The sequence below is a fragment of the Salvelinus fontinalis genome, chromosome 16 (assembly GCF_029448725.1).
Source record: "Salvelinus fontinalis isolate EN_2023a chromosome 16, ASM2944872v1, whole genome shotgun sequence".
Classification (NCBI taxonomy): Eukaryota; Metazoa; Chordata; class Actinopteri; order Salmoniformes; family Salmonidae; genus Salvelinus; species Salvelinus fontinalis.
In genome coordinates this window covers 25,629,730-25,747,200 of record NC_074680.1, presented here as the reverse complement: position 1 = coordinate 25,747,200, position 117,471 = coordinate 25,629,730, and the positions used below count along the sequence as shown (strand labels likewise).

At 43.1% G+C, this 117,471-nt stretch overlaps 2 protein-coding genes across 7 annotated transcripts; one reads left to right on the top strand and one right to left on the bottom strand.

Moving 5' to 3' along the window:
• Window positions 1-10,602: 10,602 nt before the first annotated feature.
• Window positions 10,603-56,606, top strand: LOC129812865 (zinc finger protein DPF3-like). 4 transcript variants are annotated; one of them, XR_008753084.1, is made up of 11 exons: window positions 10,631-10,683; window positions 26,749-26,853; window positions 34,648-34,808; window positions 35,121-35,228; window positions 38,248-38,372; window positions 49,829-49,924; window positions 50,858-50,921; window positions 52,255-52,380; window positions 52,947-53,075; window positions 53,180-53,903; window positions 54,090-56,606. XR_008753084.1 is itself a non-coding variant. In XM_055864805.1 (10 exons), exons 1-10 carry the CDS (start codon window positions 10,652-10,654, stop codon window positions 53,341-53,343), a joined length of 1,110 nt encoding a protein of 369 aa, XP_055720780.1. In that variant the 5' UTR covers window positions 10,631-10,651; the 3' UTR covers window positions 53,344-56,606. The 4 variants fall into 4 exon arrangements, 3 of the variants coding, with proteins under 3 accessions (XP_055720782.1, XP_055720780.1, XP_055720781.1); XM_055864805.1 differs by having other exon boundaries at window positions 53,180-56,606; XM_055864806.1 differs by having other exon boundaries at window positions 10,632-10,683; window positions 26,749-26,832; window positions 53,180-56,606.
• Window positions 55,928-110,113, bottom strand: LOC129812864 (regulator of G-protein signaling 6-like). 3 transcript variants are annotated; one of them, XM_055864803.1, is made up of 18 exons: window positions 109,585-110,111; window positions 106,811-106,926; window positions 106,548-106,610; window positions 71,101-71,200; window positions 68,919-68,969; window positions 68,685-68,791; window positions 66,264-66,315; window positions 65,342-65,406; window positions 64,842-64,918; window positions 62,067-62,148; window positions 61,665-61,739; window positions 61,417-61,521; window positions 61,069-61,241; window positions 60,452-60,577; window positions 60,009-60,195; window positions 59,261-59,353; window positions 58,651-58,710; window positions 55,928-58,395 (listed from the first exon to the last, which is right to left on the bottom strand). In XM_055864803.1, the coding sequence occupies exons 2-18, from the start codon at window positions 106,898-106,900 to the stop codon at window positions 58,345-58,347; spliced, it is 1,557 nt and encodes a 518-aa protein (XP_055720778.1). In that variant the 5' UTR covers window positions 106,901-106,926; window positions 109,585-110,111; the 3' UTR covers window positions 55,928-58,344. The 3 variants fall into 3 exon arrangements, 2 of the variants coding, with proteins under 2 accessions (XP_055720778.1, XP_055720779.1); XR_008753083.1 differs by having other exon boundaries at window positions 58,356-58,395; window positions 58,651-58,965; window positions 109,585-110,113; XM_055864804.1 differs by lacking the exon at window positions 106,548-106,610 and having other exon boundaries at window positions 109,585-110,108.
• Between the last annotated feature and the right edge of the window lie 7,358 nt (window positions 110,114-117,471).

The window sequence follows — 117,471 nt, the reverse complement described above, 5'->3', positions numbered from 1 at the left end:
CATCTGTGAATGATCTGTGAGGATTGTCAAGACAGAGAGAGAGAGAGAATTAACAGTTGATTTGTGATTGTTTATTGCACTTGCTTTGGCAATGTTAACATATGTTTGCCATGCTAATAAAGCCCTTTTGAATTGAGAGAGAGTGATAATCACTGTTGAGCATTCAATTTAAAATAGTGTTAAACTGTTCTAGAGTCATATTGTCTCAGCACAGAGTACAGCAGGGTTAGAGAAATATGCAGATTTACAGTCATGGGGACAGGATTATTGCTTTTCATCAGGGTGTGGTAGGAGGCGGTAGTGCATGACCTTGAGAGCATCATGTCCACTTGATAGAGCTGAGTGAATGGTCCTGTGTGTGTGTGTAATTGGTTTAATTATTTATTTACTAGCAAACTAAATGGTAACACAGGATAAACATACACCCTTAATACATTAGGGAAAGGTCCCTAGCGGAATGACACAACATATGGCGGCTTGTTACAAAGAAGATGAGGGAGAGAGAGAGAGAAAGAGACACTTATCATTGATACATTTTAGGAACTATTCTCACAGTAATCATATACTTTGCACACAAACTGCCGCCCATTTGGAGTAAGAAATCATGAATGTGGGCTCCCGAGTGGCGCAGCGGTCTAAGGCACTGCATCTCAGTGCAAGATGTGTCACTACAGTACCTGGTTCGAATCCAGGCTGCATCACATCCGGCTGTGATTGGGAGTCCCATAGGGTGGTGCACAATTGGCCCAGCGTTGGCTGGAGTAGGCCGTCATTGTAAATAAGAATTTGTTCTTAACTGACTTGCCTAGTTAAATTTTGAAAAAGTAATACATTTTTTATTTACGTTTAAATGCCTTCGTTCGCTGTGGATTTCTGTTGGAACCAGCCCTCAGGAAGGGTGTTGGGCCTTTCAGTGGCACGCTTGTAAGGCTCTGATTGTCCAAAAGGGGTCCCCCGTCTTCTACTGTTGTTTACTCTGGAAGATACTCCTTGGAAGGTAGGCTAGCCAGCCGTATCAACGGTTCCCATTGGTGATGAGGGTAGTAGAATACGTTGATTTGAGAAGAGTAGTAGAATAGGATGGTTTGAAGAGTAGTAGAATAGTCCCACGCTTTTCTAGATATTTTACTTAGGACAGCTAATCAGCCATACCGTGATTGTACGGTAGGTGAGCTTCTCGCCTCTACCTCGCGTTGATATTCAGAGTTCGATCCACTTTGGATGTGAGCTACAGCTACACTGGTCTCAATGTTAATTTCTTTACCGATCCTTTCATGCACTCTGGTCGAGAGGGACGGTGCTGTCAGGCTTACACTCTCTCTGACCTCACTCTGGGCGTGGCTACCTACTATGCAAAGTTTATAGGAGGCTAATTATCCCTTATGGCTCCTAAAATCATATTCCTGTCTAAACAAAAATACTTTAATTATTTTTCATATTTCATGCACAACGTAAAGGATGGAGACTTCATACTAGTGTTTAGAGCATTGGGCCAGTAACCGAATGGTTGCTGGATCGAATCCCCTAGCTGACAAGGTAAAAATCTGTCATTCTGCCCCTGAGCAAGGCAGTTAACCCACTGTTCCCCGGGCGCCGAAGACATGGATGTCGATTATAGCAGCCCCCCGCACCTCTCTGATTCATAGAGGTTGGGTTTAATGCGGAAGACACATTTCCGTTGAATGCATTCAGTTGTACAGCTGACTAGGTATCCCCCTTTCCCTTACATGTAGTGTATATACTTTACAAGTTACACTATTTCCTTTATATTACTTTTAATGACATCACAAAATAACAACCCATATGACATTTTTATTCTTTAGCTCGCCTCTGACCATTCCCCACATTCTCTGTTAGGAATATTGTTTCAGTATTTGCTTTAGAACGTGTTAGAGCTTCGGCGGGAAAAGTCTCTGGAGACAAAGAAACATTCCTGTGTGAATTTGGAGAGGGATGTTCTATCTCCTTGATTTATAACAGGGCATAAGGTGTCAACTCCTCCCCAGCAGGTCCCTCCTCCCCCCCTCTGTTGGTGAGAGAGGGTCTGGTTACTGTCATCCATTGCCAAGCTGACCTGACCCATTCGGAACTTCACAGGACAGTCATGACAACCCATACCAATAAAAAGGCTTCTTTTAACTTACTGTATAGGCAGATTAAACTACATGAAGTTCATGGTGATCAGCTAAAATACAGTACTGTGCTTTTCTCCTGCGGGAACAGTCAGATTTCACACACACACACACACACACACACACACACACACACACACACACACACACACACACACACACACACACACACACACACACACAATATAGCTTAATTGGATATTGTTGTTTGTGTAAGCAATACAGATTTAGGATCTTAATTTGATCACTCTTTTGTTGCTGATAATTCTGCACAGTAGGTTATGCTAAATTGTAGTGTATTCAAGGCTTCAAAAGGCTTCTAAAGTTTGTAATTCCATTTTAAAATGCCAGACTTGAAAAATGTATCAACTGTATCAAAATGTATCCCCTACAAAATGTTTTTATTAATTAATCATCTACATTTCCTGTTGCTGCAGGATAATTTTTCTGCTGCAAACTGACTCAAATTAAGATCCTACATCTGTAGCTAAGTTATCTATGCAAAGTGCCAATTATTTCCAGTAACTGCTCTTCATTATTACTCTGTCAATAAACACCATCAGCTGACAGAAGATCTAGCTAAGTTAGCTACAGAAAGTAATGGAGAAATCTCACTTTTCTGCAGTAGCTCTGGTTGGGCAATGGGTAGCTCTGGCTAGCATGACTATAGCCAGTAACCAGTTAGGGCTAGCTGGCCACTGGCTAACTAGCCCTAGCCAGCCAGCTAATGCAAGACAACTTTATTCAGTTGTTAGAAAGAGGAGGAAGGGAAGCGCTACTAAGGTACACTATAGTATATTTTGGTAGATAGAAGGTGCTCTTTGGTAAAAGGTGTAAATTGGTCATCAAAAAGAAAGGAGGACCAAGGCACTCTGCATATAATTAATTAAAATGCCTTTATTAGTATGGCATGTTCAATAGAAACAAAGTTGTTTAAAAACCGACGCGTTTCGGCTGCATGGCCTTCGTCAGGGAGTACAGAAAAAGGAGAATACAATGTCCTCTTTTGAAAGGCTTTTCCAATTAGCCCTAATTAGAAGAGGGAGTGGTTACCAAATTGGACACACCTAGTAAGCAATAATATACACATGAAAAGGTGAAATACTGTAGCTATGTTATCATGAGCATACAACTCCAAGCTAGAAGCATCAGAACACCCAGAGAGGCAGTACCAACCCTAACCATGACTGGGAGAAGTGTCCAGAACAAGAAAGCAATATATTCCACAGTACACCAGACCACAGCAAAACATGAACAACAGTCCAAACATAGCTGAGGGCAATTGAGCAAAATGTCCACTAGATGACAGCAAATGGACCCATCACGACCCTACAGGAAGGGTGAGAAATCCATATCTTCATTTAAACCAGGGTACTTAGTGGCCTGTAGTTTGTAAATCCAAAAACTTTCCCTTTGGTTTAACTGTTTAAGACGGTCCCCTTTTCTAATAGAGGCCTGAATATGATCAATACCCATAGCTTGTAGGGAGGCAGGGTTGCCATGGTGTAAGGACTTGTAGTGCCTTGCCATGGGGTAGTCTTCATTGCCTACCCGTATGGCGTACTTGTGTTCCGCCAAGCGATCTTGAAGGCGTCTCTTTGTCCGTCCAATGTAGAACACCTTGCACTGTGGACATTCTAATCTATAGATGACATGAGTGGTTTTGCAGTTAATAAAATGCTTGAGGTAATACTCCATTTTAGAAGCTGTGTCAACAAAATACTTTTTCTGTGCAATATTACTGCAATGGTTGCACTGGTTACATTTAAAAGAGCCCTTGGGTTTGTGGTCAAGCCAAGTTTTTTGAGAGTCACCCGGAAGATAACTGTGGACTAATTTGTCATTTAGGGTAGGACATCTCTTAAAGCTTATGACTGGTGGTTCAAGAAAGACTTGGCGTAGTAGCGTATCACTTTGGATGATTCACCAATTATTTTTAATGATTCTTTTAATGTTCTCTGCTTCAGTGCTGTATTTTGTAACAAAATACACTCTCTCTGATGTATCACGAGGCACTCTTCTTCGTAACAAATTCTCTCTATTGTAATATTTGTGTTGTGGAGAAATAACAAGGCAGGAGACGGGAGTACAGTTGGGTTTCCTTTAGTCAAAACCTCTCGTGCTCTACAGTTCTCGGGCACACTCGTGCGCATGTGCATTTCCTATTAGGTGTAGTAACGTAACACTGTCGTAATAATCACTGCTTAGTAACAGCATAGTAACTAATATAAACAGATGTAGATCCCAGATACTACACTCCTCCCCCCATAGTTTTTAACTCCCAGAGAACAAGGTAAATATGTTAGGGAACTACTAATGCAATATTTGAACAATGCATTCTTAACATTTTTCAACTACTGGGCTGAAGCAGACTTTTCAGAGCCCAGCACAAATCCAGGGGATTATTCTGCCCCGAAAATGGAGTTTGTGTCCTAATAACTAACCCAGGTAATGTCCTTTTTCTTTCCTTTTATCTAGGACATATTAAAGTGTTTGTTTGTTTTACTGTCTGTTACCTCAAACAGCTCAACTCACAGGTCAAGCTTTTGAGGTGCCTTTCGCTGTCGAATAGGATATCCCCGCTCCTCCTGGGCTTCCGGTAGTGGGCCAGGTTCGGGTGGAAGGTCAGGTTCTGTCTATCCCGTACGTCCACAGTCAGGAGAATAGTCCTGGGGGTCGTTATTGTTCTCTCGGCGTGTCTCTGCTGGGGCGTTGGACCGTAGCAGATGATCCACATGAACGTTGACCTGGCGATGACCAATTTGGACTTGGTAAGTCAAAGGTCCTTTGCGTTGCAAGATCACACCTGAGTTCCACAGGCTCTTGGGGTGTCTGAAATCACGTACCATCACCCTCTCTCCCTCTTTGAATTCTCTGACAGTCTTTGAGTGTCTGTCATGAGCTTTCTTCTGCTGTAGCTGGTGCTTTGCCACAGTGCTTGACAAGTCTGGTTTCAACAATGTCAGGCGGGTACGTGGTTGGCGTCTCAGAAACAGTTCAGCTGGTGTACATTCCGTTACTGTGTGTGGTGTGTTACGGTAAGTAAACAGGAACCGGGGAAGCCTTAGGTGGGTGGGCACAGACTGAACCTCGAGTCTAGTCCAGGCCTTCTTAAAGGTTTGCACGGCTCTTTCCGCTGCTCCGTTTGATGCCGGATGGTAAGGTGGTGACCGGATGTGCCTTACCCCATTGTTCTTGAGAAACATTTCAAAATCGTTTGACGTGAAAGGAGGGCCATTGTCCGATACGAGCTCCTTGACTAGTCCAAAGGATGCGAACAGGTGTCTGAGAAGATTGATGGTCTTCTCAGCTGTGGTCAGTTGAGTAGGGAACACTTCCATCCACTTGGAATGGACATCGACGACAACAAGGAAATGTTGCTTGTCAATCTCGGCGTAATCCACATGGATGCGTTCCCAAGGTGTCGCAGCCCAGGACCATGGATGAAGAGGTGCAGCAGCAGGCTTGTTGCGAACAGCTTCACAAGGTGAGCAGTGGCCTACATGCTGTTGAATGTCCTGATCCAGTCCAGGCCACCACAGATAACTGCGGGCGAGTGCTTTCATTCGAGTGATCCCTGGATGTCCCTCATGCAGGTCAGATAGCAGTCTCCTCTGGAATTTTTGAGGTACCACCACCCTTGATCCCCATAGAACACATCCTTGATCAGTGGACAACTGGTCTTTCTTGTCGATGAATGGACGAAGTTTATCGTCATTTACGAAGTTTGGCCAACCTCCTAATGTTAAGTCCAAGACTTTGGAAAGCACTGGATCTTTCCTTGTTTCCTCTGCTATGTCTGAAGCAGATATGGGCAGTTCGTCAATGAGAGAGATCTGGAAGACTGCTCTATCATCTTCACTGTCGGAGTCACTATTGCATGGTAGTCTTGATAGTGCATCTGCATTTGCGTGATCACTGGATCGTCTGTACTCAATCTCGTTGTCGTAGGCTAACAATATCAGAGCCCAACGTTGCATTCGAAGTGCTGCAAGGGTTGGTATAGCTGATTTTGGTCCAAGGATGGCCAACAGAGGCTTGTGATCTGTCAGCAGTTGGAACTTCCTTCCGTACAGGTATTTGTGAAACTTCTTCACTCCGAATATTATGCTCAGGGCTTCCTTCTCAATTTGAGCATAATTTTTCTCACTTGGTGACAGAGTCCGTGATGCAAATGCAATAGGGTGTTCTTCACCTGACGATAGAACATGTGAGATGACGGCTCCTACTCCGTATGGAGATGCATCACACGCGAGTCTCAGCTTCATCTCTGTGTTGTAGTGGGCAAGCCACTTGCTCTTTAGCAGACGCTGTTTGCAAGTCTTGAATGCTTCTTCGCATTGTGGGGACCAATTCCACTTTGTATCGGCCTGCAGCAGTTGGTGAAGCGGATGCAACAATGTGGACAAGTTTGCCACAAACTTTCCGTAATAGTTCAGGAGCCCCAAAAATGACCTCAGCTCTGAGATATTTGTGGGTGCTGGTGCGTTTACAATTGCTTCCACCTTGCTGTTGGTTGGGTGCAGGCCTTGTGCATCAATCTTGTATCCGAGATACTCCACTGAGTCCTGGAGGAACTCACACTTGCGTTTCATTCTCACTCCGTATTTCTCCAGTCTTGACATCACTTTGTCCAGCACTACAAGGTGCTCTCCAATGGTTGGTGCTGACACGAGGATGTCGTCCATGAAGCACACAATGTTGTCTATACCGTCCAAGATCTGATCCATTGTGTGTTGGAATATCGCTGGAGCTGTCGAGATTCCATAGGCCAAGCGATTGAATCTGAATAGCCCCTTGTGTGTATTGATGGTCAGATACTGTTCTGACTCCGGATCCAGCTTCAGTTGCTGATAAGCGAATGCCAGGTCCAGCTTACTGAAAACCTTCCCACCAGCTAGAGTGGCAAACAGATCTTCAGCGTTTGGTAGTGGATATTCCTCTGGTAGTATGCAGCGATTTACTGTGACCTTGTAGTCACCGCACATTCTGACGGTCTTGTCTTTCTTTGGGACTACAACAATCGGAGCGGCCCAGTCGCTCCTCGCTACTTTCGTGATTATGTTATTCTTCTGTAGGCGGTCCAGTTCCTTCTCTACTGCTTCCTTAAGAGCATAGGGAACTGGACGTGGTTTGTGAAAGATAGGCTTGGTTCCTTCTTGCACTCTGACTTTTGCTGTGAAGTCTTGTATTTCGCCGTAGCCATCTTTGAAAAGTTCTTTGTGCTTCTCCAGCATGTTAGTGTGTAGCTTGACTCACTGGTTTGTCCTTTCTCAGACTGAAGATTTCTCCCCAGTTCAACTTGATCTTTTGTAGCCAGTTTCTGCCTAGCAAGGCTGATTTTTCTCCTTTAACAATGACAAGCGGTAGCGTCCACTCCTTCCCCTCATACCGGACTGGTACCTGAATCTGCCCTAACACAGGAATAGTGTCACCAGTGTATGAAGAAAGGCGGATGGACGCTGGCTGAAGAGGGCACTCTTTCAGTTTTTCTTTGTAGAGTCTCTCTGGAACCAGAGATACAGACGCTCCGGTGTCCAGCTGCATTTTTACTGGTTTTCCCGCTAACTCCATGTTGAGATAGATTCCATCTTTTTGTTGTTGAGCTGTGTACACTGTGAACAGTTCCAATACTGTTTCAGTTGTACCTTCCTCTTCTTGTGCTGCGTCTGACACTTTGTGCGCTCTTGCTGTGCGTTTTGAGGCTTTACACACTTTCTGTAAATGTCCAACCTTTCCACAATTGTGGCACTTTACATTTTGGAATCGACGTTCACTGTGCTGATGATTATCTCCCCCACATCTGTAGCAAGTTGGCTTAGACCTTTGAGATGTGGGCTGCTTTTTTCTTGTGTAACCTTGAGGACGGAACTGAGAAAAGTGTGACTTTTGTGAGCCTTTTTCACCACGTGCATCACTGACCTTGTGAACACCTTTCTGACGTTCTGCATATCCCGATAGCTCAATAGTATCCCTGTGGGCAAGCTCGAGTCCAAGTGCGATATCACAGGCTTTCCGAAAGGTCAGGTCCTTCTCTGACAGAAGCCTTCTGTGATATGCTTCACCTGTGAGACCACATACAAACTTGTCTCGAAGAGCATCATCAAGAAATTGTGCAAACTCACATGTACTTGCCAGCCTTTTCAAAGCAAGGATGTAGTCTGCCACGGTTTCCCCTTGACTCTGGTGACGTTGGTAAAATCTGAAACGTTCTGCAATGAGAATTGGCTTAGGCTTGAAATGCCTTGAAAGAGTTTCAGTCAGTTCTGCATAGTTCAACTCCACTGCTTTTATTGGTTCAATGAGACCTTTCAGCAATCCATACTCAGTTGGACCCAAAACACTGAGAAATACGTCTGCTTTCTTTTCATCTTTGATTTCATTTGCAGCCAGCCAACGCTCAAAACGCTCCAAATAGGAATCAAAATCCTCTTTTGTAGACTCAAACTCTGGTACTCGACCAATGGTTGCCATTTTCACAGTTAATTGTTCAGTTTCCTTATTCCTTGTATTCCTTAATTGTCATCTAATTCTTCACTTCAGAAGTTTCTGCAATTTCTTCGTTCACTGCACTCATTTGTAATAATGTACACACCGTGTTACGTTCCTTCTTCCTTTTTTTTTCTTTCTTGATAATATTTCTCCACTGAGATCGCCTAATTTCAATGGGTTCAATGACAGTTATTTTTATTTTACCACCAGAGGGCAGTGTCGCTATTCTGGACTCCAATAGTCTTGCTACTTGGCAGCTCCTGAACACTGTATCTGCTAGCAGTGCTTAGCCGTTTTTTACTGGCGAAAGAAAATAAAAAATAACTGACGAATTACATAATTATTTTGAGTTTCATTACTCACGCAACATTCTTCCCTTCAAGCAATGTCCGTTAAAGAAGTTGAATCACCTCGTCGCCACTGTAATATTTGTGTTGTGGAGAAATAACAAGGCAGGAGACGGGAGTACAGTTGGGTTTCCTTTAGTCAAAACCTCTCGTGCTCTACAGTTCTTGGGCACACTCGTGCGCATGTGCATTTCCTATTAGGTGTAGTAACGTAACACTGTCGTAATAATCACTGCTTAGTAACAGCATAGTAACTAATATAAACAGATGTAGATCCCAGATACTACATCTATCAAGTAATCCAGCCCTTATACCTGCATCTTTCAGGACCTGAACGCTGTAGCCCCGATCCAAAAAGCGATTCTCCAATTCAGCAGATTTGACACTGTAGTCTGTTTCCTGATCGCAAATTCTGCGGACTCTTTGGAATTGGCCATATGGAATATTCTCTTTTAGCCTTTTGGGGTGAAAGCTGTCTGCCCTCAGAATGGTATTCCCATCTGTAGGCTTCCTAAAGATTGATGTGTGCAAACAACCTTTGTCATTTTTACTAATGTCGAGGTCCAAAAAATGAATGTTATCCTTGCTGTATTCCATAGTTAGTTTGAAGTTAGGGTTAATGCTGTTAAGGTATTGGTGGAAGGAAATAAGTTCATCTTCTGAGCCGGACCAAAACAGGCAAACATCATCAATATAGCGTCCCCACCATATAATCCGGTCAAAGAAATGGTTATTAGAAGGATCCAAAATGAAGTCATTTTCCCATTTAACCAAGTACAAACCAGCGTAGGAAGGGCTGTAGCAAGCTCCCATGGCACATCCTTTGACCTGTTTAAAAATACGGTCCTGGAAGATAAAGATGTTATGATAAAGAGTCCATTCAGTCAGTGATACAATGAATTCTGTAGGAGGCATCTCAGTTTCAGGCCCGGTACTCAAGAAATGGTGCATCGCTGCCGAACCTTGTTGATGCTCAATGGTGGTGTATAGAGACTCCACATCCATGGTCACTAAAAAAGGAAGCTGTACCTATATTCTTCAATTCCTTAATTTTGTTCAACACATCTGTGGTATCTTGAAGATAGGCTGGAAGTGACATCAGAAAAGGCTTAATAAAGTAATCAATGTACTTAGAGATGGGTTCTGTCAGACTTTCATTACCACTAATGACTGGTCTGCCTGGGGGGTTTTCAAGATTTTTGTGGATTATACAACTTTATTCAGTTGTTGTTGAGTTTGTTATATTGGCATGCTAACTTCATAATACGTTCCTGTCACACTCACACAGTCTAATATTTTCTTTGTGCTGACAGCCGAGGCTGTAAACACAACCCCCAAGAATCATGAATATTCTATAAGGGGGCGTGTACTTCCAGGTGTGAACAAAACCAAAATCAGAAATGCAATAATAGATGTTGTTATTTGTTTTCCATTATTTAATGTCAAATTCTGACATTATATATGAGAAAATAAGTTGATTTCCGATGTTCGTTTTTCTAATTCAGAGACGAAAACACGAAAAACGAAATACAGACCTTTTTCGTTTTTTCATTCTCCGTTTTGCCTCGGAAATTAAAGTAACAAAACCTTCATGGACCCACCCCGAGCCCTGATTGGTTGGTTTTTCGTAGGTTTCACTCAGAACTGCAAGACGCTGATATTGCGTTACAGTGTAGCAAAATGGCGGCTGTCATTCAGAACCCACTTAAAGCGTAAGTAAATTAACAAATTGATTAAATTCTGTTGTGTTACTTTGTTGCCAATACTTGAATTACATGGAACCGTACTTTTAAGCAAATACAAGACGCGTGCAAATGAGGGAATAATGCTGTCGTAACAATTTGTGTATTTCTACTTGCTGAGCCGAATTAATGTGTCAGTGCTTTCACCGAAGTAGACTGCTTAGTTTATTAGACATCTCTGCATATTATGGTTTACAATCTTATGTGTGATATGTGGATTATCCCATGTGTCATAATAATTGCGTTTTAGGCCTGTAACCTCAACATGATCATTTATTGACTCATTTGAACCGATTCTTGAATATATCTGAACGTTACTTCAAAATTTAGCACAAAAGTGTTTCAACATGCACTCTGCTATTACGAGGACGAGTGAAAGACGATTGCAAGAATTTGACATATTTCCGGAATAACATTGACATCCCGAGTCTTTTATAGTTGGTGTGTATTGTCGAGATGTCAACTTTGGCTGAGCGCAGACGTGACCAGGACCCGGTAGGTAGAGCAAGGCAGGAGGCATTTTACATTTGCATGCCTTTCCGCCCGAAAGCGAAGTGACAGCAATGCGAGCCCCGGAATTTCCGTTGGAAATAGCCCTATGCATTTTGTAAAGCGCCTGTGCAGTTACTTAAGTTTTATCCTATCCTCTGTGTGCTCACCAATGAGTCAACAGTATTTATCCTGTTTTGTCCGTGACGCCATTTTTTTCTATTAGAGCTTATATTGTCAGATAATATATATATATATATTAGCAACAAATTTTTTTTTTTTGTTGCCAATTTAGAAGTTTTTAGGCAAGTTTCTATTGAGTGATGTTGCCACCTCATGTACATTTTCTCAGAGAAATACAAACAAGGCCTACTGGTAAGTCATTTCTTTGTTGCTACCCATGTTTGAGCACTGACAGACTGTTTGTAGGACAGTTAAGGTATAACCAGACCTTTTGGAACGTGCATTAGAGATGGTGAGGCTTTCTGGAGGTGAAGAACAAGGGATGTAACTTGACTGTGCCTTTAAGTGGAGGACTGGTGCAGATTAGCCAGGTCCATGATCCTGGGCCCATCTGCCAGGACATGCTCTGACCAGGAGGAAGTGTTGGGCACAGGCAGCAAGGCAGGAGACCCATCTGCTCTTCTGTAGAGATACCCTGGCACCCCCACGGGCCCTACAGGATCAGGGAAGCGTGCTCCTCGCCCACCACTTACGTATAGATGCATCATTATTTTACGCTTACGACTACATAAACGAGCTTGAAGAGCTCTACCACTGACGAGCATAAAGGATGGTCTTGTTTAATTTCATGGCTGTGGTGGTTCCCAGTTGGCACAAAGTAGCATAGTTTGAGACTGTGCCATTTTTATCAATTTTGTGGGACTCATTTCCTTTAAACCACTTTACCCTTGTATCCAACAAGATCAACCTAATCATTCTACTTTGCCTGAATGGGCTGCTTCTTCATCTCCTAGAGGTTTTAACATGTATAATGTCTCCTCGCTATAAGCTGTGCTTAATGAAGTGTTTCAATCTGCTATAATTAGTTACTGTTTCGGGTTTCAGACTTCATCTCACACATTTGTCAGATTATAATTAGTCACACTTGACACTAATTGGATGTTGCTCATGTGGACCAGTTTGACCTTTTTTTCATCAAGAGTATTCTCCTTTGAGATGAGGCAAATGAATTGGAGTCTTCTTGGCTTTGTTATAGAGAAGGATATGGCAATCGTGGGTGTAGCCAAAGTGTTGCTCCTCCCACACTGTGTGTGTGTTATGCATGGGAGAGTGATGGAAAGGGACAAGAGGCTCTTCAAGCTACTGATAAAATGGAACTCAAAATATTGAGTCTGTATGTGCACAGGCCATGTGTGTTATTGGTATTCTTTATCAAGATGACTGTGAAATGGCTTTCTTGCTAGAGTCGATGTGTTCGATAGGAAACAGTCTCTCTCTAGACCCTCCCCTCTTGCAGGGCTGCAGTTATGGCTTCCTGTAAAGCTCAGATGCACCTGCAAAGAGCGAAGACATTTGCCTGAACCGATCGCAAAAGGCAGAAGTATCTGAAGAAAATTGGTATTCTGAAAAATTTGTTTTTTATTGCCCTTTGTCAGCCTGTAGAGTATCAAGGTAAAGACAACAAGATTGCTTCTAACTGTAACTCCAGCCCTCATAGGCCCTAAGCTAAAACTCTTGGGGTTCCTCAAATGTAGTGTAAAAGACAATGGAATTTATGTTCTGATTTAAGCTACTGCAGATCGCTTGCCTGGCCTCCTGAAAACTGTGGGTTGAGAGGTCATTCTCTTTTATGCAAAATGTGTGTTTACGTAATGCTCACACTAAGGGCTGGGCACAGATATGACACCCCAGACCGTTGACAGGAGCACACTGATAGAGGAGGCCCCAGCAGCCAAGAGATTTGCTTTTGGTTTCCCCCCCTCACTCACATCTGTAAGATAGTGTGTATGCTTTTGAGGTAGGCCTATCCTTACTGTAGCTCAGTTGCACACAGTGTCTGTCTGGTTAGCTGTGGTATGTCTTTTTACAGTTGGAACAACCTTCCAACCACTTCAATGTCACAAAGGCCCTAAAAAACAAACAGTTGAAAAAAATAACTTATGCAAGAGGGGGAAAAAATAGAGAGAGCAAAGACATGAGTAAGTGTTAGCAGGGCCTCGCTCACCTCCTGTACTCTCAGACGCTGATGCTCGTCACTCATTATGAGTGTTAGAGAGATCTCTCACCTAGGCCACCGCACCTGCTGCTCAGGGCACTGAGGGCAGTGCACTCGAATGAAAGAGGGCAGGAAACTGAGACAGTTAACACCTCATAACTGAGGGAGCTATCAACATTCCTTTCGCTGCTTGTTTTTCTATCCCCTGGCTGTTTTTTTTTTGTCAGACACATTATCCTCCACTGAAGCTTGTCGGAAGTGATCTAGGTACAGCATTCAGATTCACATGACAAGATAATGGCTACTGTAATTTGTGGGGTAGTTTTAGGCCCATTTAGGGCCAGCACTTTTTAAGTTGTAGCCTAATGATTGTATTGTTAACAGGTACAACACACGTATGCCATACAGCAGTTACAATCTTGAAACATGATTGAGGTGCCATGACATGTTAAAATTTCCTGTGCTGCTCAGAGGCTGTGTAGGGCCATAAGCAAACAAGAAAATGCTCATCCAGAGGAGGTGCTCCTAGTGCTCCTCCTTATTTTTCTCAGTTTTAATTAGATTTTTTATTCTTAATACAGACAGAACAGGTAGAGGGAATAACACACATGTATCCCGTACCAGATCAAACCCACACCAACCCCCCATGCTCCACCCTAAATAAAGCAGGCATGATATAGAATTTGAGTACTACAAGAAAAAAACAGAATATAATCAAACAAAAAGTAAAGAAGAGTAAAAATAGTGATACAAGTTTTAATTTGTGTTGGTTTATGGAGTTGTGAAATTAGCTGGGACCATGTCTTCTACAAAGGATAGGAACGGTAGCCAGCTATTATAAAATGTAATTGCAGATCCCCTAATGGAGCAGCGCATTTTCTCTAGCTTGAGGTGTTGCATGCCTTCCTTTATCCATTGGAAACTGATCCTTCCACTTAAATAGTATAAGACATCTAGCTAGAAGACTAGTAAATGACAGCATGTTTGCTATATAACTGTTTAGAGGAGGTGCCACTCGTAAAATGATATACAGGCAGAAGGTTTCATAGGTCTCTCCAGTATCTTAGAAGTCTTCTCAAATTGATATCCATAAATCTTTAAATTTCGGGCATGTCCAAAACATGGCAGTAAAGTAGCAGGAGCCTGCTTACATCGGTCACAAGTGGAATCTATTTCTGGTCTAATCGTGGATAATTCTACCTTTGACCAATGTTGTGGCCGGGGATTTTAATGCAGGGAAACACAACTCTAGATCACCTTTACTCCACACAGAAACACATACAAAGCTCTCCCTCCAATCTGACCATAACTCTATCCTCCTGATGCCTGCTTAAAAACTCACAGGAAGTACCAATACGGAAGTGGTTCGATGAAGCGGATGCTAAGCTACATAGACTAGAATATGTTCCTGGATTCATCCGATGACATTGAGGAGTTTACTACATCAGTCACCGGTTTCATTAATAAGTGCATCGATGATGCCATTCTCACAGTGACCATACGTACATGTAGGGCTGGGTGGTATACCGTATTTTATGATATACCGGTATTGATGCACGGGCCGGTTTGGGTTTTTACTTTACCTTCTATGATGGTATTTTAATGTTTGGTTTGTTAAATATGTTACACCGTGTGTAACATCCATTTTTATAGTTTACTTCTCTACCGAAGTCATCTCTCTCCATGGCTTTCCACACAGACCTAGCCCCGCCCCCTGTCACTCAAGGAGCGCATTTGTTTTTCCGTTCAGTCTGCATGGTCAATGCAGCAGATGGAACAATGTTGACGTCGACAATACTGTTTTCACTATGCTTCTTAATATAAATCAACTAGTGTTCTATAATTACACTATTCGTTTGTGTTTCTTACATCTTCAAACAGATAGTTTAGCAAGTTGGGCCTAAATGTTAGCTGCTAATCGCTAGTTAGCTGGCTGGCAAGCTAGCTAGCTAATAAATGTACTGAGTCAGAGCAAACATAATTAGCTATGCAGCCTGATTTAATACTAGTGATGGTGTAGACCAGGGGTGTCAAACTCATTCCACGGAGGGCCTTGTGTCTGCAGGTTTTTGGTCTTTCCTTTCAATAAAGCCCTAGACAACCAGGTGTGGGGAGTTCCTAACTAATTAGTGATGTTAATTCATCAATCAAGTATAAGGGAGGAGCGAAAACCCGCAGACACTCGGCCCCCCGTGGAATGAGTTTGACACCTGTGGTGTAGACCTAAATCAGCATGTTGTTTATGCAACAGTGTCTTCTAAATCAAAGAGGAATATGCAAATTGTTCTCAACTGGCCTACCTGGTTAAATAAAGGTAAAATAAAAAAGGATTAATGTGTTAGCTATATGAAGTTGCTAAGAGAAAACAACATTTAATATAGCCAAAGATTATAGGGTCCCCTAGGAAACACTTACCAACACTTTGGTGCCTACCCTGTCACAATAATTCCTCCCTGGCATTTTCATTCGTTGTAATGGTAAACACTGTATTCAAAGTGGCCACTATTATGTTCTAACTATAGAATTAGAATAATCATTCTATTTCCATGATTCTAACAGTTCACCCAAGTGTTTTGCTCTAAATCGCAAGTCAAATCTCAATTGCAACATTTGGTTAAAAATATGGCCTAGATTGTTTGCCTGTATCGTGCAGCCCTACGTGGCAGTGTGGAAATTATCTCAATTGAGTGCAGGAAATGCAGAAAATTATTTTTGGTTGAATTGAACAGTACAAAACAATCAGAATGGAGAAAGCCATTGAAATCACTTCGAATGTATGTGTTTTTACCCTAGGGTCACGCACAAATCACGCCGCAAATTTAGAACTTAAAAATTCCATCATACTGTAAATTGTTATTATTATTTAATATTTTTAAATACTGTGATATATTTTGGTTATTTCACCGATGCCGACGTACATATTAGAGGTCGACCGATTATGATTTTTCAACACCGATACCGATTTATTGAAGGACCAAAAAAAGCTGATAACGATTGTCGGCTGATTTTTATATATATATATATATATATATATGTAATAATGACAATTACAACAATACTGAATGAACAATGAACACTTTTATTTTAACATAATATAATACATAAATAAAATCTATTTAGTCTCAAATAAATAATGAAACATGCTTAATTTGGTTTAAATAATGCAAAAACACAGTGTTGGAGAAGAAAGTATAAGTGCAATATGTGCCATGTAACATTTAAGTTCTTTGCTCAGAACATATGAAAGCTGGTGGTTAAATATTCCCTGTTCTTCAATATTCCCAGTTAAGTTTTAAGTTGTAGTTACTATAAGAATTATGATGCGTCGACTATTTGTATTTCATATACCTTTGACTATTGGATGTTCAAATAGGCACTTTAGTATTGCCAGCTTAATGTCAGGAGTTGATAGACTTGAAGTCATAAACAGCGCTGTGAATCAAGTATTGCTAAGAGCTGCTGGCAAACGCAGTAAAGTTTGAATGAATGCTTACGAGCCTGCTGCTGCCTACCACTGCTCAGTCAGACGGCTCTTATCAAATATCAAATCATATACTTAAATATAATATAATAAACACAGAAATACGAGCCTTAGGTCATTAATATGGTCAAATCCGTAAACGATCATTTCAAAAACAAAATGTTTATTCTTTCAGTGAAATATGTAACCATTCCGTATTTTATCGAACGGGTGGCAACCCTAAGTCTAAATATTGCTTTTACATTGCATAACCTTCAATATTATGTCATAATTATGTAGAATTCTGGCAAATTAGTTCGCAACGAGCCAGGCGGCCCAAACTGTTGCATATATCCTGACTCTGCGTCCAATGAACGCAAGAGAATTGACACAATTTCCCTAGATAATATTACCTGCTAACATGAATTTCTTTTAACTAAATATGCAGGTTTAAAAAAATGTTACTTCTGTGTTTTGATTTTAAGAAATGCATTGATGTTTATGGTTAGGTACATTCGTGCAACGATTGTGCTTTTTCGCGAATGGGCTTTTGTTAAATCATCCCCCGTTTGGCAAAGTAGGCTGTGATTCGATGATAAATTAACAGGCACCACATTGATTATATGCAACGCAGGACAAGCTAGTTAACCTAGTAATATCATCAACCATGTCTAGTTAAGTGATTATGTGAAGATTGGTTGTTTTTTACAAGATAAGTTTAATGCTATCTAGCAACTTACCTTGGCTCCTTGCTGCACTCACGCAACAGGTGATCAGCCTGCCATGCAGTTTCCTCGTTGGAATGCAATATAATCGGCATCCAAAAATGCCGATCACCGGTTGTAATGAAAACTTGAAATCGTCCCTAATTAATTGGCCAAGCCGATTAATCGGTCGACCTCCAGTACATATCCCAACCAGAAGCCATTGATTACATGCAACATCTGCACTGAGCTAAAGACGAGAGCTGCCGCTTTTTAAGAAGTAGGACTGTAGTCCAAACGCTTATAAGAAATTCCGCTACGACCTGGACTATGATCGAATCCTACTACTCCAGCTCTGAAGCTCATTGGATGTGGCAGGGCTTGCAAACTATCATGGCGTAAGGTAGTGTGTACGCTTATTACTGTGAAATTATTAACGGTACCACTTGCTATAAGTTAGTTACAATTATTTTATAATTTCTTGCTAAGGCAATGCATTCTTGGAGACATATATTTTACAAAAACAAAGGAGATTTTATTTAGAAATAACCAGGGTAAAGCAATGAATGTACAGGATGAATGAATAATCAAGATTGTGATGGCAAAATTATGTACTAAAGAGAATAAATCACAAACAGTTATTATTGATATTTCAGAACGAAACTAGGCAGGGATTATATATGATAAGTATAGCTATTAATCATAAAAGTAATAGGTTGCACGCTCGCATTCAAATCGCAGAAAAGATTGCTGAGATTGATCTGGATACTCTTAAGTATATCCTGTCTGGAACCAACGGTCTTCAGCGAACTCTCCATGGTGTAGAGTCCAGACCAAACCATTTCAATAGTCCAGTATCTCAAGGTCCCTGCTCGTGGTAGTCCTTGGTCAACCATACGGCTGGTCGCTGTCCGAACACAAGGATTGATGTTCACACATTCAGAGGTGAGGCTCCCTATCAGGAGAGCTCGGGTTGAGGGGATAGTTCCTGGGGCTGGGTCAGCCCCCATTCATTGCCTGCAATGTTCTGTGACTTATGCCAGGTCATGCTTTAATCAATTGTTCACATACAGTTGAAGTCGGAAGTATACATACACTTAGTTTGGAGTCATTAAAACTCGTTTTTCAACCACTCCACAAATTTCTTGTTAACAAACTATAGTTTTGGCAAGTCGGTTATGACAGCTACTTTGTGCATGACACAAGTAATTTTTCCAACAATTGTTTACAGACAGATTATTTCACTTATAATTCACTGTATCACAATTACAGTGTGTCAGAAGTTTACATACACTAAGTTGACTGTGCCTTTAAACAGCTTGGAAAATTCCAGAAAATTGTTGTGGCTTTAGAAGCTTCTGATAGGCTAATTGACATCATTTGAGTCAATTGGAGGTGTACCTGTGGATGTATTTCCAGGCTCACCTTCAAACTCAGTGCCTCTTTGCATGACATCATGAGAAAATCAGAAGAAATCAGCCAAGACCTCCACAAGTCTGGTTCATCCTTGGGAGCAATTTCCAAAAGCCTGAAGGTACCAGGTTCATATGTACAAGTAATAGTACACAAGTATAAACACCATGGGACCACACAACCGTCATACCGCTCGGAAGGAGACGCCTTCTGTCTCCTAGAGATGAATCTACTTTGGTGGAAAAAGTGCAAATCAATCCCAGAACAGCAAAGGACCTTGTGTAGATGCTGGAGGAAACAGGTACAAAGTATCTATATCCACAGTAAAACGAGTCATATATCGACATAACCTGAAAGGCCGCTCAGAAAGGAAGAAGCCACTGCTCAAAAACCGCATAAAAAAGCCAGACTATGGTTTGCAACTGCACTTGGGGACAAAGATCGTACTTTTTGGAGAAATATCCTCTGGTCTTATGAAACAAAAATAGAACTGTTTGGCCATATTGACCATCGTTATGTTTGGAGGAAAAGGGGGGATGCTTGCAAGCTGAAGAACACCATCCCAACCGTGAAGCACGGGAGTGGCAGCATCATCTTGTGGGGGTGCTTTGCTGCAGGAGGAACTGGTGCACTTCACAAAATAGATGGCATCATGAGGATGGAAAAATGTGTGGATATATTGAAGCAACATCTCAAGACATCAGTCAGGAAGTTAAAGCATGGTCGCAAATGGATCTTCCAAATGGACAATAACCCCAAGCATACTTCCAAAGTTGTGGCAAAATGGCTTAAGCACAACAAAGTCAAGGTATTGGAGTGGCCATCACAAAGCCCTGACCTCAATCCTATAGAAAATTTGTGGGCAGAACTGAAAAAGCGTGTGCGAGCAAGGAGGCCTACAAACCTGACTCAGTTACACCAGCTCTGTCAGGAGGAATGGGACAAAATTCACCCAACTTATTGTGGAAGGCTACCCAAAACGTTTGACGCAAGTTAAACAATTTAAAGACACTCAATTAGTATTTGGTAGCATTGCATGTAAACTTCTGACCCACTGGGAATGTGATGAAAGAAATCAAAGCTGAAATAAATAATTCTCTCAATCATTATTCTGACATTTTTCATTCTTAAAATAAAGTGGTGATCCTAACTGACCTAAGACAGGGAATTTTTTACTAGGATTAAATGTCAGGAATTGTGAAACTGAGTTTAAATGTGTTTGGCTATGGTGTATGTAAACTTCCGACTTCAACTTTAAATAGAGGATCCTTTGTACACTAATGTCTTCCACTGCCTGTTTGAAGACTGATCGCACAGATATCAAACCGTATACTGTTTGGGTGTAAGGGTAATGGCTGTTAATTGTCAGAAAAGCACACACATAAAAAAAAAAAAAATCATTACACACATCTCAACACATTTAGCCATGTTATTTTCAGTCTGTTTACGCAGTTTGCTTGAGGAAATAATTCTTTGTTGCACTTTTTCATGCAGTGTATTGTCCTCCAATGGAGAAGTTCTTTGGCTAAGTCTTTGTCATCATCACTCTTCGTCAGAACTTAGCTGTGTCCATGTCTCTGGCAGAAGTCTGAATACCCTTGCTGCTGATGGGAGGAGCTTTGATGTAGACTAGAGTTGTAAGATGAGCAGAAGAAGGGAAGGACGACTGCTGGGAGTGCTTCCCCTTTCCTTTGTTCTCTGGCCAGTGAAGAGGTCCATGTGTATTCTTATTGCAGATGTGTTAATTCGACCATCCTCTACAACTGATTTCAAATGAAAACCCAGCCGTGAGCCTACCAGATGATCTAAATGCCTTCTATTCTGGCTTCGAGGCAAGCAACATTGAACCATGCGTGAGAGCACCAGCTGTTCCATACGACTCTCTGTTCATGTTCTCCGTAGCCGATGTGAGTAAGACCTTTTAAACAGATTAGCATTCACAAAGCCACAAGGCCAGACTAATTACCAGGACGCATACTTGGAGCACGTGCTGAACAGCTAGCAACTGTCTAGACTGACATTTTCAATCTCTCCCGGACCCAGTCTGTAATTACTACATGTTTCAAGCAGACCACCATAGTGCCTGTGCCCAAGAACGCAGCGGTAAGCTGTCTAAATGACTATCACCCCGTAGCACCTCGTAGCCTAGAAATGTTTTGAAAGGCTGGTCATGGCTCACATCAACACCATCATCCCAGACACCCTGGACCCACTCCAAATCACATACCGCCCCAACAGATGCACATATGACGCAATCTCTATTGCAGTCCACACTGCCCTTTCCTACCTGGACAAGAGGAACACTTATGTGAGAATGCTGTTCATTGACTACAACTCACTGTTTAACACCATAGTGCCCTCCAAGCTCATCACTAAGCTAAGAACCCTGGGATTAAACACCTCCCTCTGCAACTGGATCCTAGACTTCCTGATGGACTGCCCCCCAGGTGTTGAGGGTAGACATCAACACATCCGCCACACTGACCCTCAATACGGGGACCCCTCAGGGGTGCGTGCTTAGTCTCCTCCTTAGTCTGACAAGATTTGGTATGGGACGGGCCCTCATCCTCAAAGTTATACAGCTGCACCATTGAGAGCATCTTGACTGGCTGCATCAGCGCTTGGTATGGCAACTGCTTGTCATCCGACCTCAAGGCGCTACATAGGGTTGTGCGTACAACTCAGTAGATCACTGGGGCTGAGCTCCCTGCCATCCAGGACCTCTACACCAGGCGGTGTCAGAGGAAGACCCTCAAATTGTCAAAGCCTCTAGCCACCCAAGTCAGACTGTTCTCTCTACTACTGCACAGCAAGCATTACCAATGCACCAGGTCTGGAACCAACAGGACCCTGAACAGCTTCTACCCCCAAGCCATGAGACTGCTAAATAGTTCTTTAAATCAAATCGATACTAGAACATACATTTTTGTACTTTTGGTACTTCTGTCAAATGTGTCTCACGGATCAACTATCAGTGCTGCTGATGTCCCCCTTATAGAGCAAAAGCACTGTGCCTGCTCCTCTTAGCCTTCACTGGGAGTCTGGACTGCATCACGTCAGCTCCCCACTCATGCCGCACAGAAGTTAACACACTTAAATAATGTGATAAAGCATTTAGGAATGTTGAAACTGTTAAAGCCAGCACCCCGGAGTCACATCTTCACTGTTGACGTTGAGACTGGTGTTTTGCGGGTACTATTTAATGAAGCTGCCAGTTGAGGACTTGTGCGGCGTCGGTTTCTCAAACTAGACACTCTAATGTACTTGTCCTCTTGCTCAGTTGTGCACCGGGGCCTCACACTCGTTCTATTCTGGTTAGAGACAGTTTGCGTTGTTCCGTGACGGGAGTAGTACACAGCGTTGTACGGGATCTTCAGTTTCTTGGCAATTTCTCGCATGGAATAGCCTTCATTTCTCAGAACAAGAATAGACTGTCGAGTTTCAGAAGAAAGTCCTTTGTTTCTGGCCATTTTGAGTCTGTAATCGAACCCACAAATGCTGATGCTCCAGATACTCAAATCGTCTAAAGAAGGCCAGTTTTTTATTGCTTCTTTAATCAGAACAACAGTTTTCAGCTGTGCTAACATTAATGCAAAAGGGTTTTCTAATGATCAATTAGCCTTTTAAAATTATAAACTTGGATTAGCTAACACAACGTGCCATTGGAACACAGGAGTGATGGTTGCTGATAATGCGCCTCTGTACACCTATGTAGATATTCCATTAAAAATCTGCTGTTTCTAGCTACTATAGTCATTTACAACATTAACAATTCTACTAGAGGTCGACCGATTCTGATTTTTCTATACCGATTATTGGAGCACCAAAAAAAGCCGATGCCGATTTTTTTTTTACAATTATTTTATTAATTTATTTATACTATATATATCACAAAAGTGAGTACACCCCTCACATTTTTGTAAATATTTGACTATCTTTTCATGGTACAACACTGAAGAATTGACACTTTGCTACAATGTAAAGTAGTGAGTGTACAGCTTGTATAACAGTGTACATTTGCTGTCCCCTCAAAATAACTCAACACACAGCCATTAATGTCTAAACCGCTGGCAACAAAAGTAAGTACACCCCTAAGTGAAAAAGTCAAAATTGGGCCCAATTAGCCATTGTCCCTACCCAGTGTCATGTGACTTGTTAGTGTTACAAGGTATCAGGTGTGAATGGGGAGCAGGTGTGTTAAATTTGGTGTCATCGCTCTCACACTCCCTCATACTGACTGGTCACTGGAAGTTCAACATTGCACCTCATGGCAAAGAACTCTCTGAGGATCTGAAAAAAATAATTGTTGCTCTACATAAAGATGGCCTGGGCTATAAGAAGATTGCCAAGACCCTGAAACTGAGCTGCAGCACGGTGGCCAAGACCATACAGCGGTTTAACTGGACAGATTCCACTCAGAACAGGCCTCGCCATGGTCGACCAAAGAAGTTGAGTGCACGTGCTCAGCATCACATCCAGAGGTTGTCTTTGGGAAATAGATGTATGAGTGCTGCCAGCATTGCTGCAGAGGTTGAAGGGGTGGGGGGTCAGCCTGTCAGTGCTCAGCTGTCGTCCCAGAAGGAAGCCTCTTCTAAAGATGATGCACAAGAAAGCCCGCAAACAGTTTGCTGAAGACAAGCAGACTAAGGACATGGATTACTGGAACCATGTCCTGTGGTCTGATGAGACCAAGATTAACTTATTTGGTTCAGATGGTGTCAAGCGTGTGTGGCGGCAACCAGGTGAGGAGTACAAAGACAAGTGTGTCTTGCCTACAGTCAAGCATGATGGTGGGAGTGTCATGGTCTGGGGCTGCATGAGTGCTGCCGGCACTGGGGAGCTACAGTTCATTGAGTGAACCATGAATGCCAACATGTACTGTGACATACTGAAGCAGAGCATGATCCCCTCCCTTCAGAGACTGGGCCGCAGGGCAGTATTCCAACATGATAACGACCCCAAACACACCTCCAAGATGACCACTGCCTTGCTAAAGAAGCTGAAGTTAAAGGTGATGGACTGGCCAAGCATGTCTCCAGACCTAAACCCTATTGAGCATATGTGGGGCATCCTCAAACGTAAGGTGTAGGAGTGCAAGGTCTCTAACATCCACCAGCTCCGTGATGTCGTCATGGAGGAGTGGAAGAGGACTCCAGTGGAAACCTGTGAAGCTCTGGTGAACTCCATGCCCAAGAGGGTTAAGGCAGTGCTGGAAAATGATGGTGGCCACACAAAATATTGACACTTTGGGCCCAATTTTGACATTTTCACTTAGGGGTGTACTCACTTTTGTTGCCAGCGGTTTAGACATTAATGGCTGTGTGAGTTATTTTGAGGGGACAGCAAATGTACACTGTTATACAAGCTGTACACTCACTACTTTACATTGTAGCAAAGTGTAATTTCTTCAGTGTTGTCACATGAAAAGATAGTCAAATATTTACAAAAATGTGAGGGGTGTACTCACTTTTGTGATATACTGTATATATATATATGTGTGTGTGTGTGTGTGTGTGTGTGTGTAATGAAGACAATTACAACAATACTGAATGAACACTTTTATTTTAACTTAATGTAATACATAAATAAAATCAATTTGGTCTCAAATAAATAATTAAACATGTTCAATTTGGTTTAAATATTGCAAAAACAGTGTTGGAGAAGAAAGTAAATGTGCAATATGTGCCATGTAAAAAAAGCTTACTTAAGTTCCTTGCTCAAAACATGACAACATATGAAAGCTAGTGGTTCCTTAACATGAGTTTTCAATATTCCCAGTTAAAAAGCTTTAGGTTGTAGTTATTATAGGACTATTTCTCTCTATACCATTTTGTATTTCATATACCTTTTGACTATTGGATGTTCTTATAGGCACTTTAGTATTGCCAGCCTAATCTCGACAGTTGAGGCTGAGTATAGCCCACAAAGATCTCTGCCACGGCACAACCCAAGGGGGGGTCAGACTGCTCTATCAAATCATAGACTTAATTATAATATAATAACACACACAAATACTAGCCTTAGGTCATTAATATGGTCAATTCCGGAAACTATCATCTAAAAAAAAAAAAAAAACATTTCTTTCAGTGAAATACGGAGCTGTTCTGTATTTTATCGAACGTGCGGCAACCCTAAGTCTAAATATTGCTGTTACATTGCACAACCTTCAACGGTATGTCATAATTATGTCAAATTCTGGCAAGTTAATTACGGTTTTTGTTGGAAAGATATGGTCTTCACACAGTTCAACGAGCCAGGCGGCCCAAACTGCTGCATATACCCTGACTCTGCTTGCACAGAACACAAGAGAAGGGACATAATTTCCCTAGTTAAAATATATTCATTTTAGCGGGCAATATTAACTAAATATGCAGGTTTAAAATTTTTTACTTGTGTATTGATTTTAAGAAAGGCATTGATGTTTATGGTTAGGTACACATTGGTGCAACGACAGTGTTTTTTTTGTGAATGCGCTTGTTAAAACATCACCCGTTTGGCGAAGTAGGCTGTGATTCGATGAGAAATTAAAAGGCACCGGATTGATTATATGCAACGCAGGACAAGCTAGATAAACTAATTATATCATCAACCATGTGTAGTTAACTAGTGATTATGTTAAGAGTTATAAAAAACAATCAGATAAGTTTGCTAGCTAGCAACTTACCTTGGCTCATTGCTGCACTCGCGTAACAGGTGGTCAGCCTGCCACGCAGTCTCCTCGTGGAGTGCAATGTAATCGAACATAATCGGCATCCAAAAATGCCGATTACCGATTGTTATAAAAGCTTGAAATTGGCCCTAATTAATTGGCCATTCCGATTAACCGGTTGACCTCTGTCTACGCTGTATTTCTGATCATTTTGATGTTATTTTAATGGACAAAAAAATTGCTTTTCTTTCAAAAACAAGGACATTTCTAAGTGACCGCAAACTATTGAACAGTTTCATAAATATTTGGACGAGCAATGTCAGAGCGGCATAGACTAAGATGCAGTAGAATAGAATACAGTATATACATATGAGATGAGTAATGCAAAATATGTTAACATTACTAGTGACTAGTGATTTCAAGTCTATGTATATAGAGCAGCAGCCTCTAATGTGCTAGTGATGGCTATTTAGCAGTCTGATGGCCTTGAGATAGAAGCTGTTTTTCAGTCGCTCGGTCCCAGCTTTGATGCTCCTGTACTGACCTCTCCTTCTGGATGATAGCGGGGTGAACAGGCAGTGGCTCGGGTGGTTGTTGTCCTTTGATCTTTTTGGCCTTCCTGTTACATCGGATGCTGTAGGTGTCCTGGAGGGCAGGTAGTTTGCCCCCGGTGATGCGTTAGGCAGACTGCACCACCCTCTGGAGAGCTCCACGTTTGCGGGTGGCACGGTTGCCGTACTAGGCAGTGATACAGCCCGACAGGATGCTCTCAATTGTGCATATGTAAAGGTTTGTCATCTGTATCCCAATTAAATCGGAAAAACAAGGTCTATAAGTCTATGCATGAATAGGCCTAGGCTACATCTTGATTTATCCAATTTATCAATAGAGATTTACTATTCAAATCAATTATTACTGTTATGTCGTTAGATTGATTAAAACAAACAAAAATTGATTGTATAATTCATTCATTAATGCATACCTGGCTGTCTCTGATAAATGTTGATATAATTTTTTTTTAAATATAATGATATTAAACTCATAAAATGCCCCTACAATTGAACAGAGCAGTAGCTGACTTTATCTGTCTGGATCAAGTGCCATTTTGTGACTTTGGTTAATATGCCTTCTTTTTTTGCAGTGGTATCGATTTGGTATCGAGTATTGTGATGGTATCGAGAATCGTGATACTAAACCTGGTATCAGTATCGAAGTCAAAATTCTGGTATTCTGACAACACTACTCGGTACTGATACCCATTGTCTATATAGACAATTTATCATTACTGATTGTGAACTTATTACTTTTATTATGTCATATTACTTTTCTTTCTCTTTTCTTTCACTGCATTATTGGGAAGGGCCCCTAAGTAAGCATTTCACTGTTAGTCTACACATGTATATGAAGCATGTGACTAATAAAATTTGAGGCCAGGTTTATAACCTTTGAATGCACGTGTGATCTCACTGCTCTGACATTTCCACAAGGCCTAGAATAACATTAATAATGCCAATCACTACTCACTGACTTTGTTAGTTGATAACATGATAATTTTTCCAATATGCCATCCTATCTGATGGTTAGGCTAGTCTTTAAGCTTCATTCTCTCTCTCTCTCGCTCTCTCTCTCTCTCTCTCTCTCTCTCTCTCTCTCTCTCTCTCTCTCTCTCTCTCTCTCTCTCTCTCTCTCTCTCTCTCTCTCTCGTGACTTCTCTTACGCTCTCTCATGCGCTCTCCTTGCCTTGTGTACCTGGGACTGTTTACTCTTCACAACCACAAACGCAGGCTCTTTCCCAGAATCCTCAAACACTGTGGCTTTCTCGAACTGCGGAGCCTTCTTTTATGTGAGGGACAACATTCCAAGCATGTCTGTTTATTTGCTGGAAGCTGTCTAATTAGGGAGAAAGAGGATAGGGTCGTAGGATAAGGAGAGAAGGCAGATTTTGGCTTTTTTGCTCGGCCTAAGCATGTCTCTTCTCTGATCAAGGCTGGGAGAGCTGCGACTAAAGCGCCTCCATTAAGTGTTTGTCTTATCAAAATGGCTGCCTGTGGGTATTGTAATTGAGAACATGTGGTGAAAATTAATTACAGCTATATGTGTTGTTGCCATGTTCAAGAAGCTGTCTGCCAGTGGCAGGCCCAACTAGGTAGACCTTTGCAGAGGCAAATGTTGCTGTCTTAGATTCAATATTCATCCTCATTTGATATAATCAAACCTGTCTGTGTGCTAGAGGCTCTGCTTTGATTAATTAAGCAGGATAATTACCGCATGTGGCAGAGACTGAAGGTTTGAATGTGAAATTTCCTCCTTTCACAGCAAATATTAACATTGACATCCTAAGGGGCTGCCAAACTATCACCGGCATTGATAAAAGCTTCTCAAACTACAGGGTCATTGATGATGATAGTACTGTCTGTAAATCTGTATACGTTAGTCATGAGTCTTTGAACACATTCCTGTTGTGATGCCCTAGCCTAACCCAATCATCCCCTTCATTGATTCAGCGCCCTAAATAGAAACCAAAGCTCACTACTGTGTAGAATGTCATGTGACCGTCCCAGCAGCCCAAAGGTCATGACGCTAGGCTATATGAAAGTCACTTCGGTCTCTGCACAGAGCAATGTAAGCATCACACGGACGACGATATTCAAATAAGTCACATTGTTTGTCCATGGTAGAGCCACTCCAATCAGTGAGTAAAGATCCTGAGAATAGTGTTTGTTTGATTCTTTGATTGACCCTGGTGATTAACATGATTAACGGTTGACTGTAATCATCATTTGCATTTCTGCTGGTTGCTAGGGGACAGCCCTTAATCCTCCATCCCTGATTGTATGCAGACCGATCAGGAGAGAGGGTGAAGAGGTGGAAGTATGCTTCCAGAATGTAGCCGATACCAACACTGTAATGTTTTCCACAAGCACATGGAGTAGCCAGTCAAATAGAAAAAGTAGCCAACCATGCTCCACCCATTATTTTTTTGCAGAACAAGCTTTATTTTGGTGGCCTTTGTTACATTCTGAATGTATTTTCAACAAACAACTATAAGGAAATGGCACTAATCAAATGTTTTCACACTTACTGTAGACTAGGTTTCCATCCAATTGGCAACAGATTTTCATGCGAATATTCTAAAATCTGCTTTTAAACAATATGCGTGTTTTCCCACCAGAGATGTCTCCAGCAAATTGCCACACTGTAGACAAAAGGCTGTGCTTGATGACGTTGTGCACATACCTTTTGCCTTTAAATTCCCATGTACCGAATAAAAAATAACTTACATGAGTTTCCATCACATTTTGACATCTCCTGATGGTTTTCTCACCAAAAAAATTGAGTTTATATAGCGAGTTTGCCCACTCTGGTATTGGCACGTGCGCTTTAGCCAATAGCGCTATCTACGTGATGAGATTATTATTATGGACAAAAGAGCAAGATTATTTTTCAAACGGCAGCCAAGTATCGACTATCATGTCACCAGAATAAGGCCCTCAATATTTATTGGAAAGGAGCGTCAAACTAATCACCTCGTACTTTCACCACCCTGTGAAGTTAATTTATTTCATTTGTAGCCTAATAAACTGCATGCTTTCCTGATGAGTCGTAGTGGGAGGACCACACAACATCGCGTGACTCCACGTTTACTTTGATATGATGGTTATTATATCAATATTTGTAGCATAATTAATTTTACAGACACCAAAGTATCACACCTTGTCTAGTGTATTTTGTTATGTCGACATTCTGAAAGTGAACCAAAAATGTTTCCGTCAGGTCTCGTGACATTTTCTTTCTCCGATGTACTTTACTTGCATAAAAAGGTGGGATGGAAACCTGGTTTATATTACTTTCATCAGCTGTGGTACAATATGATATAAAACACAGAATAAACATGTCTTAAAGAAAAATGTAAGCCTTTAAAGAATCCTGTATGTGTCTGCTGACTAACACAGGCTTGGAGCTTACTTTTTAGAGGCATTTTGTCAGCTATCTGCAATACAGGTATGATTGAAGAATGAAACAGGTGTTAAACATTGGCTTTGCTACACAGAAAGCAGCTGTTCACTACTCCATTGTCAACACTTTGAAAATACTATATACAGTGCATTCTGGAAAGTATTCAGACCCCTTCAGTTTTCCACATTTACGTTACAGCATTATTCTAAAATTGACTGACTAGTATTTCCCGCCTCATCAACCTACACACAATACCCCATAATGACAAAGCAAAAACAGGTTTTTAGAAATGCTTGCAAATGTATTACAGAAAATGGAAATATTTCATTTACATAAGTATTCAGACCCTTTACTCAGTACTTTGTTGAAACACCTTTGGCAGCGATTACAGCCTCGAGTCTTTTTGGGTATGACACTGCAAGCTTGGCACACCTGTATTTGGGGAGTTTCTCTCGTTCTTCTCTGCAGGTCCTCTCAAGCTATGTCAGGTTGGATGGGGAGCATCGCTGCACAGCTATATTCAGGTCTCTCCAGAGATGTTCGATCGGGTCCGGGCTCTGGCTGGGCCACTCAAGGACATTCAGAGACTTGTCCCGAAATCACTCCTACATTGACTTGGCTGTGTGCTTAGGGTCATTGTCCTGTTAGAAGGTGAACCTTTGGCCGAGTCTGGGGTCCTGAGCGCTCTGGAGCAGGTTTTCATCAAGGATCTCTCCTCGATCCTGACTAGTCTCCTAGTCCCTGCCGCTGAAAAACATTCCCACAGCATGATGCTGCCACCACTATGCTTCACCGTAGGGATTGTATTGGCCAGGTGATGAGTGGTGCCTGGTTTGCTCCAGTCCTGACGCTTGGCATTCAGGCCAAGGAGTTCAATATTGATTTCATCAGACCAGAGAATCTTGTTTCTCATGGTTTGAGAGTCCTTTAGGTGCCTTTTGGCAAACTCCAAGTGGGCTGTTGTGCACCTTTTCTACTGTGGAGTGGCTTCTGTCTGGCCACTCCAACCTTAAGGCCTGGTTTTCCCATCTCTATAGTGGAACTCTGGAGCTCTGTCAGATTGACCATCAGGTTCTTGGTCACCTCGCTGGCCCATGCTCTTGTCTCCCTATTGCTCAGGTTGGTCGGGCGGCCAGCTCTAGGAAGAGTCTTAGTGGTTCCAAACTTCTTCCATTTTAAGAATGATGGAGGTCGCTGTGTTCTTCAATGCTACAGACATTTTTTGGTACCCTTCACCAGATCTGTGCCTTGCCTTGAGAATTCCTGTCTTGGAATTCTATGGACAATTCCTTCGACCTCATGGCTTAGTTGACCGTGCATGTCAGAGCAAAAACCGCGGGACCTTTATATAGACAGGTGTGTGCCTTTCCAAATCATATCCACTCAATTGAATTTACCACCGGTGGACTCCAAGTTGTAGAAACATCTCAAGGATGATCAATGGAAACAGGATGCACCTGTCTCTAGTCTCATAGCAAAGAGTCTGAATAGTTATGTAAATAAGGTATTTCTGATTTCTTTTAAATTTATTCTAAAAACCTGTTTTCACCACTGATTCTGGGGCTTTGTGTGTAGATTGATGAGGGAAAACATGTATTTAATCTATTTTAGAATAAGGCTGTAACAAAACAAAATGTGGAAAAGGGGAAAGGGTCTGAATACTTTCCGAGTGCACTGTAGGTCACGTGCTTGCAATGTTTCACGTAACGCAAGGGTTGAGGGAGTAGGGAATGTTTTTCTTAAAGAAACTAGCTATTTTGGTAACAACTTTTCAGTCAAACAAAATGGTTGTAATTATGTTGCAGCTTCAGGGCGGACAGCGCGATAAACACTTGCTGTGGTGCCTGTTCACTGCAGCAGGGAGGAGAGCGAGACAAGTCACACAGGCACTCCCTGTCATTTTTAGTTTTTGTCTCATTTGTCTTAATTATTTAATCGAACAGTGCGCTTAAAGCATCAGACTAGCTCAGTGCGTTTACTGGATTTTATTCAAGCACATGGGGTGTGTCTATCTTTATGGGGCGGCAGCGTAACCTAGTGGTCAGAGCGTTGGACTAGTAAGCGAAAGGTTAATTTCAAATCCCTGAGCTGACCAGGTACAAATCTGTCGTTCTGCCCCTGAACAAGGCAGTTAACCCACTGTTCCTAGGCCATCATTGAAAATAAGAATTTGTTCTTAACTGACTTGCCTAGTTAAATAAAGGTAAAATAAATATATATGGAAAAATACATGTTAAAACATTTCGATCAATCAATTGGTCAAAAAAATAAAATATTTTTTTGGGGGAACAACCCGAAAAACCTGTTGAAGGTTTACTTTTAAGTCCCTTTCCCTAAAATCAGTAAGCTCAGCGAGTAGATTGATGGGCACTTATTTTTGCTTTGGACAGCTTGCGTGTGCTTGGTGAAGGCATCAACTCATGTACCTCTCGAAGTTGGAACTCGAGCGTGATTGTGCTTGAATGAACGGCTAATCATATTGCTCAAATACAAATAGCATGACATTTATGCATACAGTCTTCAGTGGTTGATTACGATAGAGGAGGTAAATGTTGAACTGGAATGCAGCAAAGCGCCAAAATGTTGCTGGCCCTTTTGAGCCAGTGACTGACGAGATCCACTGGCCCAACACGTGTTTTTACTGGCCCAGGACCAACGGGCCATCATTAAATTAACTACCTTATGATGTTTTTAACTCCTATAACGAGTGAAAAGATGACCGGAGAAATATAACAGGCTAAACTAACGCTTGGAACAGGAGGGGGTCGGTGTCCTCCACGCGCGTTACGCACCAAGAAAAGACTTGCTAGCTACAGGGTTTTTTCATTTATAGGGCCTGTGAACGCGCAATCGACCCCATTGGAATCGTCATCACGTAAAGGCATCCAGGGGAAGACGTAAGAAGTGTCCGTATAGTCATAGCAATAACAGTGCCCTTTTAACTGACTTCAGAACAGTGGCCAACATTTCTGAAATCTGACTCCATGTCAGGGAAATTGCTGTAGAATGGGCTCTGTTCCACTTAGAGACAAAATTTCAACTCCTATAGAAACTATAGACTGTTTTCTATCCAATAATAATAATAATATGCATATTGTACGATCAAGGATTTTGTGGGAAGCCGTTTCAAAAATTACCCAATTAGCATAAATAGTCTCAACAGCGCCCCCATCCTCAACAGGTTAATGTCCGACCCTGCACGCGAAAGAAAATAAATTAATGTGCCAGAAAACAATAGGCTAAGTGGATTTCGAGTCTTCGTTACGACATTATGGGACGTGCAAATTCATGCCCTTTCCCTCCTTGTAACATTTTTGGACTGCAACCACCACGCGCACACACCCAGGTACTGAGAGGCGGGACAGACAGCAGACTGTCAAACCAGCAGTGTTTTCCTGTCATCGCTCACTTTGACTGACAGGTGGTTGTCCTATAAATAGATCACCAGAAGATGCAAATTGTTCGTTCTAGCAGGAGCGGGCTCGGCAGACTTTTTCTGACTAGCAGCCTAGTTAAGTGGGAAAAGTACCCGGCTGAAAATGGGTCTAATCGTTTGTATAGCCGACTGCCGGCGCTAGTGGAAAACACTGGTTTACATGGTTTATAATCTGTCTGATCAGAACTTTTATGCACATCTAGGGCTGGCACAATTACGTATACGAACAGCTGACTGAAGACACGGGGATGGCCGGGCATTCCATCGGTTGAGTCTGTTATTTGGTAACATGGACTCTTAACAATGTGATAACTTTGTTGCTCCTTGCTGACACAAGCAAGGTGTTGCAGAAAATGAGCACACAAAGGTGCAAGTAAGGTGCAGCAGCAGAACACAGAAATATAAAGTATTGTAGCACATGCAGAGGGGGAAAAAATGTCTGTCTATAAAAAAAAAATATATATATGCTATTCAAACGGTTATTATGGAGACCGTGGTAATTTGACTGGCCGATTACTGTCATCCAAATTTCCATGACAGTCACAGCCCTATGCACTAGGGATGGGCATTTGAAATGATTTTCACTATTCTAATATAATTTTTTGGGGGGTATATCCAGACAGTCGAAATACATGTTTTATTTATATATATAGATTTTTACTTCAATGGGGACTTGCTCCTGCGACTCAGGAGAGGTGGTGCTCTGCTTGATGTTTCAGTACAGACGGGTGTGGGAGGGGCGCGAGAGGAGCAGGTGGCGGTGTGTCAGGCATGGAGGGGGAGAGCGAGTGAGAGCGGGGGAGCTAGAGAAAGTAGACAGACCGACCCGTACAAGTTAGAAAAACTTGTTGGTGCGATAGGTTATCATCTCATAAGGTAGTGTCTGTCTTGGCTGCATCTAATTGATGTAAAGACGCTAGCTAGCTACACTAGCCAGCTAAGTTAGTAAGCCTGCTTGCTAGCTAGCAAGGCTAATTTAATATTTTTATTTGTTCCCTGTGTCCTTGTCTACAACTCTATTCATATTAATCAACAAGCCTACATGTTGGTTGATCATTGTAGCTTTCTCCTTCTCATTCCATAATTGTAATTCCATTTTCCATTGACTAGAAATCACCCACTTTACTTGCTACACATGGAGCCTCTGACAGTAGTGCTGCTTTGATTGGCTGACAATAACAAGCTACATGCGTGAAAAGTGTGGACTACTATTCAAATGACCGCGCCCATCCCTACCATGCACATCATTCCTCCATCTTATAGTTTGTATGTGTAAGGTTTATGTTTATGTAAGCTAGTCTCAATGGCAGAATTTGTGACAGTCACATGGAAACTTCTATCTTCCCCTGCTGAGTGTGTGTATATATATATATATATATATATATATATATATATATATATATATATATATATATATATATATATATATATATATATATATATATATATATATATATATATATGGTGTGTAGTGATGTTTCCAGTAGTTCACGGTGGTCAGTGAGTCATGGCTAAAATGAATTGTCTGGTTAACCACTAATCTGGCCATTGGGCCTATTTCAGTATCTTTACCAGCCGCATAACCAAATGCCTGTCAGTGCCAACCACAAATGGTGTTGACCGGTCTGAATGGTCTCCCTGCTGCAGGTTGGGTGACCAGTTCTACAAGGATGCCATTGAGCAGTGCCGCAGCTATAATGCCCGCCTGTGTGCCGAGCGCAGCGTGCGCCTGCCCTTCCTGGACTCCCAGACCGGCGTGGCACAGAACAACTGCTACATCTGGATGGAGCGCCACCACCGCAGCCCTGGTGGGTAGAGATAGAAAAGCATGATGGCTGGCGCTCTGGTTTACTAAAACTATCATTCACTTGTTGAGGTTTAGTGGGTAATGTCATCTGTATCTAAATATGTCCCTCTGGCCACTACAGCTACAAACATGTCTATATAAGGATATCCAATAGTGTTTATGTTGCCTCCAGCGAGAACCCTTCATATATACAACTGCATAAGAATATTGAGTTCACTCTTTTAGGGTCACTAAGCAACACATTATGTATCAGGCTGGGGGGGGGGAGTGAGAACCGTGTGGTGTATTCTTCAGTTCCTGTCTGTTTTTATAGGGGTGGCTGCAGGTCAGATGTATACATACCCCGCCCGCTGCTGGAGGAAGAAGAGGCGGCTGCACACCTCCATGGACCCTCCGCTGCGCCTCTGTGGCCTCCAGCTAGGTAATAGAAACCCCCCCCCCCTCCCCTCACAAAACTCCTGCAACTCTCTGCTGTGTCTCATCACCAGTCAGTCCAGTGCGTTCATCTCCCATTCTATTATCTTGTTATTATTTATGATCTGGAATCATTTAACTGAAAGCACATCATTCAATTTCAGTGTGGAAAGCAAACAGCCTGCTAGTCACTTTTTATCAAATGAGAAGTGCTCCGTTCAGTGAACGAGTAAACTTGTTTTGTGAGAACTAGAACATGTAATCAAATTTTAGCCTGCTCAGCTGGGAGGAGAAGGACAGGAATCACAACAGACTGCATTTAATAAATGTTACGAAAAATGTAGTTTTTCGCTACTCTTCATAAGTTCCTGAACATTTTCTCACAAACTCGCTCACTCTATCACCCACTTCTATTTATTTTGACCCATTCATTCCTACACTCCCACACATTAAGTCACTCTGCCCTACACCCACACTTCCTATTGGAATATTTTCACTGAGCCTCACTTTGCTCTTCTCTACCTGTCACGAAGACACCCTGCTCGAACAGTAACACTGTGTAACACACATTAAGTCACTCTGCCCTACACTGTGTAACATACCAGTGAATGTGATCTGTGCCCATTAGTGCACTAGCTGGCTCTGCCTGGTTTCTCCAGACTCCACTGGGAGAGTGCCTTCTCCTGTAGCTGGGCAGAGGTAGCTATCGCTGCAGCCAGCCGGAGTTAGTGCTGCTTGCTGGCTGGCTGTCTGACTGGTGGTGATAGAGGGAAACTTGGGCTGCATGCAGAATCGGCTCCCTGCTGCAGGCTGCCTGCTCTATTTTTAGCCTGCAGCTCCCAGGGGGGAGGGGCTGTCTAGTCGCTGAGAGTTGAAAGTCAACATGTGCAGACACTGGTTAGGGGCTCCGGTGTGGATGAGCCCTCAGAGTTGCTAGCATATGGTAGTTAGAAGAGGGAGGCAGGCAGGGGTATGCACCATCTACTTAGATCCTCACCACTCATCAACTGCTGCATGTTAGCATTCAGCTCAGGGAGTGAGACTGCTAGGTGATTTCACTTGGTGAGATGAGTGTCTGAAGGTATGATTAAAAAGATTAAGTTGAGGCTTTGAAGTCTGTCCTCTTAACATCATGAGGCTACTGCTGAATGAAATACCCTTCAATGAAGAAAGTGTGAGTATGATCTCCAGGCTAGACTGACTACCAGCCAATGTTAGTCTTTTCTCTCATCCACACTCTGTTTTGACCTCTATCACAATACAAGAAGAGAACTCTATGGAACATTTACATTAAAGGGACAGTTCACCCAAATCACAAATTGACCTATATTTATTGACAGTTACAGCTTTGCTTTTGGATTTGCCGTTTATAGTGATACTTTCAAAAATCAAGCAATTTGTATGTTCCCGGGAAAGACTAAATGCGGTGCTGCCTGTCAGTGTCTTTAGAGTTACTGCTATACAGTTGTGGCCAAAAGTTTTGAGAATGTCACAAATATTAATTTCCACAACGTTTGCTGCTTCAGTGTCAAGATATTTTTGTCAGATGTTACTATGGAATACTGAAGTATAATTACAAGCATTTCATAAGTGTCAAAGACTTTTGACAATTACATGAAGTTGATGTAAAGAGTCAATATTTGCAGTGTTGACCCTTTTTCAAGACCTCTGGAATCTGCCCTGGCATGCTGTCAATTAACTTCTGGGCCACATCCTGACTGATGGCAGCCCATTCTTGAGGATTGACCATACGTTCTCAATGGGATTAAGGTCTGGGGAGTTTCCTGGCCATGGACCCAAAATATCGATGTTTTGTTCCCCGAGCCACTTAGTTATCACTTTTGCCTTATGACAAGGTGCGCCATCATGCTGGAAAAGGCATTGTTCGTCACCAAACTGTTCCTGGATGATTGGGAGAAGTTGCTCTCGGAGGATGTGTTGGTACCATTCTTTATTCATGGCTGTGTTCTTAGGCAAAATTGTGAGTGAGCCCACTCCCTTGGCTGCGAAGCAACCCCACAGATGAATGGTTTCCGGATGCTTTACTGTTGGCATGACACAGGACTGATGGTAGCGCTCACCTTGTCTTCTCAGGACAAGCTTTTTTCCGGATGCCCCAAACAATTGGAAAGGGGATTCATCAGAGAAAATGACTTTACCCCAGTCCTCAGCAGTCCAATCCATGTACCTTTTGCAGAATATCAGTCTGTCCCTGATGTTTTTCCTGGAGAGAAGTGGCTTCTTTGCTGCCCTTCTTTACACCAGGCCATCCTCCAAAAGTCTTCGCCTCACTGTGCGTGCAGATGCACTCACACCTGCTGGCTGTCATTCCTGAGCAAGCTCTGTACTGGTGGTGTCCCGATCCCACAGCTGAATCAACTTTAGGAGATGGTCCTGGCGCTTGCTGGACTTTCTTGGGCGCCCTGAATCCTTCTTCACAACAATTGAACCGCTCTCCTTGAAGTTCTTGATGATCTGATAAATGGTTGATTTACGTGCAATCTTACTGGCAGCAATATCCTTGCCTGTGAAGCCCTTTTTGTGCAAAGCAATGATGACGGCACGTGTTTCCTTGCAGGGAACCATGGTTGACAGAGGAGAACAATGATTCCAAGCACCACCCTCCTTTTGAAGCTTCCAGTCTGTTATTCGAACTCAATCAGCATGACAGAGTGATCTCCAGCCTTGTTCTCGTCAACACTCACACCTGTGTTAACGAGAGAATCACTGACATGTCAGCTGGTCCTTTTGTGGCAGGGCTGAAATGCAGCGGAAATGTTTTTGGGGGGATTCGGTTCATTTGCGTGGCAAAGGAGGACTTTGCAATTAATTGCAATTCATCTGATCACTCTTCATAACATTCTGGAGCATATGCAAATTGACATCATACAAACTGAGGCAGCAGACTTTGTGAAAAATCATATTTGTGTCATTCTCAAAACCTTTGGCAACGACTGTACTTTGATTGTGACGGGCGGCTCCCGGGTTTGTTTGATTTATTTGTGTGTTTATTCCTCTTTATCCAGATGGAGGACTCGCAGGCAAGGATGTGATTCCCACACAGGGCACCACGCTGGAGGCTCTTCTCAGAGGGGAGGGCTTAGACCAGAGGAACAACTCAAAGGATGAGGAGAGCCTCCTAGAGATCCAGGTGGGTTATAATGAAGTTTTAACCCAATGGCTTCTGAGCATAACAGAACTCCCTGGAACAGTGTATAAGGGCTAGGGCTGTCCCCGACAAAAAAAGATCTTGGTCAACCGAGAGTCGTCCTGTTTTTTCAACCAATCCATTGGTCGAAATGTTTAAACTTATTTTTCTATATATAGACAGACATACCCTATGTGTTTGAATAAAATCAACTACATATGCACTGAGCTTGTCTACTTAACCACACTGTTTGATTAAATAGTTAAGACACACAAATGACTCCAAAGAGCCCGATGGTCACACTGTATTAAAAAATCTATCCTCCCTACTGCAGCGAAAAGGCACCACAGCAGTGTTTTTTGCTAAGCTGCAACATAATTCCAGCCATTTAGTTTTTCATGTTTCTGACTGAAAAGTTATTTTACCGAAACCTCAAATTACTTTAAGAGAAACATTCCCTCAACCGTTGTTCTCTTTACGTGAAACATGTAAGCATCGCAGGCATGTGTCCAATATGGCCTGAGCTATAGCCTGTCATCATATAAAGAAAATGGGTTATAACAAACTCCGAACACAGTAATGTCGCCTGCAAAATGGATGTGGAGGACGTTGAAAACTGAATGTTTACTGGTTGCTCAGGAGGAAAAAGGGAAGTCAGATGTGTGGAAGACATTTGACTTAGTTGTGGGAACTACTACAGATCAAGAAAAAGGAGCATATTTGTGCAAACGTTGCTTTTAGATTACAATATTATACTTTATTCTGTCCATTTGAAACAGTGTACGCAACACTAAATAAGTGTACCAGAGAGTCTGCGAGCGTTGCAAAATATACATGTTATTTTGACGCCTGCTCGCGGGCGTCAGCGACTGTCTGCGTGGCTAGGCGCTAAAATAGAAGTCGGTTCTATTTGTGACACTCAACGCGCTGCAAATCTGGCGCCTTCCATCTCCTCATTAGTTTTTAGAAGCATATACCCACGTGGGTGATTGAAAGATGAACTTAGGTCCACACTCCGGCAGGTTGTAGCAATGTTGGTTGCAAACCGCCATATTAAGTCCAAAATATTAATAAGAAGAAGAAGCCTGAAGGAAGGAGGAGAACCTAATTACTGTTTTAACTGTGGAATTGTCGGAGTTGGGGACCTTGTGCATTTCAGGTAAAATAACAACCCAATGTCTATATCCCAGGACAAATTAGCTAGCAACAGCAAGCTAGCTAGCTAAATTGCCATAAATGTTTAATGCTTTTCGACCTGTCCCCAAATTAATATAATTCGTTCGGCGTTTGGTATTTTATTACGATCCCCATTAGCTGTTGCAAAAGCAGCCTGTGTGTCCTGATCGTGTCTGGTGTGGGGGAACAAAATCAACATGCGCGCAGTGGCGCACGCAGGCGGTTTGGTCAGCATGTAAGTAAGTTAGGGTATTAACATGCTAAACAGGATGTGCTCTTAGGCCTACAGCTCGATGGGGGTTATACAAGGATACTATACAAAGCCTTCTAATGATAACAACATGACTTATTATTATAATGATGATCATAATTGTAATAACAATAAGGAGATCAAGAAGGAGGGTATAGGAGTAAGAGCTGCACGCATATTATATAAACAGGTACCTAGTGGTTAGAGCGTTGGACTAGTAACAGAAAGTTTGCAAGATTGAATCCCCGAGCTGACAAGGTAAAAATCTGTTGTTCTGCCCCTGAACAAGGCAGTAAGATTAAGAATTTGTTCTGAACTTCTTGAAGCACGGATTCCTTTAGCGGGATCATTTTCATCAACAACCGCTGAATTGCAGAGCGCCAAATTCCCAAAAATTGCTAAAAGTATTTCTATTCATGAAATCACAAGTGCAATATAGCAAAACACAGCTTAGCTTGTTGTTAATCCACCTGTCGTGTCAGATTTTGAAAATATTCCTTACAGCAAAAGCAATCCAAGTGTTTGTGTGAGTTTATCGATCACTAGACAAAACATTAAGAACACCTAGCAGCAATGTATATTGGTCACGAAAGCCAGAAAAGCAATAAAATTAATCGCTTACCTTTGATCTTTGGATGTTTGCACTCACGAGACTCCCAGTTACACAATAAATGTTCCTTTTGTTCGATAAAGATTATTTTTATATCAAAAAACCTCAATTTGTTTGCCGCGTTATGTTCAGTATTCCACAGCCTTAGGCAGGTCATCAAGGCTTGACAAAAATTCCAAAAACTATCTGTAAAGTTTGTAGAAACATGTCAAATGTATTTACTAATTCAATACTAAGGTTGTTTTTAACATCAATAATCGATATTTAAACCGGACGGTAAACTATTCAATACTGGAGAGAAAGAAAATGTCGAGCAACCAGTGTCGAGCGCATGAACTAATGTAAAGACCTCCGTCTATCCACTGACGCGTTTTGATAAATCCCGCTCATTTTTCAGAATAAAAGCTTGAAACTATGTCTAAAGACTGTTCACACCCTGAGGAAGCCATTGGAAAATGAATCTGGTTGATATCCCTTTTAAATGGATGAAAGGCAGGCAATGGAACAGTGATTTTTCAAAATAAGAGTCACTTCCTGGTTGGATTTCCTCAGGATTTAGCCTGCAAAAATCAGTTCTGTTATACTCACAGACAATATTTTGACAGTTTTGGAAACTTTAGAGTTTTCTATCCTACTCTGTCAATTATATGCATATTCTAGTATCTGGACCTGAGAAATAGGCAGCTTACATTGGGAACGTTATTTTTCCAAACATAAAAATTCTGCCCCCTAGCTTCAAGAGGTTAATGGATTTCGCCTTTGAGTTGTCTCGCTGAAATGTTCTTACTCTTTTTTTAAATGACTGATCGACTTGAACTTGTTTTTAATTGTTGGAAGTGTGCGATTAGTATTTTTCTTCTTTAGTTCTGTGTAGCGCTGTATTTTTTTGTGGCATCATTACATCATATACCTGTGTTATATAGGTATGCACGTCAAGTTTGACATCGGTTTTGCACATCGGCGTTAAACTAGACATCGTGCCGATTCCGATATGCTCACCGAAGTTTTTATATCGTGCATCCCTAATATTTACATTACCCGACCATCCCCAGTAAAACTAATCTAGTCCGAATAGGATTTAAGGCATTGTTCTCAATCCAAATATGCTGGATAATTTAGCTATTATACACATAGCAACAAAGGGAAAGATGCCAATTCTATGGCGCGCGGACATAACCAACAAGGTAGAAAGTGCATGTTAAAATACTATTAGATTTATTAGTGTTGCACCATTATTTTTACATACAGTGCATTCGGAAAGTATTCAGACCCCTTCCCTTTTTCCACATTTTGTTACGTTACAGCCTTGTACTAAAATTGTTTTTTTTTAAATTAAGACCCTATAATGAGTTTGCCAAAAGGCACCTAAAGGACTCTGACCATGAGAAACAAGATTCTCTGGTCTGATGAAACCAATATTGAACTCTTTTGCCTGAAGGCCAAGCACCACGTCTGGAGGAAACCTGGCACCATCCCTACGGTGAAGCATGGTGGCCCAGCCAGAGCTCGGAATTGAACCAGATCAAACCACTCCGAAAATACTGTGCAGCGATGCTCCCCATCCAACCTGATAGAGCTTGAGAAGATCTGCAGAAAAGAATGGAATGAACTCTCCAAATACAAATCAAGTGTAAAAAGAAAAGGGGGGGGGTCAATATAGATGATCCGGGTGGTCATTTGATTAGTTGTTCAGCAGTCTTATGCTTGGGGGTATAAGCTGTTAAAAGAGCCTTTTGGTCCTAGACTTGGCGCTCCAGTACTGCTTGCCGTGTGGTAGCAGAGAGAACAGTCTATGACTTGGGTGACTGGCATCTTTGATACTTTTTTGGGCCTTCCTCTGACACCGCCTAGTATATAGGTCCTGGATGTCAGGAAGCTTGGCCCCAGTGATGTACTGGGCTGTACGCACTACCCTTTGTAGCGCCTTATGGTCAGGTGCCGAGCAGCTGCCATACCAGGCAGTGATGCAACTGATCAGGATGCTCTCTGGTGCAGCTGTATAACTTTTTGAGGATCTGGGGACCCATGCCAAATCTTTGTCTTCTGAGGGGGAAAAGGTGTTGTCGTACCCTCTTCACAACTGTCTTGGTGTGTTTGGACCATGATAGTTTGTTGGTGATGTGGACATAGAGGAACTTGAAACTCTCGACCGGCTCCACTCCAGTCTCGTCGATGTTAAAGGGGGGCTGTTCGGCCCTCCTTTTCCCATAGTCCACAATTGGCTCCTTTTGTCTTGCTCACATTGAGAGAGAGGTGGTTGTCCTGGCACCACACTGCCAGGTCTCTGACCTCCCTATAGGCTGTCTCATTGTTGTCGGTGATCAGGCCGACCACTGTTGTCGTCTGCAAACTTAATGAGGGTGTTGGAGTTGTGCTTGGCCACGCAGGCCACTACTCCCTGTCATGGGTGGACAGGGAGTAGAGGACGGGACTAAGCACGCACCCCTGATGGGCCCCACTGTTGAGGATCAGCGTGGCAGATGTGTTGCCTACCCTTACCACCTGGGAAGTCCAGGATCCAGTTGCAGAGGGGTTTAGGCCCAGGGTCCTTAGCTTAGTGATGAGCTTTGTGGGCACTATGGTGTTGAGCACTGGGCTTTAGTCAAATAGGTGTTCATTTTGTCCAGGTAGGAAAGGGCAGTGTGGATTGCGATTGCATCATCTGCGGATATGTTGGGGTGGTATGCGAATTGGAGTGGGTCTAGGGTTTCTGGCATGATGGTGTTGATGTGAGCCATGACCAGCCTTTCAAAGCACTTCATGGCTGCCGACGTGAGCGCAGGTTACCTTCGATTTCTTGGGCACAGGGACTATGGTGGACTGTTTGAAACATGTAGTTATTACAGACACGGTCAGGGAGAGGTTGAAAATGTCAGTGAAGACACTTGCCAGTTGGTCCGCGCATGCTTTGAGTACACGTCCTAGTAATCCATCTGGCCCCACGGCTTTGGGAATGTTGACCTGTTTAAAGGTCTAGCTCATATCAGCTACGGAAAGCGTGATCACCCAGTCGTCTGGAACAGCTGGTGCTCTCATGCATGCTTCAGTGTTGCTTGCCTCGAAGCGAACACAAAAGGCATTTAGCTCATCTAGTAGGCTCGTGTCACTGGGCAGCTCGCGGCTGTGTTTCCCTTTGTAGTCCGTAGTAGTTTTTAAGCCCTGTCACATCCGAAGAGCGTTAGAGCCGGTGTAGCAGGATTCAGTCTTAGTCTTGTTTTGATGCTTTGCCTGTCTGATGGTTCTTCTGAGGGCATAGCGGCATTTCTTATAAGCGTCTGGATTAGTGTCCCGCTCCTTGAAAGCGGCAGCTCTAGCCTTTAGCTGGATGTTGCCTGTAATCCATGGCTTCTGGTTGGGGTATGTACGTACGATCCCTGTGGGGACGACGTCATCAATGCACTTATTGATGAAGCTGGTGACTGAGTTGGTAATACTCCTCAATGCCATTGGATGAATTCCGGAACATATTCCAGTCTGTGCTAGCAAAACTGTCCTGTAGCATGCGCGTCATCTGACCACTTCCATATTGAGCGAGTCACTGGTACTTCCTGCTTTAGGTTTTGCTTCTAAGCAGGAACCAGGAGAATAGAATTAGGGTCAGATTTGCCAAATAGAGGGCGAGGGGAAGCTTTGTATGCATCTCTGTGTGTGTGGAGTAAAGGTGGTCTAGAGTTGTATTTTGCTTTTTCCTCTGGTTGCACGTGACATGCTGGTAGAAATTAGGTAAAAAGGATTTACATTTCCCTGCATTAAAGTCCTCGGCCAATAGGAGCGCCGCCTCTGGATTAGCATTTTCTTGTTTGCTTATGGCCTTATACAGCTCATTGAGTGCGGTCTTAGTGCCAGCATCTTTTTGTGGTGGTAAATAGACGGCTACGAATAATATAGAGGAGAATTCTTGGTAGATAGTTGGGTCTACAGCTTATCATGAGGTATTCTACCTCTGTCGAGCAATACCTCAAGACTTCTTTAATATTAGAAAAAATACACACACACCCGCCCCTTGTCTTACCAGAGTAGCTGCTCTGTTCTGCTGAAACACGGAGAAGCCAGCCAGCTCTATATTATCCGTGTCGTCGTTCAGCCAAGTCTCGGTGAAACATAAGATAATACAGTTTTTAATGTCCCGTTGGTAGGATAGTCTTAATCGTTTATCATCCAGTTTGTTTTCCAAGGATTGCACGTTGACCAATAATGCGAAGGGAAGTGGTGGTTGACCTACTTGTGTGCCAAGCTTGTAGCATCATACCCAAGAACATTCTAGGCCAGGGTTGGGTAAACTTTTTGGCACTAGGGCCACATCGGCATTTTGAAATTCAACGGAGGGACACATTATTTAGGGGACCAATTGTTTAAAATCAATTTGAGGGGGCCTCCTGAGTGGCACAGCGGTTTAAGACTGCATCGCAGTGCTTGAGGCGTCACTACAGACCCGGGTCCGATCCCAGGCTGTGTCACAGCTGGCCGTGACCGGGAGACCCATGAGGCGTTGTCTGGGTTAGGAGAGGGTTTGGCAGGCCGAGATTTCCTTGTCCCATCTCGCTCTAGCGACTCCTGTGGCGGGTCGGACGCCAGATGTACAGCGTTTCCTCCGACACATTGGTGTGGCTGGCTTCCGGGTTAAGCGAGCTTTGTATCAAGAAGCAATGTGGCTTGGCTAGGTTGTGTTTCGGAGGACGCACGTCTCTCGACCTTTACCTCTCCTGAGTTGCAGCGATGGGACAAGACTGTAACTACCAATTGGATACCACGAAGTTGGAGATTTTTTTAAATAAAAAAAAACATTTGATTTATGTTTCGCGGGCCGGATTCAAGTGCCGGACTGGCTGTACTATGCCCCCTTTAACTTCTACTTGGTCACAATCCCGGATCCGGGAGCACCCTCATCAGTAAAAAAGCTGACTAGCATAGCCTAGCATAGCGCCACAAGTAAATACTAGCATCTAAATATCATGAAATCACAAGTCCAAGACACCAGATGAAAGATACACATCTTGTGAATCCAGCCATCATTTCTGATTTTTAAAATGTTTTACAGGAAGACACTATGTGTTTCTATTAGCTAACCACGATAGCAAAAGACACAGCTACCTATGCAGGGAAAAAAAGCTATCACAATTTCGACCAAATAAAGATATAAATAGTCACTAACCAAGAAACAACTTCATCAGATGACAGTCTGATAACATATTTATTGTATAGCATATGTTTTGTTAGAAAAATGTGCATATTTCAGGTATAAATCATAGTTTTACATTGCAGCCACCATCACAACTCTCACCAAAGCAACTAGAATAACTACAGAGAGCAACGTGAATTACCTGTCTAGGATCAGCGTGGCGCTAGCGGCCCCCCCCCCCCCCCCCCCACTGAAAAACCAGTGCCGCGAAATTAAAAAAAAATATTTTTTTAAATATTTAACTTTCACACATTAAAGTCCAATACAGCTAATGAAAGACACAGATCTTATGAATCCAGTCAACATTTCCGATTTTTAAAATGTTTTACAGGGAAGACACAATATGTAAAGATGTACATCTATTACCTAAAAACACATTAGCATAATCCACCATCTTTTATTTGTCCACCAACACCAGTAGCCATCACCAATTCGGCTAAACTAAGATATTTATAGCCCCTAACCAACAAAAAAACTCATTAGATGACAGTCTGATAACATATTTATGGTATGGGATATGCACTTTTTTCTAACAAAACCTATTTCAGGTATATGGCATAGTTTACAATTGCACCCACCATCACAAATGGACTAGAATAATTACAATGAGCAACGTGTTTACCTAACTACTAATCATCAAACATTTCGTAAAAATACACAGCATACACGAATCGAAAGACACAGATCCTGTGAATACAGACAATATTTCAGATTTTCTAAGTGTCTTACAGCGAAAACACAATAAATCGTTATATTAGCTTAGCACATAGCAATTAGCAGCCCAGCATTGATTCTAGCCAAAGTGAGCGATAAAAGTCAACATCGCCAAAAGATATTAATTTTTTCACTAACCTTCTCAGAATTCTTCCGATGACACTCCTGTAACATCACATTACAACATGCATATACAGTTTGATCGAAAATGTTTATATTTAGCCACCAAAATCATGGTTAGACAATGTGAAATGTAGACAAGCTGGTAAAGAAAACGTCCTTGCGCCACTTAGACAGTGATCTACTCTTATACATAAATACTCATAAACGTGACTAAAAAATATAGGGTGGACAGGGATTGATAGACAATTTAATTCTTAATACAATTGCGTTATTACATTTTTTAATTTATCCTTACTTTTCAATACAGTTTGCGCCAAGCGAAGCTACGTCAAAAAACATGGCGTCCTAAGCCACTAAAATGTTTCGACAGAAACACGATTTATCATAATAAAAATGTCCTACCTTGAGCTGTTCTTCCATCAGTATCTTGGGCAAAGGATCCTTTCTTGGGAGAAATCGTCTTTTGGTGGAAAGCTGTCCTCTTGCCATGTGGAAATGTCAACTGAGTTCGGGATGAACTGAAAAGCATGCCCAACTTTTCACATCGTTGCAAAAATAAATGTCCCAAAATCGCACTAAACGGATATAAATTGCTATAAAACGCTTTAAATTAACTACTTTATGATGTTTGTAACTCCTATAACGAGTGAAAAGATGACCGGAGAAATATAACAGGCTAAACTAACGCTTGGAACAGGAGAGGGTCGGTGTCTTCCACGCGCGTTACGCAGCTCCCAAAGAATGACTAGCTTCAGAGTTTTTTCATTTGTAGGGCCTGTGAACGCGCAATCGAGCCCGTTGGAATCGTCATCACGTAAAGGCATCCAGGGGAAGACGTAAGAAGTGTCCGTATAGTCATAGCAACGACAGTGCCCTTTTAACTGACTTCAGAAAAGTGGCCAACATTTCTCAAATCTGACTCCATGTCAGGGAAATTGCTGTAGAATGGGCTCTGTTCCACTTAGAGACAAAATTTCAACTCCTATAGAAACTATAGACTGTTTTCTATCCAATAATAATAATAATATGCATATTGTACGATCAAGGATTTTGTGGGAAGCCGTTTAAAAAATTAGCCACATTAGCATAAATAGTCTAAACAGCGCCCCCATCCCCAACAGGTTAAAATGTTTTACAGGAAGACACTATGTGTTTCTATTAGCTAACCACGATAGCAAAAGACACAGCTACCTATGCAGGGAAAAAAAGCTATCACAATTTCGACCAAATAAAGATATAAATAGTCACTAACCAAGAAACAACTTCATCAGATGACAGTCTGATAACATATTTATTGTATAGCATATGTTTTGTTAGAAAAATGTGCATATTTCAGGTATAAATCATAGTTTTACATTGCAGCCACCATCACAACTCTCACCAAAGCAACTAGAATAACTACAGAGAGCAACGTGAATTACCTAAATACTCATCATAAAACATTTATGAAAAATACACAGTGTACAGCAAATGAAAGACAAAGATCTTGTGAATCCAGCCAATATTTCAGATTTTTTAAGTGTTTTACAGTGAAAACACACTATAGCATTATATTAGCTTACTACAATAGCCAACCACACAACAGCATTGATTCAAGCCAACTATAGCGATAACGAATAAACCAGCAAAAGATATACATTTTTTCACTAACCTTCTCAAACTTCTTCAGATGACAGTCCTATAACATCATATTACACAATACATATAGAGTTTGTTTGAAAATGTGCATATTTAGCGGCACAAATCGTGGTTATACAATGAGAATAGTAGCCAAGCTGCAAAGAAAATGTCGAGAGAAATCTTGGGAGAGGCACCTAATCTAATCAATAACTAATCATAAACTTGACTAAAAAATACAGGTTGGACAGCAAATGAAAGATACATTAGTTCCTAATGCAACCGCTGTGTTAGATTTTTAAAATTAACGTTACTACGACATACAGCGTGCGTTAAAGCGAGACCGCACCGAAATTAATGGCGGAATAGTAGGTCAACATTTTTCAACAGAACAACGAATTAACTTCATAAATAGTTCTTACTTTTTGATGAGCTTCCATCAGAATCTTGGGCAAGTTGTCCTTTGCCCACAATCATCGTTGCTTGGTTGTAGATTGCCATCTTCAACTTAGCTAATGTTTGCTGCTAATTCCTATGTGGCCCAGACGTGCCCAACTCACTATAACGCAGCACAAAGAAATATCCGAAAATCGCAATATACTGATGTAAACTGATATAACTCGGTTTAAAATAACTACATTATGATGTCTTTAACACCTATATCGAATAAAATCAGAGCCGGATATATCTAAGGCCTATAACGAGAGCTTTTCAGAATGCCATCCTGAGGTCTCTCTTGCGCCATGACGAACATTGAAAAGAGTGCACCCCACGTTCCAAGACCATTTATATGGCCTCAGATCAGCTCCATTCCAATTCTCACTGCTTGCTGACATCTAGGGGAAGGCGTATGCAGTGCATGTCGACCAATAGAATACATGCAAATTAATAAACTGACCCTGGAACAGATTGCCTGATTTCAGATTTCTCACTTCCTGACAGGAAGTTTGCTCCAACTTGAGTTCTGTTTTACTCACAGATATAATTCAAACGGTTTTAGAAACTAGAGTGTTTTCTATCCAATAGTAATAATAATATGCATATTGTACGAGCAAGAATTGAGTACGAGGCAGTTTAATTTGTGAACGAATTTTTACAAAGTGAAAACAGCACCCCCTATTGAGAAGGTTAATCGCTGCCAAAAATGTTTCAACAAGTACAGAGTAAAGGGTCTGAATACTTATGTAAATGTGATATTTCAGTTTTTTATTTTTAATAAATTTACCAACATTTCTAAAAAATAAGATTTTGCTTTGTCAATATGGGGTATTGTGTGTGTGCGTAGGTGAGGATAACTAATACATTTTAGAATAAGGCAGTAATATAACATAATGTGGAAAAAGTCAAGGCGTCTGAATACTTTCCGTAAGCACAGTAATATAACCATATACAATTTCAGTATCACATGTCTTAGGGTGATGAACTGTGCCATCCCCATGGCTTCTACAATGGATTTGTGCACTGAGACACTGCAAATCAGACAAATCAGACAGAACCCCCCCCCCCAAAAATGGACTGCTCCACTAAAGAAATCTCGGTTGACCAACAGCCTATCGACCAAACAATCGACCTGTCGGCTAAATGGGGTCAGCCCTTATAAGGGCATACTGTCATAACGTGCTCAAATATGCAAATAGCAAGTATCAGAGGTTTATAGCCTTATCATATTTTATTACAGCCATCTATCCTGGACACATTTTATTACCTTATTTTATACTTCCTCAGACAGTCAGGCAGTGTCTTTGACGTCTAGACAAGAGGGAGATCTCTCTATTCCTTTTTCTCCACAGAGGGTCTTGGAGGCTGACGCAGCTGAAGATGCTTACCATGACGATGAGGACTATGACGTGGACACCCCCAAAAAAAGACACAGAGGAAAAAGCAGGGTAGGTGATCCACAGAGACATACTGTACTGTAGTGAACTACTCCTAATGCACATGACTACCCTAGTTAATAATTCATTAATGGATTCAGTCCCTCACTGGTACTATATTTGCATTCATTATCTGGGCATCTGTGCTGTGAGGACTTCCTGTTATCTGAATACCACTCAGTGCTAGAGAATGATCTGAATCAATTCATTATAATGCATGAAATCATCTTGGTACCATGGCTAAGTGCGATTGTATTTATACTGACAGAATTACGTTATAGATTAGTATTTTTTCCCCCATCACAATCCAGTCATAAGCTTTAAAAAATACCTGTCCTGAGAAACATTTCCTTTATACAGACTGTTACTATGACATTGATGACAATGGAAACAGACGACCTGTAGCTATGAACTACCATCTCACCTATTATCCTGCCAGTTGAATGCACCTGTAGAAATTTGCTTATCTGTTGGCTGCTTTCTTTGCAAGTGAAATTTCACTTACATTTATTTTATTTCCAAAATGTAAATTATTTTACAAATCACCTTCCCCCTTTCTATTCTCTGTCATGTGTATCTTTCCACCAAATTTTTTTTTTAACAAATCATAGTTTCAACTAATGGGGTAGAAATATATCCTACCATATACAGTTGTTGGCTGGCAGGAAAGATGTCAGTTTGATTTCACAGGTATTAGTGTTTGCCTGTTAATATTCTCTTGATTGGGCTGGGTCTGCCTTTATGAGGTGGTAACTTATCGGTTGGACATTTTAGTTTAGTATGATATGGGATTATACTGTGGGTTTCCTTTTCAATTGCATGACACTTTGTTGTCATGTACTTCTGCTTGCCACTTTCCTTGAATCACTGAGTCTCTATGGCTTCTGCTGGCTTAGCACTGTGGTCTCCTTGGTCACCATGGTGATGGTGGTTTTGTCCCCACAGGGTCGGATTTCAGGCCGCAGGAGGACAGACATGGATGACCAGGACAAGCCATATAGCTGTGACAGTAAGTAAATAAGTCAAGTAATGATTAATCTCCCTCGCATATCGTATCAAAAGGTGCATTATGATATCATCCAGTCATGAGACATTTGATCTCCATTTCAACTGGTTGGTTTTGTTAAAGACATTCTCCTGAAGAGAGCTGATGGTACTACCATGTCTCTGTAAGCTAGTTAAACAGTATATTTTAATCATAAAAATGGATATTGATTTCTCAGGTCTGGATGTCTTTCTACAAAGGGATTAGGTGCTGTGGTGCCCTCAGGACAGCATTTCAACCATCTAGCCATCAGGTCTTAACTCAAACTAAATGAAACCCTAACATTTCAACCATCTAGCCATCAGGTCTTAACTCAAACTAAATGAAACCCTAACATTTCAGTACTATGTAGATAAGTCATTCAAATCCCCCTTGGAGAACTCACACATTTATCAGAGCCATGTGTGTTTCCACTTGCTTCTTACCAGAGATGAGAAGCATAGAGGAGACAGCGTTGTCACTGTCTCAAGTAGTCCAATTAGGCATGGCATTTGCATGTGGAGAACCTAGGCAGGAGTTCTGGATGTTCTGTTGTGGTGACTTTCTGAGTGGGATATACTCATGCCATTTTTCTTTCCATTTTTTTTTTTTTTTTTTTGCTTTGTGTTTTCTTTATTTCAGACAGATACAAACAAAAGCAGAAGTCAAAAACAGCGACCTCTGGTATCTGAACTTGTTGACTTTTACTGGTATCTTAGTAAATGTGGATTTGTTTGTAGTTGATGAGTATTCTCAGTGATCTTAGCTGTGTACTCTATCCATTCTCTAAACAATGAGTCCATGTTGTGTGACTCTTGAAACACTTTTGTTCCCACATCAGGTTTATGTTTCTCCTGATTGTGTTCCGTATTACTGGGGTGGGAACCAGTTCCCTGTATTTTCATACCTTTCCCCAACAGATAAGCTAAGCTCCACCATTTGGATCCTATCAGTCTATTTACAGAACTCAACTTGTTGAAATTCTCGAGGCATGTTTTGTTAGGCTACAGGTATGACCTTACTGAGCATACTTGAAGATGCGATAAAGCCATTGTGCAACAAAGAGGACATGAATGCTCAAATTGGGAAAACATACTACCTGACACTACCAGTGTACCTAATGTTGAAATGGATCCTAATTTTTTCAGTGCAGTGATGGGAACATTGTGATGTAAAGGTCTTTTTGAATTTTTACCAAATCCCTGTGTGTCTAGCTCTGAGTGGCACATAAATGCAATTCGTAATTTCTCTGTGTTGTTAGACACGTTGTAAGAAGGGAAGAACTGAGTGTTTTTGTCTGTGTTTTGTGCTCTCTCAGTCTGCGGGAAGCGTTACATGCACCGTACAGGGCTGAGTTACCACTACACCCATTCCCACCTGGCAGAGGAGAGGGGGTCCGAGTCCTCCCGATCACCCTCCGCACAGCGCTCTGACCGACACAAACGTAAGGCATGCAAACTGATATTCATGGCCTCTAAAATGTGTCTCTTCTGGTTTCACCATCCACAGAAATAGAAATATACAGAGAGCCAATGTGTGTTTTTAAACATGGCTATTCCTAGTTTGCAGTTTGCATATTCATGTGAGCTTTGTTGCAGTCAATTAGCTAAAGTAGGGATAGCTGTGGTGTAACAGTGCATCAGGTTTACCTGCGCCTCATGGCTAACCACCTCCCCTGGGCTGTCAACATGTGATTTCTGTGTTCAGTGCAAGTTCACTAGCCCCATTTTTAAACAACAATGTACACAAATAATGTTTAGGTCAGCCCTGTCTGAAGACTTTGAAAACATATTTTTTCATTAATTTTGTTCATATCTAATTTACATTTACATTTAAGTCATTTAGCAGACGCTCTTATCCAGAGCGACTTACAAATTGGAAAGTTCATACATATTCATCCTGGTCCCCCCGTGAGGAATGAACCCACAACCCTGGCGTTGCAAGCGCCATGCTCTACCAACTGAGCCACACGGGACCACGTTGATCCAGCCTTCTGTTCATCCTCTGCAGGTCAGAAGGGTCCAGGTAGTACTGCCATTACCAATAACTACTGTGACTCATGCCGGTGCACCCCAGGCTCCAACAAGCAGAGGGGTAAATCTGGGGAGAGGGGTCCCTGCGCAGTCTGCCGGCGCTCCAGTGAGTACCCTGCTCTGCTACACAGCATCCAAAACCATGACTATGACTAAGCTGTACTGTAGCTGTTATGTGCTACCATCATCCTGTCATCTTGTTGTTGCCAGCTGGCCGCCCAGAGGAGAAGGAGGACAGCAGGCCGTTTGCTGGGGCAGAGGAACTGTTTGGCACCACCTCGGAGAGTGACACGTCCACGTTTCACGGCTTTGAGGACGATGAGCTTGAAGAGCCCTCGTCAAACGGCAAGGGGACGCCCAACCGATACAGATAGAGAAGAACTTTCTAGGTTTAAAGACTATTTTCAATATGGATAACCTCTGGCAAAAGTCTGCTGCTTCTTTTTAAATGTTTTTATTTAAAGTGATTATTTCAGGAGAGAAATGCAAGAAGTGTTATTTTGTTATCTACTGAACCTTGTTTAATAATTTATGAATGTGTTTTTTTACATTAACTTTGAAAGCAACTGAAGGTGTCTCTAGACAAATGACTTGCGCCCTATTTGAAATGGAAAGAAGAATTTCTTGGATTATTTTTCCACTGGAGCGGAAAAGGCATATATGTTATGAAAAAACACTGGAACATGTGGATATAATTATGCTCTTTTTGGGATGATTTGCCAGAGAAAATAAAATCCAATAATTTAGTTAAATGACAATGTCTGGATGAAGAATGAATGTCAACACAAACCCTTCCCTCGACTTGTTGATGTCACTAGAATCACCATGCAGTTTGGAAAGACTTCCACTGCTTCATCCTCTGGATTATAATAATGTGAAAATGCAGTGGTGTGAATTAGGGTTATACCAGAAGCAGGGCATGGCTAGCTGAAAGGTAAGCACCTAGGTCCTATTCAAACATAGTACAGTACTTTCTCATTTAAATACAAGGTATATTCTTATTCCATCAGTTCATGCCTTACATTTGCCATCAACAAAGATAAAAACAACTGTTGGTTTTATGCCAGCTATTTTGGAGAGTGTGTAACTCCACGATCTGACCCATTTGTCTCTGTTGTAGGAGTACCATGGCATGAGGACCCAGGGGGCTTTGCAGCCAGTGAAGGGAGAGGTTCAGGACCCTCACCTGGGCCTCCACACACCCCTTCACTGGATCCAAAGACTCTATGCTTCTGACAGTCAGCCACCAAACAGCCATCCGTCCGACAGCTATAATGCCAGCCTGCCAGCGACCACATAACCTAATCCTCCTTAACTCAGATATTTTCTCTTTTTGAAGAAATTTCCCCCCCTGAGAATATGTATTGTTTTCGTCCTCTACGGCTGTGGCCACCATGCCCAGCCGGCGGGATCCAATGTGACACTGAGACGTCATTAACTTCATCACTGTGCCAGCCTGCGACCCAGGCAAGAAACCAGCTCTGACAGCCATGATGACCCAGTGACCTCACTGGAACCACCCTGAACTTTAACCTCTGCCCCTGTCATAGCGGCGGTGCTGGACTTCCTCTGTCACTTATACAACAAAACCTCTGGTCTACTTAGACATTCTCTTACTCTTTTTAATGTCATTTGAGCGGGCCAAACAAATCAAGAGCTTGCTTGAATCCCTTTCATCCTGAAGTTAGATTCATGCTATGATCCTTTTGTTTTGAACACGATATTAACAGATTGGGTTGTTGGTGTCATTTTGGTGAGAGGTGGATATTTTATTATTCTGTTTGTTCTGGCTTTGTTTATACCTCTGTCTTTCTACAATACCTACTTCTACTCAGGCGTATGATTTGTACTGCTGTTGATTGTTCTTCTCTGCATCATGATGCATTCATTGTCAGCCACTGTCCCCTGCCTGCCTCATGTGATTGTATCCCTATGGTTTAGTTATCACAATAACACGTTTAGTGAAATCAGCTTTAACAAATCACAGTATTCTTAACTGTGCCCAACCAAGTTCATGGGCACATTACTCCATATTTTCTCCTTCCTCTGACTCGCTTGTCAAACGCTTTTGTCCAGAATCACTTACATGGCATGTGTGCATAATGCAAGGATAGTTGCTTACAATTGCAGAAGGAATCTTTAAGCTGTAAAACAATGTTATTTTTGACATTTGCTTTTAAGTGCTATATAGCTACGTTTACACAGGCAGCCCAATTCAGATCTTTTTTCTACTTATTGTCTTTTGACCAATCACATCAGATCATTTCCTATCAGATATTTTGTGTCTTAAATGTTGGCTAGACACTCACTCACATAAACATTCTTAACACTGAATGCCCTCAGGGACCCTTTCATCCACAGTTTCTAGGACTTCTATGGAGAATTATTTTGGTAATCAACAACAACCTCCCTGTCAATTACTGAGTTTCTATGGTAACCTCAAAGGTCTTAAGTTAGTCATATTAAATGACAACCTGGTTGCTATTATGGTCATTGTTTTCTCTCACTGGTGACGTCCTCGAACAAACAGCATGATACAGTATACTTCCAAACAACACTTCATGGAAGTCAGTGATGTCTGTCTGTATAGAAACAAGTGTCATCACCACCAATCATGTAATGGTGCATAGCTTGTATACCTCATCAAAGAGTCAAAGACACAGCAATAACCCCAGAGCTCTTAGCAAGCCTTCCTGAGTTAGGAAGCACATGGGTCGGAATGGAGCCAAGAGATGAAATGGACTTGACCAGTCATTTTATCTTCAACTGTAAATAACTCAAATCGAGAAAATTAAGTCTTTCTTAAACTATTTTTATTGTATTGAAAGAAAATAAAGAATGAGACTCTGCCCCCTCTGGATATTTGGGGATGTTTTTCTGCGGTCCTATGTAACACTATTGTAGTAATTACAATGTTACTACCTAGTTATCACATACTGTAAATAAGAGGTCACCATGTAGACAGAGGTCCAAAGGTTTTATTATTTGGTGCCCACAAGATATCAGGTGCATGGGTATTTTACATTGATAATAGTCATCTTGCTGTTTGAGAAACTAGAAGCACAAATTCCCTGGATATGTTACATGCATAGTAATGTGCCCATACCATAAAATGTGCTTTTAGATAATGGAAATCTATAGAGTCAATTTATATACAATGCACTCTGTACATACACTATTGTGTTTGTGCCGACAATATTCTTAAACACAGACTCAATAAATTAAGCATCTCTACCTTACAGTCGAGGTTATCAGTTTATGATAATCATAAATATTAACCAGTACAGTGCATTGCAGCAACTCTAATTGAAACAATTCTTGAAATAATTATCTCAGTATTTCAAGAACTTGGGACTATAACGTTCTATCTGAAAAAAAAGATGTTTCTGATATAATTGGCTTTAAAGTTCCGAACCCTTTGGTCTCAACAATTTTTTATTTTTTATTATTTTTAACTTCACATGAATTGGGGTATTTAGATCACTATATAGATAGAGAACGCTGGACAGAACTATGTCAATAACTGAATTTTGACAATGCAGATTGAACATTATAGTACCAAGCTCTCGATTTGTCTTTCATAATATTGTCTATGGCATAACTGTGTACGCAACCAATAAACTTTGATCTGAGTTGATCATGTGTTCCCCCCCCCCCCCCCTTCCCTCACCACACGAGGGAGTTGTTGTTGTGCTGTGAATGATACCCTCTTCTAGCTCAGGTCTTTGGGAGGGTAGAAGAGGTATCATGTACTGTATGATCCAGTTCCAGGGGATGATGTGGATGCAATATATCAGTCAGGTGTATCTCATGAGTTTGTCCTTTCAGCAGTGATACTCCTGTTCTGTTCAGTGGTGGGGATCAAGGGCACTTCCCTTTTGTTTGTGTTTGAAGATAGAAGAAGAAGAACCAAGTAGCCTGCTGGGTCTCTGTTCACGTGACTTTTACTCCCCAGCTCAGACTCCCTAAACTCCATTTCGCCAGAGCATTTTCCCTAACAAGCATGCACACTGTTTGGCAAATATAACAATGGCTTGCAAATATGATGAGCACATACACATCTCTCTGACCCAAAAACTGGACTATGGATAAATGACTGAGCATGTACGTAATGGTTTACATTGACACTCATGCAACAGAAAGGCTAGTACTGAATAAAACTGAATTTCTTGGGCTGTTAAACGTTATACTGTAGGACACCTATGATTGCGGGGTAAAATGAGGCCCTGGTCTCAATGGGTTCCCCTGGTAAATAAATTATTTTACATAAATAAATATTCCTGCCACACCTCCTGTTAGGGCAGGCCACCATGTTCCACAGAGGTTGTGCATGGTGTTTACTCTCCATTAGATGGTAGTGATGCAGGGCTATTTTCATTAGGGGCCTGTAAGGCATGTGAATGTCACTTAAGTATCTGACTGATCAGATGTGGCACTTATTTGGCATGAATAGGTCCAGAATCATATTTAAACCACACGATGCCGTGTAAAATACTAAATAAGGCTGAAATCACAAATGTATAAACTCATCGACATTATTGACATTTTCCATAAGGGATAGGGTTTTGTAACATTAAAGCAATCTATATTGATTGAATCAAATGGTAGGTGTTCTAGAGTGTATGATCGTCTATGTAAAATACTAGAGCTTTCTTGTCCAGGTCTCCTTTGAAAAATAAGCCATTGACCTCAATTGGACTTCATGATTTCAATCAGTAAAAATACAACCCCAGCATGAATTCTAAACAAACAAAATGTTTTGATGAAACATGCAATGATTCATTGTAGATTCTCTATCAAGGCCTTATACCTACTCTTGGAATGTAATGAAGCATGGAGAATTTCCCTCAAAGTTTCTTAACCGGTCTTCTATAATAACAATTATAATACCTTAGATTTATGGGCAAATAAAAAATATATTCCCAATCACTGCAAAAATAATAGGTTTTAAGTTTCCATCAGTAAACAGGAATATACGGTCTACTGTATAAGAAAAAATATGATATAGATTTAGATAGATTTTAAAAAGAGATTTGTTATCCTGCTGTCTTTATTGCTGACTGCCTAGTGAGGGCAGATGGAACTGTATATTTATATATGTGTATACCCCACTATGACTCTTTGAGCTTGTATGTAGCCCTACTGTAACCGTGTGTGCTTGTACTGTATGCATGCCATGTAGTGAGTGGGTCAAGGCCCGCCCTGGCTGGCATGATCCATTCCTCTGTGGTTCTGTGAGTATTCCTAACCCCAGTTCTGCATGGTACTGTCTGTAACCCTTCAGAACAGAGCCTCCTGCTCCAGCACGCCCCTCTCCCCACATGGTCATGACCCCTCCAGTGGTGTCTCTCTATGCCCCTCCTGTCCAGGCAGTGTCAGGATGACTGCATCAGCCCTGTCAGCCGCTTGCCCGTCAAAGACTTACCCTGGAAGATGGAAACAAACTTTACTGGCTGGGTTTCTGAAAAATCATGCAGTCTGTGTACATTGCTGTGCCAAGAAAGTACTTAGACTAGCTATCCCTGCCAACATGTTGAGCACTTACCTGTCCTTTTCAGAATTTTTAAAGAAATGCAAGTCAAAGACCTCTGTACTACTAGCCTTCACAATCATTTTGACCTTGAAAAAGGTCTTCGTTGGGTCGCGTGCCTGTGTTTCAGCCCTAGTTTCTGGTAACTTACCACACTGCGGGTGAACTTCTCCAGGGAGGTACGGCGGCCCTGCTCACTCTCTGTTTGTGACTAGAGGCAGGGTGGTGTGGAGGTTGGGTGGGGGTGAGAAACGGTGAGAGACACGGGGAGGGGAGGAGATGAGGGAAGGTTAGAAGCGTTTCAAGGCAAAACACATTTTAGGCCATGAAGCCAGAAGCAGTGGCTGTGGTAGAGAAGCTAGGGACCAGGCCAGCAGGGGGAGTGCCTTTTCAGGGGACTAGATAACACAGGGATGCTGCTCACCAAGAGAAGATGATGCTTTGATCTGCTGTGGTGCTGATCATCCTAGTACACAGTATAACAGCACTTGCTTTATTTTCTGTTTTAGAGAGCCGTGATTGTATGTATAAATCTGAAGGAGTCAAAGAATATAATAAGTGACAAAAGTAATCAAGCAAAGGTAAGCTAATGTCTCAGTTTAGATGTAAATGGAGATATAGTATCTGTAGAAAGTGTAGATTTTATTATAAATGTATCCTCTTCCAAAAAAAGGATGGAGTGCTTGCAAACATATTTAGTAAATGCATAATATCCCAGGTGGAGGGTGTGACTGATTAGGGTTAGTTATAGTAGAGCTCACCGGCTTCTTTCTGGCTAGCAGGAGGTCCTGATAGATGTTAGATCTCAGGAAGCGTGCATAGCTGTCACTTTTCATCAACTTGAAGATGTGCTCCTGGAGAAAAGGGAAGAGGTGGTGATGATGATGGTCGTTGGGGGGGGGGGGAGACAGACAGGGAGAGATGAGATTATGTAAGAAGGCACGGGGGAGCTGAATGTTGACCATGCGTGCTAACATGAAGGGACTAAGGGAGGGAGGGAGAGAGGTACGGAGGGTGGGAGGGAGGAGTCTCCCGAGACAGGGCTGAGTGAACACAGAGCCATCCACGCTAATGCACCATCAGGCAGTCGCCCTCAAACAAAGCTAATACAGTTTGAACCTAAGGAATCTATGATGAATGCATGGGCTATTCATAGGCATTACTCGGCCCATTAGGCCCTGGCTAACATAGCAAGCCTAAAAAGACAACTGAGCTGAGTTTCCACATCCGTTTTTCAGAGGAAAAGGAAGCTAGGTTGAATGAACTGTATCCCTGAAAACCGAATACATTCGGTTGTTTGCAACTACGCTAAGGGTGGGCCCTGGCAACCACAGATTCTTCACCGCTGTTCACTCACTTCCTTCGCACTCCATCTATCCATCCACACCCCTCTCAGCTACCAATGTGCAGGGGGTTTACTGTATGTGCAGTAGTAGCAGCAGTATTGACTGTGTGTGTGGGCGTGCGTGCATATGCGTTTGTGTGCATAGGGGAGGTTGTGATACATACCTGTGCGTCCTCATAGCTGTATCGTCCAGGGTCTTTGAGGTTATGGCTGGTGCGCTCATAGCTGTGGGAGTCCAAGTTGATGGAGCTGGGCGCTCCCTCTGCCAGGAACTCCTGCCAGATCTCCTGGGCCCTGGTTGCCACGTTCTCCAGGGGCCTCCGCTTCAGGTCCTGCACTGCCAACCAGAACCTAGCCAAGAGGCACAGGGAGGGCACAGCCAATAGAGATCAGTGTCTGCAGCATTCACTTCCCATTATTATCTGCCAGGAGAGGAGACCTCCCCACTGTGGACATTCAGTGCAGTCATTCCCTTAATCTCATTACCGACACTCAAAAGTCTCTATCTAATGGCCTGGGGAATTGAAATGGATGTGAAACAGTAGAACGAAAGCGGATAGTGACTGTGTATCACTGTGAGCTGTCCCTGTAAGGCTCTATCTCTCACCGGAGGTTCTCTGAGCTGAACTCCGACTCCAGGAACTTGAGGAACGCTTCCTGCCCTGCTGGGTCCTTTAGGGCCTCCTCCAGAGAGAAGCCCCACTTCTTCACACGGTGCTGGCTGGGGTCCCGGCTGCTCACAGGGAAGAACGGAGAGAGACAACCATGATGCCTTTCAGACTTAAAACAGACCTGGTTAACTGTGCAAAGCTGTCATCAAGGCAAAGGGTGGCTATTTGAAGAATCTCAAATCTAAAATATATTTTTGGGTTACTTTATGATTCCATATGTGTTATTTCATAGTTTTGATGTCTTCACTATTATTCTACCATGTAGAAACTAGTAAAAATAAGGAAAAACCCTTGAATGAGTAGGTGTTCTAAAACTTTTGACCGGTAGTGTGCATTACATTGTGGTTGTGGATGCTGTTTAAAATGTTGATTGCATAGGGAAATAAAGAGGAGCTAGCCATTGGGCTATCATGACATTTCAGCCAGCACCTGACAGCACTAACCCTCTGCCTGACCCCACCAGTCATTTGAAGACTGATTGTGTTGACTAGTGATGTCTGTGCATGGTGTCCATGGTGCCTATAGCCTCACGCTGCCTCCCCAATGAACCCACCTAGCCTCCAGGTCCCAGAAGGTCATGTCATCGCTGATCCAGGGGTTGGATGGTTCAATAGTTGACGCCAAAGGATCGTAGACCATGAACTGTTCTGTGTAGCCCATGAGGCTGTCTGCTACTTTGGACATTTTCATACAGTGTCTGTCCAGCTGGATGTTCAAGAAGGAAATCTGAGGGAGAAAATAATTAACGATGGCAGAATAAGATAGTAGCGCATTACTCAGAAGTGAGCTGGAGTTATGATTGATGAATGAGACAGACAGACAGACAGACAGACAGACAGCAGGAGATAATGTATAATGGCGGTGTTAGTAATGACCTGTCAGGAGCATCACAGTGTGTTACCTCCTTCTGCACGTCCTCTCTGGTGGGCTTCCTGGCCGGCTGGGACGGGAGGGACTGGTGGACTGGACTCTGAGTCTGGGTGTCGTCTGTTACCCCATACACCGACTGGACAGGGACAGAATGGATATACATGTCTGTTATTGCTTATACGCTCACCCTCAACACAAGCACGCGCCGCACAGAACATATACATACATACATACACAAACAGAGAGACCACTCACCACTTACAACGCCTAATTCCTTACCTTTTTCACCCTCTGTGGATTCTTCTCTCTCCGGCACTTGCGAATGTCCATCTCTGTGGTATTTACACAGCCTGGCTGTAAGAGAGTTAGTTTCTAGGTCAGATTATAGTGGGTCACCAGGCAGTATCCTGCCCTAGCCTGGAGGCTAGACTTCATTCATCATTACAACCACAGAGGAGTTGGATAATACAGAATTGGGATCCTGTCTAATTCAGGCTAACCCAGGCCACACTATACAACTAGACTGATAGAACCCTTTATTGTTCTAACAGTAGAGCCCTATGGTACTTTCACTGTAACACTCCCTGTCCTTTCATCAATCATCTCTCCAGCCCTCCCTCAGACCCCAGAACCACTACCTCCTCTCAGCTCACCACCAACTCCCCTCAGCCCTCAGCTCACCACAGGGCGATGGACGTCCCAGAATGCCCTCTCTTGGCTGTCCAAGATCTTCCTCTCAACCTTGTCCTTCTTCCTGTCGATCCTGAGGGTAGACGACAGAGGACAGAGACAGGTAAATACTGAGGGTAGATGACAGAGGACAGAGACAGGTAAATACTGAGGGTAGACGACAGAGGACAGAGCCAGGTTGATACTGAGGGTAGACGACAGAGACAGGTTGATACTGAGGGTAGATGACAGAGGACAGAGCCAGGTAAATACTGAGGATAGACGACAGAGGACAGAGACAGGTAAATAATGAGGGTAGGGGACAGAGGACAGAGACAGGTAAATACTGAGGGTAGACGACAGAGGACAGAGACAGGTAAATACTGAGGGTAGACGACAGAGGACAGAGACTGGTAAATACTGAGGATAGGGGACAGAGGACAGAGCCAGGTTGATACTGAGGGTAGACGACAGAGGACAGAGACAGGTAAATACTGAGGGTAGATGACAGAGGACAGAGACAGGTAAATACTGAGGATAGGGGACAGAGGACAGAGCCAGGTTGATACTGAGGGTAGACGACAGAGGACAGAGACAGGTAAATACTGAGGGTAGATGACAGAGACAGGTAAATACTGAGGGTAGATGACAGAGGACAGAGACAGGTAAATACTGAGGGTAGATGACAGAGACAGGTAAATACTGAGGGTAGACGACAGAGGACAGAGACAGGTAAATACTGAGGGTAGATGACAGAGGACAGAGACAGGTAAATACTGAGGATAGGGGACAAAGGACAGAGACAGGTAAATACTGAGGGTAGACAACAGAGGACAGAGACAGGTAAATACTGAGGGTAGACGACAGAGGACAGAGACAGGTAAATACTGAGGGTAGACGACAGATGACAGAGACAGGTAAATACTGAGGGTAGACGACAGAGGACAGAGACAGGTAAATACTGAGGGTAGATGACAGAGACAGGTAAATACTGAGGGTAGATGACAGAGGACAGAGACAGGTAAATACTGAGGATAGGGGACAAAGGACAGAGACAGGTAAATACTGAGGGTAGACAACAGAGGACAGAGACAGGTAAATACTGAGGGTAGACGACAGAGGACAGAGACAGGTAAATACTGAGGGTAGACGACAGAGGACAGAGACAGGTAAATACTGAGGGTAGATGACAGAGGACAGAGACAGGTAAATACTGAGGATAGGGGACAAAGGACAGAGACAGGTAAATACTGAGGGTAGGGGACAGAGGACAGAGACAGGTAAATACTGAGGGTAGACGACAGAGGACAGAGACAGGTAAATACTGAGGGTAGACGACAGAGGACAGAGACAGGTAAATACTGAGGGTAGACGACAGAGGACAGAGACAGGTAAATACTGAGGGTAGACGACAGAGGACAGAGACTGGTAAATACTGAGGGTAGACGACAGAGGACAGAGACAGGTAAATACTGAGGGTAGATGACAGAGGACAGAGACAGGTAAATACTGAGGATAGGGGACAGAGGACAGAGCCAGGTTGATACTGAGGGTAGATGACAGAGGACAGAGACAGGTAAATACTGAGGGTAGACGACAGAGGACAGAGACAGGTAAATACTGAGGATAGGGGACAGAGGACAGAGCCAGGTTGATACTGAGGGTAGACGACAGAGGACAGAGACAGGTAAATACTGAGGGTAGATGACAGAGACAGGTAAATACTGAGGGTAGACGACAGAGGACAGAGACTGGTAAATACTGAGGGTAGACGACAGAGGACAGAGACTGGTAAATACTGAGGATAGGGGACAAAGGACAGAGCCAGGTTGATACTGAGGGTAGATGACAGAGGACAGAGCCAGGTAAATACTGAGGGTAGACGACAGAGGACAGAGACAGGTAAATAATGAGGGTAGGGGACAGAGGACAGAGACAGGTAAATACTGAGGGTAGACGACAGAGGACAGAGACAGGTAAATACTGAGGGTAGACGACAGAGGACAGAGACAGGTTGATACTGAGGGTAGATGACAGAGGACAGAGACAGGTTGATACTGAGGGTAGATGACAGAGACAGGTAAATACTGAGGGTAGATGACAGAGGACAGAGACAGGTAAATACTGAGGATAGGGGACAGAGGACAGAGCCAGGTTGATACTGAGGGTAGACGACAGAGACAGGTAAATACTGAGGGTAGATGACAGAGGACAGAGATAGGTTGATACTGAGTACACAGGTAGACGTGTCACTCTTATTTAGAGACCCGAGGAGGGTAAAAGCTCGAAGTGTAGGTCACAACCTGTCTCATTGCTTCATCAAGCAATCTGTGGTATGGCCGCTGGTAGGGTACAACTCTTACATAACTGACATTTTCTGATAAGTGCTTGGTGGCCTATTTCTCTCTGAATTTAGCAGAGCTTAATGTATAATCTCTTACCTCTACCTAACAACAGTAAATACTTAGTGCTCAGACTATAATCATTTGAAAGGTTCATCATGACCTTTTTTAATTTCCTGATATCGTGTTGAATAGACTGTATCTGATCTGCGCTGTGTTTACAAATGTCAACCAGCAGATGGAGGCGTAATAGAAGGAACATTGATAAAAGACAAAGATTAAAAGGTCACCTAGAAAGTAACCTAGGGGTATGCATCTGACTCTCTATAGTCATCTGCATCAGTGAATGAGACATAGGGAGTACACTGACATATGGCACAATAGACAACGTATTAAAACCACAATATGTTGTGTATGTTCTTTTGCCTAGTTACTGTCCACTCACTTGACCTGCGCCTCAGCTTGCATGAAGATGAACTCCCACTTCCTGGCGAAGGCCCTCTGCAGTCGAGCCAGGTTCTCCTGTAAGACCCCCCAATCATAGAGATATGAGGGGTGAGAGTAAACCAGTAAACGTTCTTAGGTAATTACATTGCTATAATGCATAACTCTCTTACTGCATAAAGCTAGCCATCTCAGCTTAATCAGCAAGTAATATCACGGCTGTTGTAATTTGCACGTAATAATGGCATCTGCTCGGCACATGAGCAATGCAAACGTCTGTCATACCTGCACATATTCACTGAAAATACCTTTTGTTTTAATGTGGGGAAAACAACACTCTGACCCGACCACCAAACCTATAGAGCATGAAATAGACTAGAGCTCAGGGGCATGTGATCTGAGAGAAGCTGTAGCTATGTAGATGATAGCTTTGTTTAACAGGTCTGTAGTGTATAGGTAGTGTACTGACGACAGTTCCAGTAGGGTGAATAGGGCACTCACAGCCTCGTAGTCAGCTAGCTCCAGCCTGGCCTTGTTCTGCATGGTGCGCTTGCACAGGTAAATGGCTGCAGAGGAGAGAAGTAGTCAGTTACTTGCTGTTGCTTTGCAGACTTTTTTGTGACATTGCCAAACAAATGCCACAGATGATGCATCAACATTTGTATGAGTGTAGTTTATCTCCTGTAAACAAATGCCACCCATTCAGTTTCCACCTGAGTAAATCTCTACTGATCAGAGTGTTTTGAGCAATATTTAATGAGACCGTTGGCATCTTTTGTCATTTACACTATCAGGCTGGAGAAATGTCATGCAAACATGAACGCCTGGAGATTTAAAATATGTATATTTTTTTATTTAACTAGGTAAGTCAGTTAAGAACAGATTCTTATTTACAATGACGGCCTGCTTTGTTCAGGTGCAGAACAACAGATTCTTATCTTGTCAGCTCCAGTATTCAATCTAGCAACCTTCCGGTTACTAGTCCAACGCTCTAACCACTAGGCTACCTGCCGCCCCGTGTGTCACCAGGGGCGGCAGGTAGCCTAGTGACAAAATAACGCCCCTATACCCTGGATGGCTAATCTAGCGCCGCAGGCTTAGGGGTGAGATGAGATCCTCCTGGACAGATAGTGGGATGCATTACAGAGTGGGCCACTCAATCAATAATGGGTGTGAGACAACATATCCATAGTCTGTGTTTACACTGTTGGCAGGAGGATATGACACAGTCTGGGCCAGACACTCTGCACTGAGCAGGGCTATAGGCTATGCTGGCTGGGAGTGGGGGGGGGGGCATCAGGGGGGGGGGGGTGAGGGTTTATGCACGGATAATTACATCTCAGAGGCAATATTTAGACACATTTTGATCTGAGTTCAGTAATATTTGTCAAATTCCACCCCAAGGGACCCCAACCTAACTTACCATAGTCTGTGTTTTCAGGTTCCCAACAATTAGAGGGCCAGAAGTATGGAGCCTGAGGAGGAAAATGGAGACATCATAAAAGTATTCATCGTCTTAAGAACATTTAAACATCCAAGCATCTGCCCTCTCTATAGTTTTCCTAATGTTGATGGAGACAGTTTTCCTCTCTAGCAGCAGTGTTTGAAGTAAACTGATTATTTTATTTCTGTTTCACTCAGCTAGCATTGCTTTTATGTGGATCTGAATGGCAAATAATGAGGTTTTAAACATATTTCGGAGACCCAGTTTTTTTGAAGATTTGAATATGCATGTTGTGTCCAGTCCACCCTGACTCATAGCCCTGACTTCTGTTGAGACGAAGATGCTGGAGAAAATACAAACCATCCAAACTCTCTGTACCTACCTTTTCTTCTCTAAGAACATTAACAAGTTAAAAGAAGATGAGTGACCTGATGATCAATGACCTTCTTGTGCTCTGCATAACTATCTAGGGAAGAACGGTAGCTATATTCTCCATTCATATTTCATCAACTATTGCAATTGATATTTCAGATTCACAGTTCATACATAGTGCATAAATAAATTATTTCTCAGATCTATCGTGCATTCTTAATGACGGGCGGAATTAGAACATAGAGATGTCCCACGACATGATATTTCATCTCCAATATCACTCATAATTAGTTTCAGAACAAAAGGAAATCAATATGAATGAGATCTGAATATGTGTCAGAATCGACACATCTAACAGACAGGTTAACGTATACTTTGCTGCTGAATGAAGATTGATAGATAAACAGAGATTCATCTACTCTGTCTATTACCAAACTGCTTTCAATAACATTTTATGATGTGAGTCTGCTTGCCCTGAAACATCACAGATTTGTCTCAAAGCACAGCAGGAAGTTGTCATTAAAAGTGGGGCTTCCAAAAAGACACAGCAGCTATTTATAGCACAGTGTACCCACACAGCCTCTGTGACTCCTCAGTGCTGGCACAGACACATAAAACATATTCAACAGGTCATGCAGGTCCTCTTTTAAATGGCAATGATGACGCTCGCTTGTTGCACCATGACATAGCATCAGAGGAAGGCTATTTTTAGTTCTATTGAATACGGGTGACACACACGCACACATCCCCTTCCAGAAAAAAATGACATAATGTGTTTTAATCTGAGGGAAAAGAAGTGTGGCTAAATGGACTCTCTGGTAGATTGGGGGGAGGAGTGGGATGGGTGGGTGACACAGGACAAGTGCTGAGGAAGAGAGGAGTGCCAGCCCAACGCTTCCCAAAGAGAGCTGCTTTAGCCTGCAAATCAGTCAGCCATAGTGACTCATTCTTCTGGAGCCTTTTAGCAGGACCAGGAGCCATTCCGCCTCCACTACACTGTAACATACTTTACTGTACTGTATGTCATGATGCACGGCCCTGACAGTACAGTAGATTACCTCCAGGACGGAACAGCAATGCCAGTGTAGCCACGTGTCGTTTTAATGTCTTATGTTGAACATTGTGGAACATCCTTTTTCTGTCTGTCTATAATGCTAAACTTTTATGGGCTACTGACTTCTTCCAAGCTCTCAATTCAATTCAAAGGGATTTATAGGCCAGGAAAACATATGTACAGCCCAATACAACACTGGGGCCAAGCTTCCTGCCATCCAGGACCTATATATTAGGCGGTGTCAGAGGAAGGCCCAAAAAATGGTTAAAGTCTCCAGTCACCCAAGTCATAGACTGTTCTCTTTGTTACCACACGGCAAGCGGTACCGGAGCACCAAGTCTATGTACAAAAGGCTCCTTAACAGCTTTTACCCCCAAGCCATAAGACTGCTGAACAATTAATCAAATGGCCACCCGGACTATTTACATAGTAATAAGTGTACACACTACCCTACACCAGATTGCGGGACGCTGTGAGTAGATCTGTAACACTGTACATTGTGCCTCTCCAATTGGTATAATCTATTATAGCAATATTGATATCTATATTTATTACATAGTGATAATACTCAACCATATCTCAAGTGATTTAACCACAGGTTAAGGGAGTAAATTATGGCAGTGAGAGGAGACTGATTAGGCAAACATTTCCAAAGCGGTGGGTCCAGACTGATTACAACGCTTGACCTGTATAGTGAGGATCAGACTACTAGAGGAATCTCTCACATCAGTGGCTCTGTTAGAACATATTCTCCCCTGGTTATTTCTGCTTTAGAGCGTAAAGTGACCAGCCACAAGGTAATGAGGCTACTGTTCTGTTCTGGACAGTTCACAGGGATCATTTATCCACTCCTTTGCCTTCGTGTGATAATGGTCATGACACATGTTATGGATGGTGATTTGGACAGTAAATCCAGTTTAGGACCACTAAGGATGGTAGGTATACTGGTACCTGAAAATACCATGGTAGCTTACCTGGAAGCGGTATAAGGTCCCATCATCTTTGAGAGTGAGGACGTGGTCGGAGATGGGGAAGAGGTAGCCCTGGGCAGCGATCAGGCTCCCTAAATGGATGGCTTCAGCTGCAGGAGCGAGAACAGGATACTAACGCTGAGTAAAGAAAAATGGCTTCCCTTTTTAATGCTTGAGTAGAGACTGAGAACAGTGGTCCATCCCTGTGAAATATGGCTGTGTACATAGCAGGCATACCTGAGTCCTCAATGGAGAGGTTTTTCACCAGCCACAGCACAATGTCTGCTCCTGGTATTCAAAAGAGAAGAATGGTTGACAGTGACATTGAAATAGCGTTGTACACACAGAAAGCCTCTACACAAAAGCTGCAACAGTCCTTGAGCTGGTCTCCCCTTAACAATCTATTACTTTTAGCTTACAGCACAGCTACAATACTGACATAGTCGACCAATCAGCCTGTTATCCAACCTTAGTAACTTTTGGAAAAAAATGTGTTTGACCAGATACAATGTTATTTTACAGTAAATAAATTAACAACATTCTCCAGGGCAGCTGTCCAGGTCCTTTACTTTTATCAATCTTTACTTATGACCTGCCACTGGCTCTGAGTAAAGCCTGTGTGTCTACTGTGTGTATGCGGATGACTCAACACTATACACGTCAGCTACTACAGCGAGTGAAATCACTGCAACACTTAACAAAGAGCTGCAGTTAGTTTCAGAATGGCTGGCAAGGAATAAGTTTGTCCTAAATATTTCAAAAACTAAAAACATTGTATTTGGGACTAATCATTCACTAAACCCTAAACTTCAACAAAATCTTGCAATGAGTAATGTGGAAATTGAGCAAGTTGAGGAGACTAAACTGCTTGGAGTAACCCTGGATTGTGAACTGTTATGGTCAAAACATATTGATGCAACAGTAGCTAAGATTGGGAGAGGTCTGTCCATAATTCGTCTAAAATAAAGCACTTCTCTGCCTTCTTAACAACAATATCAACAAGGCGGGTCCCTAGTTTTGTCACACCTGGACTACTGCCCAGTCGTGTAGGCAAGTGCCACAAAATGGGACTTGGGAAAATTACAACTGGCCCAGAACAGGGCAGCACGGCTGGCTCTTAAATGTGCACATAGAGCTAACATTAATAATATGCATGCCAATCTCTCATGGCTCAAAATAGAGGAGAGATTGACTTCATCACTACTTGTTTTTGTAAGAAGTATTGACATGTCTGTTTAAACTACCAGCACACAGCTCAGACACCCATGCATACCCCACAAGACATGCCACCAGAGGACTCTTCACAATCCCCAAGTCCAGAACAGACAATGGGAGGCACACAATACTACAGTACATAAAGCCATGGGCACATGGAACTCAATTCCACATCAAGTAACTCACACAAGCAGTAAAATCAGATTAAAAAATATATACAAAATACACCTTATGGAACAGTAGGGACTGTGAAGAGTCAAACACACAGGTACAAACACACATAACATACACACTATACACACATGTACACCTGGATTGTTATAATAGAGTAGTGACCCGAGGGAACACACTTAATGTATTGTGAAATCTGTTGCAAAATGTATTTTAGTGTTTAGAAATGCTATTATAATGTATATTACTGCCTTACTTTTTGCTGGACCCCAGGAAGAGTAGCTGCTACCTTGGCAGCAGCTAATGGGGATCCATAATAAATACAAATACAAATGCCCTTAGCTAAGGCTGAATGTGGCATAGCAGGTGTTTGCAGGAACAATTCAAACGGAACAATGTGATCTTGGACTAACAATAGGCAGGAAACCAGGTATTTTGTCTAACTCCTGGACAGCAACATATTTGGCATAATGTTAGCACTTGGCAGTGAGGAGTGAGATTGAGAGAGTGAAGTGTGACACAGCAGGCCTAGGGAGACATGTGAGGTGGTGAGTCACACTCAGAGAGCATCCCTCCACCCACTCCCCACCAGCCCCATAGATACTGTTGACTCTGTTGACTCACAAGCTAACACACATACACCAGCCAGAACTGTCTTACTCACTCACACTGCCCCCTTAAACCATGTCACCCAACACACAACCAGCCACACTGCATAATGACAAGGGCAGCGACACACCAGACATCACATCAGGCTTCTCTGCCAAAACCTTACGGGCTGAGACTGCCTCATCTGTCCCAATCTGCAGAGGCAGCAATTCAAATGAGCCTGAAAGGTCATATTTGCTTTAATGATTCTGACTCCTCTCTCTCTGCTGAGCCACACTGAGTCATATCTCTCTCTCTCTCTCTCACACACACATGCTGAACATGCAGCAAGCACGCACACACACACACACACACACACACACACACACACACACACACACACACACACACACACACACACACACACACACACATAGCTGGTCACCTGATACCACACTGGGGATCTTGGACAGGAAGCTCTTGACAGTTCGGATGGCCACCCCTCCTGCCTTCTCATCCTGTATCCGCATAATGACGTCTTCAATCTAACAGGGAGAGGAGAAACAACACAAGTGATCAGGGTTAGAGCACGAACTAAAACATCCACAGTTTCTCCATAAAAAGTATTCATTTTCATATTTTAATCCAATGGTGATGGGGATTACTTGTGTGTGTGCTGTGGCCTGCAAAAAAAGGTATGTTTATTGAGCCCCACAGTTCCCACGGTAACAAGGCTCTCCAATGGGTAGACGTTGAGGAAGGCTGTCAGAGTGATTCCTCAGAGGCTAAGATAAACATCACACCTCAAATGCACGGCAGACAGTGAGCACCCCACCACATCACACATCAGCAGCCTAAAATTAGGCATGGCCGCACCGTGCTCGCAACTCACGACTCATTACAAAGACAGGAAACCACACTCCTCCATGCAAACATACACACACACCCTCTGGAAAACAATTCCCCTCACTCTGCAGTCAGCCGATATCACTCGCACTGACACATTATGCACACATATATGGCTCCATGCAGCAGAGGTTTGCGTTAAGGTGGAGAAGCTTAATAAGGGCTATGTGGTGTGAAAACCTTGGCCTGGTTTTTACAGTCTCTATATGTCAGGTCAGGTATGATGAGACTAGGATTAGTGTGTAAGACCTGATCTGCCAATGTCACACCAGAAGGCTCCCAAGCACCACAGCCTGGGCTGATGGACTCTCAGACCAGAAATTCACACCAAATGATTTAGTACACTCAGTATTATCCAGAGCCCACCTCACCCTTTGCTCACTGGCCATTAAATCCTTCATTTTGTGGCACACAAACACACATACACACACTGACTGTAACAATGCTGATTATGCTTGGATGAATTCAGAAGCCTGATTGTGTGCAAAGCATATTTGATTTGGCTGCTCCCTTCACTTCCCCATCTCAGAACAATAATCTGTATTTATCTGCACTGTTAAATGGGAGATGGCATGGTAGTCAGGAGTCAGAAACCATCAGAAAACACTCTTCATCAGTCATTTGTATAGAGCCCTATAGGGAACAGTGATAAAGTCAAGTAATTCTCTGTTGTGTGCTACTGCCATTCCAACATGTTCCTGACCCCCTTCTCTTCCTCTCCTCTCATCCATCATTTGAACTGACACATTTGCACGTGTGAAGTTGATCAATCAGCCTCCTTAGCTTCAGGATTTCATCTCTGAGCAAGCAAGCACACCAAGAGCCAACTGCCTCCTCTCCTCAGTGGTTGCAGCAGGTTGCAGTTGCACGGCATGCCTCAGTACTGTGTACTCACAAGGACAACTATAGAGATGTGCAGTATTCTGGCCAATCCAATTCACACGCCAAGGCCAGTAAAGTAAGACTACACAGCTTTTCAACAAGTGTAAACATTGCTCGCTAATTCAACAACCAGGAACAATCACAACTTAGTAGACCCATCAGCATGTCTGTCTATGGCTATCATCTCCTTGCCAACCAGCTAAGTGTTAAGTAGATGACGCAGACCCTCAAGTCGTCCATTTTATATTAAAAATATATATATATTTCACCTTTATTTAACCAGGTAGGCTAGTTGAGAACAAGTTCTCATTTGCAACTGCGACCTGACCAAGATAAAGCAAAGCAGTTCGACACATACAACAACACAGAGTTACACATGGAATTAACAAGCATACAATCAATAATACAGTAGGAAAATCTATATACAGCATGTGCAAATGAGGTGGGATAAGAGATGTAAGGCAATAAATAGCCCATGGTGGCAAAGTAATTACAATATAGCAATTAAACATTGGAATTGTAGGATGTGCAGAGAATGAATGTGCAAGTTGAGATACTGGGGTGCAAAAGAGCAAGATAAATAAATAAATACAGTATGGGGATGAGGTAGATTGGATGGGCTATTTATAGATGAGCTATTTACAGGTGCAGTGATCTGTGAGCTGCTCTGACAGCTGGTGCTTAAAGCCAGTGAAGGAGGTAAGAGTCTCCAGCTTCAGAGATTTTTTGCAGTTCATTCCAGTCATTGGCACCAGAGAACTGGAAAGAGAGGCGGCCAAAGGAAGAATTGGCTTTAGGGGTGACTAGTGAGATATACCTGCTGGAGTGCGTGCTGCGGGTGGGTGCTGCTATGGTGACCAGTGAGCTGAGATAAGGCAGGGTTTTACCTAGCAGAGACTTGTAGATGACCTGGAGCCAGTGGGTTTGGCGACGAGTATGAAGCGAGGGCCAGCCAACGAGAGCATACAGGTCGCAGTGGTGGGTAGTATATGGGGCTTTGGTGACAAAACGGATGGCACTGTGATAGGCTGCATCCAATTTATTGAGTAGAGTGTTGGAGGCTATTTTGTAAATAGCTTCACCGAAGTCGAAGATCGGTAGGATGGTCAGTTTTACGAGGGTATGTTTGGCAGCATGAGTGAAGGATGCTTTGTTGCGAAATAGGAAGCCGATTCTAGATTTCATTTTGGACTGGAGATGCTTAATGTGAGTCTGGAAAGAGAGTTTACCATCTAACCAGACACCTAGGTATTTGTAGTTGTACACATTTTCTAAGTCATAACCATCCAGAGTAGTGATGCTGGACGGGCGGGCAGTTGCAGGCAGCGATTGGTTGAAGAGCATGCATTTAGTTTTACTTGCATTTAAGAGCAGTTAGAGGCCACGGAAGGAGAGTTATATGGCATTGAAGCTCATCTGGAGGTTAGTTAACACAGCGTCCAACGAAGGGCCAGAGGTATACAGAATGGTGTCGTCTGCGTAGAGGTGGATCAAAGAATCACCAGCAGCGAGAGCGACATCATTGATGTATACAGAGAAGAGAGTCGGCCCGAGAATTGAACCCCGTGGCACCCCCATAGAGACTGCCAGAGGTCCGGACAACAGGCCCTCCGATTTGAAACACTGATCTCTATCAGAGAAGTAGTTGGTGAATCAAGCGAGGCAATCATTTGAGAAACCAAGGCTGTTGAGTCTGCCAATCAGAATGTTGTGATTGACAGAGTTGAAAGACTTAGCCAGGTCGATGAAGACGGCTACACAATACTGTCTTTTATCAATGGCGGTTAGGATATTGTTTAGGACCTTGAGCGTGGCTGAGGTGCACCCATGACCAGCTCGGAAACCAGATTGCATAGTGGAGAAGGTACGGTGAGATTCGAAATGGTCAGTAATCTGTTTGTTAACTTGGCTTTCAAAGACCTTAGAAAGGCAGGGTAGAATAGATATAGGTCTGTAGCAGTTTCGGTCTAGAGTGTCTCCCCCTTTGAAGAGGGGGATGACCGCGGCAGCTTTCCAATCTTTGGGAATCTCAGACGATACGGAAAAGAGGTTGAACAGGCTAGTAATAGGGGTTGCAACAATTTCGGCAGATCATATTAGAAAGAGAGGGTCCAGATTGTCTAGCCCGGCTGATTTGTAGGGGTCCAGATTTTGCAGCTCTTTCAGAACATCAGCTATCTGGATTTGGGTGAAGGAGAAGTGGGGGTTTGGGCGAGTTGCAGGGCTGTTGACTGGGGTAGGTGTAGCCAGGTGGAAAGTATGGCCAGCCGTAAAAAAAATGCTTATTGAAATTCTCAATTATAGTGGATTTTTCTGTGGTGACAGTGTTTCCTAGCCTCAGTGCAGTGGGCAGCTGGGACGAGGTGTTCTTATTTTCCATGGACTTTACAGTGTCCCAGAACTTCTTTGAGTTTGTGCTACAGGATGCACATTTCTGTTTGAAAAAGCTAGCCTTAGCTTTCCTAACTGCCTGTGTATATTGGTTCCTAACTTCCCTGAGAAGTTGCATATCACGGGGCCATTCGATGCTCATGCAGAACGCCACAGGATGTTTTTGTGCTGGTCAAGGGCAGTCAGGTCTGGAGAGAACCAAGGGCTATATCTGTTCCTGGTTCTAAATGTTTTGACAGGGGCATGCTTATTTAAGGCATTTTTAAAGAATGACCAGGCATCCTCTACTGACGGGATGAGGTCAATGTCTTTCCAGGATACCCGGGCCAGGTCGATTAGAAAGGCCTGTTCGCTGAAGTGTTTTAGGAAGCGTTTGACAGTGATGAGGGGTGGTCGTTTGGTCGCAGACCCATTACGGATGCAGGCAATGAGGCAGTGATCGCTGAGATCTTGGTTGAAAACAGCAAAGGTGTATTTGAAGGCCGAGTTAGTTAGGATGATATCTATGAGGGTGCCCGTGTTTACGGATTTGGGGTTGCACCTGGTAGGTTCATAGATAATTTGTGTGAGATTGAGGGCATCAAGCTTAGATTGTAGGATGGCTGGGGTGTTAAGCATGTACCAGTTTAGGTCACCTAGCAGCACGAGCTCAGAAGATAGATGGGGGGCAATCAATTCACATATGGTGTCCAGGGCACAGCTAGGGGCAGAGGGTGGTCTATAGCAAGCGGCAACGGTAAGAGACTTGTTTCTGGAAAGGTGAATTTTTAGAAGTAGAAGCTCGAATTGTTTTGGTACAGACCTGTATAGTAAGACAGAACTCTGCAGGCTATCTCTGCAGTAGATTGCAACACCACCCCCTGTGGCAGTTCTAAAATGTTATAGTTAGGGATGGACATTTCAGGGTTTTGGGGGGTTTTCCTAAGCCAGGATTCAGACACGGCTAAGACATCCGGGTTGGCAGAATGTGGTAAAGCAGTGAATAAAGCAAGCTTAGGGAGTAGGCTTGTAATGTTAACATGCATGAAACCAAGGCTTTTACGGTTACAGAAGTCAACAAATGAGAGCACCTGGGGAGTAGGAGTGGAGCTAGGCACTGCAGTTCTTGATTAACCTCTACATCACCAGAGGAACAGAGGAGAAGTAGGATAAGGCTATAAGAACTGGCCGTCTAGCACGTTCGGAACAGAGAGTAAAGGGAGCAGGTTTCTGGGCACGATAGCATAGATTCAAGGCATAATGTACAGACAAAGGTATGGTAGGAAGAGAGTACATTGGAGATAAACCTAGGCATTGAGTAATGATGAGAGAGAGATATAGTCTCTAGAGACGTTTAAACCAGGTGATGTCATTGCATATGTGGGAGGTGGAACAACATGGTTGGTTAAGGCATATTGAGAAGGGCTAGAAGCTCTACAGTGAAATAAGACATTAATCACTAACCAGAACAGTAATGGACAAGGCATATTGATATTAGGGAGAGGCATGCGTAGCCAAGTGATTGTATGGGTCCAGTGAGTGATTCGGCTGGCTGGGGACACGGCGATTCAGACAGTTAGCAGGCCGGAGATAGCAAGCTAGCATAAGGGCCTTAGATGGACGTCGCGATGGGGAAAGTCTGTTTTGCCTCCTCGTGTGGTGACGTCGATAGACCAGTCGTGGAATTAGTAGGGTTCCAAGTAGCAGAGGGGTCCAAGTCCAATTGGCAAAATGGGTATAGTGGTCCAAGAAACTGGCCAATGAATCAGCTAACAGTCCAATATGCTCTAGATAGCTAGCAGGCCGCGGTTAGCAGAATGGGCCTTCAGGGGACGTTGTGCCTGAGGGGCCTGTTGGGATCCGGCAGTAGAAGGGGTCCGGATATTGTAGCCGAGGAGTGGGTTTCAGGAGTAGCCCAGGAGCCCTAGCTGGGAGATGGGTCTGTCTAGCATGGGCTAGCGGGACGGAAACGTTAGCCAGGAGTAGTCAACCCGGGTTGCGGTTAGCTAGCTGCCACAATCCAGATGAAAAGGTTCAGAGTTTGCGGTAGGAATCCGGGGATATGGAGAGAAAAATAGGTCCGGTATGCTCTGGTTTGAAACGCGTTGTACGAACTGGCAAGAGCTTTCCGAGCTAAAGGTTAGCTGATGACCGCTAGCAGTGGTTAGCTGATCGATAGCTGATAGCTGATAGCTAGTTAGGTAGCTAGCTTTAGTTGAGGTATTCCAGTTCGGAGGTAAATAGAAATACTTTATAAAAAAACAGATCCACACCACATTGGGTGAGGCGGGTTGCAGGAGAGTATTTTGAAGTTGAGGTTTAGGAAAAATATTAAAAAGAATGTGAAGAAAATATATAAAAAGATATATACATGGGACACGACAAGACGAAGGACAAAGACGTCTGACTGCTACGCCATCTTGGAACAAAAAAAATATATATACCTGAGCAACACATTTGAGATGCGTATGGATTTAATAATAGCCCCATAATGTTTCAGACAGAGGAGAGGAGGAGAAATAGTGAGGCAAGACAATTACAATTCTCTCACCATGAGTGTCTTCATATGAATTATTAAATGAAAGCTCATCCACAGAGAATTACTGCCTTTACACAGACTGTGCTGTTGCTGTGCTGTTGATACCTCTTCACAGACTGCTCTTAGAGAGAGAGAGAGCGAGAGAGACCACACTGCATCAACTCTGTATTTTCAGAGAGAAGAAACAAAGATTTGACAGTATGCTACAGTAACATTCCTGTTTTTAGCCTGTGTGTTGTGAGCAGAGACATTTTAGAATGGCACAATCAGTCCAACCATATTTACTGCCTTCCTGTGTATGAATACAAACCTTGAGACAAAACAATAGGGAAAAAGCTTGGAAACCATTTCCATTTGGTACAATGCAGTGCCACGCCACACACCCTACGAGAGTCAGTGAAAGGATTGCGTTATTTTGTTCTTGTGTAATAATGGACCTTGAACTCCATAACAGCATTTAAAATAACTCGTTATCTCCCTATAGGATGACAGTGGACACGAAGTACTTGGCAGGGGTACAGAACCTTGCCGTATCTTTTCGCTATGGAAGCTAATGGTGTTTGCAGCTTGGTGTGGAGGGCTTTGAGAGCTGAACATTCCTGCTAGCAGGCGATAACAGCACTTTACCCCTCTGCACTGAGCTCTATAAACGGCAATCGCGCGCATGTATGTATGCGCGCGTGTGTGTGTGTGTGTGTGTGTGTGTGTGTGTGCGTGCGTGTGCGTGTGCGTGTGCGTGTGCGTGCATGTGTGCTGGACCCCGTTGTCAACAATCTCTCTTATCAGTGAGGCTACTGAGGGACCATGCTGCTGTCAGGGGAGTGCCACCATTTCACTCAGCCAGACGCCCCGGGACGCTCCCTGACCAGCCATTACAGAGTGGAGTGTGAGGGCCCAGTGGAGGTAACAGGGTCAGGCACGTGTGAGAGTGGCTGTTTGGACCTACAGAAGCCTAATGATGCTAGAAGAGGCTCAATTTATAAACACAGAAACACCATGAGGACTTGTGGTACCGTGTAAGCTGTGTGGTTTCGATTACCAACTGGAGTTTCTATCTCATTGAAACAGTGGTTTCAGTTGAAATAATGTCTGTAGGGAGCTATTACTGGATACGAGAAAGAACTCCATTTCCACCAACCAGGATGTGTTTAAATACCGGTCATGACAAGACCCTCTGCTCAAATTGTGACTAATACTAACTACAGTACCTTAAATCTGTAAATGGTGCTAGACAAGCTAATAATAAGATAATAAAACCAGAAAAGTCTCCCAAAATGAGGCCTTGATAAAAAATGTATAAGGCTGTAATAGAGCATTAATGATTCAACAGCCGTCACCTCCACAGACACACTCGTCATTGACATTTATGCCTGTGAAAGTCATGATTGCCAATCTGAAAACTTTTAAGACTGTTTTCTGACCTACTTTCTGCTAAATGATGTTCTCTGTACTGCTCAATTAACATATGAGCAGAGCCCAACAATTTGAAATATAGAATAGACTTCTGATAATATTGGATCTCTTTCTACGTGCAGTGAGAGTTCACAGACCCAGTACATTCTTCTGACTTGCTCTGGATATCTTCATATGGATTAGTGCATGCTTTCTAACAGTCCAAAGCCATCACAATGAACTGTTTATGGAGCAAGTAACTTTTAGGCAAGAAATCAAACACTTTTTTCCCTCCTAGGACCAGCCAGGCATCACACTGTGGGAATAGCAAGCTGATATCTAGCTTGGTGCCAGCTGGTCTGGTCTGCTCTAGGGATGCAGGTGTGAATGAGGGCTGCTGTGGTAGAGAGAGTCTCCCTGTACCCTCTATGGTCCAGAAGGGGGCCTGCTGCAGGTCTAATCATGAAGAGGGGGCTCCGGGTGTTAGGGAGCCGCTCCTGGATTTGTTTCACCAGGGAGAGAAACTGTGACAGCTACTGGGACAACCCTCACATGCAGCAGGACAAGCAATGACTGGAAAGGCCAAAACTGAAGAAACCAAATACACACATACAGTATACTTTACACTCACTCACACCTCCCTCCCTTTGCTCTATTCTAGTGCTTTAGGCAGTCATTACGAAACCCATGTACCTGCTCAAGCCATTACTCTTTTTCCTTCTGACATATCAACAATGTAGAATGTCTTGAAAACAGAAATGCATTAGTTGATGAATGTGTATTGGAAATAGTCCCATGATAATTCTCAACAGGATACATATCAGTTATGTGTATGTTTTCAGTGTTTTATGACAGTATGTTCCTGTTACCAAGCGGAACATTTTGCACCTTACTGAAGCCATTTTCCTCCACCAACATAGCTAATCCTTTTGATCACTGGAAAGCCTGGATTGTACTGCAAGCACATCAAAATGAATCTTTCCACGTGGAGAAAAAGCATAATCACTCAAATCCTGGTTGGGATTTAAGCTCCAGAAGGTGAAAATCCATATTCTACCACGTCCTTGCTGTTTCATTGTTCTGATGAGAGTCTTTGGGTTGTGGTTGTTGGCACACAATGCAGGAGGAAGTTATGATCATGCACTGTAGCATAAGATAACTCATTTCAGGGGGGGCATTGGGCTTCTGAAAAAGAACCCTCAGCCATGTTTCCACAGCTAAGACTGTGACCGCTTCTGCAATACTCAGTATGTTGAAAATGTATTTATTCATATTAAAATCGAATCCAGACATTGTTACAGCGACAGGCCAAACTTTTAGAAGTGAGTCTGAGTCACATACTCTGCTCAGACAGTTCATCTGTAGCACCTTCACATTGCCACAAGCCGGGCATCAGCAGTTTTCATTGTTAACTTTTCAGCCAGTAACCTCAGTGGTCATTCAACATTCTGAGCCTGCGCTGGTAAAATGGGGCAGAGGTGCAGCATACTGAAAAAGACCCAATTAGCTGCAGCTTGATTGACTGTTCAGCCTGCAGGCCTACTGGGGCCGAGATCCACAGGAAAAGCCCAAGTGTGAATATGTGTGTGATTCAGAACCAAGGCCTACATGGTCAAAGTGTTGATGGCAATGGGAGTTGCCTGCTTGGGCCAGTTGGAGCTCCCTTGTTAAAGAGGCTAATAAGAGACTAATAAGAGACTAATAATGGCGCCGGAGGAGATGGCTGATGTTTTACGGGCTCCTCACCAATTGTGCTTGTGGTTTTTCACATTATTTGTAACTTATTTGTAACAAGGCCCAAATCCCCGTCATGAAGAAGAGACAGAGATATTGGGGATGTAGGTCGGGTTGCCTTGTAAGGATCCGACGGCAAGTGGATAAACCGCCTCTACCATCAGTTCTATTAGCCAACGTGATTGGATAATAAACTGGATGAGCTCCGATCAAGACTATCCTACCAACGGGACATTAAAAACTGTAATATCTTACGTTTCACCAAGACGTGGCTGAACGACGATATGGATAACATATAGCTGGCTGGGTTTTCTGTGCATCGTCAAGATAGAACAGCTGCCTCCGGTAAGACAAGGGGTGGCGGTCTGTGTCTATTTGTAAATAACAGCTGGTGCACAAAATCTAATATTAAGGAAGTCTCAAGGTTTTGCTCGCCTGAGATAAAGTATCTCATGATAAGGTATGGACCACACTATTTACCAAGAGAGTTTTCATCTACATTTTTCATAGCTGTCCATTTACCACCACAAACCGATGCTGGCACTAAGACCGCACTCAACAAGCTGTATACTGCCATAAGCAAACAAGAAAATGCTCATCCAGAGGTGGCTCTCCTAGTGGCCAGGGTCTTTAATGCAGGGAAACTTGAATCCGTTTGACCTCATTTCTATCAGCATGTTACATGTGCAACAAGAAGAAAACAACTCTAGACCACCTTTACTCCACACACAGAGACGCGTACAAAGCTCTCCCTCACCCTCCATTTGGCAAATCTGACCATAACTCTATCCTCCTGATTCCTGCTTACAAGCAAAAACTAAAGCAGGAATTACCAGTGATTCTGTAAAGGCAGTCATTGTTGTTCTCCCCCTTAGACGAGGAGGAGCATGGATAGGACCAAGATGCGGATTGAGGGAAATAAGCCATCTTTTAATGAACACAGCAAACAAGACACTACAAACTACAAAACAACAAACGTGACTAACCTTCAACTGTCCTGTGAGGACACAGGAACAAACACCCACAAAACACCAGTGAAACCCTGGCTGCCTTTGTATGACTCTCAATTAGAGACAAACAATACACACCTGTCTCTAATTGAGAATCATACCAGGCCGAACACAAACCCCACATAGAAATACAAACATAGACAAACCCACCCAACTCACGCCCTGACCAACTAAAATGAATACAAAACAAAGGAAAACAGGTCAGGAACGTGACAGATTCGCTCAATACAGAAGTGGTCAGATGACACAGATGCAAAGCTACATGACTGTTTTGCTAGCACAGACTGGAATATAATATTTCAGCTCCCAATCTGCGCAGCGGTATAAGGCACTGCATCTCAGTGCTAGAGGCATCACTACAGACCCTGGTTCGATCCTGGACTGTATCACAACCAGACATGATCGGGAGTCCCGTAGGGCGGCCGCACAATTGGCCCAGCATTGTGACGGTTTGGCCGGGGTAGGCCGTCATTGTAAATAAGAATTTGTTCTTAACTGACCTGCCTAGTTAAATAAAATATTATTTTGACGGCATTGAGGAGTACACCACATCAGTCACTGGCTTCATCAATAAGTGCATCGATAATGTCATCCCCACAGTGACCGTACGTACATACCCCAACCAGAAGCCATAGATTACAGGCAACATCCTCACTGAGATAAAGGGTAGAGCTGCTGCTTTCAAGGAGCGGGACTCTAACCCAGTCGCTTATAAGAAATCCCACTATGCCCTCCGACTAAACATCAAACAGGCAAAATGTCAATACAGGACTAAGATTGAATCCTACTACACCGGTTCCGACATTCGTCAGATGTGGCAGGGCTTACAAACTATTACGGACTACAAAGGGAAGCACAGCCGCGAGCTGCCCAGTGACACATGTCTACCAGATGAGCTAAATGACTTCTATGCGCGCTTCGAGGCAAGTAACACTGAAGCATGCCTGAGAACGCCAGCTGTTCCGGACGACTGTGTGATCACGCTGTCCGTAGCCAATGTGACTAAAACCTTTAAATAGGTCAACATTCACAAGACGGATTACCAGGACGTGTACTCCGAGCATGTGCTGACCAACTGGCAAGTGTTTTCACTGACATTTTCAACCTGTTCCTGACCGAGTTAGTAATACCAACATGATTCGAGGAGACCACCATAGTCCCTGTACCCAAGAACACCAAGGTAACATGCCTAAATGACTACCGATCCATAGCACTCACGACTGTAGCCATGAAGGGCTTTGAAATGCTGGTCATGGATCACATCAACACCATTATCCCAGAAACCCTAGACCCACTCCAATTTGTATACCGCCCCAACAGATCCCCAGATGACGCAATCTCTATTGCACTCCACACTGCCTATTCCCACCTGGACAAAAGGAACACCAACGTGAGAATGCTATTCATTGACTACAACTCAGCGTTCAACACCATAGTGCCCTCAAAGCTCATTACTAAGCTAAAGACCCTGGGTCTAAACACCTCCTTCTGCAACTCGATCCTGGACTTCCTGACAGGCCTCCCACAGGTGGTAAGGGTAGGTAAAAACACGTCTGCCACGCTGATCCTCAACACGGGTCACCTCAGGGGTGTGTGTTCAGTCCACTCCTGTACTCCCTGTTCACCTATGACTGCATGGCCAAGCACGACTCCAACACCATCATTAATTTTGCCAACGACACAACACTGGCAGGGTGGTGCCAGGACAACAACCTCTCCCTCAAAGTGTTCAAGACAAAGGAGATGATCGTGGACTACAGCAAAAAGAGGGCTGAGCACACCCCCATTCTCATTGACATGGCTCTAGTGGAGCAGGTTGAGAGCTTCAAGTTCCTTGGTTTCCACATCACCAACAAACTATCATGGTCCAAACACACCAAGACAGTCATGAAGAAGGCATGAAAATGCCTATTCCCCCTCAAGAGACTGAACAGATTTGCGTGGGTCCTCAGATCCTCAATTTATACAGCTGCACCATCGAGAGCAACCTGACTGGTTGCATTACCACCTGGTATGGCAACTGCTTGGCCTCCAACCGCAAGGCACTACAGAAGGTAGTGCTTTCAGCCCAGTACATCACTTGGTCCAAGCTTCCTGCCATCCAGGACCTCTATATTAGGCGGTGTCAGAGGAAGGCCCTAAAAATTGTCAAATACTCCAGCCACCCTGGTCATAGACTGTTCTCTCTGCTACCGCACGGCAAGCGGTACCGGAGCGCCAAGTCTAGGACAAAAAGACTTCTCAACAGCTTCTACCCCCAAGCCATAAGACTCCTGAACAGCTAATCAAAAGGCTACCCGGACTATTGGCATTAACCTCCCTCCACCCCCCCACCCATAGTCACTTTACCTACATGTACATATTACCTTAATTATTTTTTATTTTGCTTATTCAACCTTTATTTAACTAGGTAAGTCAGTTAAGAATAAATTATTATTTTACAATGATGGCCTACCCCGGCCAAACCCTCCCCTAACCCGGACGATGCTGGGCCAATTGTGCGCCGCCCTATTGGACTCCCGATCACGGACGGTTTGACCCAATTACCTCGACTGGCCTATACCAGTCCCCCTGTATATATATATTTTTATGTCATTATTTTTTACTTTAGTTTATTTTAGTAAGTACTTTCATAACACTTATTTTTCTTAAAACTTCTTTTTGGTTTAGGGCTTGTAAGTGAACATTTCACTGTAAGGTCTACACCTGTTGTATTCAGCGCATGTGACAAATACAATTTGATTTGATTTAATTTTATTTAATATAGGCGTGTAGTGGGAGAATGGGAAGGAAGAGGAGGGTTTACATGGGCTTTAGTTTCCATGGCAACGTTCATAGAGATGAGGGGAATGGAGCAATTAAAAGTTTGTTGAATTTCTCCCTACATGGGAATAGAGCCAGATAGACTCAATTTACAATTACCGATCAGGCCTGTAGAGAGGGATAATCTAGTCAGTAGTCAGCACTCCCCTTTGAAACACAGGGATGAAGAGAAACAGCATGAACACCAGAAAAACATCCTCCCATGCAATCATCTGTTGTTACAGACTCAATGGGTTGCATGAGTGCAGACAACACAAACAAGCATTTGAATCCCTCAGTCACAATGAATGGTTCACTTTTAGAACTAAGATTCATTTCAAGAGACACAATTATATACAATGTCAGATGTACTTGAGAAGCATGAGCAATTCCAGGATAGAAACAAGAAACCCTATAATATCCTATATCAAGACCAACACAGCCAATGCTTTGGGTTTCATTCACTAAAACTGCAGTCCATCTATTGAAAACAACTGCTACGGGTGAAGGGTCATAATTTGATCACTCCAGTCAAATCATCAAAGACTTCAAAGACATGCCTAAAAACAATGGGTGACCTAGCACTCTGCTGCCTCGGCCCCCGGCTCTTATTATGATAGCTAAATAGTGCACAATTTAAACACTTGCATCCAATCCCCCCCTTCCCCAAAACATGTGTAAATATTGGACTATAAATTGTGCTTTCCTGTATTATACTTATGCAAAAATGTTTTCTACTGAGCCATTTACTTTATTTTTGTATTCTTATCTATTATTATTTCTAATTGTTGTTGCATTGTCCAGAAGGAACCTGCAAGTCAGTATTTTGTTGAACTGTGTATACCATGTGTATCCTGTACATACGACTAATAAAACTTGACACTTGTATTCATGGTCTAAAAAGGCTTCTATAGTTTGTAATTTCAACTTTAAAATGACTTGATTTGCCCTAACGTAAAATGTATCAACCTCTACAAATAATGTCCATTAGTTATAATCCACATAATAATTAGCATTTCCTGTTGCTGCATTTCCTGTTGCTGCACTTTCCTGCTATAGACAACTGACTCAAATTAAGATCCTACATCTGTATTCTTCAAGGCACTTAGGCCAAACAAACACATCCTACACCATCTGCATCCTGAGTACCAGTGGGACTCCAGAGGGTCTGTAGTCTAATAAGGTCCCCTGACTTTACCCCTGCATGGTAATTGGGGAAGAAATGCTATAGTGAACCCTTATTGCAGTGGGGTAATGAAAGACAACAGAATAGTTCAAGTGGGAGTGGTGGCACTGGAAGAAGAGTTGCCCTGCTGCTACTGTGTCAGTTTTGCTTGGTTAGCACTTTACAAAGTTCTCCACTTACAACATGGTGACACAGAGAGATTTGAAAATGACTGCAAGGAAGTAATTTTTTCTTCACATTTCACCACCAACACAGTCCTTAATCTGAGCCAAAATCACAGTCAATCACTCACTTCCAAGCTGCATCCATTCGTCTGCACTCTCTCCCTCTGTGTCTGAGGCAAAGCCAAGCTACTAAAATGTGAAAGTTGTAAGACAGAGAGCTTGACAACAGGGTGGCTGTGTTGAGTGAGAGACGGATAGAACTGTTCTATTTTCAGAAGGTAAGGCAAGGCAAGCTGCACAGAGATAGATAGATTCTCTATGTGGGCATCAGATGGATCACGGCCACCCTGTACTGATACCAATTTAGCTGCTGCAGTCAGTGAAGCCCACTCTCTCTCTTCATTAGCCCTGTCTGGAGGAGAATAAGGGGTGTATAAGAGGACCATGCTGGTTCGGATGCGTACGCTTTGTCGTGATGTGCTCAACATAAAAAGCAACAACTGAAATTATCTATCTGGAGTGACTACGAGATGAACAATGTATGTTGTTATACAAATAGGAGACAACATACTCACAGCTGAGACAGAATCAGTTACAGACTGTTGTTATTTTCATTGTGGTATCTCAACATCTTTACATCCAATCCAAGTCTAATTTCTGGTCTTACTGATATACCAAATAAATGCACAAGGTGGGTTCATGAAGCTTAAGAAAACCACAGTATGCATTATTCATTTTTGACTTTGCAATGCTGACATTGAGTGCCTCAGGGTCTTTTCCTGTCTGTCACTTGGTTGTGGTGACTAGGTTAGTGGGAAGATGGTTTCCTTAGGCACTCATCTACATCTACATGGACCTACTTGTTCCTTATGTGAGAGAAGGAGGAATTCTATTCCTTCATTACAGAGTACACTACTCCTTGGGTGCTGGAGGGAGGACAAGCAAGGCCCGTGGGCTGCAGTGTGCCATGCGCAGAGAATGCAATTTTTGTATTATTAGACAGACTCCTTGAAGTTTTTGGTTTGTTGGAACAGATGGTATTTAACTAATTTGATCAAGCTCTACTTATTACTGAAATGACTACTGACCAGTTACTGTCCTGTAAAGTAGGTATCTTCACAGCAGATACAAATGCTTGCTTTGCCTTTTCTCTAGCCTGTCATTATTACTAATGCACAAAACAGTGGTGGGCTATCAGAGACAGAGGCAGCCTGAAGTCCTCCAAACAAGCCTTTTTTATGTCTGTGTAACAGTATAACTTTAAACCGTCCCCTCGCCCCGACACGGGCGAGAACCAGGGACCCTCTGCACACATCAACAACAGTCACCCACGAAGCGTTGTTACCCATCGCTCCACAAAAGCCACAGCCCTTGCAGAGCAAAGGGCAACACTACTAATAGGTTTCAGAGCAAGTGACGTAACTGATTGAAACGCTACTAGCGCGTACCCGCTAACTAGCTAGCCATTTCACATCCGTTACACTCACCCCCCTTTCAACCTCCTCCTTTTCCGCAGCAACCAGTGATCCGGGTCAACAGCATCAATGTAACAGTATAACTTTAATACGTCCCCTCGCCCCAACACGGGCGCGAACCAGGGACCCTCTGCACACATCAACAACGTTCGCCCACGAAGCATCTTTACCCATCGCTCCACAAAGGCCACGGCCCTTGCAGAGCAAGGGGCAACACTACTAATAGGTTTCAGAGCAAGTGACGTAACTGATTGAAACGCTACTAGCGCGTACCCGCTAACTAGCTAGCCATTTCACATCCGGTACACCTGTTCACAGCTGTCTAGTCAGAGTGTTATAATGAAACGACCAGAATATTGCTGATGCAGTGGACACATTGACATTGTGCACCAAGATGTATGGTCAGTTTATTCCTGACCATATGTAACGGATGTGAAATGGCTAGCTAGTTAGCGGGTACGCGCTAGTAGCGTTTCAATCAGTTACATCACTTGCTCTGAAACCTAGAAGTAGTGTTCCCCCTTGCTCTGCAAGGGCCGTGGCTTTTGTGGAGCGATGGGTAACGGCGCTTCGTGGGTGTCAGTGGTTGATGTGTGCAGAGGGTCCCTGGTTTGTGCCCGAGGTCGGGGCGAGGGGACGTACTAAAGTTATACTGTTACACATACATGCTCATACATGCTCATTGGATGCTAACAGGTCATTGGTATTTCAAGGGTTAAAATAACAGCAAAAGGTGTTTAAAGAAAATGGTTTGTTTCCTGCTCAGGGATGATGCGATGCCTTCTCTGGTTACACTGAAAATTAATGTGGGTTAGGGTTGAGCCACCTCCACGGCGCGCACACACACACACACACTCAGTTTACCAAAGTCTTGATATACAGGGATGTTTTCTCTTTTTTTCTCCTGATGTTACCATTATATGAAGCCATCTGTTCTTAATTCACACTAAACGACTCTCATGATAAAGTACCATGTACAGTCCCTGTCATGGATAGAAGAATACACAATTGCCACACCCCAAAATGATGCTGTCTTCTATCTTAATCCTTGATGTCTCAGAGCACACAGGCAATCAGTGAGGTGATGGCCCTTGACCTTTAAGACGGATTATCTGTCATGGCCCTTGCCCTGATAGAGTGAAGGTTTTTATGGCTTCATGAAAAATGGTCCCATTCCTTTCCCCCACAGTGTGACAACCTTCCTCTATGCAGCACTGTGCCTGTTACCTGTATCCTGTGTTTGGCCCTCCAGAGTGTTACTAGAACATTCCCAAATTAAGAAGGTAGGATGCTGCTCTGACAACAGGGAGACAAATTGAAAACGTCTGTTCTGAGAGAGCCAAGGAGGCTCACCAGTGCATCACTAGGGGAAATGTCCACTGGCTCCCTCAGTGACATATAGATACTATTAGGAACCCACTCAGCTGTCGGAGAGCAACATGAACCCACCAGGACCAATGTAGCAATGTGCAGAGTGTGCTTTATAAGGAATGAGCAACTTATTTTCTGAGAACCCCCCTACTTCAATGAGAGCTGAACTCAATAATGAGTGCAGAACAGTGTTTTAAAAGCTCATATTTCCTTACAAGTTTGACATTCTACCTACTTAGAGCCACAGAGTACTAGAGTCACTAGCATTGCTCACCTCAGATGAGGTTGTATCTGTCCCCTTCCCAGGGGATGGCTGGCTCCTCGTTCTCCAGACAGACAGAGGGGAAGGTTCAGTGGCCTTTGTCACCTTGTCATCCTCTCCCTGCCAGGCCACTTATTATGATCCTCTAATGGCCTTTTAATAACCACATATTAGCCTGGAGGTATTTGATGGTAGGGAGGCTATTTGATTGAATCAGAGAGTGAAAACAAGTGTTTTATGATTGGGATATGTTACATGCAGCAGGCTACAGCCGCCGCCTCCCTCTAACACAGCCCTGTTGCCTGTCTGTGATTGGGGGGGATGTTCTAATGATGGAATAAATTAGCAATGTGGTTTGGAAGATATATTTCAGTAATAATACACTGCTCAAAAAAATAAAGGGAACACTTAAACAACACAATGTAACTCCAAGTCAATCACACTTCTGTGAAATCAAACTGTCCACTTAGGAAGCAACACTGATTGACAATAAATTTCACATGCTGTTGTGCAAATGGAATAGACAAAAGGTGGAAATTATAGGCAATTAGCAAGACACCCCCAATAAAGGAGTGGTTCTGCAGGTGGTGACCACAGACCACTTCTCGTTCCTATGCTTCCTGGCTGATGTTTTGGTCACTTTTGAATGCTGGCGGTGCTTTCACTCTAGTGGTAGCATGAGACGGAGTCTACAACCCACACAAGTGGCTCAGGTAGTGCAGCTCATCCAGGATGGCACATCAATGCGAGCTGTGGCAAGAAGGTTTGCTGTGTCTGTCAGCGTAGTGTCCAGAGCATGCAGGCGCTACCAGGAGACAGGCCAGTACATCAGGAGACGTGGAGGAGGCCGTAGGAGGGCAACAACCCAGCAGCAGGACCGCTACCTCCGCCTTTGTGCAAGGAGGAGCAGGTGGAGCACTGCCAGAGCCCTGCAAAATGACCTCCAGCAGGCCACAAATGTGCATGTGTCTGCACAAACGGTCAGAAACAGACTCCATGAGGGTGGTATGAGGGCCCGACGTCCACAGGTGGGGGTTGTGCTTACAGCCCAACACCGTGCAGGACGTTTGGCATTTGCCAGAGAACACCAAGATTGGCAAATTCGCCACTGGCGCCCTGTGCTCTTCACAGATGAAAGCAGGTTCACACTGAGCACATGAGCATATGTGACAGACGTGACAGTCTGGAGACGCCGTGGAGAACGTTCTGCTGCCTGCAACATCCTCCAGCATGACCGGTTTGGCGGTGGGTCAGTCATGGTGTGGGGTGGCACAGCCCTCCATGTGCTCGCCAGAGGTAGCCTGACTGCCATTAGGTACCGAGATGAGATCCTCAGACCCCTTGTGAGACCATATGCTGGTGCGGTTGGCCCTGGGTTCCTCCTAATGCAAGACAATGCTAGACCTCATGTGGCTGGAGTGTGTCAGCAGTTCCCTCAAGAGGAAGGCATTGATGCTATGGACTGGCCCGCCCGTTCCCCAGACCTGAATCCAATTGAGCACATCTGGGACATTATGTCTCGCTCCATCCACCAACGCCACGTTGCACCACAGACTGTCCAGGAGTTGGCGCATGCTTTAGTCCAGGTCTGGGAGGAGATCATACAGGCACGTGGAGGCCACACACACACTACTGAGCCTCATTTTGACTTGTTTTAAGGACATTACATCAAAGTTGGATCAGCCTGTAGTGTGGTTTTCCACTTTAATTTTGAGTGTGACTCCAAATCCAGACCTCCATGGGTTGATAAATTTGATTTCCATTGATCATTTTTGTGTGATTTTGTTGTCAGCACATTCAACTATGTAAAGAAAAAAGTATTTAATAAGAATATTTCATTCATTCAGATCTAGGATGTGTTATTTTAGTGTTCCCTTTATTTTTTTGAGCAGTGTATATACCTATCTTTCACACTATCCAGGCCCCACTCAGTGTTGAACAGTATGATTGTCTTAGCAGATAGCAGTCCCTATCCAGTGCTGGCTAGGGCCAGCAGCACGGCAGCAGCCAAACAATCAAATGTATAGTTACTTATGAATCTTTTATCATTTTACTTCAGGGGAGAATAAAACAAACAATCTATCATGTCAGTGGAGGTGGATTTTACTACTAGAGCAATACACCCCCTGCATTATTGAAGACCTAACCCACTGAGACATGAGCCATGCTTTGTGATCTAATATCCTGCTACTATATTTCAAAATGAAGTGAAATGTCATTTTTGTATTTTTCTATCTGGTAGTCGTATCTGAGCGTGGCAGCTGCTTGTAATTCAGTGAGTTACTGTGCAGGCAAAATGCTTGGCCATACCTGCCTCAGGACCCAATTATCTTGTAATTTTCCTTCTAAAAAGGCCCCTGCTTAGGGCCATATTCCAGGAAAGGAATTGGAATCTTTCTCTCCAAACACAGATAAGCTATTAATGCACCAAGAGTTAAGGACATGAAAGAGATAAAAAGGCAAACATGTGACTCTGAAATGTGAAATGTCAAAGACTCCCAGAGCAGAGCATGTTTGCTGATGTTCCTGTCAGACTGTGGAAATGAGGCCTGTATTTCTGGGAGTCAGTTTTCATGGTAGAGAAAACTCATCCCCTAAATGCCATATCGGAGTAATGTTGGGTAGCTGTTACCTAAAATAGAGTAAGCTGAGATGATAGAATTTAATTTCTGTAGAGATTCAAAATCTCCTAATGTTGTGCATACTTCTTATTATGCAACAATATTTAGATGGATCATTTTGCATGTTACATTTTAGTCATTTAGCAGACGTTCTTATCTAGAGCGACAATTAGTGCATTCATCTCCAGATAGCTAGGTTAAACAACAACATCACAATCGCAGTGAGTACATTTTCCCTCAATGAAGTACTTATCAGCAAAGTCAGTGCTAGAAGACAAGTGCCACTTCTTTTTTAGGGGTTGAGTATAGCCTGAGGGTAAGGAAGGGCCCTTCCCCCTAGGCAAGCACCAGGGTCTTGAAGATGATGTGTGCTTCGACTGGAAGCCAGTAGAGTGTGCGGACGAGCTGGGTGACATGGGAGAACATGACGGCGGGCTGCGGTGTTCTGGGTAAGTTGCAGGGGTTTAAGCGGGGAGCCCAGCCAACAGAGAGTTGCAGTAGTCAAGATGGGGGATGACAAGTGCCTGAATTAGGTCCTTTGTGAGGAAAGGTTGTATTCTACGGATGTTGTAGAGTATGAGCTTCCAGGAGCGAGTCACTGCTTTGACATTTGCAGAGAACGACAGGGTCACACCAAGGTTCTTTGCACTCTGGGAGGGGGACACCGTGGAGTTGTCAACTGTGATGGAGATGTCTTGGAGCGGACTGGTCTTCCCGGGGAGGAAAAACAGCTCTGTTTGTTCGAGGTTGAGCTTGGATCCTGCTGTACACAAGTTCACAGGGGGTTGCGTCCATTTCATTCTAAAAACAGATATACTGTCATCTGGGCACAGAAAACAGTACCTTTTGTAGATGCTGCATGTTACGTTGCCATTTAGCTCCAGATCAAACTAGTCTAGCCAGTGGTTTTCAGCAAACAGAAGACGTTGGGCTTATCGCAAAATGTGTCCCAGACAAGATTTTGCACCTTAGTACCTTAGCTGAATCATATTATTCTTTAACCAACATCAAATAATTGTCTAATTTACAAAGTTCTTCTAACACAGTGCTGCTCTGGTGGTGCTGTGAACTCAACATCCAGCACTCGTTCAGGGAAGGCTTACAGCGCTGCTCTGTTCTGGAGGTGCTTTTTTCTCCACTCCCAGAGTGAATAAGTATGTGACAGCATCACAGAAGCAATTAGGGCTTTAGGGGATTAGCAAAGTACAAAAAAGCCATGTAAAGCAAGCAACAATTGAACACACAGTTGTGCTATCAAGTTAAAAACTAAAAGGTTGCTCAGTGAAAAATACACATATGTTTATAAATGTGCATTTGTTGGTAACTCCATTTCTGGTATGTCATCAGAACATGGGAATAACCATTTTAGCTTCTTCTCGTGTTTCAGTCTGACTGCAGCAGAGTCCTAACTCTTCTCTGTTCTGGGCCGTATTGATTCACATGATTATTGTGTGCTTAAAAGCTTTAGGGCTCTTTTTCCGCCTTCCCTCTGACCTTGTGAAGACTAATATCCACTTTAAGTTAATGTAGGCTCAAATTCAGGGCTTTGTGCATTTCAGAGTCTTAGAAAATGAGCCCCGTACCAGGTAGAGGTAAGCAGTTTTGAGCCATTGTGGGTTTACTGAATGTTATTTCACCTTTGATAGATTCTGTACTTAGTTCCCAATGTAATATCTTTGTCTTTATATCATGTAATAGGTCATCAGTCAAAATTAGATAATGCCTTCTATGTTCCACAGTCTTTAACTCTCTCCAGGAGAATGGCATTACCTGCATTTTCTCTTTGTAAGGAATTTCGTTGCACTGTGGAATAAATGTGGTGAGGCATTTGAGATGAATATTCTGACCACAGCCTTATGAGTTATTGACAGACCAATAAGAGTGAGATTCTGTACACATTAGTCCTTGGTGGTTAGTTGAGGTCTGTGTAAAGACTCTCTCTCTGTTGAGGTTGACAGCTATTTTCCAGACAGAGAGAAACAACGTGAGAGACAGAGAGAGAGGGAGACAGCTAGAGAAAGAGAAAGACAGAGAGCGAGAGAGAGAGAGAGAGAAACAACGTGAGAGACAGAGAGAGAGGGAGACAGCTAGAGAAAGAGAAAGATGGAGAGCGAGAGAGCGAGAGAGAGACAGAGAACATGATCGTGTGGTTTCTAACACTCACATAAATGCCAGATAGTTTAACTTTATTTACTTAAAAATCTCCATTTACCTTTGTCTGCCTACATGACACTGAGGACAAGACTTAATATTAAAATATTCAAGCTGGTAATGTATATTCTATTTGCTGCAGGTGGTTGTTATACAACTGTAGTCATTCAACTCTGACCTTATACCTTCTCTTAGCAACATGGATCAGGTATGGTGATATTGTTTTCTGGGACGATAGCTTAAAAAGGGATACATGATTGAGAACATTCTAATCACCAGGCCAGGTTGTATTTCTTCCTGCTTGCCTTTTCCGCCATTGAGCTGTGGCTTTCTGACAATGAGAAACACAAGAAGCTAAACCACGCAGAACGGTTCCAATTGGGTGAGCTGTCAGTGAATCCTGGCGGGTAATCAGCTATTCTGATGCAGGTCCATGAACCCAGGCCAATAGTCTGGCCCTCTGAGGGCTCTCCAGGAAGACCAGTTGGCTGTGGTGATTAACATTTGCGGCTGGTGACTCATCCATGCTTCGCCCTCATCAGACAGACAATTACAGAGACCCTCCGACACTCCATGAACACCACAGTCCATCCTTACCTTACAGACCAATGTTATCCTGACCTGATGACTTGTTCTATATGCTGCAAATGCTATGTTGAAGAAAACTAATCTGCATGCCTCAGATCCTCATCAAAACAGACATGAAAGGAGAGCAGATGGTGATATGTTAAGTTAATGAAAGAGTTTTACATGATCAACACAATATTTCCACAACGTTATTCTGTGACACTAGTGAAACACAGCAATATTAATTTTGAACGCTAGGCCCACACTGGCTTACTGTCAGATGCAAAAAGCAGCCATCCACTGTCATGCTTGACCCAACATTAAGTGTGTGACTATATTCTCTCATTGTTTATCTGTGAACTCACATTCTTCTTCAAGCCCCTCTTCCCTATGGCTTTGAGGAGACATCACTGGCTACGTCACTGGCAGGCATCACTGGCTACGTCACTGGCAGGCATCACTGGCTACGTCACTGGCAGGCATCACTGGCTACGTCACTGGCAGGCATCACTGGCTACGAGTACAACACAGAAACAGCAGAGTGAAAATCTACTGGAGCATTTAGCAAAAACACCGCTTTTTAGACCACCACTTCCAGAGGTTTGAATGTGTCTGTATTGAAGTCGGTGCTGCATTGGAAGCTGAAACAGACTTCCAGAGGTTTGAATGTGTCTGTATTGAAGTCGGTGCTGCATTGGAAGCTGAAACAGACTTCCAGAGGTTTGAATGTGTCTGTATTGAAGTCGGTGCTGCATTGGAAGCTGAAACAGACTTCCAGAGGTTTGAATGTGTCTGTATTGAAGTCGGTGCTGCATTGGAAGCTGAAACAGACTTCCAGAGGTTTGAATGTGTCTGTATTGAAGTCGGTGCTGCATTGGAAGCTGAAACAGACTTCCAGAGGTTTGAATGTGTCTGTATTGAAGTCGGTGCTGCATTGGAAGCTGAAACAGACTTCCAGAGGTTTGAATGTGTCTGTATTGAAGTCGGTGCTGCATTGGAAGCTGAAACAGACTAACAGAGGTTTGAATGTGTCTGTATTGAAGTCGGTGCTGCATTGGAAGCTGAAACAGACTAACAGAGGTTTGAATGTGTCTGTATTGAAGTCGGTGCTGCATTGGAAGCTGAAACAGACTAACAGAGGTTTGAATGTGTCTGTATTGAAGTCGGTGCTGCATTGGAAGCTGAAACAGACTAACAGAGGTTTGAATGTGTCTGTATTGAAGTCGGTGCTGCATTGGAAGCTGAAACAGACTTCCAGAGGTTTGAATGTGTCTGTATTGAAGTCGGTGCTGCATTGGAAGCTGAAACAGACTTCCAGAGGTTTGAATGTGTCTGTATTGAAGTCGGTGCTGCATTGGAAGCTGAAACAGACTTCCAGAGGTTTGAATGTGTCTGTATTGAAGTCGGTGCTGCATTGGAAGCTGAAACAGACTAACAGAGGTTTGAATGTGTCTGTATTGAAGTCGGTGCTGCATTGGAAGCTGAAACAGACTAACAGAGGTTTGAATGTGTCTGTATTGAAGTCGGTGCTGCATTGGAAGCTGAAACAGACTTCCAGAGGTTTGAATGTGTCTGTATTGAAGTCGGTGCTGCATTGGAAGCTGAAACAGACTTCCAGAGGTTTGAATGTGTCTGTATTGAAGTCGGTGCTGCATTGGAAGCTGAAACAGACTTCCAGAGGTTTGAATGTGTCTGTATTGAAGTCGGTGCTGCATTGGAAGCTGAAACAGACTAACAGAGGTTTGAATGTGTCTGTATTGAAGTCGGTGCTGCATTGGAAGCTGAAACAGACTAACAGAGAGGCTCCATTAGAAGAGCCAAATATTGACTGGTAGAAGACAGTAGAACATGTTTGACTGTGGCAGGTTCACTGAGCCTCACGTTGCTCTACTTCCCTGAGATAAGGTAAAATAGCCACAGACTCTGTGATCTAGTGCAGGGTTTCCCAAACTCGGTCCTGGGCACACCAGGTTTTTTGCGAGGGTAAAAAACAAAACCTGCACCCAGGGGGGGGGGGGGGGGGGCAGGACCGAAACCCTGATCTAATTGACGGTGCAACTCTCCAGTCTAGAGCTTCATTCAGTATGCCAACAGCACCGCAGGCCCACAGAGATGCTTGCCAATCACACGCCTAACTGTCAGACATCCCACTGTCAGACCAGAGAGGATTCGGTCCTTTCACCCAGGCAGGCCATGGAGAAATGACGAGAGCAACTGTTCTGTTTACACGTCACACACTAAAGAACAGGGATTTCAAATCAAAGATTTCAGAGCCCACCTAATTATTGATTTGATTGCATTTCAACTGATTTGAATATGATTGAAAGACAAATCATCTTCAACTCTATCCCTATGAGGTGGAGGTTGTCATCACTGTTTTTGCACACCCAATTGCTGGGGATATCTACTGTAAGATGGTATTTAAGACATGTTCCATTTACCCTACTCTGGAGTAGGTGGGTGAGGTGCGACCTAGGGGGGTTGTGGGGCATGCAGCAGTTGGGGCAGCGTGGTGCCTGATTCCTCCCTACACCCCCAACCCCCTCTGACCAACCTCCCAGCGGTGAGCTCTGCATCACCATAAGTACATATGGAACCCCACGCATCGGCCCTAATGAGCACGATAAACATCTCCTGCATTATTTAATGTGCTCCTTTTGACTGCAGTTGACTTGTAGTACCAGTACAGACGGAGAGAGGGCAGAGAGAGAATCCTCACTGAGAAGATGTCCCCTAGCTAGCTGGAGAAAAGCCCTTCATTTCTTCACAGTGTTTTCACTATCGAGTGGTGAATCCTTTAACGGAATACACACGGCAAATTATCCAAGAAAAATGTTGCTTTAGCAAACCTCCAGGATTATTTGGGGATAACTGCATAATTACAATTTGGATGGGTAAAATAATTCTCAGAAAGTCCAATACAGACTAAAGAGAGCGAGCGTTAGTGTTGTGTGACAGTTTGAGATAGCCTTTATAATACAACAGTATCAAAACTGAAATATGCAGACAGTTTGGAGACCAAGCCTGGCCTCGATACACAAGCTTTAGCGCAATCGTATGAGTGACACCATACCAGCACTTCTGATATGCCTGCCTTGGCACCAGTGGACACGCTTGTAAAACCATTCATGCTTGATAAAGTAGCGGTATGCCTCATACCCAGCACTACAGTTGACAACCAGTGTGTCCATTTGGGTTGTGTTATCTAAAGTGCGTACAGGAACCGTGAAGAGGAGCCAGTGGACACCTGTGGTGGGGCGAGTCTTATGAGATATAATGAGTACTGAGATATCCTCCACTATCCTCCCCTATCCCAGAGGCACTTAAGGGTGAGTGGAGAGTGATGCATGGTCAGTGCAGGCAGACAGGCCTCCATCCTCAGACCTGCTACAGTGTAGAGCATGCCTGCCTGTGTCTCTGGCCTTCTCTTACTCACAGCTGGGGGTAACAAATAAATAATCCTAAACTGAGCCAAGTCCTTCCTGTGGTGAGATAATGAATGTGGGGCGGGGGTAAGGTGAGGTGAGGGCTGCTCTATAATGTCTCCTGTTCATCTGTGAGTAGAAGCTGTCGCTGAGGCTGTATTGGATACATCACATCACAGAGAGAGTGATGGGTAATACAGTATGTTTGACACAAGGTGCTGTATAAAGATGTGTACTTTTTGGTCATTCCCTTCTTTTTTTCTTTAACCTTTATTCATCTAGGCAAGTCATTTAAGAACAAATTATTATTTACAATGACAGCCTTATTGACTGCATACAGTAAGCAATCTCAGTTTTATTTAACTGTAAATCCAACTTTTGAGGACACTAGAGACAAAAACATCACAATTTACCGTCACATTAAGGGATAGAAATACCAGCCGATGAGAATAAATGTGTTCCACATGAATAAAATAAAGTAGAGGAATGAAGTCCCCATGGACTCAATATTTCTCTTCAGTTATTAATGTTGGACAGAGGGGTGGAGATGAGGGAAGGCACTGAGAGAAAGAGAGAGAGAGAGAGAGAGAGAGAGAGAGAGAGAGGGAGAGAGAGAGTAAACAGTATGCTCGCCGATTCCATGATTCAAGCCAATCATTCTGCTGTGTAATATGTTGTAAAACATGAATTCTCATGTGCATTGAACTGTAATGACCTTTAAGTCTCAGATGGCTGGTAAAACATAACAGCTGGTTAAAATATTAGTAGCATCACTTGACTGTGACTATTATATCAGTTGGAGTATACTTTATATTCAAATCTTCTCATCCTAGGGATACAGGCTTAAAGCAGCCTGAATAGTCCATCCACCAAGCAAAAGAGCTTTCACATTTAAAGCTACAATATGTAACTTTTTGGGCGACCTGACCAAATTCATATAGAAATGTGCTTTATAGATCTCATTGAAAGCAAGAATAAGAAGTGGTACATCTGTTATATATGCGCTATATCTATGCTTCCCGTTCTTAAGTTTCGTTTTGTGTCTTTTACTTTAGGTTTTGTACACCAACTTCAAACAGTTGAAAATACAATATTGTTGGTTAAGGAAAATATATTTCACAGCAGTTTAGATGATACAATAATTCTCTATACTATACTTGGTTGTTTTGCCACATAAACTGAAATTAGGTGAACTATTAACATTTTTGCAACCAGGAAATGGCGGAGTGGTTTCTGCATAGTGCACCTTTAAAAGAGCTGTATTTTTAAAAAGTACACACAGTAGGCTATGTGTTGTGTTGGAACAATAACTTTAGGCAGGGTGCTGAATTGACTCATCAACTAGACCTCGGCAGGACTTATTTCAGTGTTAGTCCCTCACGATCAATATTTACACACTAACAATTGTTCAAGAAACATCTGTATTGGAGGTTTATAAGACCATGCAGAGCACATCTATACACTCACACTTCAGGTACAAATGGGGTAACAACATCCAAATCAAACAGAGATGAAACACAGAACCAACACTTGATTGTCTTTAGGCAGAGAGAAAGCATCCCATGAGTCCCCGAACAACAATAGTTGTGTATACAGCAAGCCACTGCCACAGAGAAGAACCCAGAGTTAGAGTCACAGAATAATGAGGGGGAGACACATTTGTCCTGGGGACTGGAGATCTGACTTGTCTATTAATAGTCTATTAATAATTGCATTTTCCAGCACAGCAGAGATCCTTGTCACAGGCTGGTTTTCACACAGCTTCCGCCACTTGCTTTAATGTGTCCTCCATGTATTGCCTTAAACATGCCAGACAGAGCAGACAGAACACACAACGGGTAGGGGCCATTAAGCAGGACAGGTGTGTGTGTGTGTCCGTGTGTACGTGTGTACATGTGTGTGCATGCATTACATATTGAGCTCTCTCACAGAGGTCTTGCAGCAATAAGGTGTGCCACAGTTATGGCATTGTTTTGCTTCAACAATTCCTCTCTGAGAGAAAATTACATTGAACAATTAAACAATAAGCCAGAGGAGGTGTGGTATATGGCCAATATACCACGGCTAAGGGCTGTTCTTATGCACGACGCATCACAGAGTGCCTGGATACAGCCCTTAGCCGTGGTATATTGGCTATATACCACAACCCCCTGAGGTGCCTTATTGCTATTATAAACTGGTTACCAATGTAATTAGAGCAGTAAAAATAAATGTTTTGTCAGACCAGTGGTATACCACGGCTGTCAGCCAGTCAGCATTCAGGGCTTGAACCACCCAGTTTATAAGATACAATACAGCGCTGCCAAGACTAGACAGGATAAGCATTCTCCACTTTCTGTGTAGTCAGGCTTTCTGTAATGGGTAAATTCACAGTCAGTTTTGTCTAACTGCACATCCAGGTTAATATTATTGCAATTCGCTCTCAACAAAAGAAAGTCTCAGACATGGCCCTGAAGTCAATACATAGTCCAACCAATTATAGCTTCACAGCTACAGAGACTGGGGTGAAAACTCTGCATGGTGATTTCATACCGTACCATTAGTGGGCTATACTGTGACTGGCCGTTGTTCTTTGCATTAGGATAATGCATTTCTTCCGGCTGAAGTGTGACCAGGCCTAGGGGACGACGGCAGCAGAGCATATTGATAACCATCTGGTCCTCCCTCAGCACCATCTCACACTGACTACACCAGGCTGCCTGCCCAGAGGGCCATTCAAATGCAGAGCAGCTGGGCTAGAGTACACCGCCACCTCAACCTCAACACTGCATCACACATCACATACCCAGCATCACACATACTCAGCATCACACACACATAGACTCAAAGATACAGAGCAATTAGAGATATGAAGCATTGGACATACAGATAATCAGTGATAGAGGGAGTCTGTGGTGTTGTTCCACCATCAGAAACACAGAAATTCAGAGATCTTGTAAGGTCTCTTTGATTCAAAGAAATCACTAATGTCTGTCTGTCTGGTCTGCGAGACTCTTGATATCTTTAGCATCTCAGACTGTCTATGCTACTCTATCAAAGCTTCGCTTTCACACAGGTACTTGTTCGTTTTCTTTTTTGTCAACGTACTTCTTCAGTGTCATTCATAAAGAAATGTCATTCATTGCTGCTGCTCGAATGGACTTCTTCTCTTCTCTCACTTCCTTGGCTTCTCTCTGAAGAATATCAAGCGGGGCTAGACTCCTTCTTGTTTTACATTTGTATACACAGGGCATAATAGTGAAGACATCAAAACTATAAAATAACACATACAGAATCATGTAATAAAAAAAAGTGTCAAACAAATCAAAATATATTTAATATTTTAGATTCTTCAAAGTAGCCACCCTTTGCCTTGATGACAATTTTGCACACTCTTGGCATTCTCTCAACCAGCTTCACCTGGAATGCTTTCCCAACAGTCTGAAGGAGTTCCCACATATGCTGAGCACTTGTTGGTTTCTTTTCGTGCACTCTGCGATCCAACTCATCCCAAACCATCTCGATTGGGTTGAGGTCGGGTGATTGTGGAGGCCAGGTCATCTGATGCAGTACTCCATCACTCTCCTGCTTGGTCAAACAGCCCTTACATAGCCTGGAGGTGTGTTGGGTCATTGTCCTGTTGAAAAACAAATGATAGTCCCACTAAGAGCAAACCAGATGGGATGGCGTATCACTGCAGAATACTGTAGTAGCAATGCTGATTAAGTGTGCCTTAAATTCTAAATAAATAACTGACAGTGTAACCAGCAATGCATCCCACACCCTCACATCTCCTCCTCCATTCTTCACGGTGATAACCACACATGCAGAGATCATCCATTCACCTACTCCGCGTCTCACTAAGACACGGTGGTTGGAACCAAAAATCTCAAATTTGGACTAATCAGACCAAAGGACAGATTTCCAGCGATCTAATGTCCATTGATCGTGTTTCTTGGCCCAAGCAAGTCTCTTCTTATTATTGGTGTCCTTTAGTAGTGGTTTCTTTGCAGAAATTCGACCATTAAGGCCTGATTCACGCAGTCTCCTCTGAACAGTTGATGTTGAGATGTGTCTGTTACTTAAACTCTGTGAAGCATTTATTAGGGCTGCAATTTCTGAGGCTGGTAACTCTAATGAACTTATCCTCTACAGCAGCGGTAACTCTGGGTCTTCCTTACCTGTGGCGGTCCTCATGAGAGCCCGTTTCATCATAGCGCTTGATGGTTTTTGCGACTGCACTTGAATAAACTTTCAAAGTTCTTGACATTTTCCAGATTGACTGACCTTCATGTCTTAAAGTAATGATGGACTGTTGTTTCTCTTTGCTTATTTGAGCTGTTCTTGTCATAATATAGACTTGGTCTTTTACCAAATAGGGCTATTTTCTGTATACCAACCCTACCATGTTACAACACAGCTTAAACGCATTAATAAGGAAAGAAATTCCACAAATTAACGTTTAACACGTCACAAATGTTAATTGAAATGCCTTCCCGGCGACTACTTCATGAAGCTGGTTGAGAGAATGCCAATAGTTTGCAAAGCTGTCATCAAGGCAAAGGTTGGCTACTTTGAAGAATATCAAATATCAAATATATTTGTATTTGTTTAACACTTTTTTGGTTACTACCTGATTCCATGTGTTATTTCATAATTTTGATGTCTTCACTATCATTCTACAATGTATAACATAGTAAAAATTAAAAAAAAACCTGGAATGGGTAGGTGTGTCCAAACTTTTGACTGGTACTGTATATATGAAAAATAAAACATGAATATATCTTGATTAGATAAGTATTCAACCCCATGAGTCAATGTTTCACTATGATCAAAGGGATATTCAAGTTCATGCAACTTATTATGCGACTTGTTAAGCAAACGTTTGCTCCTGAACTGTTCGCCACTATGGCCTATTTATTGCCTTTAACTCCCTTATCTTACCTCATTTGCACACACTGTATATAGCCTTTTCTATTGTATTATTGACTGTATGTTTGTTTATTCCATGTGTAACTCCGTGTTGTTGTTTGTGTCGCACTGCTTTGCTTTATCTTGGCCAGGTCGCAGTTGTAAATGAGAATGTCACGACTCCCACCGAAGGTGGCTCCCCTGCCTGTTCGGGCGGTGCTCGGAGGTCATCGTCGCCGGTCTACTAGCCGCTACCGATCCCTTTTTCCTTTTCTGTTGGTTTAGTCTTATTAGTTGCACCTGTTCCTTTTTGTGTTTCTTGATTTTTGTCTACTTAAACCTGTTAGGCCCGCTTAGGTTTGTGCGGGATTATTTGTTACTCTGTTGGTTGTGGATGTGTTTTCGTTTTCTCCGGACTGTTTGTCCTGTGTTTGGGCTGGTCAGTGTTATGCGCCCTGTATTTGGCGTGACCGTTTGTGCCGGAGAATAAATCATTACATTTCACCGAACCCTCTGCTCTCTGCGCCTGACTCCTACCCACCACTCCTAGTAAACCCTGACAGAGAACTTGTTCTCATCTAGCCTACCTGGTTAAATAAAGGTGAAATAAGAAAATGTGAGATAAAAATAACAAAGGGGTTGAATACTTATCGACTCAAGATATTTCAGCTTTTCAATTTTTGTTAATATGTACAAAATTTGAAAAACATAATTCCACTTTGACATTATTGGGTATTGTATGTAGACCACTGACAAAAAAACTAATTTTAATCTATTTTAAATTCAGGCAGTAAGACAACTATCACGACTTCCACCGAAGGTGGCTCCCCTGCCTGTTCGGGCGGCGCTCAGCGGTCGTCGTCGCCGGTCTACTAGCCGCCACCGATCCCTTTTTCCTTTTCGTTTAGTTTTGTCTTATTGGTTGCACCTGTCCCCTGTTTCGTTTCTTGATTTATGTCTATTTAAGCCTCTTCGGTCCGCCTAGGTTTGTGCAGGATTGTTACTCTGTTGGTTGTGGATGTGTTTTCGTGTTTGTTTTCTCCGGACTGTTTGGTCCTGTGTTTGGGCTGGTCTGTTTTATGCACCCTGTATTTTGGCGTGACCGTTTCGTGCCGGAGAATAAATTATGATTTACCGAACCCTCTGCTCTCTGAGCCTGACTCCAACCCACCACTCCTAGTAAACTCTGACAACAACAAAAGGTGGAAAAAGTCAAGAGGTGTGAATACTTTTTGAAGGCACTTCAAGTAATATCCCTGTAAATCTGCTAATCCACAATAATCATCTGACTACTGTTGTTGTTGTTGTTGGTGATTAAAATCTGAATATTCCTGCAGGCAGTTCCCTGTTCAACCAAAGCAGCAGGACTTGTGTAGCATAAGCTAGCTGTCAGAACATGATGCTTCAAGTCGTAGAATTGAGAGGAATTACGTTTTAAAACGCTTACAGTGTCCACTGTAACATATAATCAATGGCACAGCCCAGGTGGTGTTCCACAACATGACAGCCCCTTGTAAAACATGTAAGATCCTGGAAAAACAACTTTCAATAAAACATTCAAAAGCATTTCCATGTAAACTCACAAAGTCCATTTCTATAGCATCAGTAGGCAATAGGGCACCTGTTATCAGAGCAGAATGCCTGCAGCTCAAAGGGAGCTGAATAAGGAGCATGAAAAATACATTCATACAAACATGTGATTACTGAGGCCCTCATCGGGAAGCATTGGCAGCCCTCAGGCCAGGCAGCAATTTAGTGTCTGAATCAGAATACATCAGCCAGGAACAATCAGAGGCTGGAAAAGCCATCAGCAATCTATGGAGGGTGAATATTTATGAGAGTGAAGTGTGTCGGACAGCTACAGATGTAGGATCTTAATATAAGCTAGTTTGATACAGTTGGAAAATAAGCCTGCAGCAACAGGAAATGTGAATTGTGTAGATTATAAATAGTGGGCATTTTTGTACGATTTGATACCTTTTTATTAAGGGTAAATCAGGTCTGAAATTTCAAAGTGGAAATTACAAACTTCAGAAGTCTTTTTAAACCTCAAATACACCACAAGGTATGTCCTACATTGTAGGAAAGTTCTCCAGCAATATGGTGATCAAATTAAGGTCCTACATCTGTAGATGTCGTACCCTAGGAGCTAAAGATGTCTCCATTTGCTTCAATCTTCATTTCATTGCAAGGCTTAATTTGATCGAAAGGCTGCAGGCCCAGACGGCATCCCCAGCCGCGTCCTCAGAGCATGCGCAGACCAGCTGGCTGGTGTGTTTACGGACATATTCAATCAATCCTTATCCCAGTCTGCTGTTCCCACATGCTTCAAGAGGGCCACCATTGTTCCTGTTCCCAAGAAATCTAAGGTAACTGAGCTAAACGACTACCGCCCCGTAGCACTCACTTCCGTCATCATGAAGTGCTTTGAGAGACTAGTCAAGGACCATATCACCTCCACCCTACCTGACACCCTAGACCCACTCCAATTTGCTTACCGCCTCAATAGGTCCACAGACGACGCAATTGCAACCACACTGCACACTGCCCTAACCCATCTGGACAAGAGGAATACCTATGTGAGAATGCTGTTCATCGACTACAGCTCAGCATTTAACACCATAGTACCCTCCAAACTCGTCATCAAGCTCGAGACCCTGGGTCTCGACCCCGCCCTGTGCAACTGGGTACTAGACTTCCTGATGGGAGTGTGGTGTCAGGAAAATAACCTCACACTCAACGTCAACAAAACAAAGGAGATGATCGTGGACTTCAGGAAACAGCAGAGGGAGCACCCCCCTATCCACATCGACGGGACAGTAGTGAAGAGGGTAGTAAGTTTTAAGTTCCTCGGTGTACACATCACGGACAAACTGAATTGGTCCACCCACACAGACAGCGTGGTGAAGAAGGCGCAGCAGCGCCTCAGGAGGCTGAAGAAATTCAGCTTGTCACCAAAAGCACTCAAACTTTTACAGATGCACAATCGAGAGCATCCTGTCGGGCTGTATCCCCGCCTGGTACGGCAACTGCTCCGCCCACAACCGTAAGGCTCTCCAGAGGGTAGTGAGGTCTGCACAACGCATCATTGGGGGCAAACTACCTGCCCTCCAGGACACCTACACCACCCGATGTCACAGGAAGGCCATAAAGATCATCAAGAAGAACAACCACCCGAGCCAATTGTTAGGTTAGATTACTCGTTGGTTATTACTGCATTGTCGGAATTAGAAGCACGAGCATTTCGCTACACTCGCATTAACATCTGCTAACCATGTGTATGTGACAAATACAATTTGATTCGATTTGATTGTGTCGTGTCTGACATGTAGAGCCACTGTCCAACATCTCTGTATGGCGTGTGACCACATTAAACCACATTAAACCTGCTAATGTTCTGACTGCTCATTCAGGTGGATAGGAGAAGTGGAGGCTTGAGGGCTAAGTGGTCATTCTAGGAACTGTATTTCAGCACTGAACAAGGCACAGGATCATGTCAACTCTTCATTATCATTATAATCATGCTCGGGGGACTTCAATCAGCTAAAAATGTTTTCTTGAACCATGTCATCATCCATCCTCTACTGACTCCATTTCTTTTATCAAATCATTTGTTTATCTCTCCCCACTATTAAATAGTCATTAGCAAAAATGACAAAAAATAACAGAATGGAATTGGATCTGTCAACTCTTTGCTTTAGTTTTTCCATCATCAGCACATTGGGACAGGTTTTTGAATGGGCCTGCCTGTGCCTAGTGGCTCCAGAGAGAGCAGACAAGCCCAACCCTGGAGGAACAGCTACTTCCTCTGAGTCCCACACTACATCATTACCCATGGTGCAGCTCATCCTCTCCTTTTCTCTTCTCTCCTCTCCAATCAAATGACAGGCATTGAGACTCAAGTGCCTTAGGGATTGTATAATTACCCTTGACACATAAAGGACTTTTTCTCCCCCAAACCCAAACTGATGGTGAGCTTATTAAAACTTCAGAGGGCTGCAGAGTGCAGACAGTCTGCCGGGCTGCCAGAGGAAGGTTATTGTGGCCATTGTGGGTCCCGTCAGTGACTGTGTCTAAACCCACAGAGTTCTAAACCCACAGAGTTCTAAACCCACAGAGAGAGGGTTTAGAACATGTTCCATTACCTGCCATTGGATGTGGCTCTTCCTGTCATGTTCATATGGTTCAGACATTGAGATGGAACTGTTCTAGACATTGGGAGAGAGATGTCAGGAACCACTGTGAGATTCATTACTGTACCAATCTACATCAGAAACAGGCAAATGATATCGCTCCATGTCTTTCAATGGATACCTACATTGGGTGCTTACTTATAGAGTCCGTACCTTCTTGTAAATTATACAATTGTCCTATACCATGTTATATGGGCTGTCAGAGAAACACATACCTTTCTATAAACTATCATGTTGGGAGAGTCCTCCTCAGGATCTGTTGTCCCCACACCCTGTTGTCCCAGGTCTCTGGATGCCTCCGCCATGCCTGCTGTGTCCTAGGCTCAGGAGGCTGCATGGGTATAGAGAGACAGGAAGCAGAGGGGAGTTAGAGGAGAGGACCAACATCACTGTCAAAAACTATTCATCATATATATTCATTTATTCAGGTTGTCCAAATAGACCATTTTTGATAGTTCCTCACAGCAATGCATTCACTTGGTTCAGATATATTGGAAGAGTTTCATTCCAAAACATTGTATAACCATTTTCAGAAATGTTGGTAAATTAGATTTTGTTTTACAGAGAAACAAGTAGTACTGCTAGGTTTTACACAGTCAAATGTAACAAATAACAAAAAAAATGATAAAGAAATATTAAAATCATACATTATATACATTTGTTTTTATATAATTCAATACAGTCATATGAGATATGTACGTAAAACATTTACATTTGACATTTTTGTCATTCCGCAGATGCTCTTATCCGGAGCAACATACAGTAAATGCATTCATCTTAACATAGCTAGGTGAGACAACCAAATATCACAGTCAAATATACAGGATACGGACATTACATTTCAGCTAGAAACACATAATTAAATGTCTATGAATAAAAAAAATCAGAGAACAGTAATATTTTACACACACATGAAGGTACCAATAAGCAATCATAATGATGAAAAAAAACAAATGTGAAGATAAAAATCAATAATAATTTGCTCTTCTCTCAGGTGACAACACTTCTCAAAACACAGCCCGATAACAAAGCCTTGGCAGTAATGCAGCACAGTGAAATGAATATGAACTAGCTAACTAAGCCAAGAAAAATGTCAAGCCTGTAAGTCAAAGTGGCAGAATTCCCTTGCAACAATAATGTATAATCGGGCATTGCACAGCATTCCACTGATTAGCTATAGATACTCAATGGTGTTCAGGACATGAATGAGTCAGGAACTGTAAATAGGAATGATAATAGGTAGATAGTGTGTTGTGCATATCAGCACTGACCTTGCTGATAACTTCTTTATTGAGGAAAAATGTACTTATTACGACTGTGATATGTAGTTGTCTCACCTAGCTGTCTTAAGATGAATGATGTCTGCTAAATGACTCAAATGTAAATGTAAAATGTAGGTGATATGCAATAAGCATGTTGCTGGATACACTAGGCTACTATAGTTAAAACCTTGACCATTTGCACAGCTAAGACACCATTAGCCACACAGTGTGCTTCACCTTAGATCAGGCTTGCCAGTCCTGTGTACTCTCATGATATAAGGATTACAATTCTACCGTAAGCGATTATACATGACCTTCATTCAATATCCATCCCACTACAGCTCTCTCTCTCTCTCTCCCTCCCTCTCTACAGGATGATTCATTCTGTTTAACTAAGGATTTTCATAACTTCACAAGGCTACAATCGTATCCACCTCCAGTTGAGTTATAGTGTGTATCAGATTGGTATAAGCATTTGTAATCATCCATCAGGCAGCGAAAAAGAGAGGATTACATAATTTGACACATTCATAATTTTGGAGTAGCCCTACATAGAACAGACAGAGAGGATAAAGCTTCCAGGAACAGTTTAATGTAAAAAAAAGCCTTATCATACGCCTGACTGGGCTTTTCATTTTAGTAACTATTTGTGTTCCACTACCGGAAAGTCTCATAGGTTATTGTGGTTTATCTGAAGGGAGGATACACTGTGTGTAAGCCACACTACATTCTGAAACAGCAGGGCGCATGCTTTACAAAATGACATGAAATGAAATGTTCATATATAGTATGAATCAGTAAAATAACATTTTGTCAGATAGCAGACAGTGGTGAGTGAGTTTCAGTACAATTACATAAATGTGTCTTGAAGTGTGGCCACTTGCTGCATTGTAATCCACAACTAACAGACTATAATGGTGAGAGAATTGGATTGAGATTGAATACCTTCAATAGGCGACTAGCTGCACAGCACTAGACACGCACGTTTGTGTTGAGTATTCCATAGTAATGATTTCAACTGTTGAGCACATACAGATCATTATGCTATGGAGCAGGAGGGAGTAATCATGCACATGATGGTACTATCAAGCCCCTTCTGATCCAGTGTTATTGCCACCATGATGATGGATCGAGGAGCTGTCTGCAGCCCGCATTGATTAGCAGAATGTCTAAGTAACCAGGAGTTGATAAACTAAGTTTACATCATATCATTTGATCAATTTCTCCTACTATTTGACATTCTGTATGAATCATATGACACCTACAAGACAAGTCCTGTGGCAATAGCTCCTTTGCTATGGACAGCTAAAACCTGTAATTCATGGAAACAACTTACATTTCCAAAGCATGCAAATCTAACTTCACAGAACACTAGTCCCTTAGATGTCTGTGTTAGAGTTAACAGGATGGAACACAGACACTGACATGCCCATGCTCACAGACAGAGACAGCCCCAGAACCACAACAAGCAGATCAGCACACCGCTGGACAATATATCAAATAACTCCTGCATTCCCTCAAAAACAAACCGATTAACAAACCATTGACACTCACCATCTAATCCTATAGCCTCAACAGGAGACTCTCAGCTGTGGGGAAGAGTTGATGTACAACAGGCACAAAACAGACATGCAGTTGATCATCCACAGCCAATCCCCCTCACCCACACCAGCCTGCCAATACAATGCTCCTGACATCTCCCAACTAATGAAGCATTCATTCATTACCTTAGCAACAAAATAATGTCTTGTCCACTGCTCCCTGTTTTGCTGTCCTTATCAACAAGCAGCAGACAGGTTCATGATATAATTGGCAGGGGGGAAAGAAAAAAGAGGGGATGAAAGCAGTGGAGCCGCGAGAGGGAGAGAGAGCGAGCAGCTGGTTGGTCACTGCAGTATTCCTATATTCCTCCTGTTCTCCAGTCCTCTGCCTGCCATGGGAGGGAGCACGGAGTGGAGCGGAGCAGTCAGTCAGAGAGATCCTCGCCTCGAAAGTGTGCTCCTCTCTCCTCTCTCTCTATCTGTGTGCGTGTGTCTGTGTGAGGGAGAGGGAGAGAGAATTAGAGAGGCAGATCGAGTTGGGAAAGGGGGAGGGATGGAGGAAGAGAAGATGAAGTGAAAAAGAGAGGGGGGAGAGAAAGACAGAGAAAAGAGAAAGCCTGAGTGAGAGAATGGTTGAGAGAGAAGAGATGAGATGGAGTGAGAGCAAGAGAGCTTTGGATGCTGGGGAGCAGAGAGAGCTGTACACACTGCAGCAGCGCCCACTGATGCTGAAAATAAGAATCATTCCATTAAGAGGACACTGAAATTGTAATAAAGGCCAAGTTACACTTTGACTGTACAGAGTGAATGTGAAATAAGCTCTTAGAGGAATAGAGATGGAGAGATAATGGAGACAATTAAATGTATAGGTTGTTAATCTACATTTTCATTAACATTTAATTGAAAACCCATATTCTATACAAGACCGCACATAAATTAATGTACAAGTCAAAGGATACCGGTTTTTAAACAGTCTGATCTAAGACTTCAGCCACTTAATGAACTGACATGTATCCTGCACTACAGTTATTCTCTAATTTTCATCAACATGCTATCAAAACATATTCCAATTGAAAATATGCTTGTCCAGGATGGCAAAAGACTGCCATCCGTCCCACCCCCATCTTCCTCTCTCTCTCTCTCTCACACTCTCTCCTCCTCTCTCCAGGACCATTCAAGCTTAAATAGCGAACCAAAACGGTCAAAGCTTTTTTTTCTTTCTATAAATTAGATCCAAAAGTCCCCCGAGGAATATTCTCACAGAAAAACATTGCATGGCCAATTTGTGAATGCATTCACACACGCACGCAAACACAAATACTTTTCACAGAAGCAGTTAACGGGTTACATATATGAATACAAACAGTACTTGTATTGCAGCTTTCATCCTCACTCCATGTGTGTGTGTGTGCGTGTGCGTGTGCGTGTGCGTGTGCGTGTGCGTGTGTGGGTTTGGTGGTCTACTCTAATTCTGCCTGTCGTTCCTCTCTAACTATCACGACACAAGGCGAGACCCAGATGCAGACACAGGTGGCAGATGGTTTGAGCTCTGGTATTTATTATAATCCAAGGGATAGACAAAATGCAGGTCGGGGACAGGCAAGTATTCATAGCCAGGGCAGAGTCCAAAACGGTACAGGGCGGCAGGCAGGCTCGAGGTCAGACGTAGGCAGAGGGATCAGGCAGGCGGGCTCAGAGTCAGGACAGGCAAGGGTCAAAACCAGGAGGATGAGAAAAAGAGAGACTGGGGAAAACCAGGAGCTGAGCGAAAACTGCTGGTTGACTTAGCAAACAAGACGAACTGGCAACAGACAGACAGAAAACACAGGTATAAATACCCAGGGGATAATGGGGAAGACGGGCGATACCTGGAGGGGGGTGGAGGCAAGCACAAGGACAGGTGAAACAGATCAGGGTGTGACACTAACACCTTCCCTTTGTAGCCTAGAACTCCATATGCTGACTGAAACCAAGGACACATCTGAGCTCTGAAACATAAAGCATACATCCTGCTTCTATCAGATAAACTTCAGTCAAAGAGAGCATTTCTACTTTAGATACAATTCAGATCATCAGAAAGAAATCTGAATGTGTGAAAACAAGCTCACAGACACAAGCAAACCGGTCAGGTAATCAGTGCTGTTGTATGCTGGGGAAATAGTAATGTCAGACTGCAAGTGGCATGCCTATTATTAACTGTAGAAGGAAAAGCAAACCCAGAGGGCTTACATTGCACATTCTCATATAGTACTGGTAACCAAATACTATTACCACTCCCACCCCCGTTGTGGCTGAGATGTAATGACAATAACCTTTGTTAACCTTTGTGACCAGCTGGCAAGTGTCTTCACTGACATTTTCAACCTCTCCCTGACCCAGTCTGTCATAACTACATGTTTCAAGCAGACCACCATAGTCCCTGTACCCAAGAACGCCAAGGCAAGCTGTCTAAATGACTATCGCTCCTTAGCACTCACGTCTGTAGCCATGAAATGTTTTGAAAGGCTGGTCATGGCTCACATCAACACCATCATCCTAGACACCCTGGACCCACACCAATTCCCGTACCGCCCCAACAGATCCACAGATGATGCAATCTCTATTGCGCTCCACACTGCCCTTTCCCACACGGACAAGAGGAACACCTATGTGAGAATACTTGCTGTTCAATGACTACAGCTCAGCGTTCAACACCATAGTGCTCTCATCACTCAGCTAAGGACTCTGGTACTGAACACCTCCCTCTCCAATTAGATCCTGGACTTCCTACTGGGCCGCCCCCAGGTGGTGAGGGTAGGCAACAACACAGTCGCCATGCTGACCCTCAACACGCTGGCCCCTCAGGGGTGCTTAGTCTCCTCATGTACTTCCTGTTCACCCAGGACTGCGTGGCCAAGCACGACCCAAACACCATCATTAAGTTTGGTGACGACGCAATGGTGGTAGGCCTGATCACCAACGACGATAAGACAGCTTATAGGGAGGAGGTCAGAGATCTGGCAGTGTGGTACTAGGACAACAACATCTCCCTCAACGTCAGCAAGACAAAGGAACTGATCGAGCACACCCCCATTCACATCGATGGGGCTGTAGTGGAACAGGTTGAAAGCTTCATAGTCCACAAACACCAACACAGTCGTGAAGAGGGCACGAGAAGGTCTCGTCAGTCTCAGGAGGCTGAAAAGATTTGGCATGGGCGCTCAGATCCTCAAAAGGTCCTACAGCTGCATCATTGAGAGCATATTGACTGGCTGCATCACCGTTTGGTATGGCAACTGCTAGGCATCCGACCAAAAGGCACTACAGTAGCGCGTACGGCCAGTACATCACTGAGGCCGAGCTCCCTGCCATCCAGTATTTCTCGACCAGGCGATGTCAAAGGAAGGCCCTAAAAATTGTCAAAGACTCCAGCCACCCAAGTCATAGACTGTTGTCTCTACTACTGCACGGCAAGCGGTACCGATGCAACAAGTCTGGAACCAATAGGACCCTGAACAGCTTCTACCCCCAAGCCATAAGGTGCTAAATAGCTAGTTAAATAGTTAACCAAATAGCTACCAGGAATTTCTGCGTTGACCCTTTTTTCACTCACTTTATTGACTCATCACACAGTGCAGCTACTGTTTATTATCTGTCACTTTATTCCTAGTTATATGTACATATCTACCTCAATTACCTCGTACCCCTGCACATCCACTCGGTACTGGTAGCCTGTGTATATAGCCAAGTTATCGTTACGCATTGTTGTATTTATTATTAATATTATATATATATATATATATATTTTTTTTTAGGGGTGGATCAGCTTAATATTGCAGAAAGATTGTTGCTTCCATAAATGTAATTGTCTGCATCATTTCCAATCCCCCATATATATTTTTTTGTAAATATATACACTGCTCAAAAAAATAAAGGGAACACTTAAACAACACAATGTAACTCCAAGTCAATCACACTTCTGTGAAATCAAACTGTCCACTTAGGAAGCAACACTGATTGACAATAAATTTCACATGCTGTTGTGCAAATGGAATAGACAAAAGGTGGAAATTATAGGCAATTAGCAAGACACCCCCCAAAACAGGAGTGATTCTGCAGGTGGTGACCACAGACCACTTCTCAGTTCCTATGCTTCCTGGCTGATGTTTTGGTCACTTTTGAATGCTGGCGGTGCTCTCACTCTAGTGGTAGCATGAGACGGAGTCTACAACCCACACAAGTGGCTCAGGTAGTGCAGCTCATCCAAGATGGCACATCAATGCGAACTGTGGCAAAAAGGTTTGCTGTGTCTGTCAGCGTAGTGTCCAGAGCATGCAGGCGCTACCAGGAGACAGGCCAGTACATCAGGAGACGTGGAGGAGGCCGTAGGAAGGCAACAACCCAGCAGCAGGACCGGTTTCTCCGCCTTAGTGCAAGGAGGTGCACTGCCAGAGCCCTGCAAAATGACCTCCAGCAGGCCACAAATGTGCATGTGTCAGCATATGGTCTCACAAGGGGTCTGAGGATCTCATCTCGGTACCTAATGGCAGTCAGGCTACCTCTGGCGAGCACATGGAGGGCTGTGCGGCCCCACAAAGAAATGCCACCCCACACCATGACTGACCCATCGCCAAACCGGTCATGCTGGAGGATGTTGCAGGCAGCAGAACGTTCTCCACGGCGTCTCCAGACTCTGTCACGTCTGTCACATGTGCTCATGTGCTCAGTGTGAACCTGCTTTCATCTGTGAAGAGCGCAGGGCGCCAGTGGCGAATTTGCCAATCTTGGTGTTCTCTGGCAAATGCCAAACGTCCTACACGGTGTTGGGCTGTAAGCACAACCCCCACCTGTGAACGTCAGGCCCTCATACCACCCTCATGGAGTCTGTTTCTGACCGTTTGAGCAGACACATGCACATTTGTGGCCTGCTGGAGGTCATTTTGCAGGGCGCTGGCAGTGCACCTCCTTGCACAAAGTCGGAGGTAGCGGTCCTGCTGCTGGGTTGTTGCCCTCCTACGGCCTCCTCCACGTCTCCTGATGTACTGGCCTGTCTCCTGGTAGCGCCTGCATGCTCTGGACACTACGCTGACAGACACAGCAAACCTTTTTGCCACAGTTCGCATTGATGTGCCATCCTGGATGAGCTGCACTACCTGAGCCACTTGTGTGGGTTGTAGACTCCGTCTCATGCTACCACTAGAGTGAGAGCACCGCCAGCATTCAAAAGTGACCAAAACATCAGCCAGGAAGCATAGGAACTGAGAAGTGGTCTGTGGTCACCACCTGCAGAATCACTCCTGTTTTGGGGGGTGTCTTGCTAATTGCCTATAATTTCCACCTTTTGTCTATTCCATTTGCACAACAGCATGTGAAATTTATTGTCAATCAGTGTTGCTTCCTAAGTGGACAGTTTGATTTCACAGAAGTGTGATTGACTTGGAGTTACATTGTGTTGTTTAAGTGTTCCCTTTATTTTTTTGAGCAGTGTATATCCATATACATACACATATGCATACATATACACATATATACATACACATACCTATATAGACATACATACTTTTTTTGGAATATACCTTTATTATTCCCGCAAACCCTACCACCCTTCCCCCAATTGGAGTAAACTAATAAACAATAACACTTAGGCTTCTACATTCAGTTTACACATCTTATACACATTTTACAGACACAATCTATTTTACAATAGTTATATTTTGTATGTTTTTAGTCCTTCCTCTTTCTGATATCCATCCAGTGTGATTTCTATTTGTAACTGTGCTATTTCAGACCCTGTATGTTTTACATTGGTTATCTTGTTATTAGTCCCACCCTTCAGCTCCATTCAACCCTTCCCATCTATCTCTCAACACCATCCATTTTGGATTTCTATTTGCCATATATTTTTCAACTGTGCTGTGATTAATATTATTATTACGTGTATTACTTTTCTATTATTTCTCTATTTTCTTTCTCTCTGCATTGTTGGGAAGTAAGAATTTCACTGTTAGTCTACACCACGTTTACGAAGCATATGACAAATAACACTTGATTTGATTTGTTGGAGTGCTTACAGTAAAACATAAACCACAGTAATATGGCAATATGATAATCCCCCACACTCACACCATACAGTATTGCGTTATGGCCGTGACCTGTAAAACTGAAACATCTACCACTTACAGTGCCTTCCAAAAGTATTCAGACCCCTTGACTTTTTCCACATTTGAAATTGAGCTCAGGTGTACCCTGTTTCCATTGATCATCCTTGAGATGTTTCTACAACTTGATTGGAGTTCACCTGTGGGAAATTAAATTGATTGGACATGATTTGGAAAGAACACACCTTTCACATCTGTCCACATTTGACAGTGCATGTCAGAGCAAAAAACCAACCCATGAGGTCAAAGGAATCGTCCGTAGAACTCCGATACAGGATCGTGACGAGGCACAACTGCAGCATTGAAGGTCCCCAGGAACACAGTGGCCTCCATCATTCTTAAATGGAAGACGTTTTGAACCACCAAGACGCTTCCTAGGGCTTTGGTCAGGGAGGTGACCAAGAACCCGATGGTTCTGTGCAGCAATGCCACCCATCCAACCTGACAGAGCTTGAGATGATCTGCAGAAAAGAATGGAAGATAGTATGCAGGCCAGGTAGCAGGCTGTTAGCCTGCTTAGACAGGCAAAGTTTGGCCCTGTCCAGGGGTATCGTCGGACGGGGCCATAGTGTCTCCTGACCCCTCCTGTCTCAGCCGCCAGTATTTATGCTGCAATAGTTTGTGTAATAGTTTGTCGGGGGGCTAGGGTCAGTCTGTTATATCTGGAGTTTAATTTAAGTATTCTCTCTCTTTCTCTCTCTCTCACTCGTGCATCATTTAATTAACATGATAAAAAGATTTCCAGCGAAATCCATCTGTTTAAGCTAGATATATTTGTTTTTGTATGGGCTTCGTTTCAAAACAAGGGTTAGATATGTGTCAACAATATATAAATAATTCCTGAGCTTTCTTATATCTCTTCGGTATAGGACAGACACTTAAAAACCTTATTCCTTATTCCGTTTTGCCATGAATGCTTATCCAATGTGTTTCTATGGGCTATAGCAGTAAAGCCCAAACAGTTCTTCATTTGTGAAATCTGCCGTCCCCAAACTCTTCCGCTCCTCTGCTCCTCTCTGGACTCGCTGCATTAATTAACTGGATCAGTAAACTGGGACTGGTTCTGATCTGTGTACAGTACAACATGTTCTAAATCATGTCCTAGGACCTAGAGAGAACATCTGGGGAAGTCAACAACTCTGAACTCAGCAGGGAGAACATTTTTCACCAGTAGATTCACAAATGGAAAAATGTGGTCCCTTTAGTTTTTTCCTTGTATTTAATCTTAATTTATCCAGGTTAATCTCAATGAGAAATATGTTTTTTGCAAGAAAAACCTGGTTCAATATTAAAACTATCAATATCACAAATTACTTTCCTGTATAAAACTCTTGAGGCTGCCACTGGACTGTCAAGTCCTGGTAACACCTCGGTGGGTTATCCTCTATTGTCATGCTCCAACAGGGAAGATATGGAGTGTGCTGTACTCCATAGGCTCCATGTAGCTTTTTGTTCATAAGACCAATGCATTATTGCTGGGGGGAAAACATAAATAAAGGTAATAATCTATAACCTAATAATAATCTATAAAGATTCCTGGAAGCTAAGTGGAAGCCTGTACTGTCGCTACATCATACATACCATACATATCCTATCCTACCAATCCTCGACTTCGGCGATGTCATCGACAAAATAGCTTCCAACACTCTTCTCAGCAAACTGGATGCAGTCTATCACAGTGCCATCCGTTTTGTTACCAAATCACCTTATACCACCAACCACTGCGACCTGTATGCTCTAGTCGGCTGGCCTCGCTACATACTCGTCGCCAGACTCACTGGCTCCAGGTCATCTATAAATCTGTAGCAGTATTAATTAGAGAAAGGTAAAGAAGATTTTGTTCGGGCGCCAGGCAGGTATTAACCCTGCCGAAAGGAAAATAGTAGAACAGCGAGAGTACCACTACCAGACCCACACACATCAACAGAAGAGACTG

Bases quoted from the DNA above. Each gene is read 5' to 3' on its own strand.
- LOC129812864 (XM_055864803.1), bottom strand. From the start codon at position 106,900: ATGGCGGAGGCATCCAGAGACCTGGGACAACAGGGTGTGGGGACAACA. The intron at 62,149-64,841 runs GTGAGTGGACAG...GTCTACCCTCAG, and splicing joins CAAGCTGAGGCGCAGGTCAA to GATCGACAGGAAGAAGGACA. The intron at 61,740-62,066 runs GTGAGCTGAGGG...ACTCTCTTACAG, and splicing joins GGGACGTCCATCGCCCTGTG to CCAGGCTGTGTAAATACCAC.
- LOC129812865 (XM_055864805.1), top strand. From the start codon at position 10,652: ATGGCGGCTGTCATTCAGAACCCACTTAAAGC. The intron at 10,684-26,748 runs GTAAGTAAATTA...CTTTTTTTGCAG, and splicing joins ATTCAGAACCCACTTAAAGC to TGGTATCGATTTGGTATCGA. The intron at 35,229-38,247 runs GTAATAGAAACC...CTCTTTATCCAG, and splicing joins CCTCTGTGGCCTCCAGCTAG to ATGGAGGACTCGCAGGCAAG.